Raw genomic sequence first — 144,179 nt, forward strand, 5'->3', positions numbered from 1 at the left:
TCTTCAACCACAGGACCACTGTCCCTCTCTGAAACAACAGGTATAAAATGCTGGTTCTGTGCCACAGGTCTATACGTCCTCAGTTGCATCACCAGTATACGTCATGTCACCGACAATCATCATTACTTGTTTCCATGATAATCAGGAAGTCGCCAATAAGAAATACCTAAAAGAATGGAAACATTTGAGTTTCATTACGAAAACAATGAAAAGTCTCCAAGATGTTTTCCCTTTTTCTTCAGCCTTTCAATAGAAACCGTTACAGTGGAGACATATTATCTGATTACAAGAGCACAAATCAATAAATGTCTAGTTTACAGCTTGTTTTAGCCCACTCATTATTAATAATCAAACCATCACATTTTATCTTTGAATTTCCACAAATTAAAAACTATGCACTTGACAAAAACAACTATCCACAAGCAACACATTTCATGTTTTCTTAAAACACATTTCTTTCAAAATATTTAATGGCTGTAAAGTATGTTTTCATTGCATTTTCCATGAACTCTAGAACTGAGTACGATGAAATTACCAGATTCCTTCATTTTGCTCCCTGATAAACCCCTTAAGTGATGATTCCTCCAATACCGCGTTTTCAAAGGTTAAATATTGACAATATTTTATCAAATAAGATTTCATAACTGTTGATGACTCAGTGGCACCTAAGTAGAAACTGGCGTCCATGTGTCTGCCAATGCTGTTCAGAGTGGATATATTGTTTTAAAGGAAATGTTCCATTTGCAATGTTTTAACAAAAACAGGTTTCACTTGCCATTAGCTACAGTACTCATGGTGTTCTTTTTAAGTGATCATTGTTTAAATTTATTTGGTTTAGGCACCAGAACACATTTAAGGAATTTACCATGAGAAAAGAAAACTCAACAGGCTTGTTAATTGAATAAAGGCAAACACTTTTTTATTTTCATTCCACCAAAGGGAATTTTCAGCTTTTAATTAACAAAAATGGGTTGTGATGGTGAGCCTGGTCCAAAGTATGGGTGGAATGTCATTCTGGAAGCTTCAATGTTAATCTGATGTGTGTAACATAGTTTTCTCATTCCCACATCACTTGAAATTCTGCGTTATATGTCAACAGAATTATTAAAACATGAAATTTAAAATAAATAAAATATTTCCTTTGAGAGTTATGGGTTCAGACTACATGTATGTTCAGGTTGTACTTAAAACTATATTTCAGGAATGGTATTCAGATGTTGGTGGTGATGTTACTGATATTGTTGATGATGTTACTGATATTGCTGATGGTGTTGCTGATGATGTTGCTACTGATGTTGTCGATGGTGTTGCTGATGATGTTACTGATATTGTTGATGATGTTGCTGATCTTGTTGATGGTGTTGCTGATGATGTTACTGATATTGCTGATGGTGTTGCTGATGATGTTACTGATATTGCTGATGGTGTTGCTGATTTTGTTGCTATTGATGTTGTTGATGGTGTTGCTGATTTTGTTGATGCTGTTGTTGATGATGTTGCTGATGGTGTTGCTGATGATGTTGCTATTGATGTTGTTGATGGTGTTGCTGATGATGTTACTATTGATGTTGTTGATGGTGTTGCTGATGATGTTGCTATTGATGTTGTTGATGGTGTTGCTGACGATGTTACTGCATGCTGCAGAGATACAGAAGGCAAAAAGTACAAATTTCAAATGAGTCACATTGACGGGAAGTCATGCATATGTCCAAAATAAACACACAAATGAACAATAACAAAAATTCATAAAGTCAGTTGGGAAATGACTGTTGATTACATTTGTAACTTGTTTTGTTAGAAAAAATATTGTATTTAGACTGCCAGCATTCTGTTAATTTCTAAAATTCAATCTTCAAAATTAAGTTCTAACATAAACAAATTCAAAAGTAAAATTTTCAATCCCATAGTGTATAAACTTAATTTCTATCATTTAAGTATTTAGGGAATCTCATTCATCAACAAAACAACAACATGAATGAATTCATCAAACCTTCAGACAGACCATCCCATAAAAAGGAAACATAATTACTATCTCCATAAACTATATAATATATTTCAAAAACAGAAACTCAGGAGCTTTCAACTACATGATTTTTATCATATTTCCAAAAGTAAACCCAAGAGAAAAAAACATTCGAAACATACTCACAGTGTATTGGACATTGCGACTAGTAACATGAACCAAATTCAGAGTCAGGGCGATCCAGAATCACCCTGTCGCCCCAAATCAGCATAATTATCACCAAACGGCACCCTCTACCATCAAAACAAATCATCTTTGTGCTCATCAATCATAAACAAATGAAAGGCCCAATCTTCCGTCCAATACCCAAGATGGCAGATAATTAAAGATTCACTTAACGACCCTTGAGAGAAGAGTCCATCAATGTTATTATAGGTTTATAGTGTCATAGATGATGGTGACTGTAGACCCATCCTCCTCGCCATCAACCTTCCTGCATGACAACATCAGACTGACCAATAACATTAACACGTCCAGTGTGCACCAAGCATAGGGTTACACTACACATTGCAGCGCTAAACATATCAATACATTAATCGAAGCAGCGCCACCTTGTGATGGTCCTGTCAGAAAGAAAATGAAAAGTTGAAATTCAAGATGGCCTCGTCGCCACATCAACAGGACTCCATCCAAACTGGCCACTCACCACCTTCAGATGAAACCAAGAATCCGTAGGTACTTATCAGTTCTAGACACTTTATGAAATTGGTTATTAACTTACAGGAATATTCAACTTAACAAAGAATGCAAGGCACAGTACAGCATTCTGGACATTCAATGTGCAATGCAGGCACATCTGATTGCAATAGTTTTAGCCCTTGCTTTTTGAGTTTTAGAGATGGTATGTTGTGAGGAAGAAAAATGTCCATTCAAGAGTGGATCTGGTAAAGTAGGTCATCAGTAACCTATTTCTGTGTTATGCAATACTTTAACTGTGCATGTAATTTAGCATCTTTTCTTGATCGGGGTTCTAACTGCTCAATATTACATTCTTCATTATTCTGTTGTTATGCTGTGCTGTGTTGTGCTTGTTAAGCTGTGCTGTGCCTCTTATGTCATGCAGTGCTGTGCTTGTTATGCTGTGACAAGAATTTTTATGGATGATCAACTTCTTTATTGCAGGGTAGCGACGTTTCGGTATAGATTCTTATACCGTTTTCAAGCGTGTATAAAGGATTACGCTTGAAAACGGTATAAGAATCTATACCGAAACGTCGCTACCCTGCAATAAAGAAGTTGATCATCCATAAAAATTCTTGTCATCTTTATCTCAGCAACTTCTAGAATGCCTCTCAAACAGTTTTGTTATGCTGTGTTGTGTTGTATTGTGAGTGTTACACTGTGCTTGTTACACTTCGCTGTGTGTGTTATACTGTGGTGTGTTTGTGTTGTGCTTTTTACTTTTTCTGAGCATGTTATGCTGTGCTTATGTTGTGGCTCTTACACTGTGGCCTGCATATGTTGTGCTTGTTACACTTTTTTCAGAGCATGTTATGCTGTGCTGCTACATTATGCGTGTTACACTTTCATGTGCATTATATGCTGTGCTTGTTACACTGTGTTGTGCATGTTATGCTGTGCTGTACTTGTTAAGATGTGCTTGTTGAACTTTGCTGTGGATGTTATGTTGTGCTGTGCTTGTTATGCTGTGCTTGTTGCACTTTGCTGTGGATGTTATGTTGTGCTGTGCTTGTTATGCTGTGCTTGTTGCACTTGGCTGTGGATGTTATGTTGTGCTGTGGATGTTATGTTGTGCTGTGCTTGTTATGCTGTGCTTGTTACACTGTGTTGTACTGTGGCTAATACTTCCTGTGCTTACTACTGTTATCATCAACTAAAACATCATGGGCACTTTAAGAATATGAGACTACAAGTGTAGACACATTCTCCAAGGAAATGCACATTTTATCTGTATTCTTTAACCACTATCAGCCACCACTGACTCCTCAAAATGAAAGAAAAGAGTGACATTATAATTCCAACATTTACAAAAACATACACTTCTTCAGATAAATAGCCATCACAATTAAATATCTGACATGAAATAAGTCTTCAGGTATGTAGTTTCTTGTATGTTACAGGCAGTAAAGTTGTTACCCTATCCCTTCAATGAAATAAACACATGTTTATTGCCAGGTTTTATAGAACTGTATCACTACACAAATACCTATCCTTTACAGTTACATAATACACTGCGGTATTGATGACAGTTCTGTGGAGATCCATTTCAATTTATGTTATATACCAGAGTATGATTACTGGGTAACAAATAGACAGTGTAATTACCCCGTTGAAAAAATGTTCTTCTAATTTTAGGAAGGTATTTTGCAAACATGATGATGCAAATTAGATGACAAATAATTGGTGTTAGGTTAAAGCAATTTGTCAGATAATTATGAGAATGACATATAGGAAAATCAACAGCTAATTGCTTTGTGAAGAGATTTGCTGACTGTGCAAAAACGGTTTGCCTCTATTTTATGCTACTTACAAGATGAACTACTCAACTGCAGTAATATTTGTGAATGAGTTGAGTGATTGATTTAGTGAACATTCAAGTATTCAGGTTGATGGTTGAATGGTTGATTTAGTGAATATTTGGGTATGTAGACTGGCGGCTGAAAGTTTGTGTGGTTGATTTAGTAAACATTCAAGTATTCAGGCAGGTTGCTGAATGGTTGAATGGTTTATTTAGTGAATATTTGGGTATGCAGACTGGTGGTTGAATGTTTGAGTGGTTGATTTAGTGAATATTTCAGTATTCAGGCTGGTAGTTGAATGGTTGAATTGTTGATTAAGTGAATATTTTTGGTATTCAGACAGATGGTTGAATGGTTACTTACAAAATTAGCATTTTGTCTGCAAATTCTGTGTGGAAATTTAGAATTAAAATGAAGTGTGTGTGTACATGCGTGCATGCGTGCATGCGTGCGTACACACATGTGAGTGAGTATGAAAGAACCTCACTACCTTCATTGAAAGAGTGTGTTCAGGTGGGCTGGTGGTCAACCGACATTCTGCCCTACCCAAGCTATGATCACATGACACCTAAGAGTAATTAAATGAGTGAGTGAGTGAGTTAATACTGCTTTGAACAATATTCAACTTCATCACTTAAATCAGTCAGTGTTGTAGGTGTTGCAGTCATGAGGACATAAGCGGGTCCCAAGTGGAGGGCTGTACATCCCCCTTTTGTCCTGAGATTTTACTGAAAGACAATTGAAACTCATGTGTAAAAGTGTGAAAATGAACGGTGCACCCCTTATCCTCCTAGAGCTTTATCCCCCTCTGAAATACTGTTACTTCTTACTTAAATTTCACAAGCTGTGTGGCATGCTGACTCACTGCAAGGATCGTGATTTGCAACAAATACTAGAATGAAACCCAGAACGAAAGGCTTCCGGTACACTTAATGAAGCCTCCCTGTTTATGGCCTTTCCCTGTGTATCTCTCTTACACGTCATTCTCTAATTCCACAGGACTTATTCTAAAAGCACGTAGTTAAAGATGCTTCACCACCAAATACCCATGCTTGACGACAACCCCAATGACCTATCCTCCTCACACCCAGGGCATCTAGCACAGGTTCACAGTCGGCAACCCTGGTGGCCTGTGGGAGAACTAGATCAGAATCATGTAAGGAGATCGTCTGAAGCAGTGGAACTGTTGACTAATACAGTGTAGCATGGATGACAAATTGGTATACATTATTTGAGAACAGGGATCAGGTTGGAAAAAACATCTGTTTAAGTTTCAAGAGACGCTGGAATTTCTTAAAGACACCCTGTTTGATTTATAGACCGATAATAACAGGAATTCCATGGTTAAAGTAAACGGGGTAACATGTTATTAGAATGCTTAGAATTATATCTGTGAGTGAGTGAGTGAGTGAGTGAGTGAGTGAGTTTAGTTTTACGCTGCACTCAGCAATATTCCAATTATACAGCAGTGACCTGTCAATAATTGAGTCTGGACCAGACTATCCAGTGATCAACAACATGAGCATCAATCTGCACACTTGGGAACTGATGACATGTGTTAACCAAGTCAGCAAGTCTGACCACTCGATCCTGTTAGTCACCTCTTACACTTAGCAGGGTCGCCTTTTATGGCAAGCATGGGTTGCTGAAGGTTTATTCTACCCCGGACCTTCATGGGTCTTATATATCTGTCAGTGATGGGATAGTTTTATTAAATATCAGGCACTGAAGTTAGTAATTTCTCTAATGTACCTGTGTCACAAGAAGAGCTGCTGCTGATGTGGCCTCACTCACTCACACACCCTCACTCACTCCATGTCCCATCAATCACTTATTCATTCCCAAGTCCATCCTATTTCTTCTTTCTCTCTCACTCAGACCTTTCATTCCCATGGCTGCTCAGTGATGAAATGTCACCACAAAACATATATATCTTGTTTAAGTTAGGTTCATGCTTAGTCTCTGAGTGTATACTGAGAGAAAGAAATAAAGGATCAGAGGACAAATCCTTTACTATTTTGCAGTTTTTATCACCACAGCACTTTTCAAAGTTGCTGATTAACATTGGTAAACATCAAAGGATCACTGGAATTTTCCTGTGATCCTTTATTTCTTTTGTTTCTTCAGTATATATAATTAGGAGATAAACATCATGTGTTGGCCAATTTCCGGGTGTTATTGAGTATTTGAAGCACTGGAATGCATTTGGAACTGACGGAGTCAGCCTGAGGTTTCAAATGAAATATTCCCGTGCTTCAAATACTCAATAACACCCGGAAATTGGCCAACACATGATGTTTATCGACATTGTAAACATAAAAGTAAACCAAAGGGGTTTTAGTGTCTGCACTCGTTTACATCGAATACGGACACAGCAGTGAAGTGTCATCAGCTGGCCGTTTCAGCTGGTTCTCATGGTAGCAATTCCCGAGTTGCTCATTTGTGATGTCATTCTAACTTTACGTCACAATATGATTTGAATGACGTCACCACTGTTGATGACACACCAAAACAATTGTTTACGTGTCAACACGCGGTGAATAGTCTTTCAGTTTCCGGGAATCTAATACCATTTAATCATGTTTTTCAACCTATCAGATTACAGAACACAGTGACTTTTGGTTTACAATACCATTTAATCATGTTTTTCAACCTATCAGATTACAGAACACAGTAACTTTTGGTTTACAATTTTGAATACATTATTATGACAAACAAGCCCATTTAAAATGAAAAGCAGCCCCTTTATGTTGGGAGATTCATGAACCTAGGGAAATCTAGACTTATTTCATTGAAGGCTTTAGCATAGTCTGTCGTACAGATCCTGAAGCAAATATATCCAAGAATATCCATGCAAGTATAGAAAATGTGTCAAGTCTAGATTTCCACAGCTTCAGACAATGAAGAAAGTTTCAAAGTGCCTTTCCATTATGTACTTCTGCTTCTCTATGAGCTCTTTTTATCTGTCTAATATTGTAATTTCAAGACTAGATATCAGTCTATCTTCAGCACTGCAGGGAGGGCAAGGCTGTAGTGGAAATAATGTCGTTCTGAGACTGTGAGACAGACTACATTTGAGTGTACATGCTGACTTATAATTGTAAGCTGTGCCCCAGCATTTTTCCCACAGACTCCTCCCAACCGAGTCTTGACCTCAGTAAAACCACAGATTCACAGTTAACTCAATAGCATTCATGTAAGTAAGACAATATAATTGGTGACAGGGCCTGGCCCACCCCAACCTGTAGGCTATAAAATAACACAATATATGACTGTCTTACCACAAACGGATTAGCTGACTAGATTGTTACTCTGATCAAATTTAAAGAGGCAGATAATGTGTACTTATTTTGACAAGCAGTGGGATTTACTGTGACACAGGGTGAAGTGCTGGCGAGACTAGACCAAGGGAGGTAACTCTAGTCTGGGGCTTAACAATGATGAGTAGTAATGTGATCTTTAAAACATTTCACTCAAGTTTATCCCAAACTAATTGCAAACAGGATATGACATATGTGAAAGCTGAAATCAAGAAAAATAGTTTTGATGTGAACAATTCACAGTGAGCATATCTTGAGTTTTCATGATCTAGCATAATCTACATAGATGATAATTAATGAGAACAACAACATTAAACAAAAACTTCATTGTTAAATTTTCTGCAAATCACATTACAACATCATAAGACTTTAAAGTTTATTCAAACTGATCTCTTAAGAATCATGTTGGATAGTTTCTTTGGTAAAAAAATAATTACCCTGTTTTTTCCCTATTAAGTGATGATTCAGACAAAACCATTGATCCAAAGATGTTTAAAGCTAAAAACAACACCCCTTTTAAAGTATTCTGGTCAATAAAAAAGAATAATAAGGCTCTCGTCAGAGTCTCATTTGGTTAGGAATATTATTAAAATTTCTGAAAAAAATACCAAATCTAGTTTTCAAAGGAATACCTGTCAATTTCAAGCTCATCAGCTATTTTCTGCTAAAACTCACAAGGAAAAATGTCCAAATTTTACGAAAATTCCTGATTGTGAGGTTGGATCAATTCTCAATCATGTTGTTAATTCGATAACCTGGTTTTAATGGTGGTAATCCTCAAGTATAGTGTATGGTAACTAACATGCTGATAGGCCCACACAAGCCATTAAGGGTTTATATAGAGGAACCACATGCCCATTTCCCCCATGTTATTGCCTATCAATACACATTAGGTTGTCCAAGGTTCTCTCATTGCTTCATCCAGTCTTAATAAACTGAGACATGCATGGGATTGGGCATTGCCTGCTCCACACAGCCACCATTTGATGTGCTGTGTACAGCTGATACAGGTCATGTGATGTGCCTGTGTACAGCTGATACAGGTCATGTGATGTGCATGTGTTTAGCTGATACAGGTCGTGATGTGCCTGTGCAAAGCTGATACAGGTCATGTAATGTGCATGTGTACAGCTGATACAGGTCATGTGATGTGCCTGTGTACAGCTGACACAGGTCATGCATTGTGCTTGTGTACAGCTGATACAGGTCATGTGATGTGCCTGTGTACAGCTGATACAGGTCATGTGATGTGCATGTGTTTAGCTGATACAGGTCGTGATGTGCCTGTGTACAGCTGATACAGGTCATGTGATGTGCCTGTGTACAGCTGACACAGGTCATGCATTGTGGTTGTGTACAGCAGATACAGGTCATGTGATGTGCCTGTGTACAGCTGATACAGGTCATGCATTGTGCTTGTGTACAGCTGATACAGGTCATGTGATGTGCCTGTGTACAGCTGATACAGGTCATGTGATGTGCCTGTGTTCAGCTGATACAGGTCATGTGATGTGCCTGTGTACAGCTGATACAGGTCATGTGATGTGCATGTGTTTAGCTGATACAGGTCGTGATGTGCCTGTGTACAGCTGATACAGGTCATGTGATGTGCCTGTGTACAGCTGATACAGGTCATGTGATGTGCCTGTGTACAGCTGACACAGGTCATGCATTGTGGTTGTGTACAGCAGATACAGGTCATGTGATGTGCCTGTGTACAGCTGATACAGGTCATGTGATGTGCATGTGTTTAGCTGATACAGGTCATGTAATGTGCATGTGTACAGCTGATACAGGTCATGTGATGTGCCTGTGTACAGCTGACACAGGTCATGCATTGTGCTTGTGTACAGCTGATACAGGTCATGTGATGTGCCTGTGTACAGCTGATACAGGTCATGTGATGTGCCTGTGTTCAGCTGATACAGGTCATGTGATGTGCCTGTGTACAGCTGACACAGGTCATGCATTGTGCTTGTGTACAGCAGATATAAACTAAGTTTCTGAAGGGAAATGCTGGAAGAAGCTGGCCTTTATATTGGAGTGTAATAATATATATACCTCTATATAAACCCATAATATATTAGTCAGATATGTGAAAGTATTATTGTTGAGAAATATCTTGCAGTGACTTGTACTTTAGTGCCATTGGGTAAACCTTATAATATTTATGAAAAATTCATTGATGTGTTTCTCCAACATTCAACAAGGGCAATTAATAGAATAATAAAGATCACTTATATTTTATTCTTGTCAAAATAATTGCTTTTGTGGGTACGTGACTTTAACTTTGATTATAAGCACCTGGTTGCATCACTATTTCGTATATAGAATCATAGATAGTGTATGATTAAAGAAACCCTTAATAGCGTTTTCTGTTTCAATCTGACAGTGAAACAAGTCAAAGAGCACAAAGTGGTTGCTTGTTGAATAGGGATATTACAACAAAGCAACACTGTCTCATTTTAATGGACACTTTTATTGACAGTGAAACAATTCATCTCAATTGCTACCAATTACCATGAAAAACGGGCACTCTTGTCAAAGTACACACATTCTGCCCCAATTTAGAATTCCACATGGACAAAATTACTGAGCTTTAGTTGAATCAACACAGGGACCAACAGTATTTTCCTGTAACAAGTGACCTTTGTACAGCACAGAGTTAATTCCCCTTGTCCCTTGAGATTTCAACAATTCTCAAATTAGAATTTACAAAGGAGATGAAATATTTGATGGAATTTCAGTTTGGTGTGAAATTACACAAAGCCTGGTGAAGCTGTCTACAATAATTAACAAATGGTTTGACTCCCTTCTGGAAATATTCAAGAAAAACACTGGATGAAAATGGACACAATTCCTGTTGGAGTTAAGAATGTTATTGACTCAATTACCTAGAGACAATCACAAATTGTTATAACAGTTGGTTAGGAGAGAGAGCAAGCAAACTCTGTTTTCCCTCTGAAAGCACATTTTGTTTTCAAACTCAGAAAACTCAAAACAGGAAAAAAATTAACAACATTTCACCCAGAACTGCTGAATTTTGACAAATGGACAAAAGGTTTTCTATGACTTTGTAACAAACACTCCTCTTCATTTTTTTCACCTCAATCATTTTAAAACAATGTGGGGCGAAGAGGAAAAGAGGTTATCAAGAAATTGGTGGATAATTAGCGCCAATATTTTCCACAAAACTACTATAATTGCATCTATCTTTCTCACTGATACAGCTGTTTGCAATGACAACATTACCCAAACTGTTGACACCAAACGCTAACCCATGTGGACGGTAGTCAGGAACAGCAGATATACTCATGGTTTGTGTATTGTCCTCTCTTCATATGAACCAGTGTGCTCAACAGTTTCCACATTTTGCAGCCAGTAGGGCTAGCTATACCTAAAAGTTACCAACTCATAAATTAATTCACTAGCGCGAAAGTTGAAAGTAGAAACTAAGCCGAAGATCAAAAAAGGTAAAAAACTGTAAAATATCAGGCCAGAATCTTGCAGAATTTGAAAGTGTATTACAACTTTACAATTCGAAGAGAGTGATACAATTGCAAAAGGACCCATAGTCCGGCCAGTGACTAGGATTTACTGGCCCGAATGGATTTTTACAAGCCATGGGTTAGTGGGCCTGTGGCTATTTCACACATCGATTTGAATGCTTGTATGAATTAACAGCTTCCCACTAAAACTAACTAACAGCTAGTCTCTGAAATGAACATATTTTACTGAAAAAAACGTTCATAGTGAAAAAAAATAATCAAATGAAATGGAGCCCTGAAACTTTCTTCATTTTCAGAAGCTAAGGAAATCTAGACTTGCCACAATTTCTAGACTTGCGTGGGCTTTCTTGGATATATATACTTCAGGGTCTGTACCACAGACTCACTAAAACTCTTCTCTACATGATCAGGTCTGTGTTTGCTTATAACTGGCCTATCACCAAACCTGACTGATAAAAGGGCTTGAGTTGGTTTACTAACCCCAGTAACATGTATCTAAGGCCACAAATGACAAAAGAAAACATTTTGAGAGTGTGGTCTTGTTTGTTGTTTAAAACCACACACATGAAATGTTCCATCTATGCAACAACACAACCATAGACTCATCATGTGGTCGATATCAGGAACAACAATGTTCATCAATAAAGCTACAAAGCTTGTCAATTCAATCCATGGGTCATCTTTCATGATCATCAAGTTTTTCAAGGAAATCAGAATGGCGTCAACACATTACGAACAGTCACTAATGACTCACTATTGGTCAACAATCTGCAATGCAGTAACATAATAAGCAATGGTACAATGAAAATCCCCTGTACTACTTCATATTAATCCCATATGAAATTCCAAAAGAATAAATAACTAAAAGAAAATAACAGAGCTATATATCTACTTGCTTGGAATACAAAATCCATAATCCTTGGGATTAATAATCCATAATCTGGTCACTTACCACACCGAAGAACAACAGAAGATAGGCCAGCTGAGTCTGACAAAATGTCTACGAAATTAGCTTGGAATGTCTTAGGTAAACTGTTTACATTCGCTGCCTATTTTCAGATCTAACACGACTGAGATTTACTCCCCTTCTTAACCTCCAGTATATGAAAATACTTCAAAATCATGTTTTTGAGATGCTGTTTTCATTATGCACATTCCAAACAAATTCCACACTGCACCTTCCAAAGTGTGTATTTCTCAAATTGTGAGGGAAAACAAATGGATATTTTTACAATTTCATTTACAATTACATATGCATATGAACCAGTAAAAAATTATCTTTTAAACAAATAGTCACACCTAACATCTGACAAAAACATTAAAGAAATTTGAAACCAGATTCCGGGGATGAGAGTGGGGTTCCCTGCAAAGCAGAATTTCCATGCAGCCCTTGAGACAATGAAGGTTTTATCAATACTCTAGTGAATTCCATGATATTCTGATCGTCCTGGGCAGCCATCCAGGGTGTCTTGTGATTTCTTATCGAAATGTGATCTGTCATCTCGCTGTCACATGCACGTCATGACATTGTTATCACCAAACTTAACGTCAATTTCAAACTCGAATGCATACTACTGGGACTTGGATATTTCCACCATGTCTCAACCCATTGATTGTCACTGTCTTTGAACATAATAGTTGTTTTTAAGAGTTTTTATTTTGGAACAAAAACATTATTTCAATGCGTTCCCATTTTCTTGTTTATGTGTTGGCCAATTGAAATTCTCTGGAGATCACATGACATTCGAGGAAAGTTGGAAGGATGGTGTTTCAAATGTCAGTAAGAATTTTCGTAGAGTCTAGAGGCTTTCAAGTCTGATCACAAATAACCAAATACGGCTATTGCACAGTTTACATTTAGCCCTGAATGTCTTGTGTTATTTCCAACTTCATACATTGTAAGGTAAGATTACAAAATACAAATAGATACAATGAGTGAGAAACACTGAAATAGGACTGAGAATTCCAATAAGAAACACGGAAACAACTAAACTGTTACAGCTCTGTATGTAGTGCAACATTTCGTAAATCTAAGAAGTGGTACATTAAGAACAGCTCAATTTGTAGCACGGAAAATATCGTATTGACTTGCGAGGTTTAAAATGACTTTCATCACGACAAGGAACATGACATTTCTTTTTCTAATTACAGTGGGAACTTGGCCTTCTGGTAGCTACAAAAAACTTCTGTCATTCTGGATGTTCCTTTCCTTGTCTAAATGTGTGTACATACAAAGAATCATTTCATGTCATCAATACAGTGGCTACTACTTCACAAAAGTTACCTTGTGCACTGTAGGCAATAAGGCATGTATCACCACCCGGATGACTGAATTTCTGATGGGTGATCTAAATTTACAGTTATTCAGCTCAATGGTCTGGTAAAAGTTTTAGATAAGATGTTCTGTACATCTGACTAAATTCACCGTATCTTTTCCAATTTGAGCATTATGTTTAAAGTTGATATTGGTTGACAATTACATTTTGAACACTGAACTGTCGTATAAAGCACTGCATTTACATATATTATCAGTAAAACAGAGATGCCTATCCATGCTTGGAGTGCTACTAACTCGGAGTCAGATTTCTTTGAAAACTAGTATTCTGAATAGACATTTAGACAGTAATACATGTCTCTGGTTCATTAAATTAAAAATGAGTTATTTTCTTTGGATTGTCTGGTCTGGTTAAATTCATTATGGGCTGGTGACTTCAACTTACAAGCCCTGTTGGGGATTTTTGGCTTATTTAATACACTGCAATAAATTAGACTGATGTCTGTTTCAGATAAGAATGTTGTCCTCCAGCAAACTATCGGAGGTTACTAACAGTCCAAGGGGTCTGGCTCACCGACTTGTTTGATACCAGTTTGTAACCCAGTTGTGTCGCTTCATGCTCATGATATCAACCACCAGTTTGTCTGGTCCAAATTCAAATATTGGTCACTATTGCTCAATGCAGTATTAAACAGCAATGTCTGGCTATTAATAGAGGCTAGAATAGCTCTTTACACAGTTGACAGCAACATCACAACAACCACCAGCCTTCACATTAGAGCATACATTTATAAAGACCAGACTGCATGCTATGTTCATCAAAATTCCTGCATTAAGTCCAAAATTTAACATGACAGTGCATATTTTCTTGTGTGGAAAAGTTGCTTTCGGGGAATTCTCCATGAGACTGAACTAAATGAGCTTGGCATTCAAATTGGGAAAAAATCATTTTGTTCAAAAACTGATTTTTCAAAGGCCCTAATTTCCTAAATTCTGAGTCATTTTAAGTCTCTTTCTTTATTGGTCCCATTGTGGAGGATATACAAGTTATGCGTAATGCCATTGGCGGGGCTGTATTACCATGATTTGGGATAATCTTAATGGTAGTTAATAAATGCTCACTGACATACTGCTTGACTTTGAAAATGAGTGACTGAATGAGTGAGTGAAGTTTTACGCCACACTCAGCAATATTCCAGCTACATGACAGTGGTCTGTAAATAATCCAATGATCAACAACATGAACCTTGATCTGCACAATAGGGATACGGCGACGTGTGGTCAGCCAAGTCAGCGAGTCTGACCACCCAATTACGTTAGTCACCACGGATCTTCATGAGCCTTTGAAAATGAGAGCTGAGGCACATAAATCCAGCTTTTCACATGAACTACACTAGTGTGGAAGGTGGTATATATCAAATACTCAGTTAAAATATCAATTAATCTATATAATGTGAAAATATTACTACTAACATCACGATAACAGAAATAACTTGTCAACATATGCATTTTCAAATTGCGATTTCATATCATATAATTTAGTAGACAGTGTGTGTATATTTTGATGAAGCATTTTACAATCATGATTAAAAATTTAGTCAAATGTAGTAAACTTTATTTTGGGTAGAATATATGGAAACTGATCGGCAGCTCACACCAACACTGCCTTATTTACATCATCAGTGTTATGACAAGTTGACGAGTTTTATGGTGCAAAAATGACTGCAGATTAATATCTTTTGATCCCAGCACTAAAATGTCACTGAGGTAATGAAGCTGTGCATTGTTTACTCATCGACAGTGCACGGGTGAAAAGGTAATGTGTCAGTGTAATTGCAATTTCCACGTTATCATATGAGACCATCACACCAGCTAATATTGATTACATTGCACAGAGGGAAATACACTCAAACTGTCAACTGCCTCTTTGAGCAACTAATATAGTTTAAGATTCATTGATGTTTGAGGTGAATTCAGTATCTTGTGCAGAGACTCTGTAATATCTGAAATATTCCATACTAGTTGATAAAGGATTGTTGACCACAAAGTGTCTGTATCCATTTTGTCCACTGAATCCACATTTTGGCAATTCCCTCTGATGACATTAAAGGGAACTATCAACCTCGATATCCCAACTCCTATTTTAGTGAGTGAGTGAGTGAGTGAGTTGAGTTTTATGCTGCTTTTTAGCAATATCACGGCAGAGGATACCACAAAATGGGCTTCACACATTGTACCCATGTGGGGAATCGAACCCGAGTCTTCAGCGTGACGAGCGAACGCTTTAACCATAAGGCTACCCCATCGCCCCCAACTCATATTTTAAATGACAGGGTAAACTCTATTAATTATCTAAGCATGACTAGTTAAAAGCATGACATGACAAGCATTGAAGATCTGGATTCGGATTCACAGAGAGTTGATAACATTATGATCTTTTCTATCACAGGCTTGCAAATGTCGTTGCGATACGAACATTTTGTGGATTGGTGCTCTGGCTTAAAACTGGTCCTCAGCAACCCATGCTAGGATGTGACTAACAAGATACTTTAGTCTGTTTTCATGACCTAATCAATGCATGTCATAACATGTAACAGATCAATGGTCATGACGTCAATCACTGGACAGTCTTGTCTTGACTATTTACATATACTGCCATCATATAACATGAATATTGGTGAGTTGGGTTTAAAACCAGAAAATATATATAAGAAAAAGTAGAAAACAGCTGAAGTGTACTCCACACAGCTTGAATGGTGAGGACAACAGTGTTGGAAGTTCATAGTCACAGTAAGAGACAATGACAAATAGGCTGGAGTGACACTGATTGAGTGAAGTGATCCGAGAGGAAATCTATGTGACCCTTCCAGAGTTCACAGTGAATGAGCAATCATCAATGGCATCAGGGTAGCCATCACGTACAGAAACGTTCATAATCAGCACGATTCACTTCACAACAAATATAGTTGCTGACAAGTAGTTTCAAGGTTAATTATGTATTCGGCAACATATGATCTGTTTTACAAATATTTTCCGTTAAGTGGTGTTTTAAAAAAACTGGTACTAAAATACACACAGGTAGCAAAACTCCAGATGACAGTCACATTAAAAACACAAAGCGGACTCTTGAACTATGACTGACAAATGGTTTACTTATAAAAATGAGACCCTTCTGGTGTGTTGTGTGATTTACGCCACACTCAGCAACATCTCAGCTACATTGAAGCAGGCCTGTAAATAAATGATTGTGGACCAGACAATCCAGTGATCATCAGCATGAGCATCCATCAACGCATTGGGATTCAATGACGTGTCAAACAAGTCAGCAAGTCTGACTACCAGATCCTATTAGTTGCCTCGAGTGAGTGAGTGAGTGAGTGAGTGAGTGAGTGAGTGCTTTATGTTGCTTTTAGCATCATTCCAGCAGTATAATGGAAACGACATGGAAAATGGGCTTCACAAGGGGAATCGAATCCAGGTCTTTAACCACTAAGCCACTGTCCTTGATTTTCAAGGTCCTTTGTTTTCTATTATGCAAACCACATCTTTTGTCCCTCAAACAGATGTCAGAAGACAAACATTTAATCTGAGAAAGATTTCGGGGATGAAAAAGATATAATTTTGAAGAGTTTTAATTTCCTTCAGGATAACTGTGCAGGCCCAGGGATAGAGTCTAGCATTGATGAAGGAGGACTTGACATCATGGTCAAAGGAGCAATGATGAATACAGATTTCAACTTGGTCTCATTTAAACCCTCCTGGTGATGCCGTTAAACTCTATTTTATACTCCTTACTGTTGACGCAGTTTCAAGGTTCAGTTTCAATCAGGGGAACACTCTACATGTTCCCCCATCATCAACGTCCTTGCTCCAGTGACAAACTACATCAAAGCCTGGCATTTGGCGGAAGTGTATATTTAATTGATGGTAATGTCAAATAATGAATTGCTTGGAATGTTAAACAGTTAATCAACAAATTCTCTGAGGTTCTGAAAGCAAAAATAGAATCACTTGACATATGCATAAAAACATACCTACTTCAGGATTCTACCATATATTCATCTTGAAAGTAAGATACACTAAGTACACTACTAAATTAGGTCTGAAGAGAGAAACAGCAATCCAGTGTTAATGTACATCAAACAGCCCATTTTCTTAAAGTGAACTCAACATTCTGCTTGTCAAAAAGTCCAAAAGTGAATCATAGTGCTAAAGTTACCACATGAAGCTGGCTAGCTATTCTTGAAATGTTCACAGCTTTAAGAGCTTCTTGAGCCCATTCCTAACACTTTGGGCACAATCGAAGTTAACAATTTTTAGGGCATTTGTAGAATATGGGCCCTACTCTCAGAGTGCTGTTGTACAAAGCAATCGTAGTACTAAGGTGATCACCACTCTGATATATCTGAGAAAGACAGTTGTAGAGATAAAGTTATCGTAACACTAAAAATAGTCCACTTGATAGCCATTTTTATTGCGCCATTCCAGAATGAATATCTTGTTCAAAGCACTATTATTATTACCCCAGATAACACTAGCTGCCTGTTAGTCACTAGCAGATTAAGAGTCACATGATTTATCCCACCTGGTACCCATTTTCTGCTGGGTGAACAGGGCAAGTTTGATCATACTCACTTGCCTAAGGGTATATGCCACATGTAACACAAGTGCTTCATTGTGGCACAGGACAGAGTACCAACTAGTTTCTGAAATGAACATATTTGACCGAAACACGGCTCATATTAGAAACAAACATAAGATATGTCAAAAAGGATCCCTGGGACTTTCTCCATTTCAGGAACTGTAGAAATGAAGACTTGCCGCTTGATCTGGCATGTTATGTTGTTTAGCTGCAAGGTATACAGCCCAACACAAGATAGACAAAGAATGCAACTTATTCTCTGATGAATCAGTGGTGCAATAGTGCAAGACCTTACATCACATCAGAGAACTGTCAGTAAAACAGAACTTGTTTATGACAGAACATCTTATTTTCCTATTATTCCTTTCATTAATATTTTCATGAAAATCATGTTTCGCCAGCAACAATTGAGCCGTCAATGTCACTTGTCCTAGGGGGCAATGAGTTTTGGGGGCAGTTGTCCAGGGGACACATTTGACAGGAGAGGGGGGGGGTGAGGAGGGAGGATGTGTCTCTGATTCACCAATAGATTCTGACTATATGACCACTCAAACAATGGGTCATCATGGTAATACACAGTCACTGATTCACCAATAGATCTGACTGTCTTACCGCTCAAACAATGGGTCATCACGGTCTATACACAGTCACTGATTCACCAATAGATCTGACTGTCTTACCGCTCAAACAATGGGTCATCACCGTCTATACACAGTCACTGATTCACCAATAGATCTGACTGTCTGACCGCTCAAACAATGGGTCATCACGGTCTATACACTGTCACTGACGCACCAATATATCTGATTATTTGAATGGATCATCACCGTCTATACACAGTCACTGATTCACCAATAGATCTGACTGTCTGACCACTCAAACAATGGGTCATCACGGTCTAGACACAATCACTGATTCACTGATCAGTCATGCTGGGTTTGGTTCAGCATCACCCATGACATTTAAATCTGTGAGACAAGTGTCGGATCTTTAAGATTGTCTCACAATTGTCTCAAACAGAAGGGATTTGCATATCATTCCAACCATCCACTCCAAAATCACACATTTGTCTGGTGATCTGAGGTCATTTCCATATAAGGTGACCTTTTTGATCAGCTAATCAGGATCAAGGCATCTAAATTATTGGTATTCTTGACTAAAGCATTATCTCTGTCTCGAACAATGCATGATTTCTGTCTCACGGCAATACTGGTAAGTAAATCTAAATGACAAAAAGATTGCAAAACATGCAGCATTGATATTTTCAACTTTTTTTTTTTAGAGCTTTCTTTTGAAGCAGGTTTTGAATCAATGCGGTCAAAGAATTATGCTGTATTGCGAATTGCTTTTAGATGCCCTCAGTTTGAATATGAGATCAAAAAGCTTACTTAGGTCACTTGACATGACCTTCAGTGGAAGTGTCCATGACCTTGACACATATATCAAAGTAAAATATATATATGAATTTGATGACATTCTACCTTTACAACTTTTACCTTTAAGCATATTTCATCTTTGCAGGTAAGAAAGTACTGGTACCATACTCATCTTGGAGCTCTCATCCTGATGATAGCATTTGTTTTGGTCTAATTCTTGCTTGAAAAACATGTACATAGAGATCTATCTAAGTATTTGTAAATATTTTTGTCAGGAATGTGCTACTTCTTTTGGGTGATAGATATTTTTAACTTTCAACAAAATAATATCTTAATTTCAAATTTTCAATATTTTTACAAATTTTCCTCAAAATGTTAAGTAGGATAGTTTGAAAAGACATTTTCTTTCGCTTTTAACAGAGTATTAGGAATACTTTCAGCAACAGAGTTTCAAATAACTTGACTGATTTCATGTTAGCAGACTACCGGAAATGCTACTTTTACTTTTTGTTATATTTTTAAATTTAGATATTTAGATATTAGATATTTTAAAACCTCATTTTCATAAAGTAAGTCTTGAAAATTGTCTGACAAACAGAATATTTAACAGTTTCATAAAAGATGTTATTTGGTCACATGTGAAGAAGATAAATGCAAAGGGAAATTCTTGTTGTCTTACTCCTTGTTTTAAAATGGAGATGGAGGAGAACGTTCCATGTTTGAATTCGAAGAAAAAAATGAACAGAATATCAATACCTCATTGGAATGAAACTCTGTTCCGTTCATGTCAGTCCAGAACAAAAACTAGACCTGACATTTGTTACATGCAATTCCCATTTCCATGACAAATTAGAACTTGAACCATTGTTGCATTGGACAGACAAAATGGAATTTTCCAAAATATTTCAAAACTCTTTGATTAAAATTTCAACATGTGGGTATTCATACGAAAGAAAATTTTCTGCGTCTTTTAACAAATGGTCACAAATGGAGCTTCCTGAAAATTATTTTCAAATTCAAAATGACAAATTCCCAAATTTACCCTTGGAAGATTGAAGGTTGAAACACTCGTCACACTGCCTGACAAATGAAGGCTTTACAGATGAAGATGGCCCATTACAGCATCACATCTCCCCTTTGCTCACTGAGCCAGTTCAAAAATGTTAATCAACAATTCAAAATCAAATATGCAAGCTGTAGCATTATGAATCATTTGTTGGACGTGAGGGAAATTGAGAGTTTTTAAAAAAAATAAATTTGTATCCTGCGTGGAATTTAATATCATTATCAAGATCCTTTCACCGATGTGTCCCCCCTTTAAGAAGCTAAGAAAATATGGCCTCACAATAATAGAAATGTAACAATTGTGATGCAAAAAACTGGCCCTGTGATTAAGGTTCAGTGTAACTGTATCTAAAAATAGTTGCTTATAGATAAAATCATGCATTGATATTATTGTTTATTCATTCATTTCCAGAGAGATGAGCTGTGGGCAATAGTCATATTCTTCTCTAAAAATTACTTGAGTTAGGAAATGAAAGAGCTTCGAAATCAATATTTCAGGTACAAAAAGTAGTCTTTTCAACCAAAATTAATATGCGTCTCATTGGGTGACTAGTTCATTAAACGCATTAAGGTGTGATATAATTTTTATGCAACACTTTCCTAATATAACAACATATGTGACAATATGTTCCACATTAATAAGAAATAACAACTTAATGCATGAGCTATATAACATTTATGCTTTGAATGCATACAATAAAGAATTGGCTATTTGTTCCATGATATGAAATAATATTTATGTTTTTGCATGAGTCATAAGTGTTTATGCATGCTGGATGTTTGATGAAGACTCAGAGCTTATATTTCCCTGAAACGTTACCTTTTTACCAGCAAAGACAACGAGGATGAGCCCATATTGGTCACCTTTAAAGCTATTTAAGTCCCTGGTCAAAGGGAAGTAACTCTTCATTTTTGAACTTTAAGGTTTTGAAGATGTTTAAATGAAGCACTTTCAAATTTAAAATATGTTGGTTGTGAAAAGAGAATAATTTTCTTGAACAACTTCGTGAATACAACTTACAAATTCCAGTGATACACTATTGTGAGCATTTTTTGTCATTCTCTCATGAGAACAGATGAGTATTATTGAGAAGCTGTCACGCCAATAAATATTGACACTCATCAGTCATCAATATGCATCACCATTCTTTGTATAAACATCCAAATTTGGCCCTTATTTTTATTATATGATTGATTGGTCAAAGCCACTATTGCCAGTATGACAAGTCTGCAGCTGATTGTTGAGATGTTGATTGATTGCTTGCAGATTTCTTGGGGGAATTCCCTTCACACGGGGAAGGAAGTCACTATTCAAGACAAAAAAGTATCTATTTCACATTTCCATAATGACAGAATGATGACACTATGAGGTAAGACTTCTGCCTAAAATACATCTCTTTTTTAATTTTGTACTATTACAAGTTATATTTACATGTAGATAAATCATTTGTGAGTATTTTTTAATGATTATCAAATTTTACCATATGTAAACATTTTTTCCTTGTGTACCTGCACATTTCTGTTTTTGATACTTTTCTATTTTGTACACTGTCATGTAACATTACTACGAAATCCATCAAATCCAACAAAACATGCGATTTTGTTACAGAACCCATTTTAAGGGTAATTTTGAAAATGGTTTTCAGAACAAACTTTTCAAGCTTTCCCTGGAAAAGAGTAGACATAAAAAAAGACATTCCTTCTGTAACTTTTTAACTTATAATCATTCAGGTGATCTTATAACAAGACACAGTTTCATTTACTCTATCTCAAAAACATCAGTTCAAGACATTTGTAAACTAATCAAGTTTGAAATGAGATGAAAAGGATCGAAATTTGATGTCATCCTCAAAACTAAACCCAGTGTTCTCTGTGTTCAAACAGATCTTTTTTTACCAAAACAAAACTGAATTTTCATTTTAAAGTGACAATATCTTCCTAATGACTTTGTATTGGCCAATAAAAGTGTGCGAAGGTTGGTTTGAATTGCGACGCCATGACTCCTCATGACATTCATCCATGACTCATACGACGTGCAACGATATCACTTACTCCCAGCCTCGGCAATCTGTTCCGATTCCTGGAAGCCTGTAGAATGTGGTAATTGGCAGTGATGTGTTAATTTTGTCACTTTATTGAATTTACGCTACAAATTGAGACAAATTTACTTCAAAGACCAAACCCAGAGTCTCTGGAACCATTGGTGACAATATTGGTTGTTCAGACTTGGAGCAGAGCAACAGTGCTCTGTAGAATAACATTTGTAAAGTCTTGTTCCCAATGATTGTTAGTTCAAGCAATCAGATTAGAATAATTGAAATTATTCATCATGTTTGGATGCCTTGTCTGGTTTGACTTTTTTCTGGATAGAAGTTAAGATTCCAAGATGGTCATCCATGCAAGAATCCAAGAACTTTTGCCTTCTAATGTTGCTACTGGAAATGTCAGCAATTTATGAGAATAATTTCATGAAATCGTGGATTGTTATTTTCTTGCAGCATGTGCAGTCCTGAGTATTTCTTGTCTTTTTATTTAAATAAAAGGCTAAATATTTTTGTCATTTCATTCTGGGAGAGAATGTGTTAAACATATCTGATTAGAATCACGGGCATAATCAGAAATTAGTTAGTTTTCTTTTCCACGCTCTCTTTCATGGATTAAAGATACAGAATCTGAAATTATACAAAACATAACAGTCAATCATTTTTAGCTTAGCTGACTGACTGAATGTTAACAATAGAGCTGTGGCAATACATCATAGTATTGACAATCGTGACACTTTATCAGACAATAAAATATATCATAATTTTTTTTTTTGCATTGTGATACGTATTGTTGACCTTGAAATTGTTAATTTTTATTAGAGATTGAGAGGTATACTGTCACTTGATATCAAAATATACATTTTTAAATAAAATACCAAAACTTAGCATATTGTGATGAATTTTCTGTATCTGTTAAGTTAACAATGACATACATTACAAACACCTCGTAGCAAGAACAATGCTTCCGTAAGAGAAGGAATGCACATTGATGAAACTCTGAAGACTTCCGATATTGAGCACTTTAATCTCATATGGCACTTATTTTAACTTGAAACATCTCAAACAAATTTATAGGCAACAAAATAAGAAAGAATATCATCTGAACTTTTTTATTTTTGAGTTGACCCACTCAAGTTGATTAGGCAGTGGAAAATCCCAAACCATAAAGATGTGGCCTAACCCTGAGTTTATGGAGATGCTTCATATAATGACTTAGGCAAGACATGATGACACCTTACGCAAGAAATGAATCTGGATTAAACTATGATTCAAGACTTAAATTTTCAGTTTCAATTTTCATTTTTATAATTAAACCCCAAATACCAAAGGACTTCTTGCCAAACCAACAAAAATATCAGTTCAATATTGAATGAACATGGAAAATTTGTCACAGTTGTAAATTAAGAACATTATAAGATAACTGGCTCATTACAATATTAGAATTATGCTGATGAGTGGCAGATGAATTTGGGGATGGTCATTTTCCCAAAACAAAATTGTATTAGTGAAAAGGATACAATAGTCATCAGATACAATGGATATGTATACTATAAAATATGTTACATTTATGATTATATTTTCTCAGTAGAATACAGATTCTTCTACTTTTTGAAGTTGAGGCCCTTCTGGGATTCAAACCCACACTTAAGAGCGAGCACCTAACTGGCAGCACACAAAGTGAGTAATCTAACCCACCTCGCCACCACAGCTTGCACAAACATATCTATATATCTTAACTTATAGTTTTGATCCCTTCCTTGTGGTACCCACATGAAGATCCAGGTCAGAACTGATCGAGAAACCCATGCTTGTCATAAGAGGTGACTAATGGGATCAGATGGTCAGGCTTTCTTACTTGGTTGACATGTCAATGGTTCCCAATTGTGTAGATAGATGCTCATGGTGTTGATCACTGGATTGTCTGATCCAGACTTGAATATATACAGGCCGCCACCATATAGCTGGAATATTGCTATATACAGCAATATACAGCATAAACCTATATTTACTCAGTGACTCCTTCTGGCGCCCTTCAAACTAGTGTAGATGGAAATTGTAGTCCAGCATCAAGGATGATGTCATATCTTATGGTCAAATGTATGACCGTAAACATCCATATCAAATATCTGTTCATTTCTTTTTTTTAAATCTTTTCTTTGAACTAAATACTGTTTAAATCTGTTACCCAATATTCCAGATCACCAATGGGTGTCATCTGCAAGGACAAAACACCTTTTCTACAAATTAAGAAAAAAAGTTTTACTTCAAAGCAATAGCTGCGATGATATTGGCTGGTTTGGATTGCCTTCAATAAACTGTGTTTCTGTTTTTGTTCTCTCTCTCTGCTCAGGAGTGTGTGGAAGAGAAGTCCTTGAACTTTTGCAACTTTTTTCTGCCCCAATGACATTTTTTTAAATTTTCAAAATTAAACTACTAAATCAGGTCTGTTTTATTACACATCCTTAAATGTTCAGTAATGGGTGTAAATGTTTCATTTCCAAATTAAATGAAAGCATTTCAAGTACGGAAATATTAAACATCAATCAAACTTACATTCAGAAGGACTGAGCTGATAAAGAGTTAATCACTTTAAGAGTACAAATGGAACGGAAATGAGAAGCTGCTGTGACTTTAACCCTTTGAGCTTTAACTTGTGGAAATGATGCAATTTTGAAAGCAACTGTACATGATGGACACGCGAGGAACTGAGAGCCAAGAGGTGCCTCTGGCTGGGCTACCATGGAGAATCAGTGAGACAGAGTGTTAATTCATAAATTGGATGGTGTGCATCAAAAGTTGAGCTGCTTCTCTTGTTGATCTAGACACCTCTAAAAACCCTCTCTAACAACAGACATGACACCAAGGTCTGACATGGTACCAAGGTTGGACATGGCAGTAATGTTGGACATGGCACCAAGGTCTGACACGGCAGACATAGCACCAAGGTAAGACATGTCAGACAAGGCACCAAGGTATTAGTGACACAACACATTTGACTGGTGGGCAATATATATATTGAGATGCAGTGATGAGATTATTGATCTGATATATCAAGGAGATGTGTATGTCAAAGAAGATTCTCCACTTAATACTCAACATAAGTGAGACATTAAGGTCGGCGTATATGGTGGTGATGTATATAAAAATCTTGACATGGAACAGTTCATATCGTGGCCACATCTGTCTGGTATTTGTACTAGGTCATCAAATCCATTATTCTTTCATCTGAAGTATCTGTGGCGACAATGATCCTTCAGCCTAAATATATGCATGCCTCAACAAAAGTACTAGAACATCTCCTTCTCAAGGTCATGCAGCTGCCCCACGAGACACCATTAATAATAAGGTCCCTACATTTGATACCAAGCTCATCTGCTGGGGGATACATATTTCTCAGCTTCCATTCATCAGTTGTCATTATGAGCCAAAGATGACCTGGATTTAAAGCAGATGGTTCAATCCAACATGGTCACCACATCTAAGTCACATGTGGACTTTGTGTGTCATAATTTGATGAAGTTCAATCGATGAGAAAAGACACTGGTTTATTTTGACACAGTGAACACATTTGTCTCATGTGCTGGGGATTTTTGTACTGACTCACAGGAATTATTTTGATAAATGGCTGGGATTTGTGACTTTTGTTTGCAGATTGATGATGAGAGGAAGGGTGCTGTGAGGAAGAAAATGCATCATGGCTGTGTCAGCTAGGGAAGATGGAGTTAGCTGGTGAAGACATGGTCACTATCATCAAAGACAGGATCCAATGTATGAAACACTGGTAAGCCTGATGTAGCACTGCCAGATGGAATACTTGAGAACAAATGTCAGATCAAAGCAGGATTGCCATGGCAAAACTCAACAGCACAGTAAAGCATATTTGAACACAACAAAGCATAGTATACCAAAGCATTTCATACTCTGAAACAGACAGGAAACCATAGCAAAAATATGTTAGAAGAAATAGTATAAAATAGCATATCAGAAGACAGAATAGTAAAATTATTTTCAAGAAAGACCTGGTGTATGGCCTATCCACTTAAGAAGGATGTGGTATGCTGTGGTCTGTGTGTTGGAGAAAGGTCTGGTATGTTCTCATAGCAAGACCTGGGTGCTGTTGGTCAAAGCAATCTTAGTGCTAAGGCGACAATAAGTCCCATACCACAACATAGGCTTAAGGTAGTCTTAGTTATAAGGTTGTTTTCTACAACGGCATACTGTTCAGCAGCAGAAAGACCCAGTAATACATACTGACACAAAGTAACTCATGACAACTTCCAATGTCTTATTTCCTTAACAGGCACATTTTGTTACATATTGGGTTAGTTAGTAACTCAGCTATTACATCACATCTCATCTGACAGAAAACTGAAAAATTGCAGGTAATGGAAAAAAGTTCTACAACCATTCAGACTAAATTGAAACAATAACGATCAGAAAACAATCCCGTTTAATGACAGACACTCTGAACAATTCATCTCATTTCAAAGTCAAAGCTGCAATGGAAATTAAGCAGAAATTTCCCTCTGGAATGAAATGCTGTGTTCGAGGGGAAAAATAAATATTATGCTTAAATGGCCTATAGTTATTGCTCACTATGCAGCAGATATGAAATTGATGTTAATCACTCAGACAGAAAAAAAAATCAAAGGGATTCAGCGTGGCAAGGCAATAACACGGAGTCTAGACGACGACTGCAAGACAACTGCCTGTTCCTCAACCTCATCCAGCTTCTAGAAGCAGAAGGCTGATGATAATGGTTTTGTTGATGGCTAATGGGATGGACAGTCCAGGGTAAAGTATTTGAGAAGTTGGGACCAGAAACAGAGATGGTATGTGCAGGGAACTCTGTCATGGTGGCAAGATCAGTTTGTGGAAACTTTTATGTTGTAAGGTGTGGTACTGAGGTGATAGCTGTAGACCAGACAATCCTGTGATCAGCAGCATGAGCATTGATGTACATAACTGGGATACAGTGACATGTGTCAACAAGTCAGCAAGTGTGACCACCTGATCCCAACTGTCACCTCTTATGAAATGAATAGGTCCCTGAAGATCAACAGAACAGGAAATGACATGGTGATATGATGGTAGGGAGGATTTGATGAAAGGGTAGGGTGATGTAAGGACAGAATGGGATGGGAGGGGTTGTGTCATAACACCAACAGATAGGTGGGTGGTATTGAGCCACGGGAAGGACATAGAAAGTTGGGGACTGGTTTGGAGCTGGCTGATGTGTGCTCAGGTTTTGATTCTAGAGACAGTGGGGGATGGGTTGGTGTGTTTGGCACAAAAAGGGTTTGGTTTGAAATATATTCAATTTTACTATAGTAAACAAAGTGTTTTCTTCCTTTTTGTCTCTGCCCAACACAAAGGATGCAAAGTCACAGGAACATTCTTAAAACCACTTTCACCTCTCATTTTCTGATAACCTCATTCATCTTTTCCAGATATCTTTCACAAAAGCACCTTCAACAAATGAACATTTAAACTTTCTTTTCAATTTGTTTCAACTCCAAAAACAAAAGCACAATAATGACATAAATATATAAATATATTGTTTACAGATACTGATGATACACTTCCTTAGCTCTTAATCCCATCTTCAGGTAATGAAAAACCACAAAATCAAATGATGTTTTAATATTATTCACAGTCAGGACAAAAACAAAAAACATGTATAATGAGGTGTTTCAAACATAATATCATACTTATGAAAGAGGAGCTGAGTTTGTCCTAGAGCATATTTTTCCAGTGGCACAATGTTAGGACAATGAGGATTATTCCCACAGGCCTACTGACTAGAGGTTATCACAACATTTGCTAAAAAAAAGCCACAAATGAATCTAGCAAGCATTTCGATCACTCTTTTATCAGGCATAAGCTGAATTGAAAAGTGTCAGTTGTCTTGAAAGAGAATAGATTTAAGAGGATAAAAAGATAGAAACCAAATTCTGACCTGATTACCCATGCTGTGTAAAATAGGCAAAAACTACACGAAATCAGGAAGAAAGTTATTGCTGGATTATATCATGGAGAGCATTACCAGATGTTTAAACACACACGAAGGCTGGGATTGTTAATGAAAATGTCGAAAAGACTGATGATAGGCAACAGAGATCAGTTGACAAAAACATGCATGTATTTATGATATGACAATGTTATTAAACCTAGTTTCTTTTTCTACAATGGAATGTGTGATCTTTTATTGAATAGGTGTGCGTGGTATCTGGGTTTCGGGGAATGAAATTACAACGTTTGTATTTTCCTTTACATCAATGTCTGAGGTGACAGTCCTATTGGAATAGATATTCTTTTTATAGTTGTGATTAAACCTGTATTTTCAGTAGAAATGCTGAATCAGTTTATAGTTTGTTTGGTAAATCAGTTGACAAAACCTGGATTGGGAAAAGTTCACAAAATTGCTTTTTTGTAATATGAAACAAAAGAATTCAGAATATGTTTAAATTCAATTTGAAAAAGTAACCTCACCTTGAAGGAAAGAAGCTCTAATTATCTAAGGAAATGTTATGAAAATTTTGTTTCCTGTAACAAAAACCCCAGGTCTACACCTACACAGTCTAAGTCAACTTAGTCTCAGTGTTGTTCACTACACTCCAGCACTGAGTCTAACAAACCCTAGTAGAAGGTCACGTCAGGTAACCTTTGAGCGACCTATGACCGTCCAATCAAATGAGAGATGGTTAAATAGATTTAACTAATCTGACAACAGCTACTACTTAGAGATCGAAGGGACTTACAAAATATTCAGGTCACTGACACAGATCTCTCCACAAACAAAACTTTGCATGTAACACAGTTATTTGACCTACAGTATATACGCTTTAGGGTTTCTGTTGACATGGTTACCATTAGCTAAAATTTCAACAAGATGACATCCTTGAATACTGCCAAAGACACTATTTTCAGCGACTGTTTACTCACTGTTGACATGGTTGTAACGTGTGCCGTGTGCATCGCCTGAAAGCGAGCATACGCTGAATAGCATTCGGAATCGTTCAGGTACGAACCTTTTCGAGATAAAGAGTTCACAAGATATGTCCTAATGCCCACTTTCGTGATTTGGTAATCTGTGTTCTGATTGGTCAGTCTCAAAGGTTACCTGACGCGACTTCCCATAACGTTTTGTTAGACTCAGTACTGAAGTACTAAAGTTTACTTAGACTGACATCCTATAAATTGTGACAAGTTTGTTGAACTTATCCGGAACCAGTTTATGGTAGAAACACCTTCTGATTATTGATAAATACCTTTACACTTCCCACACACTGAAAATGGAACATTGTCATTCTACTTGCTATTGTCATACACTGAATATAAAGCATTGGCATACAACTTGCTATTGCCATCTAAAGGAGTGTCATACAACTTGCTATTTTCATATACTGGACAAAAACATTATCAAACAACCTGCCATCATTATATATACTGTATATAAAGCATTGTCATACTACTTGCTATTGTCATGCACTGAATATGAAACATCATGCTATTTGGTATTGTGATATACTGTATATAAAGCATTGTCGTACTACTTAACATTGTCATACATTGCATCTAAAGCACTTTAATGCAACTTGCTATTGCCATACATAGCATCTAAAGCACTGTTAGGCTACTTGCTATTGTCATGCACTGCATCTAAAGCACCGCTATACTACTTGCTACTGTCACGCATTGCATCTAAAGCACCGTTATACTACTTGCTATTGTCATGCACTGTATATAAAGAATTGTTCTACAACTTGTCATTGTCATATACAGCATCTAAGCATTGTCATAATACTTGCTATTGTCATATACTGAATGTGAAGCACTGTCATACAACTTGCCATGATCAAACACTTAGTCTAATGCATTGTTGCAGAGCATGGCATTGTGCAAACATCAAATATCAATCTATTTCAACATTACCATATAACATATGATTTGCCATAAATTGGAGTACTCTGTGCAAACTCAAACTCAGTTCTTGATTCTGTGGGGGCAATGGGTAGCCTGTGGTTCAAGAAAGCATTCACTCATCATGCCAAAGACCTGCGATAGATTCCTTACATATGTATAATGTGCAACCCATTTCTGGTGTCGTCTGCCATGATATTCAAACCTGCCATGGTGGTGTCCAACCTCATGAACACCCCTTGGCTCTGCCAATGGGAAACATTAACTTCAATATGGCCTTCAGTCATTTTCATACACGCATCATTATTGACATTGTTGTCTCTCAACCTCATAATGTTGAATCAACAGAGTGATCTATGTGAGCTGCATCAGCTGTGAGTATGATGACACGCCAGGTCAGCCAGCCGTAGAGTGCTTGCTGCATAACAACAGGGACAGGGCTATGTGTATCCTGCTTGATGTACAGGTACAGTCAGATCTATGCTCTTTTTCTATATCAATTACTGATCTACAGTAATAATATCTTGGTGGATTTACAGGACTGAAAAGGGCAGCTGGACAATCATCATCATCATCATCATCATCATCATCATCATCATCATCGTCGTCGTCATCATCATCATCATCGTCACCACCACCACCACCACCATCATCATCATCATCACCATCATCATCGTTGTCATCATCATCATCATCATCATCATCATCATCATCAAATAAGTGAACATGGACAGATCAGTTGATAGTGATTTTCAGTCATTACTAATCTACTCTGCCTTTCATTAGTTTCACATGAAACATTAACAGAATATTTCAGCAAGTGCAGTTGTACTATCTCATGACACTTCACATAATTCCAGGTCATTACATCGTGTGCACTGAAGTGAAAACTTCAGCCATTTAATGACATTTCAGTAAAATAAGTCATCAATAAAATATTCCTTCAAAGAGATGAAGTATCAGTGGCTGTTAAACTACTGATGTTTCAGCTTACATTGGAAGACAAAAATCACACTGACTGTGAAAAAGATTCACACAATATATTTTCATTCTGTTCTTTTTAGAAAACTGCTTAAAATGTGTATAGAGACCCAATCCAGAAAATGTCAGTTTCTTGAGTACCATTTTTGCAGTAATTCAGAAAAATCTACAAACAATTAGGTTCCTGCCATTTCCCAAGAACAAATGACAAATAGAAGTGGAAGCTTTGAACTGAACCAACGCCATTAAAAAGGAGACCGTTTTCCACATGACAGTCATTTGTACAGCAGTTAACAGAAAAATCTTCAAATGATTGCCGATGTGTCTATGAAATGGATGAGACCCCAGTTATCAGACAGGGGCACAGAATTCAACTTTGTAATTGAAACGTTACGCATCAGTTATAGATAAAAGCAATTTTTATATGTCACATGAGGAGTTCTTAAGAAAACAGTATTTCATTCATCATACTTAGAATGGATAAGTGTCAATATTGCTGAGGAAGATGAAAGATTATCAAGTCTGATATTTGAAGAGTTGACTACAGGGGAGTTGTAACACATTTTGAGGTCTCGTCAGGTCCTCAAAGGCTCTTTGGCAGACACACGACTTCCTGAAAAACAGGTTAAAAGAATTTGTCCACTTGGAAGTTTTCTTTATCTTTCTTATAATGTCATTATTTAAAATTCAGTTCCTTATAATGCTAACTCTCAAAATGTTAATTAATGCCAACTCATAGATTTCATGTACGATGACATCTCAAAAGAAGTCAAACTCTTACAATGTCATATTTCATTTCTTACAATTAATGACTGTGCCATCATATACTAGTCTTCACTGGAATTGAAAGTCACTCAGTGACTTTGTTTTTGCTTTTACTTACATGCCATCACTTACTCATGCTGTTTATCACTGTATTGTCTGGTCCAGATTTGATTATTTACAGACCACTGACATGCACTTGGAACATTGCATAAAACTAAACTCACTCACTCATCACTTATCGTGTCATCACATATAGTGTATACTTACAACACTTATAGTGCTGGTACCTACAATACCATCACTTATAGTGCTATTACTTACAATACAATCACTTACAGCGCCAATACTTACAATACCATCACTTACAGTTCCATTACTTACAATACAATCACTTACAGTGCCATCATTACTTACAATACAATCACTTACAGTTCCATTACTTACAATACCATCACCTATAGTGCCAATACTTACAATACCATCACTTATAGTGCCATTACTTACAATACAATCACTTACAGTTCCATTACTTACAATACCATCACTTACAGTGCCATTACTTACAATACAATCACTTATAGCGCCAATACTTACAATGCTATCACTTACAGTGTCGGTACTTACAATGCCATCACTTTCCAGAACTTTCATAATCTACATTTTGTCATAAAATGAACGTCAAGACTAAAGTTGAATTCATCAACATTTTTATCCACAAAACAATTTCCCACTAAAAAATAAATACTCAATGTCAGGCTAAATTTGATAAAACTGTCAACTAGAAACTGTAAATTTCTAACAGGATTTTGTTTAAATATCACTGCCTTGCTATTTCTACTTGAAAGGTCAGAACATGAATTATTTCTCTGGGAATATACCAATAGTATTACACTATATTCCACAGGGCTCCAGTCAACAATGGAACATCAAGACCGCAATAAACAAACAGGCGCAATTCATCTGGGAAAAGATAAAGTTTCAACAAAATTGAAAATACAAATTAAAGCACACACCCAACATAGATACTACCAAATGTGAAAGAGAAAACTCTCTTTTAGTATTAAATTGCAATTCCCCGTTGTTGTATCACAGCCCCATGCTGTTTGAACAGCGCTGAGGCTAGCTTCTACATCCAAGTATGGATTTTCTGACAAACAAGAGCCACGTTCCTATGTAATCCTGTATTTACTGGCAACATTGTCCTCCAAGGACGACCGCGATGATCCAACCACCACCATCAGTACCATGAGCATGAAGAAATGTTTGGTTGCTACCCACCGTGTGTACAACATAACCACTACTGTGCACACTTCTGTGACAATGTCAAACCATTTGATTGATGGTTCTTACTCTAAGGGACTTGTAAAATATCATCTTTGCCATTTGTTGCAACTTGTTTGAAAATGGTTTGATTGCAGAGGTTTTTCAATGCTAGGAACCCTGTTATTTGACATAACATTTCTATGGTATTTCAATTAACTTTGTTCTAATGTTGTTTTGATCTTGAAACCTATCCTATGACAACCTTTCCATACAATTCTTCTGTGAGGCCTCTCACAACAGCTGTCCTAGAATGTCTGACTGTTGTATAAGGCAGATGGGGATTTGTTGCTGCCTGTTGACCCAGCCACACTTCACATTAAGGTGAGAGAGCAATTTGATTAATAAAACTTTTAGCAATATTCCAGCAATCACAGTGAGGGACACAAGAAATGGGCTTCACACACTGTGCCCAACAGGGGAATAGAATCTGGGTCTTCGGTGTGACGACTCAATGCTTTAACAACAAGACTACCCCACCACCCTTTCACATTAAACCACCCCACCACCCTTTCACATTAAACCACCCCAAAACCCTTTCACATTAAACAAATCTGCAACATGACACAAATTTGTGAGCACCAAATTGTCCTCGCCAAAATTAATAATAATTATCCCCCCCCAAAGCTTTCAAGGTGAAGACATGTCTGAATATGCATTTACATGTAAATAAATATGAAAAGCACACCTATTTCTGTTTTGTCTGTGGCTGATTTCCTTTGTGGCTGACAAAGCTGGCTGCCTGCCTTAGTTACAAGTGATATATATGTCAGTGGACATCTTGGCACAAAGTTGTGCTCCTGTATTCTGTAGGTGATCCAAAGCAATCATCTCACTGTGTACTATCCCTGTTCCACACAGACCACAAATCCTGCGAATCGACACAAATGGACAAATTTGATGATTTGTATTTGAATCGTAATCAGTTTGTGAAGGTTGTAATTAATTCATGAGACGGTAGTTAGTTCTTTCAATTCTTAAGTAATCGGAAATTTGTAGTGCATTCTTACACATCGTAATAAATAATAATAATTCATAATTATAATAATAATGATAATAATAGTAATAAATTCATATGCATTTTTAGACATTCTCAACTCGTTCATGGATTTGGCTTGACCATGAATCAGTTACGAATCTGTCACAAATCCCACAAAGCAAGTAAAAAGTATCAACAAATCACCTATGATTGCTTACCATTTGGGTATATAAGGAGTGTAGCACTGACTTCAGGGTATTAACTGCTGAAGATTGTGCTATGAAATCCATGAATTAGCAAGAGAGAAGGAGACAACATGGCAGATGGGGAAGGAGGAGAAGGCAAACACAGGAAGAAGAAAAGTGAGCAGGCAGCTGTTGATATGAGAGACCACCAACAGTGGATATGGACCACATCAACATCGGAAGTCAAACTAGGTGCTTCTCCTCCTTCTGAAGCAGTAGTCTTCAAGTATTCAGAAGCTGGTGTTCACACCCCAGTTCCAGGGTCAATACAAAAGTTGGTCCACACAGAACATCCATTCTGGACCTGGTACCCAAACAAGGGTGATATCTTCAACCACAAACTGTCAAGAATAGACACACACTAATTTATTCCTACCTCATTCGTATGTGCATTCACTGTATGATTCCTAATGTTTCTGCACTATTCGTAATTGATTCTTGTAAATTAATCGCAGTGAATTCTTCACAATATACATGCCAAATCCCAATATCAGATGTAACCCTATCATACTTATATCATAACTTCATCGTAGAGCATCACAAATTAAACCAGACACTGTGCACAGTTCCATGAATTTTCACAAATCCTCAAATTTATTCTTTGTGGCAATTTGTTGAATTTGTGGTCTGTGAGGAAGAGGGACATTAGTCAACATTAAAAACAGTGCACAAACCTTAAAACGTCAGAGTGAGGAAATTACCTTCTCAGTGTAAGATTAACAATGAATGGAACCAACCATCTTGTTACATTCTTGGATGACAACAATTAATCAACATCAACCTCAGCATAAACTACAACATCAATATCACCATCAACTTCAAAACCCCTGAAGATCCAGGAGAGAATTGATCTTCACCAGCCAATACTTGTGAATAGAGTCAACTGACAGGATCTGGTTATCAGACTTGCTGACTTGGTTGACACATTGTATCATTGTATCACAATTACACAGATTGATGATGTTGGTGACTGGATTGTCTGGTCCTGAAACAGTTATCAACAGACCACAACAGACACTGAGCTGTCAACAGTAACCGGTTGATTGTTTTGAAAATGCAGGAGAGTAGGATATATTGACTACAGTCTGACAGTCTGTGCTATATGGATGCTTGAGACAACTGTGTCTTAGTCAGTCAAGGTAAGGTTAGTGATTTAAGTTAGTCTCTCTTAGCAATTCTGTATCTGCCATTTTGGTATGTCTGACTTTGTGATTCTATATCTGTGATTTTGGTGTGTCTATCTTTGTGATTTTTTGTCTGTGGTTTTGTCAAGTCTTTCTCAGTGATTCTATGTCTGTCTTTCTGGTAGGTCTATCTTGAATTATGGATGCTAAATCATTTTGGATCTGGAACACTTTCGACCAAGGTTATGTTTTATTGGCGTTTGACAAACAAGACCAAAGTAACGATGAAGGAAAGGACAGCACAGACATCTTTCTTTGAAAATACATCTGCATAGTTCAGTAGTTTATAAGAGATGCCAAACACAAGCATCCCCAGCAATGCAGATATGATTCAAAAGATTCAAAGTATTTAAGATGACGTGAATCAGGTCCTACATTTTCAAAGCTCTCTTAGCGCTAAGGTAGTCGTAAGTCAATGTAAATGTATGGAACTTTTGACTATCTAAGTGCCAAGAGAGCTTTGAAAATCTAGGACAGGTCTCCTATTAGGCTGTATAAAAAAAATTAAATGTTTTGCAGACACATTTTTTTAAATAGTGATGAGGGTGGTAGGACTTTTTAAAAAATCTTTTTACAGAAAAAAGTGACGAGGGAGGAACATGGAGGAAATATGGCCTGCAAAGTTTAGCCACGTGCTGAGGAGTTGTAGATTCAGTCACCCTCGTTCTTGCAGACACTCACCCTTATAGAGGACAAATGGATGATTGAGATCCGGCAAACAGAAGATTACTTTTTTTAAATGGCAATAAAAAATTGTTAAAAGTGACACGCCGATGCCCAAGAAACATTTCACTTTTTCAATTTAGCCTTACTTTTGTAATAACAAAATTGGTTTATACTGCAACAGAACAAAAGTAACAACAATGACAATGTTTAAAAATTACTGAAAATCAAAAGCATGTTGACTGGATATCTCAACCGCCTGATTAAAATAGCTGTCATTAAATATGAATAGCACTTTAAAATGCTTCTGATGAAATGAAACAGTAGTTGTTCTGTGTGACTCGTATTACAGGAGACGGGATATCAATAACATGCCCATTTTCAGACTCACAGCTGATTGTGACCTAACAGCTCCAAACAGCCCATGTCTATTTCATGTCATACTGTGATCAAAGGCACAACGATGAACTGAAAACGGAAAAAAGCTGCAGATCCACAAACAGCTACTGGAGGTGTTTATAAAATGTTGTAATGACGATAATGTCAATAATTGGGAAATTATTTCAAATAAAGCCTGATCAACAGACCTGTTAACCAAACCTTTTCGAATGTGTGACACATGTCACACCATTGCAACAGTTTGCTCAATTTGCGATAGAGCACAAGGGGACAAATACACAATTATGCAACACATGCTCAGATATTCAAGCTAGAAGATCACAAATACCTTACCGTTGAGTCCAACTGTTCCACGAAGCCAGAAGCACATGTGACGATCTGTTGTTCGGTTCTTACAACCAAAAACTATTCTCCCTTAGTACACTGTTATAACAATATTGTGGTGAATATCAAAACAAATTGATGCTCCCTCCCTGGATGTGTGTTCCATTTCGCCTGTCAAGCAATCAATATCACCTCCTCGTCATAGCGTTAAAGATGGTACTGATTTCAAAACTTTAAACCGATAATATCTTGCATTTCAAACCCAAAAATCACTTTTTAAAATTCCCATGATGATATTTAAAAGTATCTCTCTTAATTTTTGTTAGAATAAAACACAAATAGCAGTCAACACTATTTTGCCTTACAAGGAGGTTCATTCAGTGTTCATCAATTTTGCTCTGTTTCTGAAAAGATCTTTTGCCGTATCTTTCTAAATGGAGAGGGTATGCTGTTATGCCGGGTAAAGAAAGACATATTTTCTCTTAGGAAATGAATGATATATTATAATGAGACTTGTGAGGCTTGCCTGGTATTTGCATTGTTCATTTCAGTGAACCTGGTGCTTATGTCATGAAATGAACGGGATTGCTAAATAGAATCAATTTCACTTGTGTATGCTGGTTGTGTAATACACCCATCACGCTTCATGTCAGGCGGCATATAGGAAAACAGTCGCAAACATAAATGAAAGTACTGATCAATTTTCTCTTTCAACTCAATGCCTTTGAAGTGATATTTTGTTTTGATTTTCTCATGTTGGCTTGTTGTGATTTTCTCTTGGCATGTCTTTGTGCCATTCTTATAGATTATATTTAAAGAGAAAAGACTGCCTCTTGTTACAGGACACAGTGTTAACAGAAATTATTGTAATGTATCTTAGTGTTTGAGAAGAATGAAGACTATGACCTTTAACAAGACAAATTCATGTTTGTGTCAAAGTTTATTTATGTATTATCTCAAATGTTATATAAATAACACATGCATATCTTGTCACATTTCATTTTTTACTGATGCACATCTAGTATCACTTACCACACATTCCAGTTTCTACTGATGCACATCCAGTCATGCTTATCACACATTCCATTCTTTACTGATGCACATCCAGTCTCACTTATCTAACATTTTATTCTTCTGTACAAAAGCAGCTGTGTAAAGATTCAAGGTTTTATCATTACCAGTCTAATGTTTCTCATCACAATTACAAACACATACAATATACCCTTATTAATCACACAGTCATCTTCTAATGCTAACATTACAAAAAACAGAACATTCAAACTTTTCCAAAAGATAGCTATTTTGTTGTCTCCTGGTAATGACAAAGTCATGATACAAATGCTTTGTTTAATGACCTCAGCTTTACTGCCAATCCAAAAATATTATTTGCTGAAATTGTTGATTGTGCCAATCAAACTACAGTCTAGTCTTGTTAATCTGACAATCAGCTTTATCCGATGCTTTTGTTAGTATCAAATTGAATAAATGTAACTTAATCTCTTTCATTTAGTCCGACATCCTCGTAAATCCGACAGTTTGCTGTGCAACGGATGATGTCAGATTAACGAGACTTGAACCCAGCTTCAAGAAGAAAAACCACAAAGGAGCACGTAGAGTTACGTCCCTTGGAAGGAAGACTCACAGGTCCCATTAACATGATAAATGGGAAGAAAATGGAATAAGGGTTGGAGATGGCAAGGATAACCCAATGACAGGTCCAGGTGAGTACCCAGGTCAGTAAAAGTGAAAACAAAATAGAACTACCTATCCTCACTCATCAGACATCCTCCCAGGGCATTCTCAGACAGAAAATGGCATCTGGAAAGTGAAATTGATGGTTGGTCTGACTCTGTGGTGTTCTGGAATTTTAATGTCATCATATTTTTAATATGTTTATGATCACAATGCCAACTAGAGAGTTTAGTCTTGCTTGACTTTCTACAGAATCCGTACGTCATCTTACAATCCTTCTTTAATCTTGAATCTTTACTCAACTTTACACATTTTTGGAATATGTTTGAATTGACCTGACGTCTGGGAATATGTCTCTTATTGTTTTTCTTTTCTTAAGTCCATGCCATACAGAATTAAAAGTAACAACTGTATCATATTTTCTTCCAACAAAAACTTCCTCAGTTAATATTGGATATAATTAGACTGGTTACTGATATCCAGAGTCCACAGGAATTATGAAGGTTGTGAAATGTTTCACAAGAACAAGACGGACTTGACTGTTGACTCCCATGACTGACTGACTGACTGACTGACTGACTGAGTATGGTTTTGTGTCACTTTTAGCGATATTCCAACAGCATCATGGCAGGGGACACCAGAAATTGGTTTTATGCATTGTAACCATGTGGGGAATCAAACCAGGGTCTTTCGTGGGAAGAGCAAACGCATGTCAGATTAGATTAGATTCTTCATAAACTAAAGAAATAATTCATTTTACTCCTTCAATCTGTTCCATCTGTGCAACATAAGCTATTAGTTCTGTCTGTGGAACAACAGCTCTCAGTTCTGTCTGTGGAACAACAGCTCTCAGTTCTGTCTGTGAAACAACAGCTTTCAGTTCTGTCTGTGAAACAACAGCTCTCAGATCTATCTGTGGAACAACAGCTCTCAGTTCTGTCTGTGCAACAACAGCTCTCAGTTCTGTCTGTGAAACAACAGCTCTCAGGTCTGTCTGTGAAACAACAGCTCTCAGTTCTGTCTGTAAAACAACAGCTCTCAGTTCTGTCTGTGGAACAACAGCTCTCAAGTCTATCTGTGAAACAACAGCTCTCAGTTCTGTCTGTGAAACAACAGTTCTCAGGTCTGTCTGTGGTACAACAGCTCTCATGATCAGTTCTGTCTGTGGAACAGCAGCTGTCAGTTCTGTCTGTGGAACAAGAGGTCTCAGTTCTGTCTGTGAAACAACAGCTCTCAATTCTGTCTGTGAAACAACAGCTGTCAGTTCTGTCTGTGGAACAACGGCTCTCAGTTCTGTCTGTGAAACAACAGCTCTCAGTTCTGTCTGTGGAATAACAGCTCTCAGTTCTGTCTGTGGAACAGCAGCTCTCAGTTCTGTCTGTGCAACAACAGCTCTCAGTTCTATCTGAGGAACAGCAGTTCCCAGTTCTGTCTGATCAACAAAAGTTCTCAATTCTATCTGTGCAGTAATATTTCTCGATTCTATATAAGCAACAAAAGTTCTCAGTTCTATATGTGCATCAACATTTCTCAGTCATGTCTGTGCAACATTCCTCAATTCTGTATATGCAACATTTCTCAATTCTCTCTGTGCAACAACAGTTCTCAGTTCCATATGTGCAACCAAAGCCCTCAATTCTCTCTGTGCAACAACAGTTCTCAGTTCCATATGTGCAACCAAAGCCCTCAATTCTCTCTGTGCAACAACAGTTCTCAGTTCCATATGTGCAACCAAAGCCCTCAATTCTCTCTGTGCAACAACAGTTCTCAGTTCCATCATTACAACATCATTACAGATTTCAGTTCTATTTGTGCAGCATACATTCTCACACCACGTTTCAGTATGATATGTGCAGTAGAAGTCCTTGACTCCACTGTGAGGCACAATGTCACAGCCTCAGCTGTACAGCGCAACTTCCCACTTCATCTTGCACAGAAGCTGTTCTTTCTTTACATGACTTTACCTTCTTTCTAATAATCATTGCAACATGGACTCAATTTCCATGTGTTTCATGAAACAAAATACTGGATTCTCACCAGTAATTGCAGCACAAATACCCAAAGCAAATTAATTCACATAATTGTGACAAAATCAGTGTCACTGCCAACATTACTTGATCCTCTGAAAAAGCAAGTAATTCTGTATAAATAGTATAAATGTGCAAGCCTTTAAATCTTGGCATATCACACACTGCCATTGTCGACACCTTGAAAAGATAGTTTTTAGGTATTATTGACTTTTCAATTGAGATTTTGGATGAGTGAACTGACCTACAGGCATATTAGCTGATAAAATGACAAGAAACTTCGATCAATTGAACATGCTTGGAGCTAAAAGCTATTAAGAGGATGTAAAAAACCTAATTTATGATGTAAGTCTTTTAAAAACACTAAACTTCAAATAATGGCAATGCTTTTAGGGTGTGAAATTTAATTATGGTAGCTTTTGGAGAAAATCTTTCCCAGGCATCCAGAATTTGGAATCTCGTCTTCCTGTCAAGGGCTACTCCTGAAACTTTCAAAGTAATATACGACTTTCTCAGTGGCTTTGTCTCCCAGAAATTAAACCATCAAATGAAAATTGTTTTTGTAGATTTTTATAACTGGCATTTATGTTAGCATGTGTTAAAATAGAGACTGACATGTTGCCCCACATCATGCTTTTAAGGATTGCTTCTAAAGAGCTAATGCAATTTTTGGTTTTATGTATGTTGATAAAAAATCGTGGCTATTTCATTTTGAGCTCAAAGAATGATCGTTTGCAGAAAGCTAAAAACATAACCTTTTCAGGACTCTGTCTTTGAGAATAAACCTGCTCTTTTCCACAGAAGGTAATGTAATAACGGTAAACTGTGGTATTTCAAATGTAGCACAGAGCTAGTGCATTAGGCAGAACAGTGCATTAGCAACACTTCAATTGTGAATTGAGTCTGCAGGATGAGACATGAGAAGAGCCTCTGTGTGGAGCTGACAACGATGATGACGATGATGACGATGACAATGGTGGTGGTGGTGACGATGACGATGACGATGCCACCAACCAAAACGGGCAGGAGGTTGAGGAATAGGAGAGCAATGATGATGGTGGTGGTGATGATATACAACCGGATAACCTAGAGTTCTTGAAAAATCATATGAACTTCTCATACAAATATATTAATATCATTTGAGAAGAAAGGCTGAAGAGACATGATTTGCACAAAAGTCATCATGTCCAAAAATAATCAACTCCACTCTCTATAGAAGTAGCACAGTGTGAAAGAAATGAATTAATGCAGAGACTAAACATGGCTATCAGAGAGCTGTCGGCTGTATCCTCAATTCACAGTTTGACCACAGTAATTAATTTCCGATCAAAGGCTCTTGTATTAACTTTCTTCCTGTCCAACAGAGACTTTCACTATGGATTTGTATGTTGGAGTTCTGTACAGAGCTGTAACAGGTGTGATCATGAGACCTCAGACTTGTATGTTGCAGTTCTGTACAGAGCTGTAACAGGTGTGATCATGAGACCTCAGTCTTGTATGTTGCAGCCCTGTATGTAGAGAAGTAACAGGTGTGATCATGAGACCTCAGTCTTGTATGTTGCAGCCCTGTATGTAGAGAAGTAACAGGTGTGGTCTTGAGACCTTGGGTTGTATGTTGGATCTCCGTACATACAGCAGTAATTTAACTATATTTTAGAGACTTCACTTAGATCCACAAAGCAGTGATTCCGGAGTGCCCTTGAGACCACAGACTTGTATACCACATCTTTGGAATTCTTACTTCATAGATGCTTAGAGACTAGTCATTCAGGTGTTCTACTGAAACCTGACCCCAAACTGGTGATCAGTGTCATTCAAAGAGCTTTCACCTCTAGTCAGGTTTAAAAAAATAAGTCTTTCTTGAAAGGTTGATTGATTTAGATATTGGCAAAACTACAAGGCGTTCTGATATTCAAGAAATTACTTGAAAAGAAGACCCTGTATGCATTCATTGAAGCTTGCCATATCTCTATCACTGTCACATATCTGTGGTACCTAGCTGTGGGATTAATGAATTCCATGGGAGGAGACTTTTCCTTTCATAACTCAAAGGCCCTGCTTCTGAGCTGTAGTGGTAGGAGCTTCTGCCCGGAGAGCGGAAGGTCATGCGTTTGATCCCATGCCGCATCATACCAAAAGACATTAAACTATGGTACCTGCTGGTCCCTGAATGGCGCTTCAGGGAATCAGGAGGCTGACAGGGGGTATGAGGAGGGGAGTTTATTCTGTCATACAGTCACATGGTGGTAACACCTAGTATTGACCTTGAATCGTGTAAGACGCACAAATTGACATTTTGTATGTTCACATTCAGCAATAAATTCGACATTAAACATTCCAGGGTCATACATGTACAGACACAGATTCCAATCATTTTGTGTATAAGGATGATACAGGTCAGAAAAGCTCATGTTTTTCCCATTGTTGTTATCAGAAAATGTTCATTGCAAAAATACAGGGGTGAGTTCTTTGTGTATTTTATAAGATGACCATATGTTTTAGTTTTCCATGGCAACAGTTTCCCCTAAAACAAATTACATATATTAAGCATAGATCATGATTTTTACACCATGAATCATAATGACTTCATTTCTTTTGAAGTGCATGAAGTCCATTTCTGGTTGCCCCGGCCTGATATTGCTGGAATATTGCTAAAAGTGGAGTAGAACTAAACTCACTCACTCACTCGCTGACTCTTTCCTCCTGAAAAGAATCTGGATTTCCTTTTCCAGTCTAAGCATTTCTCACATGGCTGTCAGAGAGGTGTGAAGACTTTCAACGAGGCCGACATCGTGTCTGTGACAGTGGAGCATGGCAGTCAATCATCCTGGATGATGTATTGCCTCATGAACATCGCCGAATTGACGACACTCATGACGCTGTTTGTTTTCGTTACCTTACTTCACAGGAATGCAGCGAATCAATTACAGTATTCTTTTCAGTCCAAGTGTCGAATTCCAAGCTTTTAAAATACTAATGCAAGTCTGCAAATCTTAAGCTATTTTAGACGCTTCTTTACTTGGTAATGTGCCTGACAATAACAATATTTAAAAAAAAAAATAAAGATAAAGGGCGAAAAGATTGTTTCGAGCACATGAGAATCCAACAAGGAATTGTGTGATCTACTTAGAAAGTATGAGAGCCCCTTCCAGGCCTGAGTGAAGGACCTGACACAAATCTAGACAAATGACCCCATCCTAGATCCATACCATCAATTAGTTCTCAATTTACAGCAGCAAAACCTCCAGGTGGAAGATACAAGATAAGAACTAGTTCACTGTGTAATCATCTATATTTAGATGTCAATATCTCATTACACAATGCATGCTAGCGGGCATTCTGATTTCTTTTGTAGGCTGGGTGGGTCGGTTGGTAGGTAGGTAGGTAGGTATTGCATGCAATGAAATGTGTAATAAAACCATTTATTAAACCCATTTTGATTAACAAATATATTTTGGTTGTTTTCAATTGTTTTTCATTTTAATTCTGTGGAATAAAATGTGTATTGAAACCTTTCTTGCAACTCATGCTCGTTACAAACCGTTATGGTTGCTAGGTTTAGCACAGTTAGATGATTGTTATATTTGACAAAAAATATGAGATTACATGAACAGTTAATAATAAAACATATATGAGAACTATATCATGACAGCTTAGATATTGTGTGAGGTAATAGTTTATGGCATGCCTTTTGTGCCACAAAAATAGGCCTATTATAAAATCTTTTAGTATTTTTGAAGGTTAACATAAATAACAAATAAAGTATCCTACTGAAGAATACGTATTTAACAATGTAAAATAACAAATTACAAAAACTATATTTTTCCCCATAACGGTTCACAGAACTAAAAGAAACACTTTTCATGAAGGTTTTCTTGGAAAAAGCATGAAATCTTGCAACAAAAATACCATGTCGTCAGAGGTTTGACAGAAATATGTATCTATCCTTGAAAATGAAGCATAATTAAATTTTCTTCTCAAGCAGAGCAATGTTATTAAGGAAAAGTATGCTTTTGAGACAAGAAATCTCAGTAAACCTCAGGAATGGAGACAAAGATCTTAGCAACTGTGCAGGCCACCTCTTCAGAGAATTGAATTAATTATTACACACAACAGAACACATTTCCTTAAATGCCGTTTTTACCATATTTATGTTTTAAATTGCTTCAATCTTGTCATAGTCATCAGGGTTTCTTCTCTGATGTGTAAATGTTTCTGTTGAGTGGCTGTTGGAGAGTAAGCATCACTATAGTTATAATGGAATGCATACAGATGTGCTGAAGATTGCAATGACATTTTCAGAATGTCAGTCAAGTAAAATAATGGTCTTAGATGCCTGTTGAATTTCAATTTTAAATTCATTTAAAAACATCAGTTGATCCTTTTTACTTATTTGTCTGATACTCTGACATGAATGATGTTTTAAGTCAAAGTTAAGGTATGCATTTATTAAGTTAAATGTTCAATTTCAAAATTGAATTCAATAAAACCATTCATCTTGTAAAGATATATCTTTCACCAATGTAAGCAAATGATTTTTGCTGCTGCAAGCTCACATTCACTAAAGTAAACATAACATTTTCACTGTTATAAATAAACTGCATTTAGTAGTTTGCGTACTACTTTCACTGTTATTAACAAACCACTTTCACTCTTGTAACCATACCACTTTCACTGTTCTAAACATAACACCTTCACTATTATTAACAAAACACTTTCACATTCTTGAACCTGAATGGTTTAATGACCTTTGACCCGTGAAGGTCCCGGGGTACAATATGTCTTCAGCAACCCATGCTTGCCATACAAGGCGACTGTGCTTGTCATAAGAGGCGACTAACAGGATTGGGTGGTCAGGCTTGTTGATTTGGTTGACACATGTCATCGGTTCCCATTTGCGCAGATCGATGCTCATGTTATTGGTCACTGGATTGTCTGGTCCAGAATCGATTATTTACAGACAACCGCCATACAGCGGGAATATTGCTGAGTGCAGCATAAAACTAAACTCACTCACTGTTATTAACATACCACATTAACTTTTACAAACTTTCACTGTTATTAACATACCACTTTCACTGTTAACATACCACTTTCACTGATACACACATAATACTTTCACTGATATAAACACACCACTTTCAGTGTTGAAAGCACACAAGTTTACAAGACAAAGGAACACAAATATTCTCTAATATATGCATGGATAATTTAGATCTTCATGTACAACGTGACTGAATACTCTGACTTTCAGGGCTCAGATTTAAAATATGAAAATTGATATTCATCAAGATGAAATTTTATTTTCTTGGGGGAGGAGAGCACTTGAGGACACTGAGGGATTACTTCCAATCTGTTATGTCGCAATCAATGGCTGTTTTTCACATGAAGTAGCAGAAGTCTCCAAAGGGAGTTCCCATTCTTCCAGGAGACAATTATGTAAATATGAAACAATCTCGGCACCATCTGCATCCATGCAATTGTTTCTGATGCTGAAACATTGAACTCAGAATGAGAATTTACAAGGCTTTGGTGACTTGTGTGATGTGTTTAAGTGGCCTTGTTCAACTGCCTGACACTATTAAGTGCAAAAAGAAACAAACTCCCTGGAACTTTTGAGATAAAGAATGAGAGAGCGCATTTTTTTTCTTCCCTGAGTAAACATATTGGGTCCATCATGCATCAACATTGTGTTTCAGAAAGAGGTCTCATTTAACATTCATTGTCACAGTAAAGAACAAGTCTTGGCATAATGGGATAGCTGATAAATGATTATAAATGTTTGTTCCCTCTAATGCACAGAAACTATTGTTTTATTGTCCTGCAAATGATGATCATGTAGCTTATGTTATATTTCGGATTTCACATTGTCAGAGAGAACAGATTCTAGTACTTTTGCCGGGTTGAGTCATCCAGGATTTGAACCCTTACTCTCAGATTTGGTCACAGAAGCACCAGTACACAAAGCCAGCCATCTAACCCTCTCAGCCTGCATTGCTTCCAATTTACACTTCTCAGGGGGATACACAAAGTACACAGTCAAGGCTACCATATGTTACTTGTGACCAATTTCTAAATCGTAATTGTGTATTCATATATATCAATGTTCATGTTTAACAAAAGGAAGGTTTGGTGTCAGCTACAAACAGATCCACTGAACAGTTTTTTACATGAATATATCACCTATAAACATAAATCTGTCACACCTCAGGGAAACCTGTCGCACATCAAGCAAATCAGATTCCCATATTTGAAATCACAAACGCACAAATTTGAAATCATACTCACATATCGAAAATCAGACACATGTCCAAGAATGCCGGTGGCACCATTATAGCATTCTGATCTTGCATGGAATTCAAAGCAGCATTCATAGTGTTTCTCCAAAGGGTATTAATGACATTTCATGTCAAAATATATGTTTATCAAAGTGAAAATGTCATATTTTTCTTTGTCCTGGTAAAGTCATTTTGATATTTCAAGGATGCAGTGATTTTATTGCTCAACATGAATATACATTTCCTGTTATAGCTTCATTAACATTACAGAGCTAATTAACTGAGTTAAGTTGATTCTCACGAGTGAGCGAGTGAGTTTAGTTTTATATCGCACTCAGCAATATTCCAACTATATGGTGGCGGTCTGTAAATAATTGAGTCTGGGCCAGACAATCCAGTGACCAATAACATGAGCATCGATCTGCGCAATGGGGAACCGATGACATGTGTCAACCAAGTCAACAAGCCTGACCACCCGATCCTGTTAGTCGCCTCTTACGACAAGCATAGTCACCTTTTATGGCAAGCATGGGTTGCTGAAGGCCTATTCTACCCCAGATCTCCACAGATCTTTACCCCAATGGGAATCATAACAGCTTCAAAATCTGATTTGATGATCACGTCATACATCCTACTGGGTACCCACCTACCGCTGGATGTGCATGCACAGATGGGGTGTCCCAGTGGTACTGAATCAAATCTGTTGCCATGATAACCATTCTGTGCAGGTGTTCATACTAATTATACACACAAACAAATATAAATTCAGTCCATATTCCATTAAGAAGCAAATGCCATCAGAAGTACTTAAGTTCTTATTGTAATGGAGATATCTACTGTTGTACCATCATATGTGCAGGAGAAACCATGACTATGAGGGTTTGTAAGAGTTCACTTGTAAACTCAAGTTGGAGCAGTTTCTCCACCTTATCAACCATTGTTGTGTCAAATATCTTTTAAAATAATATAACAATTGATACCACTATGCCCCAGAATGTTATAATTGATCTCTATGGGGTATACGGTGTAGCGAGTGCGGTGATATCACATTGCTGTGACCTAGCCGATTTCCATGAAAAGCTTGTGCATTCCACACACTGCACGTGCACTGTCTGCAGTACCTGTCTTGTGATTAACACATGGTTCATACTGACGAACCATCTCATTCTTCACAGCCATCCATTGTAGCCTAGTGGATAAAACTGAGAGTTTGAGAGCAAGGGGTTGCAGGTTCGAAACCTGGTGTTACCACAATATACTGGATATTTCCAGTGATGTGATACATATGAGACAAAGTTATTTGGTTTAGAAAATATTTGGGCAAAGTGACCCTGGAGATTTACAAATCACATCCTAGAGACCTATAACACACATCTCTGATCATATAGTGTAACCATGTGATATGATCTTGAAAAGACTGTCTGAAACGACCGTTATACAAACCAGTTGTTAAGCCATGATCATCCATGATCTGGTATGAGATATATTCAAATAATGAACAACCAAAGACCAGATTTAGGTACATCTGTACTTTGAACACTTCAACAACCTTCATTCCTTCATGTTAAACTTCAGGGAAAGAAAGCGTCATGAAGATCAGTGTAGACAGTGTAGACAGTGTAGACAGTGTATATCTCCAGTAATACTGAGTACTATATGTGAAAGATGACCTACCTCTCAGCTGGACTTCAACTGCATGCAGGTAAATAATCCTGCAACAGAACCATAAATTCATGAAAGCATACCATGTTTATACTTTACCTCTTCATTCTCAATGAATCACTACATCACATTACTTACATATATGTGTAATCATTTAGCCAGTTTCTTCAAGGATCAACTGATTTTCAATTTTTAATCATTCATAAACATGATCATCAACTTTCTAAATGATGAGTGAGTTTTAGTTTTATGCTGCTTGTAGTAATATATCATGGCAGGGGACACCAGAATTATTCCCAGTTTGTATATGCGGGGAATCAAGTATGACAAACACATATAAACCAAGGAACGTGGTACTTGTTGTCACCCTGCCTGGACTACAGCATTGAGGAGATAAAATAAGGATGGTAAATTACAATCACCACAGAAACGTTTTTGAGTTTCCATGTGAAGCGACCGCATGGTATCTCGGAGGGTTAGCGCAACAAGACTATTTTAGTCTGCTACAGGGGCCACACTCACTACTTGTATGTCACAATGACAGGGTTGTGATCTTGAATGTGCCATTAAAACCTATTTTACATTTCATCAACAGGTTTCAGATGTATATAACTACAACAAACAACAGCTGAACACCAAAAATCTTCCTTTCCTTATATAGTCACACTAAAAAATACTATCCTTGATAAGGGCTAGAAAGTAGCCCTGAAAAGGCACACCATCTGCCTTTTACAAGGAACTATTTTCCACCACAAATGGGCTTCACACTTTGTATCCAAAGGGGATCTTTGGCATGACTGGCAAACACTTTAGATACTAGACTCTACTTTAATTTTCTTTAATTTTTCATGTTGGGAAATGAAAGAATTGTTTCTGAATTTCCTTGATGTTTCCAATACATGTAAATACTCCTCCCGACTGTCATTTTGACGAGATGCACCCATGACAAGGCCAGTCATTACAGCTGCAGAATCACTCCCTCCCTGATCCAACATCTATACACAAACATGCAACTTGATTAAATTTACTTTACCGAATTAACTTCAAATACAAACTTAAAACTTTTATAAATATTCATACACAAAATAATTTTCCCAAACAACAAAATAACAGTAAAGTCTGCAAGCTTCCTTCCCTCTAGGAAGTGTGTTTACAACATATTTCCTATCACGTTTTATTAAATTATAATAGTACGATACTCTCCAAAAACTGAAAACGATATCAGAATTGGATAAAAATTCGGCAACGGATATCCTGTTGCTGTAAATTACATTTCCTTAATATTTTGCTTGACTGGCTTGTCAAACCTAATACACTTACATTGGACAGGCTCAGTACATGTCCTGATAACATTACATGAAGACAAGAATATCCAGAACTAAAATTATGGTTATGTGCTGGCCAAATTGGTCAATCCCAGAACAGAATACAAATTTAACTTCTTTCAACAGCATAATGCTTAAAAATCTACAGTACTTTTCCGAAATCATTAATCAACATTAACTCATGAATAATTCATTTATCATATGAATCATACCCGTTCATTACATCAATTTCAATTCGGTATTTGAAACCTTTGAATTTCAGATCTCAGAACTTGTTATTTGCTTGTATTTTGCCAAGTTGACGGACATACTTCCAGCTGCAAATCTCATGACAAGAAGTCGTAACAGAGAAATTGGTCTCCATGATCATATGGTCTGGAAACAGACCTCTCGTATCGACAATATTCTTGACCAGGAATAACATGAACTTGTTATATGGTATCTAGTACACCAATACCATTTTCCTTCTGATTTCCATAAAAATAAGATTGTTCCTTCACATTCTGGAGTTACATAAACCATGGCATCCTCAGTGCTGTCCAATAAAAGGGAAGGACTGATTCCGCAGCAATCCTATTTGGGTACAGAAGAGGTTTTCAGGCAATCTATAAACAAACAAGATACCTAAAATGACTCAGGGGTCATGCGTAGAGCCCATTTAAGGTTCCTTTTAAGCATCATGACAAATCTATAGATTGGAGTCCATCCTAAAAATGCCAGTGGCGCTATAAAAGACTGCAGCGTGAATCCTGTTGATCACTACATGTAGGATTGGAGAAGAGTTGCAAAGATTGTAATCAAAGGCATTAGTTATCAAGGTAGGGTTTATGAGGGAATATTTTAAAGCCATGGGCATGGTGTGTTTGCATATTTGAAAACACTTTTGTGAAGATTGCATAGTGAATTTTTGTCAGCTTTTAGTAGAATATGGGCTGCACTGAAATACAAATTATAATTATAAACTGATACAAATAAGGCATAGTGGGTTAGGTGTCAGCATGTGTGGGTTCGGCTCTGCGATGGTGAAAAGTTTACCTTTTGTATTGTCACAATAGTGCTGAAGTTTATAGCTGAATGTGACACAAAACCTCCCTCCCTCACTCACTCAGTATGGGTTCTCATTCACTTTTCTTTCAACAGTGTTGGGTAGTTGGTGAGGTTTATGCAACTTAAGTTATATTCCAGCAATGTAATAGTTGGGACACTAGAAATGGGCTTCACACACATGGGGAAATGAACCTGGGTGCTCAGCATGACGAGCAAGCACTTTAACCACTTAACTACCCTACCACCCCAAAGTAGTGCTGGGGTGACCTCGCGGTTTGACCTTGCACTCCTCACACCAGGAACATGAGTTTGATTCCCATATCACTAAAATGCAAACACCATCTCTGGTGCACTCAAAACCATACTCACTCACTCACTCACTCACTCACTCACTCACTCACTCACTCACTCACTCACTCACTCGCTCGCTCTCCAGCAGTATTTCCAACATCCAGCATGTCTACATGATGTTTATGATTGCAGTTGATACAGAAATGTACTGACTGGATGAAACCATGATGGATATATGTGAATATGCTGACAAACAAATGATCTTGCACTTGATCAGCATATCCTGACATGAGCATCACAGTGAGACACCTCAGTAATGACTCGAGCATTATGGGTGAAGGTAGTCTTTCCCGTAGCTGAAGCTTGTTCAGAATCCCAACAACTCTTTGCAGTACCTTAATCAACAAGGTCTTTGTGTTCTCCTTTTGTCATTTTTTTCATTTGACCTTTCTGATTTTGTATGTCCTTTTACAGGCTTTTCTTAAAAAAATGAAAAAAAACCCCCCATATTATGAAAGCTTTTTCATGTAAATAAAGACTTCCTCTACTTATTTCAAAGAAGATAAACGTTATCACATTATACAATAACCTCCCAATAACACTACCATCATTACTGGCATCTGTGGCTGAAAATATTGATTTCGTATTAAGTTACAGTCTCTCAGATAATCTAAATCTAGGCTTTAGGAGTGCTTTGAGTCAACGATCCAAACACAGCGTCAAGAAAGTTTGAAACTTTTATGTCAGCCTTTGATTTCTGAATATATATTTTTCCAAAAGGTAGATCCATTACCGCAATCTCGTGAAGGTCAAGCGGCCTGTTAAGACACGGTTTGACAAGCAAACACCCGACGCAGTGCTACATCTTCTTCCAGTATAAAACATTCTAATCTAGGTGCTGAATTAACGGTAGTAATGGACCCACATTTCACGGATCACAAGCAAATCAATACTGAAATCAATCAAGACTTGGTCGCATTACATTCCTGAAATGTGCTCCAAGTATTTCGATATTCCGTACCCCGAGGAGGTCGCTTCGTCACACAAACCATCCTCAATGTATCGCAAATTGACAAATTTCCATCACTTGCATTGCTCATGGATACATATTCTAAGTGGTTGCATATTTGGCCAATTTGACCAGTATGGCTCTGTTAAATAGGTTTTCACTGCAATCTTTAATTTCTCTTAAAACAATGATTATCCAGTCTGGGAGGTACAGTGAGATTCTTGTCAGAGACACCATGTTTATTGACAACACTTTTACTATGAGCCATAGTCTTGCAAATTGCCAGTGAGTTTACTTTGGAAACAGTTATACACACATGATATTTTTGCAACAGCATTCCATCTGTAAACTATTTGTAGACTAAGGTTATAAAATATAAGGAAATAAGGGGATTACAACTTACAAACTTACAACTTCCAAAGACCATGGTATGTTATCAACATTTTGACCAAGATATGAAGCCATTGACTGGACAAACCCCCCGCTTGTAGGTTAAGGTCAACATCCAAAATGTTTTGAGTTGGAATCCAATGACAGAGCCTGTGACTTCAGCATGTTCACTCAGAGATTCAGATACATTCTCTGCATCATATGACTCTTGTTCTGAAGAATGGGCAAAATGAATGTTCAATGATTGATCTTAGCAATAAAACTTCAATCAACTTTTCAGTGGTACGTGTACTGCAATTAGCTTTTCAGTGGTACTTGTACTGCAATTAGCTTTTCAATGGTACTTGTACTGCAATCAGCTTTTTAATGGTACATGTCCTTTAACAAATCTGTTTCAACAAACAGTACAATCACAGTACTATGACACAAGCACTAGTACTATTTCAATAGTACCAAACTGCCTTTGTGGTGTAGTGGTTAGAGTGTCCGCTTGGAGAGTGGAAGGTCATGGGTTCAATCCCTGGCCATGTCAAACCATTAACTGACAGACAGACAGACAGACAGACAGACAGACAGACAGACAGACAGTATAGTATGACTTAAACAACATTTCCCCTCATCTTTTGTAATGGCATCATTACAGATAAAACAATATTTGCAATTCTGAGCAAAAGCCAAACAAGGGTTCAAATCAAAGACCTCAGAATCCTTGTATTGAAAGGGGAAGTAAATCCGCAAAGCAAATCCTGCAATATTCAACTACTTTCGCTCAAACTAGATGCTAGGCAGTTAGGTATGGCAAATAACATAAACCACAACATGGCATGGAATGCTTGCAACACAAGAGTAACTTTCAAATGAAATGACACAAGCATTGTACAAAACAAATGTGCTGAAATGAAGAAAATCAGAATTTTCCTAAATCAAATATATCGTTATACTTCTGAAACTGGCTTGAAAATAAAACATTCACGTCAGAATAACAAATCCTCCCTGGGCCAACATGGTTCATATTAAGATACTTTCCCATGATAAATTCTGAGTTATTATTTTCAGAGCTTAACAGTGCCAGTATGCATCGTATATCATGATAAAAATTACAACTCTTTAAGAATACAGGAAATATATCTCCTAACAGCCCTGCACAGACCCAGCCAACACACTCCGTCATGTAATGGCGGAATACTGTTATCTAAGGCTTCCTGTTCAGTCGTCCGTAAACATCAAGACTTTTAATTATGGGGGCTCCTTGGACTCTGCTGCTGTGATGATGGCTAAAGTAATCTGGAGAATCAATATCTGACATCCATATTACATACAGTTACTCGCAAGTGTATTAAACACTCGCTTTCTCACGATTCCACCATATTGATTCTCATAGATTTTCCACCAGCAAACTCCGAATCGGTTTACGAAGCATTAACCGTAAAATACTCCAACTAAAATAAAAGTAGCCACTGGCCGCTCACAGTGATAAAATTCTGATAAAAAGTGGCGCAATGTTCCAACTGAAGTCAGAATGTTGATCATGCAGCTTTTGGTGATTTTCGCACGCAAAATACCCTGCCTGAAGATATGGAGTGTTATGGCATGTGCGGGGATTTTATATCGTATTTGTGGTAGAACCTAAACGCTTGAAGGTGTTGTGTCCCTGATTAACAGACAGCTTCTTTACATTTTATCCTCAAAGAATGATATTTCTTTTATAAACATACTTTTTTACAGGAGTCCATAAGTAAAGGAAATTAGGAATGTACTTGCTGTTGTCTTTCAGTTGATATGTGCATAAATTGGGTGTTGATTGAAGTTGAGTTTCACCAAACCACTAAGATCTAAAAAGTTAACAGTATCTATTTTTTGTCAGCTTAAACATGTTTTCTGCAAAAAATATTTCTGTGATGACTCTCAAATTTGGTGATTGAGTGAGTGAGTTCACCATCAATATGTTTCAGACATGGTGTCTTTAGCCTGACAAGCCAACACTTCTACCCCACCATCCCATAATGTGGTGAGCTTCCTGAACACCACACACAAACCACACTAGTGTACTGTAAACCAACTATATTCTGCGGCCTACTAATTATTGCGAAAACTGCGAGTTACAGTCAATTGCAGTTAAAAATCATGCAGTAATAAGTACGAAAAATATGTTTATTTCCAACAACAAAATGGCAATGATAAGTGACAACTAAACCTCTTCAAGTATAGATACAATCATGACACATAATTAAGTCTCAGGACAATGCAATAAACTTGTTCACCACGCTAATCCGTTAATTGCATAACCGTCAGCTGTCATGTCACAACAAGCATGATAATGCCTCACAAAGATAGGAGTCAATTTACTTAGACATGTTAGACAATGGTATTGCAATCTATTCACACAGTCCAGCTATAATCCAACCACGCCTCACTGCATTGACATCCTTCGCAACACTGTCCAAACATTTCACCAACCACCTTGCGTGCACCTGTTTCATGATGACTATTCTCAAGTCAATAGAATCTCTTGCCTTCTTTTGAAGTTGCTCAACCATTCGCTTGGACTACCAGTTAGTAAATTCTTTTTTGAGCACTTGTTTCATGTCGCCACTCACAGACAGGTCGAGGGGTTGTAATTCACCTGTACACGTCACTGGAACAAGTCTGACCACAAAGTTTCTCTTCTTCAACATGTCGAGAAACGACTCACATCGGTGGGCAGCAAACACGTCAAACATCACCAGTGACTTTTGTTTGGCGGGACGTTTGAGTTCTTTTTTCACATGCTTTACATGTGGCACTAACACACTGTCAACATACTCCAACATGATATCCTCCGTGCTCCAATGTGTCGGAGAGTTGATTACATTCAATTCACACAGGAAAGTGAACTTGGGGTGGCACCTATCGGTAGTCCCCTGGTAAATGACTTGAGGAGGAATCATACTGCCACTCAGAACACCCGAGTAACATGGTGACTTCTCTTTCGTCATCTAGTCCTACAATGTCGACTTGTTTAGAACCACACTGGTTCATTGTCCAGTTCGACACAGGCACAATCTTAACTCCGGACTAGTCAAAGTTTATCACTAATTCCTCGGGAATGCACTGTTGTTCAATCACCTCGGGCACTGATGACACAAACTCTGTCTTTTTGTCCTTGAAGTTTGTCGTCAGTTTCCTTGCGGTTTTGGTCCCTTTTCGTTTGACAAATCCAATTCATTGTAGGAAGGATTTAGTCCAGCTCCTGTTCAGCTCGATGGGTCCACCATTCTCAGACAACAGCATTCTGTTTTCATGTAGGACGATCCCTTGGCCAGCAGCTAAAACAATGTTGTAGTTGATGATACCGCCCCCTTCCCTGATGCCGGTCACATGATCTTTTACAAGTTTGTCGAGTTGACCCAGGAGCAAAGGTCGCCCACTCTGTTTGTGCACTAGTTCCGTTATATCTTCAGCGTTGTTTTTTGGTGTTTTTGGTACAATGTCTTCATATACCGCATGGATCTTTCGTCGATATCCAGTCCTAACATCATTCTGAAATGTTTGGCTGCTTTGGAATTTCCATTTTCTGTGGCATACGTGGCGATCCTTGCTCTGGTCATGGGGGAAATGGCATTGTTCTCTCGCTTTCTTTTAACTCTTTTAACTTTGTAATTGTCTTGTCTGGTGTCTTCTGACATGCAGCAATGATAGTTTCATTTACTGCAGCTATTCTTGCCGCCAGTTCAGATGTCTCGGCCTTGTTAGGGTCAGGGAGACACAAGTTTTCACCTCTCTTTGTAACGGTAAGATACTTCAACATTGTGAATGAACTTCAATGTTACGTATGATCTTTAAATACAATTTTACAAACTCAAATTCATGACACTGAGTAACTGAGCTCAGCAGTATTATCAGGTTTGTGTTCATAACCATCCCGGGCGTCATCGGTGCCTTTGAGTTTGTCAAAGAAAACACAATGGACAAGATTACGTTTGATCTCTGATCGTTTGATTGAAAAGAACACTCGCAAGAATAAATCTCGCATTCTTGGCCGAGTAGCATGCTTCACAGTAAATTGCAGTCACAGAGATACATTGGTTTACAGTATTTAGATTACCTTCAGAGTCACACTGCACTGAGTGTCAGGCCAGAGAGTGGAAGGTTTGATCTCTGAGCACCTAAAGATGTAATTTGTAACGATGGAATTTGTTGTTGCCTTGCCTGGTGTTTGGCATACAGGGAATAAAACCTTGACCAGACAGACACATGTCACTTGACCCGTGTGACTTTTACGTCTTTGTAACATTTCTGTATTCACTGTCATAGTATTTAGATTTCTTTGTCGTAAGGTTCGGTAGCATACTGGCTAGAGCGTCTGTTGTCAGACTAAAAATCCAGGTCTGATTCGCTAAAAGGAGCATAAAACTAGACTCACTCTATTTTTTGACTCCTTTCTCGAATGAGTTCAATTTTAGAGATCCATGAGATCAAGACAGCTTTACTTTAGGTATCATCCAGGAATGATCCATTTCCACCTAAATTTTCAATCCAAAATTATAAAAGAAATACACATGAAAAATATGTGGAAAATACAGATGATAAAGACAATGACATAAAGTTCAGGTGAAGCTTAGCTCTCAAACACTTATCACCTTAAAAGACGTTGTTCAATTTTGCCTCCAAACCGATAAAGGCTCCTTTTGTACTGATGTGCTGACAAGGTGAAAATTACCATCCTGATGCCCTCAGACAAAACCGGAATGTGATGGCTTTTAACCATGAATGTGTGTCAGGTATTTGCCAAGACCCTCTGGTCAGTCAGCAACAATGACTTTCGGCCAGTGGTCAACAAAATAAATCTAATAATACTTCTCGCCTGGCTGCTGCACTGATTATCGCTACAAGTAGCAGTCGGCAAAATTGCCCTCCCTGCTCCCTTTGAAATTAATTGCCGCAGAGAGCCCCCCGTACACTTCCAGGAATGTGATTGGAACTATGGAACGGAATGGCACAATTTGGAGCTGATTTAATTTGAAACTTGCCTGTCCGCTAAAGAACTTGCCTACGAGGATATATTGCATTATCAAGCAAGTTTCTGTCTCATTTTGGGCAAAGGATTGAACTAGCAACACTGGAGGAACATGATAAATTGCTGCTACATGCTCAAGAAGAGAAAGTCTACCGCTGTCATCCTCATAGAGGACTGGAAATTTGTCAGCAATAGATATACTGGATTCAGGTCAGGCATCACAGTGATGATTGAACTCTTTTAGTGGGACCACACTGACAGACTTACAATGGATACATGGGAATTGTCAAGACTTTTTGAGGCAGTAACAAAAGCTAAATAGCATTTTATCATGATGGCAGTGGGTGAGGTGAGGTGAGGTGAGGTGAGGTGAGGTGAGGTGAGGTGAGGTGAGGTGAGTTTTGTAACATCTGAACATGTTAGCTTAATTTGGGTGCTTGATGTGGCTGTTGGTTGCTTCTCTGCATTATTCAATCTACAAAACAAATACCTGGAAATGATCAAGCCTGGAAGAGACAAACCAGTGAGGGAACCACATGATCCAAAAACTTGTCATTTGTCCCCTGAACCATATCAAGACACACATTAGAATTTGTCAACAGCAACACATACGAGTCAAAAGTGGCAACTAACTGCATTGGGGGAAGGGGAGTCAGACATGGTCCATGTACGCTATCACATACCAATTGTGCCAATTGATGCTCATGATGTCAATCACTTGTCAAGTCTTAACTATGTTCAGACTACTGTTGTATAGCTGAAATATCACAGTGGTGTTGGATATCAAACAAACATACAAAACATGTGCCACAATATCAGACCATATTGTTGTGTTGTTTGGATATTTGTGAGTGAGAATGGTTTTACACTGCTTTTAGCAATGTTCCACCTGAAATAAGTGAGAACACCAGAAATAGGCTTCACACATTGTACCAGTATGGTGAATAGAAAGTGGGTCTGCGGCATGATGAATGCTTAATGACTAGGCTTCCCTGAAGGGATATATATACTGTATTCTCATTGGTAGAAAAAGTCACATATGGAATACACTCTTGTTATTAAATGGCACTGGTTTGTGAAAATCTTTTGAACTTTCCAAGGCGAGTGAAAAGTAATTGCTAATTAACATATCTTCTCAGTCTCAAATTTGACCAAAAAAAAATCATAACTGTTTTAGCCTTGCAAAATATTAAAACATAATTTTTTCTAGTGTTTAGGTTTTTCTACGTTCTGATGACAAGGCACATTCAGCCATCATGGCAGCAGGTGATGTCATCCACAGTCATCATGACATCATCACAGCCCATGCCTGACACTCTCTCAAAGACATGTTCAAGTCGAAAGTGCTGCTGACATAATTGATTTCGAGATTTTTAATTACAATTAACCTTGTGTGTTTACAGATATCCAGTATTTGATCACTGAACATACTCACATTTGAAACCTCTGGCTATCTTCATCTGTTTCATGTGAATTGACATTATACCGTAAACTTAAAGCAACATCTGAAAATGTAGTGTTTATCTTCCAGCACAATATTTTTTTAAAATACTACAAACACTTTTGAAGTGTCATTGAAGAAATTACATAAAAGCAAGTTGCACGACGACTTTGCTGCACTGGCAAATAAAACAGGACTCTGTTTCATGGACACTGTCATCCACTGGAATGAGTGACCCGTCTTCTCCTTGGGAATAAACAGATTGCAAGTGTTCATATTCTTCACTGTTGTTCACATGTGGCTGACATTTAAACACTGGTTTCTGAAGCCCTGAGATCGGTATATAGAAACGGTTCAGATCAGACACAAGGAGATATTTAATTCTCAAATAAATATGATGAAAGGTTATGATTTTTTTTCCAGATCGTGTAAAACTTTCATTTTTTTTCATTTTCAAAAGAAATATGGCAAATCTCATAACCCTTGAAATCTGTGTAACCTGAGAATACAAGACTATTGTGTTAAGTGTTGTCAAGTTTCCCAGTGGGGAGCTGCTGCAGGGGAAGGTGAAGGACAGGATGGTATTGGGGAAGGGGAAGAGGAACTGGCAGTAGGGAGTAGTGTGTGGCAGGGTAGAGTGTGTCATGTGGCTGAGGCGGGGCAGGGCTGGCCAGGGCGGGGTTAAGAGAAAGTACAATGTAGGGCAAGGTAGAGGTGGGTGGGCAACAGGGTGTTAAGTGGTGACAACAATGTGGGGCAAAGTAGAGGTGGGTGGGCAACAGGGTGGGTTGTGTAGACAACAATGTAGGGCAAGGTAGAGGTGGGTGGGCAAAAGGGTGTTGAGTGGTGACAACAATGTGGGGCAAGGTAGAGGTGGGTGGGCAACAGGGTGGGTTGTGTAGACAACAATGTGGAGCAAAGTAGAGGTGGGTGGGCAACAGGGTGGGTTGTGTAAACAACAATGTGGGACAAGGTAGAGGTGGGTGGGCAACAGGGTGGGGAGTGGAGTCAACAATGTAGGACAAAGTAGAGGTGGGTGGGCAACAGGGTGGGTTCTGTAGACAACAATGTGGAGCAAAGTAGAGGTGGGTGGGCAACAGGGTGGGTTGTGTAAACAACAATGTGGGACAAGGTAGAGGTGGGTGGGCAACAGGGTGTTGAGTGGTGACAACAATGTGGGGCAAGGTAGAGGTGGGTGGGCAACAGGGTGGGTTGTGTAGACAACAATGTGGAGCAAAGTAGAGGTGGGTGGGCAATAGGGTGGGTTGTGTAAACAACAATGTGGGGCAAAGTAGAGGTGGGTGGGCAACAGGGTGGGTTTTGTAGAAAACAATTTGTTGCAGAATAGAGGAGAATGGCCCACAGGGTGGAGCAGGGTAAAAAATAAACCCCAGGTATTACAGCCATTAAAGCTCTGATCGATCAAAATTTATAACCTAGCACAATGAGTGTACCCAAATCTGAAAAGACACCAGGTTTATCTCCTAATTGTAAATCTTGTCCAGAGACCCTGATCAATTTGCATATTTGAAAAAGGATTATCTGGTTTAATCAGCTAAAGATTCCTAGCAAAAGGCAAAGTAAACATCTTGAAAAGTATTTAGGATTGTTCAGAAACCAAATATTCTCAACCAAATTGATTAGAAATATATAAAAAAGTAAACTGGCAAAAGGCAAAAAGACACCAAAATACAAAAACTCTTCTGAACAGTAAGAAGCACATATGACAGTTCTTGAGACCTGCTCCGGAAATGAGCGAACATTCCCAAACAACATGACCTGACTTTTCTCAATAGCAGACCCTGAAGCATGCAAAAAGAAACAAAAAGCTTTAAGCACTGAAAGTCTGACAGATATTACGTCATAAGAATATATCTCTCACAGTGCTTGGAACCTGCTCAAACAACAACTCTCCACTGCCGGCCTAACAGAACACATTTCCATGTAGCAATTGCTTTAAAACAACGCCCAAACAACAAAAGTAAACAGTTGATCTCTTCAACACACTATTTCTCAAACCCTGCGTGAAACATTTGCGTGAATATAGTTTGACATTAGCCCTAGCAATATTCCAGCAATGTTAGAGCTGGGGACACCAGAAACAGGATTCACAAATTGTATCAATCTGGGAATCAAACCCTGGACTACAGCATGACAAGCAGTTGCTTAAACCACTATGCCACCCCATCAGCCCATAACAGTTTTCTGTATTTACCAGATACCCATACATACAGCAGACAAATAAAATATCAATATGACAAGAGAATGAAACCTCCAAGATTTAATAGCAGTCTTCACTCAAACATTAGGATGCAAAATTAAATGTCACTTGAGCACATTTCTTTCAAAAGTGATGAGGGCAGTAAGACTTTTTTTTATCAAATATTTGACAGAAAAAAGTGATGAGGGAGAAATACATTTTTATATGTTTATCACAGAAATACATTTTGGAAAGTTTAGCACTTGTTAATGAGCTGTAGATTCAGTCACACTCGTTCTTACAGACATTCCTCCTCAAAGTGGACAAATGGATGATCAGGACGTGGCAAAGTCAAAATTATGTTTGTAAAATGGCAGTAAAATATTGTTCCATGCACAAATAAAAGTGACACGCTGATGCCTGAGAAACAATTCACTTGTTCTATTCACCCTTACAGTAATCATGTACTGGCTTCCATAGATAAATCTGTACTCCATCGCTTCTGTAACAGACCCACCAAGACTGCTGCTGCTGCTACTGCAGATACTTAATCATGAGCTAAAAGTCTCCTAACACCAGTGGAAGATGATTTGGGCAAGAAACCCAAGCACTGCCAGAGGGTAATTTGGAGGCCATTAATTCTACATCCACACATCGCCTCACCAGAGCATGATCTTGGGGGATTTAAAGTCCCTCATATGTAACTTTTTCTCTATTATGCCACCAAACACTCATTCCTCAACATAGAGCGAGGTAAAATGAGTTCCGATTGCGAACAAAGACATTCTTCATTATACACTATCAGGAGGGGATGAAAAAATGTCTTGATTACACGATCCTGGCGAGTGTTGGAGATATTACCAATAGAAATATGCCTTCGGTATTTGAAAATCAAATAAAGTCCCAAGAAATGAACTTCCCTTTCAATAAAATGGTATTTTTGTGAAGAGGATTTTTTTGCCCTGTTGTAGTCTCTCATTCTCGACTAAACCTCCACTTTGTCAAATATATGTCAGTTTGTGATGTCGGAAAACATCAGAGAAATTTGAAAGAGAGAGAGCTGTTGCTGAGACAATTTGGAGTAGGGCTTTCTCCATCATTTGAGTTCTTCTACAAGAAATAAACCATTGATTTTTTTTTTGAAACAATTCTGTTTCAATTTTTCTGAAGGGCATCATCTGAAATTGTCTTCGTTATGAGAAGTTTGAAGTTGTTAAAATGAAATCTGTAGTTTTTTACAGATTGTAATCAGAAAATAAAGCAATTTAAAATTTAAAAACACAATGGAAACTTCTTTATTTTGCTAAAGTTTGATGTGTCTTTGAAGGTCATGAAAATGACATTGAACACTTTTTTGTACAGTTATGGGCAGGTTAAAGCCTCATGACATCAGTTTGATTTGAACACGTACATCTAGCTAAACTTCACCACTACTACCACCACCATCATCGAGTATAGCTTTACCACCACCATCATCATCATTATCGTCACCATCATCATCGTCACCGTCGTCGTCATCATCATCCTGTTACAATGTTACAGTTACATTCCTTTCACAATGAACACAGGGACATCATGGAACAGAGAGTTTCAGTGCCTGCAACTGACCTCCTATTCACCAGTCACCAGTCACTGCCACCCCTACACACATCCTTCCCGCCCCCACTCCCCTGTAAGACATCTTCATTTGAAATACAATGGTATGAGTACAAAAATGCAATTTCAACCTTGGAAATTGAAGATTTCCTATGAAATAAGTCAATAACAAATTAAAAACTTACACAGCTCATTAAAATCTCAGCTGTATGTTGATGTCAAGTTTTCTGATCTTACAAACAAATGGCACTGTTGCCGACAACAGTGTTTAATCACAGTGATTTATAGCTTCTGCCTCGTTTAGTCATCTTGACCTCGCAGACCAGGGTCTGTAATTTGACTATTCATGTGAAACTATGTGAATACTTCAAACAGATTCAAGTCCTTTGATGTTGCAGAAATACCTGGTCATTGCAATCAGGCTAACGACAGGTGTTGCTCACCAGAGTTTATCAGAAGACGAATATGATCAACCTTCCTTCATAAATTCAATACATTTAATTTTTTAATCTCCAATACATAAACATATGTGAACTTGTCTTCATCATTTGAAATATTAAAGCTCCACAAAAATCCTGTAAACTCTTGAACTTAATCAAATAATACCATTTTTTGTACATCAACAATTGATTTGATCAGAAAAATAACTTTCAAGAATCATATCAGCCAAAATATTTTTTCACATAGTTTCAATAAAATCAGATTTCAAAAACAGCACAGTTTGTGATAAATTCTCACTGAAACTACGGCTCATAAATTTTTGAAAGAAGGAAAAGTCACTTACATAAAGAAACATCAGAAATTTCATTGAACATTTTAGACAGGCATTGAGAATCAAACCCATAAACTGGATGGAAAGTCCATGACATTTCTGTACATTAAAGGCTGCAGTCAGAAGAAACTCCATCAACTTGAGACTTGTCTATGTATTCCATTTGCTTCCAATTTCACTAAAATTTCACAGAGCTGGATATATACATGGATGAACAATATTGTCTAGACTTAACCATCTTTAATCAAACTATCTTTGAGATTTTGACAATATTATTAGCAAACAAGATTATGGGTACAAATAAGAAGAGCTGATCAATCTGTAGTACCTATTTTAGACTCAGGATCTTTGGCAATGGATTCCCTTCAAGAGAAATACGACAGCAAAACCACCAAGCAGTGTGTGTGAGAAGTGTGTTAAGAATCAATGTATTTCTTGCTGCTAGTGTTTTAAAAATAATCCCTGTAATTAAAATTACAATATGATTTTTTTACTAAAACATTTCAGAAATTGGAGATTACTTATGATTGAAACTTGTCAAGTTTTTCATATTTTTTTATATGTTATTGTAACAAAAACAACTGACACAAAAAGCAGCGAATACCAATATCATTAATGGAATGGTCTATACCAATTCAATTACATTGTCCATTCTGACATGAAAATAATTTGGTTTTGGATTGAAAGTAGATTATCACATCTTGGAGGGGCATATTACATCTCAGTCAGCCAATGGTACACATTTGGAAAACATCAAAGTTGCCGCACTGACTGTAAAAAAGAGCTGTCACATGATATGGACATTGACTAACAATTTTTTGGCTCTTGGAATTTTTGCTTGATCCATTGAGGTGATAAAAAACACTACCTGAGACTTGTGATTGTTTTATTTGAGTGATGGTATGGCTTTAGCAAGCTGAAACCTGGAGAGGTCAAATGGGAAGCTAATGATGTGGACTCAAAAGGCTGCTGATGCAGCAGAGAATGTCATCACCGTCATCACCTTGTTGCTTTACATGATGCAGCGGTGAATATCATCACATTCATCACCTTGTTGCTTTACATGATGCAGCAGTCGATATCATCACCCTTATCACCTTGTTGCTTTACATGATACAGTGGTGAATATCATCACCCTTATCACCTTGTTGCTTTACATGATGCAGCAGTGAATATCATCACATTCATCACCTTGTTGCTTTACATGATGCAGCAGTCGATATCATCACCCTTATCACCTTGTTGCTTTACATGATACAGTGGTGAATATCATCACCCTTATCACCTTGTTGCTTTATATGATGCAGCGGTGAATATCATCACCCTCATCCAGGGGTTAAAAAATCCCCTTGCCCGATGCCTGGGACAAGTCAGTTTTCATTTCGAGCAATCAAATAATGGTATCTTACTTGTCCGTGGACTACATGATAATTTCCAGTTATGGTTTCAAACTGCAAATAAACTTGATTTCATTTCATATCTGCTCATAATGTAGCTATTAAATTTCGCAATAATGATAAAGTAGACCAATCATTCTTTGAAATTTATCACCCTTTGATAAAAAGTCCAGTAAACATTAACATCAAACATTGTGCCATAAAATCAAGGCAAGTGGAAAATTAGTCAGGACAAGTTACGTTCTTGAAAACATGAGCCCCTTGTTGTTTGACATGATGCAGTGCACCTTTAACTTCAGATTCTCTCTTAGTTGACTATCATCACCCTCATCAAGTTATTGCTATACATGATGCAGTGGAATATCATACATTGAATATCATCATTCATCACCTTGTTGCTTTACATGATGCTGAAGTGAATATTATCACTGTCATCACCTTGTGGCTTTACATGATACAGTAACATTCAGTAACTTCAGGCTCAGTTAGACTGTCATCACTGTCATCACCTTGTGGCTTTACATGACACAGTAACATTCAGTAACTTCAGGCTCAGTTAGACTGTCATCACCTTGTGGCTTTACATGATACAGTAACATTCAGTAACTTCAGGCTCAGTTGACTATCATCATTGTCATCACCTTGTGGCTTTAAATGACACAGTAACATTCAGTAACTTCAGGCTCAGTTGACTATCATCACTGTCATCACCTTGTGGCTTTACATGACACAGTAACATTCAGTAACTTCAGGATCAGTTAGACTATTATCACTATCATCAAATTGTTGCTATAAAATTGTATTTGTTGTTTATTGTTGGCTGGAGATATATGGTGGAAAGATCTGTGAATACTGGAAAAAGGTTGTAAAAACGCTGGTAAAGGATATGTTTGGCAACTGGTAAAACATTTGGCAGTACTGGATATATTCAGAAACCATGGTACTGGACATATATTTGGAAACTGGGTACTATTTAGCAGTACTGGATATATTCAGAAACCATGGTACTGGACATATATTTGGAAACTGGGTACTATTTAGCAGTACTGGATATATTCAGAAACCATGGTACTGGACATATATTTGGAAACTGGGTACTATTTAGCAGTACTGGATATATTCAGAAACCATGGTACTTTACATATATTTAGAAACTGGGTACTATTTAGCAGTACTGGATATATTCAGAAACCATGGTACTGGACATATATTTAGAAACTGGGTACTATTTAGCAGTACTGGGTATATTCAGGAATCATGGGCAACACTGGATATATATTTGGAAACTGGGTAGTATCTGGCAGCACTGGATATATTCAGAAACCATGGTAGTAGTTGACAGTACTGGATATATTCAGAAACTGTACGCAACAACTGGCAGTAATGAATATATCTGAGAACAAATACAACAAAGACATTAAGATTTGTGCCAGTTTGGACAAAGCATTTGTTTATCCAAAAATCATATGGTTGTTTGTATGCGAGACCAGACTTACTTAGTTGTATGAATATCTAAAGTTTGCTTTCAGAAGGCTGGTATCACACACTGTGAAACAGCTCAAGCATACACACACGTTCTTCTTCAAACAAAACACTTGTACCAACTCACCAACATTCTCTTAATGAGAGTGAGTGAATATGGTTTTACGTCACTTTTAGCAATATTCCAGACATATCATGGAAGGGGGCACCTGAAATGGTCTTCACATATTGTACCCCGGTGGGCATAATGAGCCAATGTTTTAACCACTAGGCTACCTCACCACTAATGTCTTGACATAAAGCAAGTATAGCCTATTGTATCACTCTCTGTTCCATCATGGATGTTCTGATGTATAACGAAATGTCACGGTTAAACAATATCTGTCGTTGCTGGATGATCAATCTGTGAGGATAATACTGACTGACAAAACAGTTTACTCACTGTCAGTACACACATTTTACAACCATACTTGAATTAGTTTCATTGTGACCAAACACTCACTCAGGACAACTTAAAAATATTGCTAGCATGAAAAGAAAACCTTTGTTGATGAACCATTTCATACAGTCAGAGGCTGCAACCTCCAGTGCTGATGAATAAACATTGTAACTGATGAAATATAGATTTTCCTCTTCTCATATACGTTCCAACGACACAGTCAGATAGTTTCTCTCACCGAATGTTTTTAATAACGGGATAAATCATTTCAACAAGATATGAATTCAGATCAAATAAACACTGTTGAGCATCTCAAACAACTTCCAAAGCACTTCAAATTCATATTTTCGGACAACATCACAATGTATGGAAATTTTGCAAAAATGGATCCAACAACACCAGTGTATCTAACCACTTTTGCAACGTACAACCTTCCAGAGTTTATCTAGTCCAGTAACATAACCCATTAATTTCAAGGAAATCAAAATGATTGATTGAAAAACAAACACATGAAGACTATATTTTTATTTTCCTTCACTTTCGAGGAGTGAAAAGGCAATTTCATTAACTGTATGGGCTCTGTGTAGCTCTAGATATCTGCCATATTCTATCCTGTGTTTAAAATGCCCGAATCAGTATTCTCTTGAGATGTACTGAATGGTGGGACTATAGTAAATTGGCTTTTAGTAGAATTGGATTCAATCGCAGGATGACTCTGTTCATCTTTCAAACTTTTTAACATTTAAACCGCATATAATTTTACTTTGGCCCATTGGAAAACTGTATAGGAAACATTAGATGCCATTTTACTTTTTTGGGATGGGAAACATCAAATTTGGTCTTCACTTTGCCGATAATTACCTCGATGTATGAGATGCGATGTGATCTGCCCCATGAGGGTAATAAGTTCACGGTAAGTTTCGAACTGTTTGAGCACCTGAAATTAATGATCATCTTGAGGATAGAATTTGCCACACAGCAAATCACAGCGGAACATTCGAGCACTAAGGATGAAGAATGATGCTCTGGGGATCCCTGTTTAGGGAGCAAGGGGAGATAAATCTTCTTGATCGTTCATTACATACAGGCAAAGGTTAGGCTGCTGTTCTGCTGTAAGGTTTACTGCAGCTCACACAACAAAAAACGCTTACTTACTTTCCTATATGTCTAAATCCTAGGTCATAAATGTAATTATGAATATTTCAGGACTGTTTCAGAAATTGTATTAAGGATCCCTGCATGGAAGTGCACACAGTCAAATTGTACCCTTGCTTGCCATAAAGTTCTTTCTGCTGAAACCTACATATTCTCAGTTTTACTACATATAATCTTATCAAGGCCCCCATATTCATTTCTGGACTATCATACAAACCTGTGAAGCAAAACATCTTATTTAATGTACGTTTTTCATAAACAAACTGTCCAATGTATTTGTCATCATTAATTTTGGATCATATTCACAAGAACAGCATCATTCTTTATTTTTTTAAAACACAGTGAAACTGTTACTTTAGTCAAGGATTAGTTTGTAAGACTCATAAACCAGACAGTTGATGGTTGAAATGTTTACGAACATAAAAAGTGACATTGCAAAACATCCTGATATGTTAATCCAGAATTACATGTGGACAATTTCAGTTTTCCTCTTGTTTAGCTTACAAAACATTGGACTGGAGAGTGCTGTCATCAATGAATGACCATGCTCACATGACAGTAAACAGTAATGATCTCCGTATACAGTGCTCAGTACCCAGGCACAGTGCCTGCTAACAGCGCTATCTACATTATTTCCCCATGCCATAGGACAGTGTCATGCTCTTCCATACTCGCTGGGGACCATAATGCCAAGCTGCCTGTCAGGCACAATGAACTAAACATGCACATTGCCAGACCATCCTCACGGGTGAGTGAGTTTAGTTTTACGCCACACTCAGCAATATTCCAGCTATATGGCGGCGGTGTGTAAATAACCAAGTCTGGATCAAACAATCTAGTGATCAACGACATCAGCATCGATCTGTGCAATTGGGAACCGATGACATGTCAACAAAGTCAGCGAGTCTGACCATCCAATCCCGTTAGTCGCCTCTTACGACAAACATAGACGCCTTTTATGGCAATCTTCATGGGTACCCATTTCACAGCTGGGTGAATTGAGACAATGTGGATCTTGTTCAACGATATAACACAAATGTAAAGTAATTTAGAATACAATGGTTCAAATGAATATGGTTAGGGAATAATTGCTTACAATGTTCCATTTTTGTAGAAAAATACTTTGGTGGCTGAACAGAAGCATTGGCAACTAAATGCTTTGCTTTGAAAGTGTGGGTTCAAATCCAGAAAAGGATTCAACACTAAAAAGTAACAATTTGTACTTGACTCAGAAAGTGAAATGTGATACATTTGACCTTCTGAAGTGTAATGTGTGTACATAGCTCATAAGAGACCTTTCTATATGGTATTTTTGGACTGTGAAGCCATTTGACGCAGGAAATGTCAGGTGTTACAGCAATGTCTTGCAAAAACATGTTTGTCTCAATTGATTCATAAGAAGACCTTTCGTCTGTCTTGTAAGGCTTCTGGCTGTACGCAACAAGCTTTGTCCAAAGTTGGGGTAGAGTGCTGGAAGAGAGAGGAACTGGAACCCAAGATATCCAGCATCACCTCTCTGGACCAGCAGGAAACTGGCATTGAGATGATGATGATGTCCTTGGGATTCTGCACAGCGTGTGCCACATGGATATTTGTTCACTTTTGTTTGAAGTCTTTTGAAGCAGTGTACAGGAAAGGGGTTCTGAGGATAGATAGCATCGTCTTAAGACTGACAGTTAGGTGAACAACCATGGTGGATAGACAGAAGGAAGAAGGACATGACACAGTAATTTCCTGTCTGCCAATCAGATTAGGGACAGGGAAGAGCCTGTTCTATTTCTGTTCTTCAGACTCTGTGTTAAATATAATCAGGTTGATGCAGGTGTGTGTGTCTGTGTTTGGTGGACAACTAAACCTGACTGGCGATGGCTTTCAAGGGTCTCGGTTGATAGCTTGGTTCTGTTGTGGTGAGAGCAATGGATGAGTAGGTGACAAGTTGAGTGGGTGAGTAGCTGGATCAGTTAGTGAGTGGGTGAGTAGCTGGATCAGTTAGTGAGTGGGTGAGTAGCTGGATCAGTTAGTGAGTGGGTGAGTAGCTGGGTCAGTTAGTGAGTGGGTGAGTAGCTGGATCAGTTAGTCAGTGGGTGAGTAGCTGGATCAGTAAGTGAGTGGGTGAGTAGCTGGATCAGTTAGTGAGTGGGTTAGTAGCTGGATCAGTTAGTGAGTGGGTGATTAGTTGGATCAGTAAGTGAATGGGGGAGTACCTGGATCAGTTAGTGAGTGGGTGAGTAGTTGGATCAGTTAGCGAGTGGGTGAGTAGCTGGATCAGTTAGTGAGTGGGTGAGTAGCTGGATCAGTAAGTGAGTGGGTGAGTAGCTGGATCAGTTAGTGAGTGGGTTAGTAGCTGGATCAGTTAGTGAGTGGGTGAGTAGCTGAATCAGTAAGTGAGTGGGTGAGTAGCTGGATCAGTTAGTGAGTGGGTTAGTAGCTGGATCAGTTAGTGAGTGGGTGATTAGTTGGATCAGTAAGTGAATGGGGGAGTACCTGGATCAGTCAGCGAGTGGGTGTGTAGCTGGATCAGTTAGCGAGTGGGTGATTAATTGGATCAGTTAGCGAGTGGGTGAGTAGCTGGATCAGATAGTGAGTGGGTGAGTAGTTGATCAGTTAGTGAGTGGGTGAGTAGCTGAATGGTTAGTGAGTGGGTGAGTAGCTGGATCAGCTAGTGAGTGGAATAGCTGGATCAGTTAGTGAGAGCGGGTGTAGGTGGATCAGTTAGTGAGAGGGTGTGTTGGTGGATCAGTTAGTGAGGGTGAGTAGCTGGATCAGTTAGTGAGTGGGTGAGTAGCTGGATCAGATAGTTAGTGGGTGAGTAGCAGAACAGTTAGTGAATGGGTGAGTAGCTGGATCAGTTAGTGAATGGATGAGTAGCTGGATCAGTTAGTGAATGGATGAGTAGCTGGATCAGTTAGTGAATGGGTGAGTAGCTGGATCAGTTAGTGAAAGGGTGAGTAGCTGGATCAGTTAGTGAGTGGGTGAGTAGCTGGATCAGTTAGTGAGTGGGTGAGTAGCTGGATCAGTTAGTGAGTGGGTGAGTAGCTGGATCAGTTAGTGAGTGGGTGAGTAGCTGGATCAGTTGGTGAGTGGGTGAGTAGCTGGATCAGTTGGTGAGTGGGTGAGTAGCTGGATCAGTTAGTGAATGGTTGAGTACCTTTATCAGTTAGTGCTGTTTCTAGGTGCTTCCATGAGTAATACAATTTTTATAGGCGAGGGAGGCTAAGATGTTAGCACTGGGTGACTAGTTTCGTCCTGGATTGGACTCATCAGACAAAGAAGCTAGCAGTGACTGGGTTGTTGCATACTTTACGTGACCCGGAGGTGGTGGCTGGTGGTCCGGAGGTGGTGGCTGGTGGTCCGGAGGCAGTGGCTGGTGGTCCGGAGGTGGAACAGGTGGTAAAGCCGGTGGGGTGTCGGTGGTGCCGGTGGCTTATCGGTGATGCCGGTGGGACCTTGGTGGTTTGCCAGTGGTTTGCCGGTGGTTGCCGGTGCGAACCGGTGGGTGCGATTTCCCAGGGGGTTGCCGGTACAGTCACTGAAAGTCAGGGAATCCCGGCTTTTGTACCCACATGGAGCCTGATTTACAGGGGAATGTATACGGGGTGTGATACAGAGCCTGCCAAAGTGGAACATTGGGAGGGTCAACTAGTGTATTGGTTACTTGGAGGTAAATCTGAGGTGCGCATTTAGCTAAATAAAAGACCTGGAATGATAGTACTGCTGTGTACTATGGGGTGCATATGTTGCCGAGCCGGCAGACCACACCTATGGTGACAGATATGAAGAACTCACATGACTGGTTCGAGCCGGGAAATCTAAATACATTAGATATAATGTCCCCAGCTGCTGGTGAGGGACCTGGGGCCCCGACACTCTAGGGGCCAGTAACAACACAAGTAATGGCGAAAGTATATAGACTGTATTACGGTTTGAATATACAGTCACTTCATGTCACACTGCATGTGTGTGGTGGCCTGGTTCACATTAGTATCACAAGTCACAAATAAAGTGCTTTCTTGAAAATCAGTGAGTGAGTGAATGAATGAGTTTAGTTTTACGCCACACTCAGCAATATTCAAGCTATATGGCAGCAGTCAGTAAATAATCGAGTATGGACGAGACAATACAATGATCAACATCATGAGCCAAAGACTGGGAACCAATGACATCTGTAAACCAAATCAGCGAGTCTGACCACCAAATACTGTTAGTTGTGTCTTACGACAAGCATGGGTTACTGAAGATACAATCTAACCAGATCTTCACGGGTGTTCAAAATCAGTGATGACACAAGGTATTTGTGAGAGAGATACATATGGCCTGCCATTTCAGTAGCACAAACCTTTCAAATAATCTGCATTTAAATGTCTGTGTTACCTTTCACAACAAAAATACAAACTGTTCATAATGAAAGTACTACTGACACACAAAAAAAGTTCCTGAATGTCCCTCAACCTTGACTCCCAACTGAAGTAATTTCGTAACAGTTGCCATGATAATGAATATTTATTACAACAAATGACAAACACAGTCTTCAAATGACTGCAACAAGACGCATAAACCTCGTGAAAGAATTAACTTGTCAACCCCTCACCAATAAACCAAATTTAAGTGAAACTTCTAATTGTAATTTTCAGCAATTGAAATGTTTCAAAAGCTCAAAGAATGCAAATTAAGGGCAAATAAAAGCTAATTTCATGAAATACGAGACACAGGAAATGAGACTTGATTTCTTCAGGGATTTTTAAAGTTGTCAGTTCTGATTACGAGTCTCATTAGAAGGGAATATTTCATATCAAGTGCAGAAGTCAATTTGGTCCAATTTTATACTTATTCTGGCATAATTAATTTATTGTATTACATCCAATCATCGGTTTGCACTGAAATGTTCTACTAATTTAAAGTTCTTACGAAACCAAGCTGAGTGTTTTTTGCTGTTTTTTTTGTCAATACAACATCCAGCTAATTACTACATCTTGCGAAAGATGAACATTTTCCTACGGTAAATTTCACAAACTAAGTCCATCTCTTTAAAATCTCCTTAGGACCAAATTTGGTGAATTTTTCAACCCTGATATTGTTTAATCACATCAGCCAAATATTCAAAAGTCGTTTTCATTTTAAAGAAATTTTCCATAACAATAAGCACCTAAATTCAAAAAGAAAACTGTGTGTACCGATCCAAGAAAGTAATCGTTTGATTTTAATATGATATTAAACTCATCCCACAAATCAGATAATATTTCCTTTTTATTGATAATAAAAGTTGTTAAATCAACATTAAAAATTCTTTCATGAAATGAATCATACTAGAGACGTCGGAAGTCAGTTTTACACTGTTACGCTATTCCTTGCCATCATGACTGAACGAACGTCACCATCAAATTCATTATTCTTCCATGCTTCATTGAACACAAAAAGAAACTTCAAGTGTTTTAGTCTGTCATCCATGAAAAAATTCTTGGATGACATGAGAAAAAATATGAAGGATAATTCTTCTTTAGATTTATGCTTTTACTGGGAAATTTATCAGGCACATGTGGGATGTGGGGAAGAAATGATGCTATGAATCTGTTATCGGCTTAGAAGTACTGGAACAGTATGAACCTAATCAGATATGACTTGTATTCATTCTCAGTGAATGACTGGCTTTGATTCGGTTCGGTTGACTCTGATACTTCATGCATATAATTGTCTTATTCCCATGGTGGAGATTGGTATAATCTCTGTTGCAGATGGTTGTGGTGGTGAAAAAACACTCCAACTTTCTGGCTGGTTCTTCAGGAGGAACACTATCATCTTGTAACCGGTATGCATCTTGGTAGCACAGAACCAGTAGATACAACAACAATATGTGTTGCATTATTTTTGGATGAATACGTCAGAACTCTGGTCAGTGGTGGTCAAACCCATCATTGTCTACCCTGGTATGGCCAAGAGACACATCTCTGTACAGCTAGGCTGATTCCTACTCTGGTCAATAGTGGTCAAACCCATCATTGTCTGCTCTGGAATGGCCAAGAGACACATCTCTGTACAGCTAGGCTGATTCCTACTCTGGTCAATGGTGGTCAAACCCATCATTGTCTGCTCTGGTATGGCCAAGAGACACATCTCTGTACAGCTAGGCTGATTCCTACCCTGATCAATAGTGGTCAAACCCATCATTGTCTGAGCTGGAATGGCCAAGAGACACATCTCTGTACAGCTAGGCTGCTTCCTACTCTGGTCAATAGTGGTCAAACCCATCATTGTCTGCCCTGGAATGGCCAAGAGACACATCTCTGTACAGCTAGGCTGATTCCTACTCTGGTCAATAGTGGTCAAACCCATCATTGTCTGCCCTGGAATGGCCAAGAGACACATCTCTATACAGCTAGGCCAATTCCTACCCTGATCAATAGTGGTCAAACCCATCATTGTCTGCCCTGGAATGGCCAAGAGACACATCTCTATACAGCTAGGCTGATTCCTACTCTGGTCAATAGTGGTCAAACCCATCATTGTCTGAGCTGGAATGGCCAAGAGACACATCTCTGTACAGCTAGGCTGATTCCTACTCTGGTCAACAGTGGTCAAACCCATCATTGTCTGAGCTGGAATGGCCAAGAGACACATCTCTGTGCAGCTAGGCCAATTCCTACTCAAGTCAATAGTGGTTAAACCCATCATTGTCTGCCCTGGAATGGCCAAGAGACACATTCCTGTACAACTAGGCTGATTCCTACTCTGGCCAATGCAGATTAAACCATCACTGTTGGCCTTGGAATGGCCCAAAAGACTCACATATCTGTAGAACAACACCGATTCCTACCCTAGCCAATAGTAATGGCCAAAAGACTCACATATCTGTAGAGTTAGACCAATTCCTACTCTAGTCAACATTAATAGTCAAAAGACACACAGATCTGTATAACTGGACCAATTCCTACTCTAGCCAACATTAATAGTCAAAAGACACACATATCTGTAGAACAAGACCAATTCCTACCCTAGTCAACAGTAATGGTCAAAAGACATACAGATCTGTAGAACAACACCGATTCCTACTCTAGTCAATAGTAATGGTCAAAAGACACACATATCTGTAGAACAACACTGATTCCTACCCAAGTCAACATTAATGATCAAAAGACACACAGATCTGTAGAACAAGACCAATTCCTACCCTAGTCAACATTAATAGTCAAAAGACACACAGATCTGTATAACTGGACCAATTCCTACTCTAGTCAACATTAATAGTCAAAAGACACACAGATCTATAGAACAAGACCAATTCCTACCCTAGTCAACATTAATAGTCAAAAGACATACAGATCTGTAGAACAACACTGATTCCTACCCTAGTCAAATGTAATGGTCAAAAGACACTCATATCTGTAGAGTTTAACACTGATTCCTACCCAAGCCAACATTAATGATCAAAAGACACACAGATCTGTATAACTGGACCAATTCCTACCCTAGTCAACATTAATAGTCAAAAGACACACAGATCTGTATAACTGGACCAATTCCTACTCTAGTCAACATTAATAGTCAAAAGACACACAGATCTGTAGAACAAGACCGATTCCTACCCTAGTCAACATTAATAGTCAAAAGACACACAGATCTGTATAACTGGACCAATTCCTACTCTAGTCAACATTAATAGTCAAAAGACACACAGATCTGTAGAACAAGACCAATTCCTACTCTAGTCAACATTAATAGTCAAAAGACACACAGATCTATAGAACAAGACCGATTCCTACCCTAGTCAACAGTAATGGTCAAAAGACATACAGATCTGTAGAACAAGACCGATTCCTACCCTAGTCAAATGTAATGGTCAAAAGACATACAGATCTGTAGAGTTTAACAATTCCTATTCTGGTAAACAGTGGTTATTGTCCTCCCTGGAAAGAAAGTGTAATTCTAGGACAAAAACACATGACAGAAATGACGCTTCATTGCCTCTTCAAGAACAGCATGATATATATTCAGACAGAAGAAAACCATTAGAAAAATAGAAATGTAGGACAGAAAGAATAACATGTTTACAACTGAATTACTTTAATTTTTTCACATGTTCACAGAGATCTTGTATAAGCAATACACTTTCATGACAGCCTGTCTTTCTGTCATGATTTCACATGAGTTTTTAAAACCTACATTCTAATCACATGTTACATATCCAACGACATTATGTAACTTTGATTATATGTGGTACAACCATGCTATGTAGGATACAGAATCATTTCCCACAGAAATTACTTATAACAGGACTTCACTGAAGTAATTTCATTAAAAATCTTAACTGCTGTCTCTGGTCATTATTGAAATACAAACAGTGAATGATATTTAATGTACCATGAGTACTGAAGTTTCCAATTCATAAGCAACACAAAAAATCTCTATTGCTAAATATGTCAGTACAGTGAATCCTGAGCACCAGAAGGGTTAATGGTCAGAGGTTTAAAACAAAGGTACTTGTTGTTACCCTGGCCGATGCTTAGCATTATGGGAATTAAACAGCCCTGAATCTGAATAATGTGTCTGAGTGAGGTATCCATGTTGAACTACAAATGTATTCTCTTTAACACTGTATATAAGTCATATTGTATAATTCTGGACAGGTACAATGAATGAACATAGGAATCAAGGAACGGTTGAACAAATGAACCCATGGATGAACCAACATTCAAATGAAAGAACACATCAGTGGAGTTAGGTTTGAGTAAAAACATTCTGTAGTATGAAGACGCACAATCAGAACTGACTTTCCATATTGTACCTAAAAAGGACCTCACTCCTCTCAACAATACATTCAGCAATGCACATACAAATTTTAGCCCAAATCCAAAACAGTATCCAGTCACCGATCTTTCATGATAACCTAACAATAAACCTACATTCAAGACCACCAAAATAGACATTCAATCCACCATTGTGTTACAAATGTATACATCGTGCTCCTTAAATCATATTCTTCATTAACAAAAAATGACTAAAATGGGCTGCAACATCAACAATTCTTTGTAAATGCCCCGCCATAAAGAAAGCTTTCATACTTAACGGATATACATCGCAATCAAAGAATCCATCATGACGATAAGCCAGAATGAATATTCAAGAATTGCCATTCACATTAAGATAATACCTCTGTGTGATGCTGGGACGTTATCTTCATCTCAATGGCTGCCTATGACCACCAAGGCCATAGTCCCTCTTTGCCAGACGTCCATGATTACACCTAGACTTGCCATCTATATTTAGTCTCGACATCCCTTGTCTAGACAAATAGCACAAATAATTTCCCAATGGACTATCCAAACAACGTTAAATGGGTGGAAATTACCTTGAATCTCCCCAGGATATACCTGAGGGAGAACATTCAGGGGTTCAGAAGAAGAAAACACCTCCAGATAGCCACAGGGGTCGCATTCAATTTCGATCTTGAAATGGTCTCTCTTGGTTGTATATTTCATTGGGCAATATATCCCAATTTCAATGATGAAAGAAGTTATAAAATGTCAATAACTAGCAACAAAGTGGCCTATCTGGATTTGACTGATTCTATGTATGTAGGTTACAAGATTTCGCTGCAGTCTGGCCTGCACAGAGATGGTTGTGACATTAATTTTTGTTGTTATCTATGATGTTCTCCGATACTGCATATGCTTTGCTTATAGACTTACAGACAGGCACCCTTCAATAGACTTACAGATAGGCATTCTTTAAAGGTCACATGCAACGTAAAACACAACTTTGCAGATTCTGGTACCTTTCGGTATGCACTTACCGAAACAAATCATAAAAAATGCCAATTCAACCTATAAAGTTGAAAAAATCGCGATGAAAAAAAAGCCCGCGAAATCGGAGTTCAAACGTTTCACTAAATTCCCCCCAGCGCTGGGGGGAAAACTGGTTTCAATAGCTGTGCTGCGCTGCGTCCATTACGCATGCGCAGTGAATAGGTTCGCGGAGCTTGAAACAGTATGCATGCCCAGCGTCTGAGGTTGTGAGCAGTAGTCTAATGTTGTGTACACAAACAAGTAAATAATGTACTCGTTACGTAAAAAAACTTGTTGATTGTGGTAAGCAGTCTCTGTCACAGAGAAAGCTCAGTGTCTGGATTATTCACGCCTTTATGTCTGCCTGCCCGTCTGCTAAGACAACATGCAATACACAGCTTCAATCATTGACCACGTGCGATTTGAACTTAACACCTATCAGACTATACGACATAAAGAAAATAAGATGATTTATGACTCATGCACCCGAGTCCAGTGTCAGCCACATTATGTAACTAGGCACGTGTGATACACATGACATGTTTTTATGTCTGTGGGTTGCAAAGAAACTACATTCATTTTTTTCGGATGACTGGATCTAACGGAAAATGGTGCAAACTCTTGTCAGCTTCAAGTCCTGCTTTGTACTTGGACGAACGACAGTTTCCAGTTCACCATCTCTGCTGAGATAATTTTTGATTGGATCGAACGAAAATTCAGAGAACATGTATTTTCCAAACCCAACATCTCTATATACATTCTTCATGGATAACGACTTCTTTTAGTGTATATGATTTTGTATGAATCCATACTGAAACGACGCATCAAGTACACAAAAAGAAGTTGTTATCCATAAAGAATCTTACTTTCTGGTGACTGGCTATACTTCTAACATGCCCATCAAACAGATCATCTTTCTGTACACACAATGAACCCTCAGCATATCAGCAAATTGAAGAGCCAATCGGAAGCCGTCGTTACACTTGAGTGCATATCCACCCGCTATGACTGGGTTCGGTCTCCCGAGGGCTTCGTTTCGGGGGAAGTAAGCCCAAGTACAAAATATTGCACTTTTGAATCGCGATTGTACGCTTATAATTTTGTTTATTTGTTTTTTTAAAAGCAGCAATGTATATTATATGTCATGAATAAGTGAAAAATGTGTTTTAATTATGCTTGATTTTTTGGTTGCATGTGACCTTTAAGAAACTTAGAAACATGGGTCCTTGGGAGACTTACAGACAGGCATCCATTGGGAGACTTTCAGACACAGATCCTCTGGGCGACTTGCAGAGGCATCCCCTTAGTGACTTACAGACAGGCATCCTTTGGGAGACTTACAGACAGGGACCCTTTGAGAGACTAAAAGACAAGCATCCTTCAAGATTTACAGACAAATATCCTTTAAGAGTGAGTGAGTGAGAGACTATGGTTTAATGCCACTTTAGCTATATTCCAGCAGGGTACAACAAAACTGGGCTTCACGTATTGCATACACCAAAACTGGGCTGCACGTATTGCATACACCAAAACAGGGCTTCACCTATTGCATACACCAAAACACGGCTTCACTTATTGCATACACCAAAACAGGGCTTCACGTATTGCATACACCCAAACTGAGCTTCATGTATTGCATACACCAAAACAGGGCTTCACTTATTGCATACACCAAAACTGGGCTTCACGTATTGCATACACCAAAACTGGGCTTCACTTATTGCATACACCAAAACAGGGCTTCACTTACTGCATACACCAAAACTGGGCTTCACGTATTGCATACACCCAAACTGAGCTTCACGTATTGCATACACCCAAACTGAGCTTCACTTATTGCATACACCAAAACTGGGCTTTACGTATTGCATACAACAAAACTGGGCTTCACTTATTGCATCTATGTTAAGAATCAGACCCAACTGATATAATAACATCAAAATACAACATTAATTGTATCTTTATAAATGACAAATATGCTATTGACACCTCTCAGGTGGCAGGCCACTGAGTACTGAATATTCCTACAAGCAGCGAATATTCCTACAAGCTGTGACAAAGAGTGAGTGAGTGAGTGAGAGAGTGAGAGAGAGTGAGTGTGCGAGTAAGACAGACAGTTAGTCAGTCAGTCAGGCTGTAGTATGCTCTGGCAATATTTCAGCAATATCCCAATAGGTACCACCAGAAGCAAACTTTATAAATAGTATACATGTGAGGAGTAAAACCTGCATTTCTGGGACAATGACCAAACTCATAAACCATTATCCCACCTCCTGCATGATGTAAAGAGCAGAAAATTCTGTGTCAAACACTGGTTGGCATGAAGATATTACATCTAAACTTCAACCTGTGAAGATCTTGATTGGAATGGGCCTTAAGCAGCCCATGCTTGTTGTATGAGGTGACCAATGCAACTGGGCAATCACGGCATCTCACTTGCATAATCTATGCTCATGCTGTTGATCATTGGATTGTCTGGTTCACACTTGATTATTTACAGATAGCCTACATATAGGTGGAATTTTGCTGAGGCATAAAAATAAATTCACTCACTCACGATATGTGAATGTAACACCTGTCAACTCGGGTTCCTGGAAAAGGTAAAAACAAAAGAAGAATAGGCTTTCACAGAATAATTAGGTCATGAGAAACATAATGAAAGTACTACTTTGCATTTTTTACACGTATGTAATAAATTCCACTGGTGTGAAATGTGTATTCAGATGAAATATCAAGTGTATAGTGCTCCAACAAATGAACACAGAACAGATTTAGTTTGATATTCTAAGTACGGCATATCATTCTCATGATTTCAACACATGGCAAATGAGTATTCATTTGAAAGGGAATCTCTTGCTCTTTCTATTAAAATGGTCAAATATAGGATTTGTCCAAATCCGTGCTTTTAGAGGTATTACGACTCCACATGTTGCATTAAGTTATTGACATTTGGGGATCAGAGATTTGTGAAGGAGACATGCATTTCCTGAGGCAGATTCTGACCTTGTCAGCACAAGAAGCTCTTCACCATTGGTATTCATTAAGTAATTAACAAGCCCAACATCTAAGAGAGCCTCCTAGTGGTAGGAGTTGAACAGCGGGTCAGGAAACTGAATTAATAGATGAGACATTCAAACCTGTGGCAGATAGATGTCAAGCGATTTACTCAAAGGTCAGTGAAAGTGGAATCCTTATCTGATTGTTTGTTTATCACTAAATGATCTCAGCAAAGTGACTACAAGAGACTAAAGTAGGCATTATTTAAAAAAAATATAAAAGTTGATATTTATGCATCATAAGCAATTTTTCTCACTGATATTTCAGTTAGGTTGCAAGCATCGTTTGATCTGTGTATTAAGAAAAATCTGTCATTTTTGAAGAATTGTGGCATTTGTCCTGACTATGCTATGTGTTAACAGTGTATATATTCATGTTAGTTTTTCCCTTCAGTTCTTCTGTACACTGAGGGGTGGTGGTGTATCCTAGAGGTCAAAGTGTTCACTTGTCACACTGAAGTCCCAGGTTTGATCCCCCACGTGTAGATTGTGTGAAGCTCATTTCTGGTGTCCCCTGCCATGATATTACTGGAATATTGCTAAAAGTGGTGATAAACCAAACTCACTCTATACACTGGGACGCATATTTCCACTGATATATAATGTCTTGTCTTATCATGCCTTCTCTGATGAGGAAAAATGTGTTTATTTAAGTTTGGACTAAATAAAGGGAGGTAATGCATGAGTTATCAGATTTTAGTGGCTTTTTCTGTTTGTTATTTCAAACTGTACGATATCCAGGTTGTATGATGGCAGCATTTCAGTAATGCTGGACCAGACAATCCTGTGATCTAGATTGATTTCCATGTGGGGATACTAAGACACACAATCACCCACATCACCAGGTCAGACCACCCAATCACCGATTTAAACCACCAATCACTGGTTCAGATCACTCAACACCGATTTAGACCACCAAATCACCAGATCAGACCACCCATCACTGATTCAGATCATGCAATCACTGAGTTAGACTACCACATTACTAGATGAGGCCACCCAATCACCAATCTAGGCCAACTCATCTCCAGGTCAGATCCCCACTTTACCAGATCAGACCACCCAATCACTGATTCAGACCACCAGATCACTAGTGTAAGTTCTGGTGGATCTATCTTCACAAGGAATCCTTGTAAAGGAAACACTGGTACAACAAAGACAAGCTATTGTATGACAGGTTGTAAAATCTGGCATGTATACAACTAATTTAGTGGTCATGATTAAGTCATGATTACATGTTAGATATCTGTTCGAGGTGTCAGTCTGACATTGAACACACAAAGTAGGTATGTCATAATTTTACACCCTATGTTTAACATTGCACAAAGCTGACTTTCAATGTATCTTTCTTAAAATGTACATAAATGGGCAGTTATTGGGAAAATGAAAAATACAAATTGCATACTTTCAATTACAGACCTAAAAAAGACTAGTAGAGCTGGTCCACCAATTATTTTGAAAAGTTTTGAGCAAAAGATAATTTGTATATGGAATTATGACAGGACATAAAATCCAATTTACTCGTGTATATTAAACATCAATTTATCCTGTTCAGATCTTGTATAGAACTTGTCATTTTTTTAAACAGAATTGATTGCATCTACACATTATGTCTTAGTCATTCAACTGCTACTTACTTGCCTCTTACAAACATGAAATTATATGTGCATCAAATATTTGACTCTGTCATGAAGAGAAGGAGAATGTTCTTTCTATACATAAGACCAAAAAACATATGTCTCTGCAAGAAAACTGTTCAAACAAGCTATTGATCAACAAATTGCTCCATGTAATTTCTATCAGTTCGTCAAAGTAAATACTGACATGTTGATCTAATGTAAGCAATTTACTCCAGTGTGTATTTTCTAAGAATACAATTTAACAATCAATAACGCAACATTTGTCGAGACTGTCAAAACATAATGAAGTTGTATACATAAAAAATTGCCAAGTTTTCCACAAAGTATTAGTGAATTACAATTTAGATTCTGATTGCTCCAAAACAAACAACATGCAAGAAGCAAGTAAGTAATTTCTCAAAATTGCTCCAATTTGCAGGAAAAGGATATGATTCATTCTTAACTGCTCGTACATGATTGGAACTGATAAGCGAGATGACTTGAAGAAATATTTATTCAGCGAACATCAGACTATTTTTTTGGGTGTGTGGTCATACATTCCTATGTTTGTGGAAAAACAACTTGAAGGTTCACGGTTAGATAAATATGTATACACTGCAAGTGGTGGTGTTTTTCTGTAATGGAGTTAGCGATGTCACAGCTTTATCAGGACACTGCTTTGTGTAATAACACATTTATGCTTTTTATACTTGGTTTACCTAAAAAGAAGTAAGTGAAATCTGTTTTATTTTGTCTGATTGAAAAAATGCATGATGAATTTGAAAATAGGAGAAACAATTAAAGTTTTGTAAGTGTTTTGCAAAACGGTTATGAAGAAAACAAGTTTTTCTCATCCGTATACAAACATATACATGAATGTTGCAAAAATGACTGCTTTTTAATGACTTCTTTTATGCTTCATCAACTTTATGTAAGTATGTATGACTGAGTAAGTGAGTTTAGTTTTACGCCACTTTAATCAATATTCAAGCAATATCACGGCGGGGACACCAGAATTGAACTTCATACATTGTACTCATGTGGGTTCAAAAGTACTAATAGGCAGCTTGGGTTATCCGAGGTAAGAATGTGCAATCCTACTCATTGTTTGCGCTATGAGCATACCTGGTGTGGATTATGGTGCCATATACATGCACACATTATTATCAGTATTGTTATCAAACCCCGGTCTTTAGCATGACAAGTGAATGCATTAACCACAAGGCTACACCATTGCCTCAAAACAAGTCTGAAGTAATACATGTCTCAGATGCTTGATAATTTGGTAACACTGACAAGCCTTGAAATCTGATCATGTCAAACAGAGATTAACAATATCTTTAACAGATTTAGTTTGATATTCTAAGCATCTCATATCATTCTCAGGATTTCAACACATAGCAAATGAGTAGTCATTTGAAAGGGAATCTCTTGCTCTTTCTATTAAAATGGTCACATATGGGATTTGTCCAAATCCGAGATTCACATAAACAATACGGGAATCCTTGTTTGCCCAAGGGATGCAACTGTGTACACCTGTGTATACCTGGTGTGGATTATGGTGCCATACACATGCACACATTATTATCATTATTGTTATCAAACCCCGGTCTTTATTTGAAGTCTTGTTGAAAAACTTCATCTTCAGAAACCATTTCTCGTAATAAAAGCAACAAAACCACTGGGTAAGTTTCTTTTGATGGAAAATCAGGACAAAGGTTTCACAGTGACAACTATCTTAGCCTGTCTTGGTGGTTCTGTTTTGGGCAGTAATGTCAGAAAGTCTGGTTTTACACCATTTTGGGGCAATATTAATGCAGCATAATATCAGAGGACACCACAAATGGGTTTCACACATTGTCCCATGCTGGGAATGGAACCCAGGTCTTCAGCATGACCAGCGAACACTTTAACCACTAGGCTACTCTACTGCCCCCGTCATGACGTGAAGCAATTTCCCATGAAATTGACAAAGAAATGGACACCAAGTGAAATCTTCCCTGAGGTTTACAAAATTAACTCAAAGACTTCAAAATTATATTTGGGGCAACCTGACCCATCAGCAGTTAATCTCTTGATTCCAAACTTGTTGCTCATCACAAAGTTTGTGTCACACCTAGGCAGCCATCTTCCAATACAACCAATCAGAAAGTCCCACACACAATGACATTGTCAATATTTACTCGTCTAAATATCTGAACAGCTTCGACAATGGAAATTTGATTTTTACTGATGAGTGTCCCAAAAATTTAATATCTTGCTCGAAAACCAAATCACGTGACCTTGAGAAAGTACACAAATTAAATAACCTAAAGTCTTTCAAAGGTCAAAAAATTATTATCGTCCGATTCAAGCCCTTTTTGTTTGCTCAATTTCCTAATAGAGCAAAAGCTGGAGGGAAGGAGTATTGATTTTTGGTGTGATGGTACATCGTCACTGATCTCAGAAGGTGCGCAGAAACTAAAAGACTTTGAAATACTCTTAAGGCGCCGGGTTCTCCAAGAATCCCATATAAGTGCCATGGGCAAATAACGGCTAGAAAGAGCCAGGAGAAGGATTAAGGGACAGTGGGAATTTAGTACGGCTCAAACCCATCACAGTATGGTTAGGGGGCAAAATCTCATTACCCTAACACCACGACATGCTGGATAAAATGTGTTTTTTAGTGCGACACTGAAGAAATTCATTTCATAGAAGCTTGGATATAGGAGTATACTTTTTGTTGCATCGGATGAAGTGTCGTTACATTGGTTATGGTGAAAAGAAGAATTATATGAATAATAATGAATCAAAATCTGGAATATGAGATGCCAACAGAACGTCAAATTTTGTAAAGGGTGGTTGGATATTGATAGTTTACTTGTGACATTGGTCAAGTGTCCATGGAATATTACAGCTGGCTCATGTTACAAAATATCCTGATAGATTGGTGTTTTTGTGTAAGATTAAAACAGTAATAGGATTTTGGAAAATTAAGAATTATCAGGGTATTAAAACTTCTGAAATGTTTACATTAGTGCAAAGTTCACTGACATTTCTCACACGACTCAAAAAAATGAAATTCATAATGTTTTATGATTTCATAATGTTTTTGGTCTCTATCAGTGTTAGTGTCACAAGAGTGAAATTGTCCGTCTTTTCACAAAATCATATTATATATAATATCGGTATAATTCCAATATCCAACTCAGTTGAGCTTCTCAAGGACGCTTTGTTTTTTCCCTCAATCATAGTGTGTCAGTCTCAAAGGCACATCATATTATTTCAATCTCCACTTTCTGATTATTATACAACTCTGGCAGCCATTTAGGCGCATCACCTTCATGTGGCTTTCCCATCCTTACAAGGTACCCTTTCACAACTGGGAGGACTGGGACACATAGTCACAGTACTTCGTCCAAGTTTACTGCATGTTGCCATACCCACAAGTTGTTGTTAGCATGTATGCATGTGGCCACCATCTGGTCATATAGCAGAGGATTTGTGGGTTCTTGTAAGTGTACAAGGTTATATATTGTACACCAGGGCCTGCTTGCACAGAGCAATCTTAGTTACAATCAATCTTAGGCCCCTACAATCAACTTTACAATCACCGTACAATTGCCCTAATCCACTTGCACAAAGACGATCTTTAGACAGCATGGATTTAAGATCGTGATCTTAACTAACATCAAACTCTTCAATGTTGGAGATAGAAATTTCCTAATTCGACTCCTGTTTATAGTAAATGTCTGCAAGTGCACATAACATGATGTGCAAATAAAACGTTGAACTGATTACTGCACACAAATGACATTCCTTTCTTAATCGCACCTTGCAGAATTTTCATGAAAACAAGAACAAAAAAAACACAAACAAACACACAAACAAACAAAAACAAGCAAAAAAGCCCCACAAATCTTTGAAGGAAATGATAATGTGGAAGAGAACATATATGATCAATTTACCTTGTGGGTTATTCTCTATTTTTTCCAAGAATGTGATACTGCAACCACAGAAATATCATGTTTTATCAAAATATTGAAATACAAACAAATACATTAACAAATTTGGGTCTCGAATTATTCACCTAATAATCATAACAAGGAAAAGATAGCATATAAATAGAATTTCCTTATGATATAACTCCTAAATGTACCATGATTTGTCAATGGCTGTCAATGAAACACAGTTTGGCATCTGGTTGGTGTTATTTGGGGTAAAATCCCAAATATTTTGCACAAGCATTTGATTTGTAAAGATATGAAAGGGTGACATGACTGTGGGAGTGCTGTGGAAATTACAAGACAGGGAAATATGAAAACAATATCATTCTGTGTGTTGTACGTGTTTTTAATACTTGTCCACAGTAGGTGAAGTTTGAAGAATACTTGTATTATATTTAAAATGGATCGATTGAAACTCTTGCCTCTTGTCAGATTTAATTTTAAATTTTTGAATTAGAAAGAAACATAATTTTGTACTTTATCCAACTGTAGATTATTTTGATGATAAACTAAGACAAAATCATTGACCGAAAAGAAAAATATGTGGAGATCTGCAATATCACAACATAACATACATTGTATTGGGGCATGGCAGATTTTATGGTGACAGCATTATAGGCAAAGGGAAAGCACTCCCATCTTGCGTAAAAACTAAAATTAGCTGCCCTTGAGCTATTGAAAAGGTCATGGTCACAGCTAATCACATGCAGACACCTTTTTGTTGCTATCCTTTCCTTGAGTATCACAAAGGTATGGTGTTAATACTTTTTCCAACACTGAATCAGGTGAGGATTTTACTTTTTGATATTGAGTGGATAATGATTTTGTTTACCACCACAAATAACGATATTTCTGACGTTAAATTGATGTTGCATTTTCCGTGTTGTTGCAGTGTAGAGGCGAATGATACAGTTTTTATGCAATACAAAAGCAATCCCCAAACGTAAAGCTAATTACTTGCGTGAAACTGACACCAACTTGAACCCCATTTTGCTACTGACTACAAAGATCTTAGCTCCTTACAATTGGTTCCGACCAAATGTAAGTTTTCATTGTAATTCACAATGATCTTAGCCTACAATTGCTTTGGGTTCCTCGCTTTGTGCAAGTGGATGATGATTGTAGTCAAAACCTAAGATCGCGATCTTAAGGATTTACAATAATTGTAGCATGTAACAATGTTAAGAGAGTGTGGACACAAAGATGACTTTAAGGTTTTCACACTGTGGTGTGTTTCAGTTCAATATAATTCACTCCGGTTCACTGTGGTTCAGTCTGATCCACTGTGATTTAGGTCAATATGACTGGCTCCGGTTTACTATGGTTCAGTCTGATCTACTCTGGTGTGTTGCAGTACAATATGTTTCACTCCAGGTCACTGTGGTTCAGTCTGATCCACTGTGGCATGATTTAGTTCAATTTATACGATTCATTCTGGTTCACTGTGGTTCAGTGTGATCCATCATGATTTAGGTCAATATGACTTGCTCCGGTTCACTGTGGTTCAGTCTGATCCACTCTGGTGTGTTGCAGTACAATATGTTTCACTCCAGGTCACTGTGGTTCTGTCTGATCCACTGTGGCATGATTCAGTTCAATTTATATGATTCATTCTGGTTCACTGTGGTTCAGTGTGATCTACTGTGGTGTTTCAGTTCAATATAATCCACTCTGGTTCACTGTGGTTCTGTGTGATCCACTGTGCCATGATTTAGGTCAATATGACTTGCTTTGGTTCACTGTGATCCACTGTGGTGTGTTGCAGTACAATCTGTTACACTCGGGTTCACTGTGGTTCAGTCTGATCCACTGTGGCATGATTTAGTTCAATTTATATGATTCATTCTGGTTCACTGTAATCTACTGTGGTGTGTAGCAGTTCAATATAATTCACTCTGGTTCACTGTGGTTCAGTGTGATCTACTGTGGTGTGTGGCAGTTCAATATAATCCACTTTGGTTCACTATGGTTCAGTGTGATCCACTGTGGCATGATTTAGGCTAATTGGAATTGCTCCAGTTCACTGTGGTTCAGTCTGATCCACTGTGGTGTGTGTTGCAGTAGAATATGTTTCACTTGGGTTCACTGTGGTTCAGCCTGATCCACTGTGGCATGATTTAGTTCAATTGATATTATTAATTCCTGTTCACTGTAATCTACTGTGCTGTGTGGCAGGTCAATATAATTCACTCTGGTTCCCTGTGGTTCAGTGTGATCCACTGTGGCATGATTTAGGCTAATTCGAATTGCTCCAGTTCACTGTGGTTCAGTCTGATCCACTTTGTTGTGTTGCAGTACAATCTGTTTCACTCTGGTACGCTGTGGTTCAGTCTGATCCACTGTGGCATGATTTAGCTCAATTTATATGATTCATTCTGGTTCACTGTGGTTCAGTGTGATCCACTGTCCCGTGATTTAGGTCAATATGACTTGCTCTGGTTCACTGTGGTTCAGTGTGATCCACTGTGGTGTGTTGCAGCTAAGTAAGATCCACTATGGTTCAGTGTGGTTCAGTCTGATCCACTGAGCTGTGATTTAGGTCAATACGACTTGCTCTGGTTCACTGTGGTTCAGTTTGATCCACTCTGGAGTGCTGCATTTCAGTATGATCCTGTCTGGTTCCCTGTGGTTCAGTGTGATCAAGCGTAGTATGCTTTAGTTCAATAAAATTCACTATGGTTCACTCTGATCCACTGTGGTGCGCTGCAGTTCAGTATGATTCAGTCTGGTTTCCTGTGGTTCGGTGAGATCAAATGTAGTATGCTTTAGTTCAATAAAATTCACTATGGTTCACTGTGGTTCAGTCTGATCCACTGTGGTGTGTTGCAGTACAATGATTCAGTCTGGTTTACTGTGGTCCATGTTTTCGACTGTAGTTTTAGTTCAGCATGATCCACTTTGGTGTGTCGCAGTTCAATATAATTCAGTCTGGTTCACTGTGGTTTGGTGTGAGCCACTGTCATGTGCTTCAGTTCAATATGACTTGCTCTGGTTCACTGTGGATCAGTGTGATCAACTGTGGCATGTTGCAGTTGAATATAATGCAGTCTGGTTCACTGTGGTTCGGTGTGATTGACTGTGCCGTGATTTAGTTCAATATGACATGCAATCCAGTGTGATTCATTCTGGTTCACTGTGGTTCAGTCTGATCTACTGTGCCGTGATTAGGAGATAAACATTATGTGTTGGCCAATTTCCGGGTGTTTATCAACATTGTAAAAGTAAACCAAAGTGTTTTTCTGTCTGCACTCCTTTACATCAAATACGTGTAGAGCGGTGAAGTGTCATCAACTGGCCGTTTCATCTGCTTCCCATGGTAGCATCTGGAACTGCTCATTTGTGACGTCACTCTGACTTTACGTCAAAATATGATTTGAATGACGTTACCACTGTGTATGACGCAACAAAACAATTGTTAGCGATGTTTCTACATGTCAATACGTAGAAAATAGTCTTGCAATTTGCGGGAATCAAATCCCATTTGATCACGTTTTTCAACCAATCAGATTACAGAAGACAGTGACAGTGACAATTTAGTTTAATATGACTTCCTCTGGTTCACTGTGGTTCAACATGATCCACTGTGGTGTGTTGCAGTTCAGTATAATTCAGTCTGGTTCACTGTGGTTCACTGTGGTTCGGTGTCATTGGCTGCAGTGTGCTTTAGCACAATATGAGTGATCAACTGTGGTGTGTTGCAGTTGAATATGATTCACACTGGTTGATGATGGTTCAATCTGATCCAATAAGGCATGATTTAGTTCAATATGACTCATTCTGGTTCACTGTGATGTGTGTTTTAGTTCAATGTGTTTTAGTCTGGCTCACTGTGGTTCGGTGTGATTGAGTGTAGTGTGCTTCAGTTCAATATGATTTATTCTGATTCACTGTGGTTCACTGTGATCCACTGTGGCGTGATTTAGTTAAATATGATTAAGTCTGGCTCACTATGGTTCAGTGTGATCCACTATGGTGTGCTTTAATTAAAAATGATTCATGCTAGCTTACTGTGGTTGTCCACTGTGGTGTGCTGCAGTTCAACATGATTCAATGTGGTTTACTGCAGTTCAGTGTGAACCACTCTGGTGTGCTTTAGTTCAGTATAATTCACTGGGGTTCAGTATGATCCACTGTGGTATGCTTTAGTTCAATATGATTCACTCTTGCTCACTGTGATTCAGTGTCATTTGCTTCAGTGATAATGAAGAAAGTCTCAGGGATCATTTCATTATATATATTTTTCATTATGAACACTTTTTCAGTACAATATGCATTTCAGAGACTAGTTATTAGTGTACACATGCTCCCCAAAACTGAAGTTGTTGATAGTGTTATCCCAACTTTATACCTAAATGTAAGTAGGTGTAAATCTGTCATGTGAACAGCATCAAGGAGGTATGTGGTCAGCTCAAGTTCAGTATACTATACAGACACAGACATTCTCAAATGTCTCTATGTAGGTGGATTCATCTCAGTCAAATCTCATTTCACCCAGCATTATAACAACCTACACTGACAGCTCAGTGACTTGACAACACCAAACACATTGTCCTCATCAGTAAAATTATTCCATTAACTGATTTATAACAAAGACTCGAGAATCTCCATCCACGAAGGCCACCAACAACCTTGACAGTAATTCCCTACAGTAGGTTGGGCACCACAGTTCTGGGATTACAGTGGCAATTATGGAAGCTTCTCCTGTATTGACATCAACTTGCTCCACATTCCTGCTCTCTCTTCTCTGGCTTCACACAAAATGACATGAGAATTACGGCTGACATCGGTTACAAAATAAGCACTGATGAGTATGGATTCTACTTGTCATACAGGATGGAGTTTGAGAGATAACAGTTTCTCCCTAAGCTGGAGGTTTAGCCTGCCAAAACATAGTGGCATTTCTTTTCTGATAATCATCTCTTGATATGTTTCTGTGGAATATGTCCCTTCAGCTTTCTGTTCTGGTTGTATAACTGGGATGCCACAGCCATCACCAGGATGCAGGTCTACTATCATAACCAGGATGCAGCATCACTGTCATCACCATGATGCAACTCGAAAATCATCACCAAAATGCAGAACCACAATCATCACCAGGATACATCATCACAATCATTCACCTGGATGCAACATCACGATCATCATCAGGATGCAGAATCACAATCATCACCAGGATGCAGAATCACAATCATCACCTGGATGCAACATCACAATCATCACCTGGATGCAACATCACAATCATCACCATGATGCAGCATCACAATCATCACCATGATGCAGCATCACAATCATCACCAGGATGCAGCATCACAATCATCACCTGGATGCAACATCACAATCATCACCATGATGCAGCATCACAATCATCACCAGGATGCAGCATCACAATCATCACCAGGATGCAGAATCACAATCATCACCTGGATGCAACATCACAATCATCACCTGGATGCAACATCACAATCATCACCATGATGCAGCATCACAATCATCACCAGGATGCAGCATCACAATCATCACCATGATGCAGCATCACAATCATCACCAGGATGCAGAACCATGTCAGAGCGTGTGTGCATGTAGGTGATAAAGGTGAAACGTTTCTGCCCTATACTCTGATGGCAAATCTGCATTAAAGTCAAGACAAGTCACTTACTGTCTTCTTGACATGAGCAGAAGGCATCACCTGTACCACTATATTAATACCAACAAAACATATGAATGCAGGGGACAAAAAGTGCTGTTTTATAACTAGATGAAGCCAAGGCCACCTCTGTCAAATCACCAAGGTCAGTTCAAATGAGGGAGAGAAAGTGCTGCGGTATCCAAAAGATAGGTCAGTAGACTGTCAACCGTAGGTCTGTGCACAACTCAAACCAGCAACCTGTGTTATGTAAGATTGGAAAGCATGAGTTGATCCATGTTGTACCCAACATGTGGGTGAGTGAGTGGGCGAGTGTCGGAAGAGGGGTACAGTCAAAGTGGGACTACTTTCACTGAATTAATGGATAATATATAAACCTGGGAACATCCATTTGTTCCCCAGACAAAAGACTTGGGGAGCTCAGTAAACTAAGGGATCTGATATACCAATAACACAAATTTATTATTTCTTGGTTCCTGCCCTCGGAATCCATATGTGATTTTCAAAAGGTCTGTAGACAACTGTAAGACAACTTCATGGAATCCTTTCACAGCCCCAGACAATCGCCGTCAGTGTATTGACACTTGTAGCTATTACACATTGGTGGCACACTGACCAGGGAGGCAATGAACACATCCTAGACTGGTCTGTAGGAATAATTACATAATACATGTTTGAGAATAGAGGGTCATGACTTGACATGATGGCTGTTACAAGAGGAAACAGTCTTCAAGTGAGTAATTGAGTTATGTTTTATGCCGCATTTTGCAATATTAAAGCAATATTATGGTGAGAGAGAAGAAGAAATGGCAAATAACCAGGGTCTCTGGTATTACACATCAACGTTAGCAGTCTACCCCACTGACCAAAATCCTTCAAGAGGAACTATGATGCATGGTCTGAGTGAGTTAGTGACTTCAAGAATAACCATGATGCATGGTCTGAGAGAATGAGTGAGTTCAAGAAGAATCATGATGCATGGTCTGAGTGAATTAGTGAGTGAGTTCAAGAAGAACTATGATGCATAGTGATGCAAGTGGAACTGTGAGGCGTGGCCTGAGGGAATGTGTGTGTGTGTGTGTGTGTAGGGAGGAGGTGGGGAGGTGGTGTGGTGGTGTGGTGGTGGCAGTGGTTTGGTTGTGTGGCAGTGGTGTGGTGTGGTGTGTGGTGTGGTGTGGTGTGGTGTGGTGTGGTGTGGTGTGGTGTGCTGTGGTGTGTGGTGTGGTGTGGTGTGGTGTGGTGTGGTGTGGTGTGGTGGTGTGTGTGTGAGGAAACACTTTAACCACTTGGCTACCCCACCATTACCCTGACAAGCATGATGTCACCATAACTCAAAGACAGAGATTCAGATTTGGTGCCACAGACAGTAAACATAACTGAGGCAAGAAAATTGTCATCAGATCTAACAGATTGAGGATGGAAAATACTTCCTGCTGACACAAAATAACCAATTACTGTAGGTTGCCTGAAAATGCCTGAAAATGCCTGAAAATGCAATGCTATATTTTCAAGAAAATTGTTCCAAATAACAATGTTCAGCAACAACAACCAATCAAATGCTTGATACAGTGCTTCTGTGTGAGTGATACAGTTGTAATTTCCAATCCAACCATAGGTGACTAATCTTGAATCCATGGAGATGGAGGTTAGAACAGATTTTCAGTGACCCATGCTTGTCGTAAGAGGCGACTAATGGGATCAGGTGGCCAGACTTGATGACTTCGTTGGGACATGCCAAATGCATAGATCAATGCTCATGTTGTTGATCACAGGATTGTTTGGTCCAGATAGAATTACTTACAGACCGTCACCATATGGCAGTACATGAAATAAGTCCAAAAACCAGTCAAACACCAGGACTGGTAACTTTAAAATGTTACTAGACACAAAGCTATTGTGAATTTACTTATATGTATGAAACGTGATTTTTTTTACCAGACTATTGGACTGGCTAGCTGTAGAGTTAGACCGTCCATCAGAAGTCTAGCCTATTAGCAGGTAGTCAGATGGGACCTTATTTCATACGCTACATATGGACAAACAGAAAAGCTAACATCTTGTCTTTATCAGCATGATACTTAGATAAAGCATCTATCTAGACCACTAAATTCATGAACTGTATTCATGAGCTTTGTTTCTGGTCCCTGCCAAGAGTTAGACTGGAGTCGAGTTTATGCAAATATAAGGTGAAGACTTGATTATTCATTTCCTTGGATAAAAGAAAGTCCTGATGTCCTTCAAAACTGTCTTGATGAGCTGACACAATTCATTTATACACCCACTCAACCCTGATTATCAGTGTAATCACCCCGCCTTAACAGCTTAAACATAATTATCATTGCCATGTATATACAAGTACAGTCACAAGTCTCCATTCTAGGTGATGATTTGCCCTTAAGGCTGGCTTAATCTTCTGTCTTTATTAGTTTAGATGAAGCAATGCTTGTAAAGTGTGCACAGGGCCAGATTATATAAACTGAAAATCAAAGCGTCTGAGTAGAAATGAGGGGAATTACAGGAAGAGAATCGAAACAACACGTCTCGGAGTAACAGATCAATCCCAGCTATTTCCTGCTTTGGTGGCAACTTGGAGATGTGTTGGCCTTCTTGGTCTGGACATTTGTTCAGCTGAAACTATGACATAACTGGATTATGAGTGAATGTGCCAGACTTCTCATATTGTATAGTGGCAAAGAGAAAATAAAATCTTAAACATGAAATGAGAACACAAGACTGAAGAACAAGACTGGAGAACAAGACTGGAGACCATGCTAAACTGGAGAACAAGACTGGAGACCAAGCAAGGCTGATGAAAAGGCTGGAAACCGTGACTGGAGACCAAGCAAGGCTGGAGACCATGACTGGAACACAAGTCTGAAGACCAACCATGACTTGAGACCATGACAGGAGACCATGCAAGACTGGATAACAAGACTGGAGACCAAGGCTGATGATCGAAGCACAAGGCTGGAGACCGGCCAAGACTAAAGCACAAGACTAGAAACCATGCAAGACCAGAGACAAAGACTGTAGACCAAACAAGACTCGTGGCCACTTGAGACTGGTGACCGACCAAGACTGGAGGCCAAGCAGAACTGGATCACAATGCTTGCAAATGACTGAAGGAAAATTGACAAGAAACTCACTAACCAAAGACAAGCTGTAGCCAAATCATTCATATGCCTTCAAAACTTTCTGTCTCCTGAACAATCCATGTCTATCCATTAATGACAAAACCAATAACAGAAAAATGCTGTGACAAACAATGGGCATGAGCAAAACAGCTACAGTAGTCCGTCCAACTTGTCTCTTCTGATGATGAAAGTGGATTTTGAAAACCAAAACCAATTGGTGGAATTATCGTTTAAGATCACAAGAAACAAATTCATGAAAGGACAAAACTTATCCCTAGAAAGTTCTCCCAATTGCCACTTTTCCTTAACAGCATCTTCACAAAACAGGAAAACCTTTATCCACAAATGACACTTTTGAGCAATAGGTACCAATCTCTGGTATATCATAATCTATTAAGAAAGCTTACTCACCTATGGCATTTGAAAGTAGACAAATTCCTTTCACTTAAAACCAGTCAGACCAAGATTGTCCAACAATATGGACGCCCATTTACTTGGAGTTGGGCACAGACACAGAAACGTTCTTATTTTCTGACATTCCAAAACCCATTATGAAGTGAACCTCAAGCCTTGCCAATAGCATCAGTAAAGAAATAGATTTAATAGGATATGATAAGGACCAGGTACTGTCTAGAACCTTTGCACAGATTCAGCCCTGAATATCTCCAACATACTCAGACATGTTCAATATCATCCCTGACCATAATAAAGTTATCCACAATCCTTCACCGAGATCAAAGCATTTGTTCAACAAAAGTTACAGTTTATCACACATTTGTTGAGTCATTAATTTATTAAGTTGTCATCTTCTGGCGTTCCGAGAAATCACCAGGGAAAAGTAGTTCTCAGTTTTTGTGTTGACAGAACATGAAAGCTTGGATGCTACAGTTTGGCACTAAAACTGTGAAGTTTTAGTAAAAATGCTATGATTAAACTTAGAAGGATTTGATCACCAAGAATTTTCTGAGACAACAGTTGAACAATAGAATGTTTCCTGTCTGAAAAAATTCAGTACTCGTGTTCTGGTGTATAATGAAGTTTATTCGGTTTGAAAGTTGATGTAACTCTTGTCTGATGAATTATCGGGTATTCCAGTATTAAAGCTATTATCTATTAGGTCAAATGTGTGAAAACGTGTTTGCTTGTATTTGTATGTGTGTGTAGAGGCTTGTACGATCCTCCTGAAACAGCATGACATAGGTTTACAAGGATACCCCTATCAGGCACCATACAACTTGTGAAGATCCGGGGTAGAAAAGGCCATTAGCGACCCATGCTTGCCACAAAAGGCTACTATGCTTCTAGTGAGAGGAGACTAATGGGATCGGATGGGCAGACTCGCTGACTTGGTTGACACATGTTATTAATTCCCATATTCGCAAATCAATGCTCATGCTGTTGATCACTTGATTGTCTGGACTGGTTTCCTCTATTTATCTGCCATACAGCTGGAATATTGCTGTGAGCACACTCACTCACTGACTCAGACACATTACATTGACTCCAAGATGGGCAGTGGCTGCATGAACTCCCCCCATCATTGAGAGCTAGGAGGGGAAATATCTTTCTGTATGATGAAGTCATGCAACTTTTCACTCTCTGGGCAGAGACTGTATCCACCACAATATTGACAATATTTATGGAAAGGTATGTACTATGTGAAAGACACCCCTCCAACCCAAATTTATGTGCAAAGTAAGAGATTCCTCCTGTATTTCATGTACAAAATCCCAACATAACATTTACGCATTGTCTAAAAATAATTTTATGTACAAACCGCAGCTTCCCTAGTACATGTGCATAAAACTGATGACCGCTCCACTGAACAAAATGGATGACACCTACACTCCTATTCAAAACTCATCAGCAACATGACTTTATTAAACTGTTTGAACTAAATAATGAATAATTCCATTGAAATTGTCAAACACTCACTATATTTTGCACTGAAAACTTCTTCTGAAAATTTGAAATTTTGACAGTCTCCAACCATCAGGCCAGCGTATACTGAACACTGATGTCACCTGTAGGTCACCAGGAATATGCCTCCGTACCTTCGCAATGATTTCCTAAAGACAATATCGGAGTCTGTACTTCAAAATACCCGTCAATTTGTGAGACACGTGAATGTCAAATTACTAATAAGAGTATCTCACTGTTCGATGAATCTGACATCGCTGCGACCTGAGCTAATGTTTCTGCCTTCAATCTGTCTGAACGGCCATCTTGGATTAATGGCACTCAGTGAAAGCTCAATACAAAGTAGACTGGTTGATAATTAATACCCATCCCAAGTCGATGTTTATCCAGATTGATATTAAAACTATTAATTAGTATTGATTGTATATCATACGACAGTTAATGGGACATCTTCTTCAGATGGATCAGGCTGGAACAGCCAGGTGGTCATTTTATGCAGATATCTTGCAGAGATATATATACAGTTTAGAAACTCGTTTTGGTCTTCAAGACTTCTAGAGACGAAGCATCACTAACAAAGAGTGAGATGTTGATGAGTGGTAACTGTTTATTGCTATATCAGCTATTTATGGATATGCCAGATTAATCCATTGATGGCTGGACGGCAGTTATTCAATTACTGAAACCATCAAACTGTTCACGTGGGGCAACTTCATTGTTAGGATTAATACTGAGGCATTGATTCGACAGACAACACAGAAAAGCATAGCACTTACCATTCTGAATCTATTTCTCTCCTCTCAAACTGGGTTCAGTAACCCTCTCCTTTCTTTCAAAGTTCCTCTATTATACACTCTCTCCACTTACTGAGATCTTCAAATATCCACAGTCCCCTTATCTTCCCTTCACTATAACCCTCTTCGTCCACTAACCACATTTCTCTATCCTGATTTCAGTTCAGTTCTCCCTTTCACCCATCACCTTCTTGTACCCTTCACCCATCAGGTTTCTGTACCCTTCACCCATCACCTTTCTGTACCCTTCACCCATCACCTTTCTGTACCCTTCACCCTACTGTACCATTCACCCATCAGGTTTCTGTACCCTTCACCTTCCTGTACCCTTCACCCTCCCGTACCCTTCACCATCTTGTACCCTTCACCCATCACACTCCTGTACCCTTCTTCCATCACCCTCTTGTATCCTTCACCCATCACCTTCCTGTACCCTTCACCCTCCTGTACCCGTCACCTTCTTATACCCATCATCCATCACACTCCTGTACCTTTCACCCATCACCTTCCTATACACATCATCCATCACCTTCCTGTTCCCTTTACCCATCACCTTTCTGTGCCCTTCAACTTACTGTACCCTTCACCCATCACCTTCTTGTGCTCATCACCCTCCAGTGCCCTTCACCCATCACCTTCCTGTACCCTTCACCAATCACCTTCCAGTGCCCTTCACCCTCCTGTACCCTTCACCACCTTGTACCCTTCACTCATCACCTTCCTCTACCATTCAATCATCACCTTCCTGTGTTCTTCACACTCCTGTAACCTTCCTCTATCACCCTCTTGTATATTCACCCATCACCTTCCTGTACCCCTCACCCTCCTGTACCCTTCAACCATGATCCTCCTGTGCCCTTCAACCATAACCCTCCTGTATCCCTCATCCTCCTGTGCCCTTCAACCATAACCCTTCAACCCTCTTCAACCATAACCCTCCTGTACCCTTCACCCTCCTGTACCCTTCACCCTAATGTGCCTTTAAGCTCCCTGTACGCTGTACTTTAACCCTCTTGTACCTACTCTCCCGATTCACCCACCAGCTTCATACTTCAGCCCCTGGTTTAAGCTGGAGCTATGGGACTGTAATCTGCAGCTGCTCAGACTCTGCAGTAATACCATCAGTTCCTGCAGCCACACTCCATGGATGAGTCTAACCTCTACTTATTCTGCATTCTATAATAAGACAATCCTATTTCAGTCAGGACAGTATGTTACCAAATAATTGAATGCTTGCGAGACAAAATGGGAAAAACATAGTAAAATATGGCCTCGCAATGAGAGATGAGTGAAAGAAAAATCCTCTTACCCTTGAACTGAATCTCATAAATCTGTATAAGCTGCCTGACTGTGATCAGGAAATGAGGGAACATCTAGTATATTACCACGGGTAGATAAATCAGTTTCATAGACCAGCACAGGCGAACTGGTCTCATACAGGGATGAATAAGTCTTCCACAGGAGTTAGCAACCTGGGTCAAGGAACAGTCAGCAACCCGGGTCAGGGAACAGTCAGTAACCTGGGTAAAGGTATGGTCAGCCACCTGGGTCAGGGAACAGTCAGTAACATAGATCAGGGAACAGTCAGCAAATAGTCAACAACTGGGGTCAGGGAACAGCCCGCAACACAGGTCAGGGAACAATCAGCAACTTGAATCAGGGAACAGTCAGTAACATAGATCAGGGAACAGTCAGCAAATAGTCAACAACTGGGGTCAGGGAACAGCCCGCAACACAGGTCAGGGAACAATCAGCAACTTGAATCAGGGAACAGTCAGCAAATTGGGTCAGGGAACAATCAGCAAATTGGGCCAAGGAACACAGGAAACTTAAAATTCACTTGCAAATTCAAAAAGAAGAAAATAGAAAACAGGAAGTATTGAAAAGGATGGAAATTGAAAAAGAAATGAGAAAGTTTGAGATGGAAAGGAAAGAGAGAGAGAAATGGAAAGAGACAGAGACAGAAAGGAAAATGAATTAAGAAAATTGGAAATCGACAGAGAAATTGCCATGTAAAGGTTAGAAAAGTCATCTCCATCTCAAATCCTCTTTTGACACTGCAAGGCATGGTAGAGTGATACCCCTTTTTAATGAGTAAGAAGTAGACAAATATTTTCTACATTTTAAAAGTTGCTGAAAATCTCAAGTGGCCTAGGGAGTCATGGAGCATGCTATTGCAACCTGTTTGTGAAGGTGTAAAGCTCAGGATGCTTATTCAGCCTTGTTGATACAACAAAGCTCAGACTATGAGCTTGTCAAGAGTACACTTTTGACATTTTATGAGTTAGTATACGTACCTGGGACTTATTGTCAGTAGTTCAGAAATGTTCACAAGAGAAACAATGAGACTTTTGTAGAGTTTGCTAGAGAAAACGTGGCATGGGTCTGAGGAAGTCACATATTTTGATGGTTTGAGACAGTTTTGATGGAACATTTCATGCTGATCTTGAGACTTATTTGCAAGAACAAAAGGTTGATGACTTGCATAGTTTAAAAATCAGGCTGCACTTTCCCCAAATGTTTGTGTGTCCCTGCACCTAAGCCTTTCTTTCCAGGTGGTTCTGAGGAGAGTTATATTTGTGAGAGTAAGTCAACACATTGTGAAGTTCGGAAGGACTTTTTCTAAGGTTTCTGTGTCACTTAGGGAAATAATTCTTACCCACGAGCCATTATTATCTTGAGGGATACTGGAGTTCTTCAATCTCTGATTTTGAAGGATATTTTGCCTTTTTCTGATGAGTCTTCCGAAAAACTCAGATGTTTTGCTTCAGGGCATAGGCAGCAACTCTTCTGTTCCTCTCCATTTTGTGAATTTGACTTCAGATCTGATTTCAGGTGATGTGAAAGTTGGTGTTCTTGACTCTCTCACAGTTCTGGGTGTCGATTTGTTGATTGGTAACAATCTTATGGAGGCCAAAGAACTGTGAAACTTTCTTTTCCTTAAGTGAGAGAGTGTTACGAGAGTGTATTTTCTGTAATTTGTACTGTTATTGACTAAGTGATAGTTATTATTGGGTCACAGTGTCTTAGAGTTTTGAGTGATAGTTATTATGGGTCACATTTCGTATCATCGTTAACAGTGTTCTAGCGGCACACCTTTAAGATAGCACTTTACAGTTATCTCCCTTTGGTGTGTTTTGACTGTTGGTAAACGACTCCAATCACGAAGGTTCCATACTTCACTGGAATGCTCAAGAATCAGTGACTGTGTATATATAAGGCGGGTTGTTGTGTTGATGGCTCACACACACACTTACATGAGAGTTATACTGGAGTTGTGTCACCATTTGGTCTATCTACATCAGTCTGCCTCTTCACCAACATTGACCTACATTCAAGATTGGTTGCTGTTAAAGAACTGTTTCTCACTGAAAACCAAGACTTTGGTGAGTTGACATTATGTTTGTGACCCATTATTTTAGATTTGACTCAATTGCATTGCAATGGAATCCTCTCTTGTGAATTGTTGTATCTTGCTATTTGTCTGCTCAATACATAACACTGAATATTTTTCACTTGTCTGTGTCATATTTTGTTGGTTCACAGGGAATTTCTTATACCATTTGTTACTGCAAAAAACTTTGGTCGGCAGTTAGTTCTGGGTTCAGCAACTTGGGCCACTACTCAGTTCTGAGGCCAGCAACAGGGCTTCTGTCATGGTGTCAATTCAGGAGTCCGTAAATGGGTTACAGTGTAATGCTGTCAGATATTTGGGGACAAGGATCATCGAGTCAGTGGATGATGATGTCTTGGAGTGGGCATAACAAAAGATGAGACACCATCCACACATCACAACCCCCATCCACACCATCTATGGACACTGGAATACATTCCCAGCAGCCATCTCAGGGTAATATGCTACCATCCTTCATCTGCAGTGGCAAATTGCAAATCACCTCCACAGGTTGTTTCTTATATACCTTTCAGTGGTTTGTCTGTCCAGAATAAAATATGCCAAGGTCACTGTGACATTCCTGGATTATTGGTGACCCTGATATTAAACTGCATTCACTCACCCATTTCTGGTGTCCCTCTCGATAATATTGCTGGAAAACTCAAATCATAACATATTGATGCATGAACACAGCAGCGATGGGTGTGTCACTAGTGATAAAATTTCTTGTTCAATATCTGCAAGAATATTTGATCAACAGTGGATATAGTAACTATCTTCAACCTTCTCATGAACCTCAACATTGACAGGAAATCAGAAACCACTAAAACAGTCCCACAAATACAAATGTCTGACAAGTTTATTCAGTTGTTGAGCTAGTCACCGACTTCTGAGTATCCTGTGGTGTGACCATCATATCACGTAAGAAGTCAGTAGTTTCTGAACAGTACTTAACGTTACAGTCCCATACCACCTGTAATGATAATTCTGACTAGAGCCCAACCTCAAAACCCCATAATTTTAGCACCTCATAACCTCCTAATCATAGAACCTCAAAACCTCCTAATGTTAGAGACTCATACTCTCCTAATCTTAGAAGCTCATAACCTACTAATATTAGAACCTCTTAACCTACTAATCTTAGGACCTAAAAAAACTCTTTTCTCAAAGCCTCCTAATCTTAGAACCTCTTAACCTCCTAATCTTAGGACCTAAAAAAAATCCTAATCTTTACACCTTATAACCTCCTTATCTTACAACCACATAACCTCCTAATCTTTGAACCTCATAACCTAGCAACCATCTCAATTATTAGTTAGCCATCATGGAGTAATATTTCATGCAAAATTATGATTAACTATTACCACTGCAAGTGATATATTAGTATTCAGATATTAGGAAAATATAAGTCCAGAATATTAGATTCATCAAAGCTTTTGTCTCACCGAAAGTGTGTCTAGAGATGAGTCCTTATTACCTTAGGCTAGGATTTATGTAGTAACACTTTTAGAACTATGTAGGTGTAACTAAAATTTTTTGAAAAGTATGTATGCGAGACGAGTATTTATTACGTTAAACCTGTGTCTTTCTCTATGCTATATCAGATCATTTTGAATCTAATATTCTGTATTTGCATCTTCCTAATATCTGAGTTCTAATATATTGCTTGCTGTGGTTCTAATTGACAATGAATTTTCAAAGGAAGTATTACTTCCTGATATTGGAGTGGATAAGAAATATCTGAGATGGATTTAGCACCTGACAATTCATGTTCAGTCATTTTGAAGTTTATCCTGATCAGTCAAACACAACAGGGTGATAACTTTACAATATTTTTAATCATTTAATTTTTGTATATTTATTTATGATCAAACCATGATGATGATGATGATAATGAATTTAATTCATACATCATAAAACTTTCATATATGCTGATAGTAGAACACACAACTGTTTTAAACATCCAACAACTAAATCCAAGATGTCTACATTCCTTTCACTATATATTCATACAACAGTGAAACGGATCTGATGTGAAAGGGATTTGAAAATTGTAAACAAATATTCTGGACCAGATAGGCTAGTGATTGACATCATGATCATCAATGACATCACTGATATGAGAAAACTCTGCCAACAAAGTTACTAATCTGATCAGTGGATCCATTAGTCTCATATTACTGTGTGTATCAGTTCCTCAAGGCACAGACTCCTTACTGTTCTGAAGATAAAGTTGAAACTTGATCAAGAATACAAATGCATGCAAAACCTCTTGATTAGTTTTCTATGAATCTGGATTTTCATTTAGTAATTCACTGAGATGACATCATGTCTGGACTTTATCACATCTTTTGGAATATATTTAGACAAGGGGACGACATTAATGGGATGAAAATGAATTTCCACAAAACTTAATCAAAACATGAGAAAAATGAAGAACGTGCTCTCCTCTTTAAAATGAGTTGTCACACTATAGTCTTTTCACCAAAGAAAATTGAAAAAAATAATAAAAAACATTGTGCTGATGCGACCCATAAACATAGAGGTAACAGTAACAGGTCGATTGGCAAAACTCACAGTTGTCCACCAAATTCTACACACTTGATGAAACTGAACGACTACTGTGATAATAAAATGGAGCCTAGCTTTCTGAAGAACCAACTCTCCAGAGAAATCGCAGACCATAGTTTGGAAGCAGTCAAAAACTTTGATCATTGAAGCGCTAAAAACAATTTACTCACCGGTTTAAAACTGCAGGCTGCTGTGGCAATACACGAAGACCAAGTCAAGAAAATTAATCCAAAGGGCCTTGTGGAAGTCTGTATGAAGAGGACAAGAAACCAAAAATCAATGGTCGTTGGTCGTAGTTGGATTTGAGAGCAGCAGCGAAATCTAACTACCAAAGGTATCTGACTGTGCGACGAAGGCGCCAAGAGAATTCCGAACTACTCGATGGTCGAGTCGGAAACAACCGAGGGAATCCCAGCCAAAGCTACAGTGTATCTGTGCTGAAGGAATCATATTATGACGACCCCATGTTTAATGGAACCTCTTACACGCCTGCTTCATAATCAATGTCTCATGAGTTTCAATCAATAAACGGCTTGCTATCTATCGAATCCTCATGAGCAGCCACCTCTGTCAAAATATACATGCTTTTTGTCAACATCACAGGCAGCAAGCTCTTTTTCTGATCAAGATGTAATTTCAAGGTCCATGGAAGTCCCTATTTAAAATAACGAGTGTTTTTCTTCCCAACAAGAACGGCTATTTCAGGTTCTCGCAGCTGAAATCTACATGTACCTTCACAATGCACAAGATTCTGTGAAACTTTTCACTGGATTTTTTCAAAGATTACATAATATTTTGCCAAAAGTTTGCCACATTTCCGCTGAATAGAAGAGAAGAGTTATCAGAACTCATGGTGTATTATCAAAGGATATGTTGGCCAGTCCCCCTATAAAAAGATTTACGTTTTTATGAAAAATCACCTTGCAGAACCACCAAACTGTACACTGGATGCTGTTTTGTCAAAACAGGGATTCATATCAATGAAATTGGAAACATTGATTCTTAACGTGGTAGTATTTACTAAGACATCTAAACCTCTGACTACGTTACCTCATCCAAATATATCTCAAATTAACCATCAGTGATCGGATAGTAACTGTGATAAGTAATGCCGATGTTTGTTTTTGTTCATCAAATCTTCCAGATGCCTATAACCTCTTTTAAACATACTTTCAAATATACTATTTTAAAAATGGGAGGATTCACCTCAATTTATACACTATGAGGGTCACACAATTAACTTCATGAGCCCTCAAGGTGGATATTTATCACAACATAATCATCAGCAACATTTCTCTAAAACGGGTTAGCAATCATAGGCACACTTTTACTGAATATTTGTCAGCAAAGCATGTGTATGTGTGTACAACAAACCAAAGTTACATATTTTTATTTGAGATACTTCAAGCCATAGAAATGCCTTAATGATTATTTTAAATGAAGATTTGATGTAAAAGTAATGACCAGAAACAAGGAATGTCAATGTTGATACATTAAGGTGATGAGAATGGTGATTAATTCTGAAATCAAGTGAGTTTAGTTTTATGCCACTTTGGCAATATTCCAGCAACATCATGGCAGGGGATGCCAGAAATGGGCTTCACACATTGTATCCATGTGGGACATCAACAAGGTGTGATGAGTAAATGCTTCAACCACTGGATTACCCCCACCACACCACTGAATTAAGGGTTATTGTACTTTAACTAAGATAGACATGTATGCATGGGTGGATGTTGGTACTACACCAGACTAAAGCTGGTTGCAGTGCTAGGGTGCTGTGATACCATGCCACATTTATACACACATGTATGTGTGTGAGGCTGTTGGTACTTGATCTGACTAAAGCTGGTTGCAGTGCTAGGGTACTGTGATACCATGCCACATTTATACATACATGTATGTGTGTGAGGCTGTTGGTACTAGATCAGACTAAAGCTGGTTGCAGTGCTAGGGTACTGTGATACCATGCCACATTTATACATACATGTATGCATGGGTGGCTGTTGGTACTAGATCAGACTAAAGCTGGTTGCAGTGCTAGGGTACTTTGATACCATGCCACATTTATACACACATGTATGTGTGTGAGGCTGTTGGTACTTGATCTGACTAAAGCTGGTTGCAGTGCTAGGGTACTGTGATACCATGCCACATTTATACATACATGTATGCATGGGTGGCTGTTGGTACTAGATCAGACTAAAGCTGGTTGCAGTGCTAGGGTGCTGTGATACCATGCCACATTTATACACACATGTATGTGTGTGAGGCTGTTGGTACTTGATCTGACTAAAGCTGGTTGCAGTGCTAGGGTACTGTGATACCATGCCACATTTATACATACATGTATGTGTGTGAGGCTGTTGGTACTTGATCTGACTAAAGCTGGTTGCAGTGCTAGGGTGCTGTGATACCATGCCACATTTATACACACATGTATGTGTGTGAGGCTGTTGGTACTTGATCTGACTAAAGCTGGTTGCAGTGCTAGGGTACTGTGATACCATGCCACATTTATACACACATGTATGCATGGGTGGCTGTTGGTACTACACCAGACTAAAGCTGGTTGCAGTGCTAGGGTACTGTGATACCATGCCACATTTATACATACATGTATGTGTGTGAGGCTGTTGGTACTTGATCTGACTAAAGCTGGTTGCAGTGCTAGGGTACTGTGATACCATGCCACATTTATACATACATGTATGCATGGGTGGCTGTTGGTACTAGATCAGACTAAAGCTGGTTGCAGTGCTAGGGTGCTGTGATACCATGCCACATTTATACACACATGTATGTGTGTGAGGCTGTTGGTACTTGATCTGACTAAAGCTGGTTGCAGTGCTAGGGTACTGTGATACCATGCCACATTTATACATACATGTATGTGTGTGAGGCTGTTGGTACTTGATCTGACTAAAGCTGGTTGCAGTGCTAGGGTGCTGTGATACCATGCCACATTTATACACACATGTATGTGTGTGAGGCTGTTGGTACTTGATCTGACTAAAGCTGGTTGCAGTGCTAGGGTACTGTGATACCATGCCACATTTATACACACATGTATGCATGGGTGGCTGTTGGTACTACACCAGACTAAAGCTGGTTGCAGTGCTAGGGTACTGTGATACCATGCCACATTTATACATACATGTATGTGTGTGAGGCTGTTGGTACTAGATCAGACTAAAGCTGGTTGCAGTGCTAGGGTACTGTGATACCATGCCACATTTATACATACATGTATGTGTGTGAGGCTGTTGGTACTAGATCAGACTAAAGCTGGTTGCAGTGCTAGGGTACTGTGATACCATGCCACATTTATACATACATGTATGCATGGGTGGCTGTTGGTACTAGATCAGACTAAAGCTGGTTGCAGTGCTAGGGTACTGTGATGCCATGCCACATTTATACATACATGTATGTGTGTGAGGCTGTTGGTACTAGATCAGACTAAAGCTGGTTGCAGTGCTAGGGTACTGTGATACCATGCCACATTTATACATACATGTATGCATGGGTGGATGTTGGTACTAGATCAGACTAAAGCTGGTTGCAGTGCTAGGGTACTGTGATACCATGCCACATTTATACACACATGTATGTGTGTGAGGCTGTTGGTACTAGATCAGACTAAAGCTGGTTGCAGTGCTAGGGTGCTGTGATACCATGCCACATTTATACACACATGTATGTGTGTGAGGCTGTTGGTACTTGATCTGACTAAAGCTGGTTGCAGTGCTAGGGTACTGTGATACCATGCCACATTTATACATACATGTATGTGTGTGAGGCTGTTGGTACTAGATCAGACTAAAGCTGGTTGCAGTGCTAGGGTACTGTGATACCATGCCACATTTATACATACATGTATGTGTGTGAGGCTGTTGGTACTAGATCAGACTAAAGCTGGTTGCAGTGCTAGGGTACTGTGATACCATGCCACATTTATACACACATGTATGCATGGGTGGCTGTTGGTACTGGATCAGACTAAAGCTGGTTGCAGTGCTAGGGTGCTGTGATACCATGCCATATTTGGGCATGGATCCAATTCATATTTCAGTCATGATGTGAGGAGTTATGTGGAGTTTGAGAAGAGTGATGTTAAATTTGGAGCGATCTTTGTCTAGATCAGCGACATGGAGGTTAGAGGAGTGATATGGAGTTTGGAGGTAATGTGGAGCTTTAAAGGAGCCATGAGCTTGGATGGAGTGATGGGAAGTTTCGAAGAAGCAATGAGAGTGGGTGGAGTGATGTGGAGTTTTGGAGGATTTATGTGGAGCTCTAAAGGAGCCATGAGTATGGGCGAGTTTTGGAATAGGACAAGGGAAGTAAAATGGTAAAGGGATGATGGCAAATTTGGAGGAGGCTGAGCATTTTGAGTGAGTTTGTTTTCATATTGCTTTTAACAATGTTGCAGCAATATCATGGTGGGAGCACCAGAAGTGGGCTCAACACATTGTGTAACCATATTGAGAATCAAACTCAGAGCTTCAGTATGCTTTGACCACTAGGCTACCACACCTCTCCAAAAAGCTATATGATGTGGAATTATGTGATGTAGAGTTTGGAGAAAACGTGTGTTGTAGAATTTAGGAGAAGACAACATGTTCGAAGCTGATATGGGTTTTGTGAAGAGTGATGTAGTGTTTAAAAGGATTAATGCTGATTTTGAAGGATGTATGGTGTTTAAGGGTAGTAATTTGATGAGACTCTCAAAGGTTAAATGAACCTTTTGAGTAGAAACATGTAAAGCTTCACAACTTATACAAAACTATAAAGCTAAGCTGTTTTCCTAATTCCCAGCCTCAAAACCTCCACATTTTAGCACCAAGCATCACCCAACACAGACAACCACAGTATCCCCAAACACCTCAACAATCACGGAGAGACAGGCCTGCGATCGTTACCACCTCTCCTTGAGAACCCCTCTCGGACGCCTGAAGAGCTCCTATTTGTTTAGAATCTTGAATCGGCTTAATTAAATGAAACGATACTTTAACGCGGACACGTGCCACTTGCTGGGAACAGGCTCTCCAGAGGATCGTACGATCTGTCCCCAGACCCTTCCAAGCTCCATACAGCACATGTCTGTGTGATGAGCCTGTGTACCCGTAAGCTGTGGCACAGCCAACAGACACAGGATCTTGCCTTGTCACAAGAGCCGGTACATAACTGTGACCCGAATACTCACAAAAAATGTTTTCCCATATGGATTAATTGATCATCTTTGAACTGAAATTGCATAGGATAGAATTGGATGGTTAACTCTTAAGCTGCAGTATTTCCCTGACATAACTTCATAGTGACATTTGGGGTACCCACTTCATATCTGCCATCCCAATTGTATTCAAACTTGATTTTTAGTTTACTATATCTGATTTGAGGGCAAAGATTTCTGATTATTGATTCGTAGGAATTCCAGTTTAGAATGAATAAACAGTAGCAGCCCACCATTGCTTAAAAAATATTATAAATTCACTTATATTTCTTTTCATCTCTGACCATTAAAGAAATGTCTCTACTTGATCTATCTCCTATTCAGTGCTCCCCTGCAAGTATCCAGTGAGTGAGTGAGTGAATGAATGAATGGGTGAGAGAGTCTTTGTCCTCATTAATATCCACAACGTTATCTCTGCTACAGTTAAAAAATCCAAAACATTCCTGGACCATTTTCTGTTACTTCTCTCTGTCATGTCACACACTCAGTATCGTCTTACCACAGCAATGATCCAGTCACTGAGTCTCCATCCAAAACAAGACCATGTATGACCAGCTGAAGTTGCTATGCAACAATTAGAACACAGAAACATATAGCTTCCTAATGTCTAACGTAGTCTGTATACAGAGACCTGAGGCACACAAAGTGTGAACATATACTGAGAAAAGGGAACACCACTCCATGACAGTGTTCCTTTAAATCTTTTTAGATTTCCTGCCACAGCGCTATCCAATGCTGGGGATGAAAACTGGAACATATTAAAAGAATGCTTGCATTTTCCTGTGTTCCTCTCAGTTCATTTGTTTGTTGCTAATGCTACACTCATCAATATTCCTGCTATTTGGCAGTGGTCTGAATATAATTGAGACTGCAGCAGACAATCCAGTGATCAACACTGTGAGCATCGATCTACAGAACTGGGATACAATGACAGCAATGGCAGCAACCAAGTCAGTGATTCTGACTACCTAATCCCCATCTCTTAAGACAAGCATGGGTTGCTGACGACCAGTTTTTCTTGGATCTGATACTGAAAATTTAGATAGGATTGTTATAAAAGGAATGTACTCTCAACACTTTTATGAGATATTGATAAAAAAAATCAAAAAGTTTTCATGCACAATATTTATTTCTGACAAAGCAATCCCTGCCTCAATTAAACTCCAATCACTGTTGATGATCTACTGAAGTAAACTCCCACCCCAAATAAATGTCTGCTTCACCTTACCACAGAGTCAAGGGAGCCTTCAAAATAATGAAATTCCCAAGTTTCAAATAAGTTACTTTCAACATTTCTTTCAGAACTGAGAATACAAGCCCACACTATGCCAAATAGAATAGTTAAAAAAATCACAAAGCTACTCTGTTCTTAATCAAATTTGTATTTAAGCAGAGATTAAATCTCCGTTCAAAGATTAAATGAAGTAATTTTGTTCCATACGCCAAACAAACAGAACTTAATTCCCTGACCTTGTGAACTGTGCCGTCATATTCGCTGAGTAATCAGAATTAAAGAGAAGATTGATTTCCGTACCTCAGTTAAATATATTGTGGGTGATAAAATGCTTTTCTGTATTTTCTTTTTGATCATGACAAGAAATCTGTCCATCGCAATCACTTCTACGATTGATGAGAACTCACAGATTCTTCAGCCAATCAGCAACCTCGATAAAATAGTATTTTGGTAGGTCACTCTTCACTATCAATGGGCAGGATTGAAGTATGAGTGAGAGAGAGGCTCCTGAATCTGATAGATTATAGCTGAGTGCAATCAGTGATCAAATGGGGACTCGAGGCTGTGTGGGAAATATACAAATGTGTTATTTCCCTTCAGAGATTACTGTCAGGTTTATTGGTGGAAGTGGATTCTGAAATGAAACATGTGTAAATGTGTGATGTTTCCTTGGAACAAACTTTACAAACATCTTGTACATTGATAAAACAAAGACAAAAACGTTTTCTGCAATGTTTTGGTCAAGGTGATCTCATGTTTTCAGTGTTGCTGGAAAGTTCTTAGGTTTTGATGGAATGTGGTTAGCTCCATAACTTTGCCTGAACATGTTCAACACCTGTACATATATACACCTAACCTCTCAACAACTCACCCTAAACAGATTAAAAAACTCACCCTGAAAAGTCAACAACTCACCCTGAACACATTCAACAGCTCACCCTAAACAGATTAAAAAACTCACCCTGAAAACATTCAACAACTCACCCTGAACACATTCAACAACTCACCCTGAACAGATTAAAAAACTCACCCTGAAAACATTAAAAAACTCACCCTGAAAACATTCAACAACTCACCCTGAACACATTCAACAACTCACGCTGAACACTTTCAGCAACTAAACTCAGTGGAATGATTAAAACCATCACACCAGTCACTAGCTCAGTGAATCATCAGTATTCACACAGTCTGAAAAATTATTAACTTGTCACTTGATTCTCTACATAAAAAGTGGAAAGAACAAAACATAAGATTTATAGATTTTGTCTCACAAACAGTAGCTACAAAATCAATAATTATCCTACAATTAACTAGACATTATTAGGATCATATAACATGCTTCTATCTCATTCAAGAAATATATGTACAATATAAATCCTGAATACAAAAATAATTAACTTATGGCATGTTGTTTCATATCTATTTATAAAATTTACAGCTACTGGGGGAGCAAGAAGAACGAGTATAAAAAAGAAGCTTTGTTGCTGCTGATGGTGTAAGAGTCTTGTTTTATTGGTTTCTGTGTTGTTTTACAATATATTCACATTCAAATCCAAAAATACACACCATTTATTGATATTTCAAATGGTTAGATATATTTTTTGTGCTGCAGCACTCCCCAGTGCCCATATGTATCCTGCATCATGATATAATGGAGGCATCGTCAGTTTTATTACAGAACTTCCTGGTCACAGAGAATGGTGAGAAAATGTCCAAAGAAATACAAATTTAAAAGCAAATACATATATATGTAAAATACAATATGAATGAAATAGAAAATAAAAACTAAAATTCACTCTACCTTGAATTTTATTCTTTCTCAGTTATATATAAATTTTGTACAAATTTTGATTACTTAAAATCTCAGTCAACAATTGTTTTTTATAAAATCACACTGAACATTACTTTTTATAAAATCACACTGAACATTACTTTTCAGTACACACCAATCTGGCCTTGCAGACAAATTTAGTTTGAAAGGTAAAGAAACGTGCATATAAAAGATGGCTGGATTAGTGTCACCTTGATACAAGAGGATGAGTAGGGGGAATGCCATTCTAAAAATGAATATCAACAGCTAATTATACTGTAACATTTATGAACAAGCCAAAGCATAATTTAAAAAGAACATAAAATGTCCCATTAACCATTTTAGGCATGGCAGTATGAGAGCCTCTAAAGTCTTTTTTGATACTCACATTCAATAGCCTTAATTTAAAACACAGCTTTCTATACGAGATCCTAAGACCACAGACCTTTCAATTATTGATTTTTCACATTGAGACTAAAACGTGCATCCACCAAGAGATTTATGTCTGAGAAATGAGCATTTTGCTAACATCAGCTTTCAGCCTTCCTATTCTAATTACCCTATATACAAATTGGGCCATGGTTAACACATAAGATTTTATTGATTTTCATATTTGTAGCAAAAAGCATGTCCAGCCAAGATTTATGTTCGGAATTAGAACTGCATTTATATGGCGATACTGTTCACTGTGGTAGCTTTGGGCTAGATGTAACGATTTTACCTTCTGCTCATTAGGTCTCGTAAGAATACATCTAAGACCGAGTCAAAGAAAAGCTATGAGAAAACTAGAGTAACCGTGGGCATGAAGAAAGTTCCAAAGATTTTCTGTCTTTGTTAACGTAACAAAGCTTTGAAACAGTCCTTCCTGACGGGATTAAGCCCAAATGAAGAGATAGATTTATTTATGGTCGTCTCGTCATTGTTACAGAGGTAAACTGAAGTTGGACAATGATGTGTAATCAAGAGGTTTGAAAGTCAAGGCAAATCAGTCAATTATTACAAGTATTTAAGAGCAAGCAGATCACGTAAACCTGCGTTAAATCATCAGTGTCAGTGGGCATGCAGGGTTAATCAGATTGTTGATATTATTCATGTTTCCGGAAGGAATGGTTTAAATGTTTCAAGGTCAGTGGGAACGGATTGGTATCAGCATTGATTTAGTGGTGAAAGGTTACCCTGCTTACATTCTGTCAGGGAAGGTTTATTTGGGAATGATTGTGTTTCACTGCCTTCTGGGACACATTGTGTTTCCTAATTGTAAAGTAAAGGACAGGTCTTGAACAATGAGGCTGAACTAAATCCAAGATCACTGCCTTTACCGTTTCTTAAACTCCTCTTGACAGTAATGAAAGTATTTTGTCTAGGAGCGTACCATGGCTGAAAAACAAAATTTCAAGCGTTTACCTTCTGATCATCTTTCCATGATCTGTTCACTGAAGATGTCAGATAAACATACTGTACAGGCTATTTGATCGCTATTATCACTTTTGGCTATATATATGTATATCCAAAGGTATGTGTCCATTGTATGAATGGGTGAGTGAGTGAGGTTTTTTTACGTAGATATTAGCAATGTTCAGGCAATATCATGGCTGGGAACATCACAGCAGGGAACACCAGAAATGGGCTTTAGATATTGTACCCATGTGAGGAATCCAACCTGAGTGCTTGGCGCGATGAGCAAATGCCTTAACCACAAGGCTACCCCACCACCCGTGCATACAGGTTAGAGGAGTCAGAGCCGGATGTGTTATAGTGAGCTACGGCTAAGTTAGACTCTAACAAATCAAATCCTCATGCTCTGGCCCATACTTGTTTGTGTTCATACATTTTCACAATTGATCTTAAGATAATTCCTTTGTAAGTAATGGTGAATAACTGAACCCTGGAGGGAGTGATTTGTTAGATTCAGTGGTGGAACGGGTGTCCTTGGACACGTGGATGATTATAGGGTTGAATCCTAGTCTACCTAGTCTATCATCTAGTTGGGTTTGTCTGGACCATGCTTGTGGTTTTGGTCTTCTGATTGGTCATTTCTTCCCATAGTAAACCAACATGCTGTGATACAACCAGAACAACATTCAAACCTGACACCCTCACATACATCTTCATCACCATCACATTTATCATCACCATTACCACCATCACCACCACCACCATCACCACCACCATCATCACCACTACATTATTATAACCATCATCATTACTACCTTGATTATCATCACTACCATGATTATCATCACGATTATCACCACTACCATTGTCACCACCAACATCATCACCACCTTGATTATCACCATTATCACTACCAAAATTATCATCACCATCATCACCACTGTCGTGATTATTATCACCATCATCACTACCATAATTATCATCACATCATCACTACCATGAATATCATCACCACTACCATCATTACCATCACCATTATCACCACCATCATCACACCTATCATGATATCATCACTATCATCATCACTACCATGCTTATCATCACCATTATCATAAAAAACATGCTTATCATCATCATTATCATAAAAAACATGCTTATCATCACCATTATCATCACCAATACCATGCTCATCATCACCATCATCACCACTACTATGCTTAACACCATCATCACCACTACCATGATTATCATCACCATCATCACCATTACTGTTATCATCACAACTACCATGATTATCATCATCATTATCATAATCCACCACCAATGGCACCGCCATCCCTATCAACATCATCATCATCACCATCACCATTTTGAACATCATCATCACCACCACCACCACCAGCATCCTGATTACAACTATCACCATCAACATCTTCAACAAATGATATTTCTTTTCCTAATCTGGATCCAGTGTTTTCCAATCATGACATCATGCAATATCCTCTGTTACACTCTCCTGCTAATAGAATTTTTAATTGAAATATCTTTTGAGGAATATTATTCTATGCATTTTTGCACATCTCCTGATTGAACATGACAATGAGTATTAATGAGGATATGTCATTTAAATCTGGAGGACTTGGGCTGCCTGGTGTTGAAGATCTCATTGCTTTTTTCCATTCAGACAAGTAATTAATAATTCATCAAATCTGGAGAGTCCAAATCCCCCATTTCATGGCATCCACAACAAAGATGGGACTATATTCAGAAACCTTTCAAGTCCATTCAAAACAATATATCAGAAACAGTCTGTATACTTTTAATGATACCACAGGTTAAATTACCATACAGACGTAGAAATTCAACAAACTTAACTTAAAAATAATTACCTAAAAACAATCAAGCTGTTACTGTCAGAATTTAGAGTTAGGTATTTTAAAAATTCAACATAGTAACTTGAAATAAGAAGAAAAGCATATAGATCGCTGGATGGATCAGACAGATTTCAAGGTGACAAGTTCATGCCTTCAGTTTGTTTAAAGGTACAGCATCTCCAGGACTCAAATTAGTGACTCACTGTCTAAGGTCAAGTCAATCATAATTCATCAATCTGTACATGGGTACAGCCAACCCACTGGGAGAGAAAAAACAATCAACCAACCAGCTAATCGAGAAAAAAACTCAATCAACCACTCAGCTGAAAACTAAACCAACCAACCAACCAGAGAGAGAGAAACAATCACTCATCCACTCAATCAAGAATACCAACTAACCAACCAGTCAGTTGAGAGAAACAGCATATATGGAAGTCGACATCCATAAATCTGGCTTTTCTAACAAACACATCAACCAGTTAAATGAGAGAGAAAACAATTGTGAAAACCAACTAACCAACCAGTCAATCAAAAACACTAATCAAACAACCAGTTAATCAAGAGAGAAAACAATAAATCAACCACTCAGTTGAGAAAAAACAATTAACCTACCACTCAATCAAGAAAACTAACTAAACAGTCATTTGAGTGAAACAATAAATCAACCACTCAATCAAGAATAACAATCAACCAACCACTCAATCGAGAAAACCAACTATCCAGTCAATCAAAAGAAAAACAAACTGTTGTACAACCAATCTGTGTATTATAACCCATATAACACTGTCAATTTAAATTATTGTATACAATTGGTTAGATCTCATCTGTACCGGACTGATTGTGTGTTATAACTCTTATTAAAGCAAGATGATTCTATTACCCAAAAGGTCAGATATAAAAAGTGTTAATATAATACTATTGAACTTGTGTAAACTTCACACACAACAGTGTATTGGCATCAGGATGGAATTGTTGATGTCATTCAGTCCTATTGATGATGTAAGGTTGGAGTGATACCACACCAGAAAGCTGAAGACTGTTGATGTGTCTGAGACAGTGGGTGTGGGCAGAAAATCAGAAATAATGTACTGTGAAGAAATTACTGAACTCTCTTGTGTCCTGATTTTATGAAAGTCATGTAAATATTCAAAACCTACACCAGAAAGCAAACCACCTCCAATGACAGAGCTCTGATTTAAATCCTTTACTGAAGGTCCTTGGAGTATTTCACTGACACAACTGCTGAATCAGGTCTAAATATCACCCATGAGAGATTTCTGTTTCACACGATAGAGGAATCTCGCTACGGGATCCATCATGGCTGCTGATGGTGGATGGAGTTCCTTCCTTTCACTCAGCACATCTGGACATCCCATCTTGATGGGTATCAGACATTAGGCCAGTCAGTATGTACCCATGAATACCCCCGAGATTCAAACGGTTTTACCAGCTGATGACGGAGTCAAGATACCTACAATTCCCAGGAACTTGACATTATCACTGCAATAAATCTGACAAATCTAATAAGATTTATGAAATATTTTGGAACTGTGCAGATGTTTCAGATTCTAATTGCATAAAGAAATAACACACGTATGAATTAAATATATTTTTTATATATCAAACAGCTTGTCCTTGAAACCTCCCAGAAAAATTGATCATTTTCAGCCAACACATCCACTATTCTTAACCAGAATGACATTAGTCTGCAAACTGAGGCAATATTTTCAAGTTATTAATTCCAGTATGTCAAAGAGAATAATCCTCACATTTCAGACAGCTAAACAAGTGCAAAAAACTTGCTTTAAGCAAAACTACAGACAAATGCATCATTGTTTAATATCTCTTTGTTGGTCCATGAAAGACATGCTTCAAAGAATAAATCCAGCATACACCACTGGTACAGTGCTTGGCTTTGACATTGGCCTGGACAGAACATTGTATCTCATAACCCAGTTGAGCTAAGCAGTCTCTTAGAACAAGGTCTATGAGTGTTTGATACGTCGCTTCCAAATGTTGAGTTTTTGCCAGCGATTATTCCTGAATGTAGTTATATCATTCAATGGCAATATTGTTGTTTTTCTCCGTTGATGGAAAGTAAACTGTCTAGACCATTAGTGGGATGCATGTCTTTGGAGGCACAGCTTCCAAATTTCAATGTGCAGGTGGACAAAGCAATATTTCAGGATTTTCTTTGGAAACAGTAATCTTTATGCGGAGCAAAATAGAGGCTGTGGAGTTTCAGGCAATGCTGGTCTTGTGGTTACTGCATAAACAGAGAACTGCAGGTTGGTGGTCATAGTCATGGAAGGAGTGAGTGAGTATGGCTCTACTCAGCTATTAGCAATATTCCAGCAGTATCAAGGCAGGGAACACCAGAAATAGGTTCTACTCATAGTGCCACGTGGGAAATTGCAACCCACTGTTTGCATGACGCTTTAACCACTACATTCCACACCATGTCTGCGGGACGAGACTGAATGCAACGAACACACACAGAGGTTTCGGTCATATATTTAAAAAACAATTCCATGAGTACCTGGGCCAACTTTTTCTATTTCACCATCAGCTGTTTTTTCCCTAATAATAAACATGTCTAGGCCACTTAAGGCCCATGTAACCTTGCACGCCTGTAACATCTTTATGAGTGAGTGAGTTTAGTTTTATCCGTGCTTAGCAATATTCCAGCAAAATCAAGGTGAATGACACCAGAAATAGGCTTCAAACATTGTACCCATGTGAGGAATTGAACTCGGGTCTTTGGCGTGATGAGCGAACGCTTTAACCACTTAGCTAAACCTTCAGAAACAAAGTCCTAATGAAGATGTTCAGAAAAGGAAACTATTCACCTTCGATCTGCATGTATAAAGCATATGTAAAGCTGATGTGTCAATAAGGCTGATTTGGCTGATTATGCCTTTGGCTCATAGGATCTTTTTATCTACTGCCCTACATGAACGCTTGATAAACCTGTCAGTTTAAACTTAAAGAATATCAACCATTTGTTTACATACAAGTGTTCATCAATATTACCAATCTTATAGAAGTACACAATTTCCAGTTTGGAAAGGTGATTTTGTAAGTTACATAGCACATGTGAGCATGTGTGTATGTGATCATAGCCTAGGCTGATGTAGACTGGGGGTGGGGGGTGGGGGGTGGTGGGATAGCATTGTGGTTATAGCTATGGCCTATCACGCTGAAGACCCAGGTTCAGTGACCCACACAGGTACAGTGAGTGAAGACCGTTTCTGGTGTCCCCTGCCTTGATATTGCTGGAATATGGATAAAAGTGTCATAAAACTGAATGTGTGGAAATGAAAAACTAATACTACCAGTTGTTATGAGTTGCACACTTTTTCAACTTGAAACTAGTGGCATAGCGAGGACCACTGCCACGTTCTGAATACATTTACACCATGTACATGTTATGCTGGAATTCTGCACTGTTGGATTGACTAGTCTGGCTGAAAGTGATCATCTCAACTGCATTATTTGAAAAAACTAGTACTCCCTCGGACAAGTGCAATTTTGTTTCCAATCACCCAACTGAATTTACACTCGCCTCAGGTTTGCTGGCGAACGTAAACATTGAACCCTGCAAAGGGAAATAACTGCACACAGTTAATTGCATCAACTCAGACCACAAGGAAAAGTCTTTGAGGAGACAAAATTTGTTTTCATACAAACACACTGACATTCAAATTCTGAAGTACTACCACTGACTACCTCCTTATAAACTGAATCTGAAAGTGGTATGGTATTTTTAGATTAAAAAGATTTGTTAAAATAGGAATTGTTAGGGCTTTCAAAACTTTGAGAAATTAGAATACCACTGTTTTGGCTTTGATTCAAAGACATGACAATCATTCATACAGATTCTTATTTATCTCTTTTGTTCTTGCTATGTTTGGGCATGAGTTCAATTTCAGTTTCCACTTTCTTCAAGCCCGCTGGACTTTGTTTTGAATTGTAGAATTAGATTTGGATATGAAATAACATGAGGGACATGCTTAGTGATAAAATACAAACAATGTTCTTTAACTCTGACATAAATGATGTCAACATTTATCAAAAACTGGGCACTTTTATTTGCTGACACAAGAGGTAAAATAAAGTCAACATATATTTCTTACATACACACAAATGGACAAGATTTTGTCAAGTAACATTCAAAACATGCCTATTTCCAGCTGGAATTTTCAAATATATTTTTAAACAACTTATCCTGCGAGTCCATGCTTAAAAAGACACTGATACATTTTTAAGTTTATTATGCTCCTATTTCCGTTTTTGTGCCTCAGCTCCTAATCCTACTTTTGGATCCAACCATCACCAAATGATATTCCCTCTAGTGCAGTAATTACCAATATATCAACAAGCAGAATGATCAGTGGGCTGACATTGGTTGTCAGTCCACGTAGAATTTACGCGACGTCTGTCCTGCACCAATCTGCCGACATTGACGACACATTATCTCCGCGTGCTGAGGTTTCTCTTAGTAAATCAGCTTCTATCTCAGGGGAAATTTCTTCCTAGTGGCAAGTATATGCCTAAATTAGAAGGACTTTTTAAGAAGGAGAGCTATGGTTACCAGCTGATCAGCTTCATTTGTAGAAGATGGGGCTACTGTTAGACGGAGCACAAAGTCACCATCTTCCCTCGAGCTTCAGATGTTGGATTTTCTGCTCCACAGAGCAAAGTTAGTTTTATCCCTAAAAAGCTCCACAGTCTTCCTGGGAAGCAGGATAGATGTATGTTTAGAAATACAAAGTCTATCTAGATGCATCTGTATTAATGGCTAGTTCAGTGGTTAATGCATTTGCTAGTTAGACTGATTTTAGTTGGTTTGATTCCTAATTTGGTATCTGATTGATCAATATTAAGACAATAAATGTGATGTTGTGATACAAATATTTAACTATAGCATACAGTAGTGAAATACCCATAAGGGACCAACATAATTTCCACTTGTCCACATATCTGACATCCACTTATATTCCGGCTGTTGTGTTTGTTGTACAGAAGGATTTTGTTCACGTAATCCTGGAATAGCAGGAATAAGTCGCTGTGTATGTTTGATTGAGGAAAAAGATATATTTTGTATCAGATGAACACTAAATCAACTCACTCAGAGCCTCAAACATACATATCACAACCACCCATCCCACTCAACCACCTCATCACCATCCATTCAACCACCTTAGCACCAATCCACTCAACCACCACTCAACCACCTCATCACCATCCCACTCAACCACCTCAACACCATCCCACTCAACCACCACTCAACCACCTCTCGCCATCCCACTCACCCACCTCATCACCATTCCACTCAACCACCTCATCACCATCCCACTTAACCACCTCAACACCATCCCACTCAACCACCACTCAACCACCTCATCACCATCCCACTCAACCACCTCAACACCATCCCACTCAACCACCACTCAACCACCTCTCGCCATCCCACTCAACCACCTCAACACCATCCCACTCAACCACCACTCAACCACCTCTCGCCATCCAACTCACCCACCTCATCACCATTCCACTCAACCACCTCATCACCATCCCACTCAACCACCTCAACACCATCCCACTCAACCACCACTCAACCACCTCTCGCCATCCCACTCAACCACCTCAACACCATCCCACTCAACCACCACTCAACCACCTCATCACCATCCCACTCAACCACCACTCAACCACCACTCAACCACCTCTCGCCATCCCACTCAACCACCTCAACACCATCCCACTCAACCACCACTCAACCACCTCTCGCCATCCAACTCAACCACCTCAACACCATCCCACTCAACCACCCCAACACCAGCCCACTCAACCACCTCATCACCATCCTACTCAAACATCCCAACAAATCCCACTCAACACCATCCCATTCAACCAACTTATCACCATCCCATTCAACCACCTCAACAAAAATATACCGCTCTCATCACTTACGATACTTTGTCAATCCTTTTGAAACGTGGTAGAGTAAGGAAAGCATTATAAAAACTATATCTGACAGCACTGATTTCCATAGCTCATTATATCTGAAGAATCTGCTAATCTAATTGGAACCAAATTGACTGAACAGAAACAAAATCAAACTCAAACACAGGATGACAGATGGTAAGCTGCCTCTGATAATGAGGGCTGATGTACATGTGTAGACATACCCTCAAGTCACATGGGATGTTAGTTAACATCACTCAGTTCCAGTGATGTACAAAAGCTGGCTGTGTCAATTGGTCTGGAGGTGTAGTGAACTACATGGCAGTGAAGGAAGGATATTTGGGGGAAGTAGTGATTGAGAAGTGGATGGTTGTTTAGGAGCATACTGAACCTGAGTTGTTCTGGGGGTGAAGTGAGCCTTCTGGATAGTGGGTGGTTGTTCTGAGGGTGTAATGAACCTACTGTAATGAACCTACTGGATGGTGGAGGGTTCTTCTGGGGGTGTAGTGAACTTACTGGATAGTGGAAGGTTTTCTGATGGCATAGTGAACATACTGGATAGTGGAGGGTTGTTCTGGGGATGTAGTGACTTAACTGGATAGTGGAAGGTTGTTCTGGGGATGTAGTGAACATACTGGATAGTGGAGAGTTGTTCTGAGGATGTAGTGACTTTACTGGATAGTGGAAGGTTGTTCTGGGGATATGGTGAACCTACTGGATAGTGGAGGGTGGTTCTGGGGCTATACTGACCTTACTGGATAGTGGAAGGTTGTTCTGGGGATGTGGTGAACCTACTGGATAGTGGAGGGTGGTTCTGAGAATGCAGTGACCTCACTGGATACTGGAAGGTTGTTCTGAGGATGTAGTGAACCTACTGGATAGTGGAAGGTTCTGGGGATGTGGTGAACCTACTGGACAGTGGAGGGTGTTGTTGTAGTGACACTGCAAGGGACATCAGATCTGAAAGCTGGGAGGTTACATCTGTATATACATGTGTGCTACACATGAAGTCATCACTCTTTACCTATAGATGTGTTTCAGTGTAGCTGTCACAAAAGCAGCCATTGTTTTGTCATCAGAAGGAGACCAATCACTGGGTATCAGTGTTAGATCGGTCACGGCAAATCAGGAAGGGTTGCCAAGAATATGAGTATATTTAAAGGGGTATAAAAAATTATACTTCATAATGAACAAGTGAAAAAGTGCCCTTGCATTTGTCTTTTCAGGAAGGACCATGAAGAAAGTATGTATTTTCTGCAATTATTGTATGAGAAACAACTGAGGCTCACACACCCTGTAATAGACTACTTGTGTTCTATCCGCCTATAGCATCCTTTAACAAAATCTATTTGGACACAACTTTCTGAGATATTCTGGGAAACACTTTCAACATTATCACCATCGTTTAATTCTTTTCTTCCACTGCACTGAGGAATGACAGATGTTGACACCAACAGCAGTGGTGTTAATTCTAACCCTGAGAACCAGACTTGAGCTCACTAAATTGTCAGCTGCAGTTTGGCTGTAATGTACAATCCTTTCACGCACGAACTATGAAATTGATGAAGCTAAACCATTCCTGCAACTGACAGTAAGACTTTTGTCTTTGTTTACGGCAAGGTTGTCTTGATCTCCATCACAATAAATAACATTTAAAACAATTCCAGTTTGAAAAAAAAAAACAGACATATTTTGGAACAGGAAAGCAAAGTCCACGATGGCATCTGTGTGAAGGCAGCAGTGAGTCTGTTTGCTGCAGTGAGTGATGTCTACAAGGCCTTCCCTTGCCGATTTCCCTTGAGAAATGTACGAGATTTATATCAGCAATAGACATGGACCTGTCTAATGGTATCACAGCACAGAGACGCGATTAGAAAGAAAATTGGCCATCAGATGACACTTTCTCTGCACCATCAGCAGTACCTCAGTTACAGTGAGTAAGTGAGTATGGTTTTACACAACTTTTAGAAATATTTGAGCACTGTTATGGTGAGGGGCACCAGCAAAGGTCTTCACACTGCACCTATGTGGTGAATCCTAACTGGTCACTTTAAACACTTGGGTACCCCTTCGACCCAAATCAGCCTAATACATGGACAGTCTGGGTGGAGGACGTAACACTTGTACTGTCAGGGTGGAGGACATAAAACATGGACAGTCAGGGTGGAGAACTAAAACATGTACTGTCAGAGTGGAGGACGTAACACATGTAGTGTCTGGCTGGAGGACTAACACATGTACTGTCAGGGTGGAGGACATAACACATGTACTGTCGGGGTGGAGGACATAACACATGTAGTGTCAGGGTGGAGGACATAACACATGGACAGTCAGGGTGGAGAACATAACACATGAACAGTCAGGGTGGAGGACGTAACACATGTAGTGTCAGGGTGGAGAACTAACACATGTACTGTCAGCATGGAGAACTAAGACATGTACTGTCAGGGTGGAGGATGAACACATGGACAATCAGGGTAGAGGCCTAACACACATAGTGTCAGGGTGGAGGATGTAACACATTCTTATGAGTGAAGTTGTGATAAACGAGTTTATCCAGCCTCATGTAAGAAAGACGAGTTTTGATAGGTTCATGTGACTCTGATAAAAGTCATATTATCCCGCCATGCCTCGGTGACCATGCGAAGTGAGAAAAGCATGTATCACCAAGCCTTTTGTAACGTGCACTGCACTGACGTCAGTCTATCAGTTGGTGTCAACATGGCAACAAGAAAACTTGAACCGTGGCATCTCACATAAATAAAAACAAGTCGATTCAATGCATATTGTTTTCTTTTGAATTAGTAAAACATTCATCTAGGTAAACATGTTATCACATTATGTATCAGTCCCTTGTACGTTCATATACAACCTTACTTGGGACTGATGAAATCAAGTATCTCCCTCCACACAATGAGATAACTTGTAATATAAACCTAAAGTGTGCTTCTCACCACATATTAGGTCATCTGTTGTTTTCCCAGAATAACCGCATTTGAGGTTTTTGTTTTAGAGGGACAGGTTTTACTTTTCCTTAGTAAGACCGCTTCCCAGGTTTTACTTTTCCTTAGTAAGACCGCTTCCCAGGGTTTACTTTTCCTAACTTTATATGAACATCAACATTCAAATGATACATGAGTGTTTGAAATCAATTGAAAAATATCGGTCAAGATTTATGTCACAATACAAAGGTTTTCTCAAAGCAGGATTGGAACCACACTTTTCTCATCCTTAGGCAGATGCTCTACCACACGGCCACCGGGCCGACATAGATGGTGGGGTAGAATTATCTACTTATAGTTACTGTCATTAAATTGATTTTACGCGTGCTTCAGTTATTGTTATGTAGCTACATTAAATGATCATCTACACTGTAATTAATCATCATTGGCAGTATATATGATAGAGAAAACACTCCTCCTTGGTTTGGTAGACAATGCAAAACGATCAGGGTCGGGAAATCCATCCCCCTCCGTTTTTACATTGCCTACCAAAACCTCAGAGGTGTGTTTTCTCCTATACATAAAACACAAACTTACTCACACAATGAATGGATCACACAAGAATCTGACTAATTAAGGAAGACTTATGTAACACTATCCTAACAGAGGGCTGATACAAGATACTGGTTTACAAGTGTGAAGCGTAAAAAGGGCAAAAAAATTCTCTTAGCAAGGATATTAAGGGCAAAGTATGGCATAGTCACCTTGCAAAACTGTGTACATCATGAATTCCAAGCTTCTCATATTTGTCAAAGTCCCGATGTGAGTACAAGTTCATGAATCACAACTAAACATTTACGCCACAGGTATAAAAACAGACATTCCCAAGCCCACTCTCCAAACTTCTTCACCAAATCAGAGCAACATTCTCCCTTTTAGCTGGCTGGCCTCTCTCAAATAACTGACAAAAGCTGAATTCATCAAACCCCAAGCTGTACCTCGAGTTACATCACAATTCATTTCTCTCAAGTGAAGGCCCCTCACCTCAAGCTAAAGTTAATTACACAAAGTATACTCATTACTATCTAAAACTATGTTATATCTGAAAAATATGTTTTGCCACCCATAACAACATATACTGTCAGGAATGTAGAGGTAACATTTTCAATCTCAGTGCAAAAACATAAACACCTCAAAATGCATTTTCTGTATGATTCTTGCATAATAATTTTTTCAAACATCCTAAATTCATCACAAAAGGAAAAAACTATTTTTGCATTAAGAGAAAATGTCATATTTGAAAGGATAATTATAAAATCATACAAAAGCAAATACATTTCTTTGAGGAAATATATTGTCTTGCCTAAAAAATAAGACCATGATTTTCAGATGTGACGCTAATTTTGTGGTGATATGTCTCAGTAAAACCATGTTGAAATATGAGATGATTACTTAATTAAACAGAAAATACCGGAGAAAATACAGCTCTCTTTGTCAGAATCAATAAGAGTATTAGCAGAATATGACCACGCCCTTGATTATTTGACATCCACAATGGTAATGGGTTTTATTGATATCAGCATGGCGGCAGAATCATTATATAACTCTGATAAAAAGATAGTGGATAAATGAGAGGTGGCTGCACAATAATGGTATGTATGCTGATGAAAAAAAGTAACAGTCTGAAGGCAGCACACAGATCAAGTATGGGTTTAATCTGATTCAGCAGTCTAAAGGCAGTGTATAGAACAAGTATGGGTTTATTCTGATTCAACAGTCTAAGGCAGCGTACAGAACAAGTACGAGTTTATTCTGATTCAACAGTCTAAAAGCAGCATACAGAACAAGTATGGGTTTATTCTGATTCAACAGTCTCAAGACAGTGTACAGAACGAGTATGGGTTTATTCTGATTCAACAGTCTAAAGGCAGTGTATAGAACAAGTATGGGTTTATTCTGATTCAACAGTCTAAAGGCAGTGTATAGAACAAGTATGGGTTTATTCTGATTCAACAGTCTAAGGCAGCGTACACAACAAGTATGGGTTTAATCTGATTCAACAGTCTCAAGACAGTGTACAGAACGAGTATGGGTTTATTCTGATTCAACAGTCTAAAGGCAGCATACACAACAAGCATGGGTTTATTCTGATTCAACAGTCTAAAGGCAGCATACAGAACAAGTATGGGTTTATTCTGATTCAGCAGTCTAAAGGCAGCATACACAACAAGTATGGGTTTAATCTGATTCAACAGTCTAAAGACAGCATACAGCTCAGCCAATCCATAAACTGATTACAGTAAACAAAATGAAAATAGATCAGTCTGAGATCTGATTTATTTGCTTTCTATGAAATCCATCACCAGTGACTGATGTCAATGAATCAGAGACTTGGAAACAAAATGTCCACTTCATTGTCCACGTAACAAAACAATGAAAATTTTATGGAAACCAAAACCAAACTTATTTGCAAAATCATTTGATATAAATCAGCTTGTTTTTCCTGGAAAACGATATGCAGGAAAATGTAGGTTGATAATTTGATACTGATGAATAGTGGTATAAAGATAAGAGGGGAGATGTGTGTTTTTTGACAAGGGATTGATTTTGTTTTGTTTGTTGTTTAATGCTGCACTGACAACCACTCTATGACAATAGTCTCTAAATAGTTTACTCTTTGTCAATATAAGACTTCACCAGAGTGATTGATACTGTGAGCAAGCTTATGATACACTAACACTCAATCAAGTGCCTGAACCCTGCATCTGATCCACCTTGTCACATCTGAAGATCACCACAGGCGACTGAAGACAACGTCCAGCAGTACTTTACATGTGCAGTGACTCCTCAGACTTTATTTGAAGAACGCCCCTGTCCATTCAGCAGTTAATGGGTACCCAGAAGGAGAGTTAACCTGGCATTTCACAGACTGCATGGGTTTAGATAGAGAATATAACCAACAAGTGCACATGGATTCAGTGAGAGAGTGTAATGAAATGTAATGTAATGTAATGTAATTTGGGTTGGAGTAAATTTGAAACAGTACTATATATTCAAAACATCCATCCTTCAAATTCTTCCTGTCTGTATGCTGTTACACTTTTCATTGCCTGTTACATCCATCAACATAACCATCCATCTATCAATTGCCCATCCATCTGACCATCCACATACCCATCACTTTGCATCCATGTGACATCCACATACACAATAAAGTTTTATCTGACATCCATCTAGCCACCACCTGTCTGACCATCCATCTACCCATCATGTATCTATCTGACATCCATCTACCCATCATGTATCTGCCATCCATCTACCCATCATGTATCTATCTGACCATCCATCTACCCGTCATGTATCTGCCAGACCATCCATCTACCCACCATGTATCTATCTGACCATCCATCTACTCACCACCTATCCACCAGACCATCCATCTACCCACCATGTATCTACATGACATCCATCTACCCACCACCTGTCTACCTGATCATCCATCTACCCACCACCTGTCTACCTGATCATCCATCTACCCACCTCCTGTCTGACCATCCATCTACCAAACACCTATCCATCTGACTATCGATCTACCAACACCTATCCATCTGTCATCTATCTACCCACCATCTATCCATCTGACATCCATCTACCACCATCTATCCATCTGTCATCCATATACCCACCATCTATCCATCTGACAACCATCTACCCACCATCTATCCATCTGACATCAATCTACCCCATCTATCCATCTGACATCCATCTACCAACCACCTATCCACCCACCATGTATCTGACCATCCATCTACTCACCATGTACGTATCTGACCATCCATCCACCCACCACCTGTTTATCTGGCCATCCATCTACCCACCATGTATCTATCTGACATCCATCTACCCAACACCTATCCATTTGACATCCATCTACCCACCAAATATCTGACAATCCATCTACCCACCACTAATCTACTAGACCATCTGTCTACCCAATATGTATCCATCAGACTAATTATCTACCTACCACACTTCTAACTGAACATCTACCACCACTGGTTTTTGCTTCCATACATAGTGATATATATGGTGAGTTCAAATATAAATGCTTCAAAACATTATTCAAGCTAAGAGCTCAGGATAAATATTTGTACCATATCTACAAATTTCACAATTACCAAGTTACAATGGTTTTCCATGATAATCTAAACACAATACAAATTTTCACCCCTTTTTCAAAGTTTTGAAATGACTTCATTCTCATTTGCTCATTATACTTTCTTTTAAAAACATTTACCATTAAAACAAAATAACAAACAGAAAAGAGAAAGTGAAACGCCATGATGACAATACAAAACATCACATGAATAAAGATATGACCGTTTATTCAAAGACAGTCATAAAAACCTACCAAGAAGTAAAATGCTGCGTGGTAACACATGTGCTGAAATGACATGAATCTACTTCTTAAGATATCCACAAATTAGCAACTTTGGAAATAAAACTTCGAAATTATGATAGCTGGGTAAGTTCTTGAGAATCTGCAGATACACGTGAAGAACAGGTTCTTAAATAAAGCGAAAATCTGTCAACTAGTTTTTCTGGCAAAAATCCCTCTGGAGAATGTAAATTGCATCTCCACTTCCACACGGGACTTACAAATTTTGACAAAAAATGGATGTGATGAGTTTAAAAGCCAACTTGCCATCTCAAAGTTGATTTTCGGGAACTAAGCCCGAGGGTTTATCAAAAGAATTGACCACACCAGTTCTTGACAAGTTGGAAGTTTTTCACTGGATGTTTCATTAACAGTTAATCCGTTGTTATCGGTTAGGACATTCGTAATGGTGAAATTGAATAAATTGAAAAACCCTGATCACGAATGGCTTAAACTGTGGACTTTGAAAATCAAGTAAAAATGTTGTTATAACAATGTTACCTCACTTATAGTTGTGCTCTGAGAATTACTGTCCATCTCAACCAGTTCCGTGACAAGACTTAATTCAAGGAATATTGGTCCATCACTTCCCTGAGGATGCGACGGAGACTCACCCGAGGGATTCTGTCATTTATTTGATATATGATAGATACTCAATGTTCCACTGATCTTATTAGATCTTGTACATGTTCGTCCTTCTTTTTATTGGATTTGGGATACAAGAAATAGATCACTTGGCGACAAATTGGGGGTAATTTTGATAGGGTGGTCCACATGTCATTTTTTCCCCCAACATGACAAATATTGTAATCGACTTTCTTTTCAAACTTGAAGATCCTTTGGATGGCTAACATTAATATCTGCAGGCTGGAAAATAGCATTTGCTTCATTTGTATGTCTTGGTGTGTGTTACGCACACATTCAAACTCAGTACATCTCACAGCTCTGAAGCAATTCCATCCATTCAGTCGCTCTGATAAGAAGATTAACGTTGATAAGCATATTAACTACAAACTTTTTGAAATATTACAAATATTTGCTGTCAAATGTATGTACACTTTTTGCCCATTTCTACATCTGTCTGTGGTTCGGACCCAGATGCTTCTCGTTGACTCAGAACCTTTTCTGCCATCAAGTTGAATTTCCTGTGAAATATTGATCTCATGCAGATTAATCAGTAGACTGCATATGCATAAGTGGTATGCCAGTGTACAATGAAGGTTTCAAAACGAAACTGGAAATCCTACATAAATGTGATGGAGCAAAGTATTAAAACAATATAAAGTTCCAGTTCATAACAGAATACTGTTGATGAACTTAAGATTTGTTTTCATGTTATTTTCAGGAATCGTCGGGGTAGCCTTATGGTTAAGGCTTTTGCTTGTCATGCTGAAACCTGGGTTTGAATCCCCACATGGGTAGATTGTGTGAAGCCCATTTCTGGTGTACCTGCCGATATTGCTGGAATATTACTAAAAGGTGTGTAAAACCTAACTTACTCACTCACTCATATTTACAGCCATCTGCCTTCCTCCAGTACTATTGTGGCAGATATATAATATTGCATTTTACAGCCATGTACATATTTGTTTTAAGTCATCTAACTCTTTCATGAATGTTTGTATATTAATAGTTTCATTCATCTAAATGATGTCATGACTGATTTTAAATCTTATGTATATATTATGACTTTGTATTCGTTGACTAATGTATTGTTTCAGGGTGTCGTTATCATTAGGGGGATAAACATTCTCACCCCAGTAACCAATGTCTTGGATTCATCTGCATCCAGCACTATCCCGGGATACAGTAGGAATGACACACTGTGATTACAACTGTAAAAGCTGAATAAGGTTTCATCAGTTCATCCCATTACAATATGAGACGACTTGAAATTTACAAAGCTGCTGTAAATAGTAATGTGTCCATTTTCAAAGCACTCCATATTCGATAAGCTCATACTGCTAACAACAAACAACACAGCATATTATTACTGTCAGGCACCAGACGGTTACAGTCACATGACTTGTCCTAACGGGTACCCATTTTCTGCTGGGGGAACAGAGGCAATACTGAACAAACTCACTTGTCAGAGGTGAGATCACATGTAACACATGCACTTTGTTGTGGGTCAGGACTGAAGTCCTGGAAACTCTCAGGTGTCAAGCTGCCAAATATAGTCACTCTTAGCACCCAATGTTGCTTAACTTGATTTGTGACCTGGGCCCTATGCACAGAGGAACACACGCCGCCACCAAATCAAACCAACAGAATTAAAAAACATGGGTAGTTACTCTTCAACGCTGAAAGATATCACAAAAAGACCAATTCAAAAGGTGCATGATTGCTTCTACAGGATCTAACCCTAACCATAATGACAGTCTTTCAATAACTCACCTCATAGGTTATTGAAAACAAAAAATGGCAGGTATTAGACAAAAACACACCCTAATTAATAAACCTTGACCAAGAAATCAATAAACCTTGACCAGAATCAATACAACTTGACCAAGAAATCAATACAACTTGACCAGGAAATCAATACAACTTGACCAGAATCAGTAAACCTTCACCAAGAATTCTATAAACCTTCACCAAGAAATCAATAAACATTCACCAAGAAATCAATAAACATTCACCAAGAAATCAATACAACTTGACTAGGAAATCAATAAACCTTGACCAAAACATCAATAAACCTTGACCAGAATCAATAAAACTGACCAGGAAATCAAATAACATTGACCAGGAAATCAATAAACATTGACCAGAATCAATAAACATAGACCAGAAAATCACTTCAACTTGACTAGGAAATGTATACAACTTGTCCAGGAAATCAATAAACCTTGACTAGAATCAACAAACCTTCACCAAGAAATCACTTCAACTTGACTAGGAAATGTATATAACCTGACCACAAAATCAATACAACTTGACCAGCAAATCAATAAACCTTGACCTGGAAATCAATACAACTTGACCACAACGTTTGATGACAATCAACAAGTTCAACATGTCCAAAATACAGCTGCTCAATCTTGCTGCTTACATTTATGCATCACACGTGCTGTCGCTTAATTTTTTTATCAGATTATTCGGCTAAAACATTAGATTAAATCTGCAGGCTTAAGTGTATTAGATTGCAATAAACAGTTCATAAGCCAATGAACATGGCAACTTTAATATCCCATAATTCTTAACGCTTCGTAAGATACCTTAAAAAACAATTATCGATTACACGAATTAAACCAGTGAAGCGAAAGCTGGTACTGTTCATTACTCTGGGTCGGAGACAAGGTCACTCGAAAAACACTTCATGTCCTGACATGCCTAACTAGATACGGAGCTAACAGGTTTGCAGTTTGTCTTTGTATTTCAAGTAAGTGGAGCTAAAATACTTAGTTTTGTAACAGCATTCAAAACTTCATATGTATAATGGATAAATACTTGAGTTTATTTTCAATTCATAGTTGCACTGAAACATTTTTATTTCAACTGATCTGCATTTAGATTTATGATTGTAACTTTTTCATGAACTGATCATTTGTCACACTGGACTTACAAAGAAATGAAAAAAATACGAAATCAAGGAATAAAATACTAATTCAAGCCATAAAGTACTAATTCAAGCAATAAAATTGTCAAATTGCTACATTTCTTTTACAGTTTATGTTCCATGTGAACGCTGCATTCCCTCTTATCAATATATATATGTACAATTTACACATTTATACATTTATACACATGGAAACTAAATTAATAACACAAAAACCTGCAATACCTTCATCACTTAATGAAAAAATAATAAAAATAAAAAAGGAACTGTTTTGCTCAAACATTTTGTTGTAATTAGTTTGCAAACCTAAAAATTACTTTCCCAACTTTAGCACGCCATGAGAATTTCATTGTGCTTCGAATCGGTATGAGGCAAATGAAAAAGGTGAAAGGAAGATAGTATCTTATCAAACGCAAAGGACCAATCATTAGGTGAGCAGCATTTAAGCTGTATTAAACAGTTACTTTAGTCATAATACAGTCTTGGTCTTATGTCTTACATGAAAACCATTTCTTTGAAGGAAGATGGTGCTAAACAACGCAGGTCGTAGATGCTTGCCACTTTGAGCAATTCCTGAAAACAACAGCTGAGAAATCATAACTGGTTTGAGTCTTCCATTTGAACAGCAGATCCTGCTCTGCCTAAGGGATACAAATCTGCTTTACTTAATTGATGCATATGCATTTTGGGATGAACTGATATTACATTATTGGAAATACAAACAAAACCAAGTTAAAGAATAAGAGCATTGATTCAATTACATTTTATTCTATACCGAGAACCCTCATTATATTCAGGTCGTAACCTCATTATAACACAACCCTGTGGTCGCTACTGAATTGAGAGAATATATATGGAACCTAAAAACTATCCATTGCAATAAATAATTTGAATTACCTTCTTCAAGAAATGAAATTTACAGCAATGCTTTTGAAAGAAAGTCAAATTATTCCCTTCGCATCTCGTACCTAAGCCTCTTGAAGTCTAAATATAGTTTAAAAAAAAAAGGTTTTAAATTCAGCAAATTAAATTCAATGTCATCAAAAAGAAAATTTAAAGTATAGGGATAGTACCATCTTCTCCTCGCTCTTAGAATACACCAACAACTGTGATGAATGGAAAAAGTTGGTACTAAAGAAATTCAATCTTCTACTTAAAGAAGAAATCTAGGCAGGGTGTGATTGCAATCCCAGGGTTAGGTTTAATTCAATCATCGAAGAAGTGCCCTTTTGGGATCTACATTTCATGGAATCAATGGATTCACAAATAGAACTGGTGAATTTGTCCACATAGCACCTGGACAAGAGCACAGGGCTTCTGTAAATCTAAATGTGTGAACTCTCTCTTAACTGTTTGTCAATTTGCCCTTGAATGTTGTTGGGTGTGTTTTTCTAGTTTTGGAAAAATCTATAAATTGTGCAAATGTAAATATTTAGTTAAATCTGACTGGGGTTCAGTTCTATAAAGTTATCTTAGTGCTAAAACTAAATTCTTTACCAGAATTTTGATGGTTGTGGCATTGAGCCTCACATCTTTAACAGACTGGCAGTGTTCGTGGGATCATCATAGTGACTGATTTGGGACAACTGTTGTCTCAATGCTTTTCCTTATGAGATGCTATTTCCAACTGTTAATCCTCATATTGTTCTTTGACGTCCAGACTTCCTAAGTGAAATATCACCCTAAACTGTGTCACCCTCATTATAATCTCTATAGGTACCTTTTAAATAAATATTTACACACTATGAGCTATTTACCTTGATATGGTCACTTCCTTCAACAGACCCTGTGAGCAAGTGAGTGAGTAAGTATGAGTGACAATCCAGTGATCAACAGCATGACCATTGGTCCATACAATTGGAAACATGTGTCAACCAAGTCAGCAAGTCTGACCGCCCGATCCTGTTAGTTGCCTCTTAAAACAAGCATGGCTTACTGAAGATCAATTCTAACCCTAATCTTAATGAGCAGATACAGACCCTATGCACAGGGTAATACACAAAGACTGTCACAAAGACTTACAGTAAAATTTGCACACTTCAATACATACTACAATAGTACTACAAGAGTGAGTGAGTGAAGCTAGTGGTTGAAAGCATGAGCATGACCCTCACAGTCAACGTATGAGTGAGAGAGTTTAATTTCACGCTACTTTTAGCATTATTCCAGCAATATCACAGCTAAGGACACCAGAAATGAGCTTTGCACATTGTACACAAGTGGGGAATTGAACTCAGGTTTTAGGTATGATGGGCAGCCACTGCCCAACTGCCCCTGTCAATGTCAAACAGTATTAGCACTGGATGTACTAGCCGTAACAGGTCAATAAAATAATTTCCAATTATTTCCCAGAAGACTTATTTACAAAGAACATACTTCAAAGATGCAGTCCCTAGTTATTTCCCTTTATGAAAGACACTTCATGCAGCTGTTTTACCATCAGCATTGTTATTTTGCAAATTTTCACTTCATGGCCTGAAGCCAATATTATTAAAGCTCTAGATAGTATATGGCATTTTTTTAAAGATATTGCTGAAGATATCTGCCATCAGTCACCAATGTGGTTCTGGTCACTGAACTCGGCCAGAAAATCTATACTCATTTTGTATTTAAGACATGAAATAGATTATTAAACCTAATAGATCGCCAGGAAAACACTTGTTTTTCTCAAGTGTCATTTAAATCACATAAAGACCCTTAAGCCGGTTACAGTAAATGAATTACATATATCACATTAATAAACTTAAGGTATAAATAAACTCTAAACAGGTTGTTTTTTGAAAGGTTGTGAATTTAATTTTACAACAAATGAAATGAAAGCCTTCCTCCTTTGTGTCTGTTTGCAGGGGAAAAAAATCAATTTTCCTTTTTGTGTTTTTGTTAACAGTTTGATCTCACCCATCTACAAAGAAAGATAGAGATCTTAACTAAGATGAACCCAAAAAAATATCTTTGAAGTTGTATAAACAAACTTTAAAGCTTAGCTCATGCCCAACTGGAATAACAAAGCTAATCCCATCTCTTGAACATGGCCCACTTCCCTGGTAATAATCTAGCTGCCATTTGTCATGTCTTCGTGTGCAAGGCTGATGGGATATTAATTGTCTATATGGCTTCTCTTTCGTTACAACACCAATTAACCTCAAAGAAAGTTTTAATAAATTTAGTTTGATGGTCCCATATGATAAAGAAAAGTCGGATTTTCGCTTAATAGATTCCAATTCAACATGCTGTAACAGGCTTATCTCCCCTTGATGAAACAGTTCAATGGCTTCCCTAATTTATATTTGATCAGAAACAACATGTATGCAACTTATTAACGACAATCATAAAAAAGGAGGAAAAAATTTGTTTCTCTAATTGGGATCAATTTTATCATCCCAGCCGAAGATCAAAGGACTTTAGTTTTTGAGTGTTTATCATAGGAAAAAGAGCTACATTGTGGGACTTCAAGATCAGTAATAACTAGACAAGGGTTTCATTAATCATATTGCTTGCTCAAAGCATGAGACATCAATATTACCCCGGATCAAACTGCCATGTCGAGCTGATCAGATAGGAGAGTTTAGTGTTTTGTTAATAATACAAAATCATTACATCAGATATTTTGTTACAATGTTCATTTCTCAGAAGATATGGAAAAATGATGGTGTTAAAGATAAGTCATAATCGCTATGAGATCAGTGTGTTTGTCAGCATTTTCATATTGATACCAACTCTTCAGTCAATTCATGTGATGTAAGACAGGATCTGAAATGAAGTTAAAAGTAAAGGAATGACAACAAACGCAAGATTTATTTGAAAATTGTGAAAGCAGCTTGTGTTATCTGTAACATGGAACATGTGGACACCCAAACACCTGGTGTCATTACTGAATGTCAGCAATCTGGTCATACATACTCATGGAAAGAAATAAGGGAACACATGGAAGTGCAAGTATTCCTTCATCCTTTCTAGGTTTCTTCACAAGGTATGCATCGCACTGTATCAAGATTCAGATGGTGTCACCAGCTAATGTTGGTGCTGATGTCATCTTGATGGATATCAGACATTAGGCCAGTCAGTTGGTACCTGTGCATTTCCTAGGAGATTCAGACAGTTTCACCAGCTGATGTTGGTGCTGATGTCATCTTGATGGATATCAGACATTAGGCCAGTCAGTTGGTACCTGTGCATTTCCTAGGAGATTCAGACAGTTTCACCAGCTGATGTTGGTGCTGATGTCATCTTGATGGATATCAGACATTAGGCCAGTCAGTTGGTACCTGTGCATTTCCTAGGAGATTCAGACAGTTTCACCAGCTGATGTTGGTGCTGATGTCATCTTGATGGGGTATCTGACAGGAGGCCAGTCAGTATGTACCTTTGAATACCCCCCGAGATTCAGACAAGACAGTTTTACCAGCTGATGCTGAGGCTGATCTTATCTTAATGGCTAGTCAGTAGGTACATGTGAATACCCCAAGATTCAGACAAGACAGTTTTACCAGCTGATGCTGAGGCTGATCTGATCTTAATGGCCAGTCAGTAGGTACATGTGAATACCCCCCGAGATTCAGACAAGACAGTTTTACCAGCTGATGCTGAGGCTGATCTTATCTTAATGGCCAGTCAGTAGGTACATGTGAATACCCCCCACACCCCCGAGATTCAGACAAGACAGTTTTACCAGCTGATGCTGAGGCTGATCTTATCTTAATGGCCAGTCAGTAGGTACATGTGAATACCCCGAGATTCAGACAAGACAGTTTTACCAGCTGATGCTGAGGCTGATCTTATCTTAATGGCCAGTCAGTAGGTACATGTGAATACCCCCCACAGCCCCGAGATTCAGAGAAGACAGTTTTACCAGCTGATCTTATCTTGATGGCCAGTCAGTATGTACATGTGAATACCCCTGAGATTCAGATAAGACAGTTTTACCAGCTGATGCTGAGGCTGATCTTATCTTGATGGCCAGTCAGTAGGTACATGTGAATACCCCCCGAGATTCAGACAAGACAGTTTTACCAGCTGATCTTATCTTGATGGTCAGTCAGTATGTACATGTGAATACCCTGAGATTCAGACAAGACAGTTTCACCAGCTGATGTTGAAGCCGATCTTACCTTGATGGCCAGTCAGTAGGTACATGTGAATACCCCCCACACACCCGAGATTCAGACAAGACAGTTTTACCAGCTGATGCTGAGGCTGATCTTATCTTGATGGCCAGTCAGTAGGTACATGTGAATACCCCCCACACCCCCGAGATTCAGACAAGACAGTTTCACCAGCTGATCTTATCTTGATGGCCAGTCAGTATGTACATGTGAATACCCCCCACACTCCCGATATTCAGACAAGACAGTTTTACCAGCTGATGCTGAGGCTGATCTTATCTTGATGGCCAGTCAGTAGGTACATGTGAATACCCCCCGAGATTCAGACAAGACAGTTTTACCAGCTGATCTTATCTTGATGGCCAGTCAGTAGGTACATGTGAATACCTCCCACACCCCCGAGATTCAGACAAGACAGTTTCACCAGCTGATGTTGAAGCCGACCTTACCTTGATGGCCAGTCAGTAGGTACATGTGAATACCCCCCACACCCCCGAGATTCAGACAAGACAGTTTTACCAGCTGATGCTGAGGCTGATCTTATCTTAATGGCCAGTCAGTAGGTACATGTGAATACCCCGAGATTCAGACAAGATAGTTTTACCAGCTGATGCTGAGGCTGATCTTATCTTAATGGCCAGTCAGTAGGTACATGTGAATACCCCCCGAGATTCAGACAAGACAGTTTTACCAGCTGATGCTGAGGCTGATCTTATCTTAATGGCCAGTCAGTAGGTACATGTGAATGCCCCCCCCGAAATTCACACAAGACAGTTTTACCAGCTGATCTTATCTTGATGGCCAGTCAGTAAGTACATGTGAATACCCCCCACACCCCCGAGATTCAGACAAGACAGTTTTACCAGCTGATGCTGAAGCCGATGTTATCTTGATGGGCACCAGACATTAGGCCAGTCAGTAGGTACATGTGAATACCCTGAGATTCAGACAAGACAGTTTCACCAGCTGATGTTGAAGCCGATCTTACCTTGATGGCCAGTCAGTAGGTTCATGTGAATACCCCCCACACCCCCGAGATTCAGACAAGACAGTTTTACCAGCTGATGCTGAGGCTGATCTTATCTTAATGGCCAGTCAGTAGGTACATGTGAATGCCCCCCCCGAAATTCACACAAGACAGTTTTACCAGCTGATCTTATCTTGATGGCCAGTCAGTAAGTACATGTGAATACCCACTGAGATTCAGATAAGACAGTTTTACCAGCTGACCTTATCTTGATGGCCAGTCAGTATGTACATGTGAATACCCCCCACACCCCCGAGATTCAGACAAGACAGTTTTACCAGCTGATGCTGAAGCTGATCTTATCTTAATGGCCAGTCAGAAGGTACATGTGAATACCCCCTGAGATTCAGATAAGACAGTTTTAGCAGCTGATGCTGAGGCTGATCTCATCTTGATGGCCAGTCAGTAGGTAAATGTGAATACCCCGAGATTCAGACAAGACAGTTTTACCAGCTGATGTTGAAGCCGATCTTATCTTGATGGCCAGTCAGTAAGTACATGTGAATACCCCTCGAGATTCAGACAAGACAGTTTTACCAGCTGATGTTGAAGCCGATCTTATCTTGCTGGACAGTCAGTAGGTACATGTGAATACCCACTGAGATTCAGATAAGACAGTTTTACCAGCTGACCTTATCTTGATGGCCAGTCAGTAGGTACATGTGAATACCCACTGAGATTCAGACAAGACAGTTTTACCAGCTGATGCTGAAGCTGATCTTATCTAGATGGCCAGTCAGTAGGTACATGTGAATACCCCCCCGCGAGATTCAGACAAGACAGTTTTACCAGCTGATGCTGAAGCCGATGTTATCTTGATGGGCACCAGACATTAGGCCAGTCAGTAGGTACCCATGAATACCTCTGAGATTCAGATGGTTGTACCAGCTGATGCCGTAGCCAAGATGCCAATCTGGCACACATTATTTGATTTATTATTAAATTATTATTGACAGATGTTCAAAATGTATGTTCGGCTAGAAGTCGGGCAGCCTGTCTTGAAAACTGTGGGTAGATTCATGTAAACATTTGGCTGGGGCATATCTGTCTATGAAATAAGTAATTATTCATAAGGTCCCACATTTGTTGGTTTAATGATGCACTCAGCAACATTGTCAGTATCCGCAAACTGTATATACTTCAGTCTGACCAGATATGAATGTGATGTTCAAGGTGGGACATTATCGGATCCTTTCTCGACTTTGACTTGAAAATTAATTAGTGTTTAAAAATCAGAGACATGCTGTACTGAATTGATGGCGACTGAATTTCAGTTGGAACAGCCAAAGCGCAGTGAAACGCTGTGAAATCAGACACATGCTCAATCCAAAATTTCGAACTGCATAGATCTATGTGGCTAATTTCCAGGTCAGCGTCAAAATCCATGGAGTTGTTGTTGTTAGGACCCGCCATTATTGTCGTCAAATGGAAGTAGTTCTGACAAGAAGGTTTGTTAATGCGCGGTGAAACGGCCTAAAATCAGATAGCGTCAATCCAGAATTGAAGCCGTCTGATTTTTTTAAACTATCAATCAGAATCTAGTATTTTCTTGAGTCAAGGTAGAATATACATTTGTCTGAAGAAAAACGTCCTGAGTCTTCATTCAGTCTTACCTGGTGACAGAGAATTAATTGCAAACTGATGATGAAACGTATGGATGAGCCACTGAAGTTCAATACTGACATGCAGTGTTTGCATGTCTCAAAGAAATTTTTACTTTTTAAATTGCAGTTGAGGTAACATTACTAACTCTCAGTCAGACAATGGTTTAGTATGTCAGAAAATGGTTTAGTATGCACCTTTCTGTCTCAAATAAGTCACTAACATGTTCATACATGCACATATTTGTCTCTTCTACCAGTGTGTTGACAATTCCAGCAAAATGCCAGGAAGTTGCAGGAAGGATGCTGAAAACCTTAAAGTTACAAAGAACTGATTATGCATGATGTACAGAGATCATATGGACTGCCAAAAACTGCACTAAAAACATCTCCTAAAGAAGCCATGCACTAATACCGTCAAAGGCAGTTAAAAGAAGTGATCAGAAACATCAATCCCTCAATGTCACTGTCTAAATATTTAGGAGAAAGCAGCAACAGTTAACACAACTTGAACTGTCCCATCAAAACCCATATTTCCATCATTCTACATGTGGCTTTGAAATCTGTCATATTCCAAACCTGCAAATCAAATTAAACAACCCCATTATGCTCTAAAAATTAATTAGAATATGGCGTCATGGCCAACCGCAAGTCTGCTTCAGTGCGTGATTCTGACCACATCATTAAGACTATTTTATGATCTCAATAATAAATTCAGTTACCAAATGATAATCTCACGAACACAAATCACAGCACAAATGCCATGTTTATTCGCTGGCAAAACCAAGTGACAGTCTTCACAACCATTTACTGCTGAAAAACATTTGTCCAAATCCTTTTTACGGCTCAAGAGAGAAAATGGTGGCAATTTGTCCTAAAACTCTCCGTTCATATTCCCCCGAAAAAATAGCCAATCTAACATTGACGACTGAGTGATCTGGATGTTTTGAAGAGTTATCTATCACTCATGTGATTGATCTGAAGGACTGAAAGGGGCCAGTATTGGGGAGGGATTTTTATACTATGGTTTCAATAATTATATACTGGGCCTGACAATCTGGGGTCGTCTCATCACTCAAGTGGCACTAATTAATTTGTACTTGCTGCAGCTATTACAACCTGATGGAGAGATGATTATCATTTTCAACAAAAATTGGAACATTATCCATCAGAAAATTGGTTCTTGTGACAAAATAGTGGAATTAAAGATAATTCTATTGATGTGATTTATATAAGGGAACTGGCAGTAATCCTAGGGTTTCTCTCAGTGACAATCTCATGGTGCTCCCGTTTTTGTCATTTGCTTCTAATTTGTTTCAGGTTTGGGGTAATATTTTGTTGTGAAACTGATTTTACATAATTCTGTGTTTCATTGGTCATCATCATCTTTTGCATATCAACTAAAAAAGGCAAAGAGAAGAAGGGTACAAATCTGTTTGATTTAAGTGAGTGAGTGAGTTTAGTTTTACGCCACACTCAGCAATATTCCAGCTATATGGCGTGTAAATAATCGATTCTGGACCAGACAATCCAGTGATCAACAACATGAGCATCGATCTGCATAATTGGGAACCGATGACATGTGCCAACCAAGTCAGCAAGCCTGACAACCCAGTCCCGTTAGTTGCCCCTTACAACAAGCATAGTCGGCTTTTATGGCAAGCATGGGTTGCTGAAGGCCTATTCTACCCCGGGACCTTCACGGGTCTTTGATTTAAGGATTCAGCAAAATTTAGTTAACCTACTAGGAACATAACCAGACGTATTGACATGAGAGAACACAGGATACTGTTCTTTTCACAGTTGCACATTGGGAACTTTTCACAGTTGCACATTGGGTACTTTTCACAGTTGCACATTGGGAACTTTTCACAGCTGCACATTTGGAACTTGGTCATATTTACCAAGGTCAACAGTGAAAAGTGCAGTGCTTATTCAGATGCTCTGCTAAATCAGAAGCAAAATTGTCTGTGGATCTTAGTCCAAATAAAGAGTAGCAGTTTTGTTTTAGCTACAATTCTGAATGGAGGGACCATTCATAAGTTATGGCTAGGTGGGGTGCTGATGATTTTTATGAAGAAGACCGTATCCAATGTAAATGACGACCCCATCCCGTAAAGTGTTCGTTGAGCCCCTACCCCTCCATCATGTACAGTACAGATTCAGTGACGACCCCTACCCTAACCCACCCCCACCCCACACACCTATTGGAAGTTACAAAACTGGTGACCCACTTCCTCCATAAATCATTATCACGCACTCCCAAACACCCATCCACCGCCTAGCCATGCATTATGTAAACCCTTAATTGAGCTCTTAAGTGGGGAGGCATTTGGGAATATTTTTCAGTATTCCTAACATTATCTTACGTTGATTGCCTACCACATAGCTCAAGTCCGACTGCCAGTTCTACTGCCTTGTGATGCCGGGTCACACCAACCCCGTACGGTTTGCAAGTGCAAATGATGCAAGTTCGATAATCCGCAGTTTACTCAAATTGATTACCGCTAAAACATATTATTTCCATTTCAAAATCCATATGCAAGTTTGTTGAAAACTGTCTACAACTAACGGTTAACAATTGCTTGAATTAATGACTGTATGAATTGACTTTCTCTAAATATTACTTGTTTGACAAACTTCTATCACATTTCTCTTGTTTGCTTTAAACACCCACTTGTTTATTTCAAGTCCGTTAACTATCGTTGGGGAAAGATTAAAACTGTAACAGTGCGCGATAAAGTCTACAACTTGATTGTAGGGTCCGTGTGTGTTTCTATGATGATGGGGAACCAGCTTTCGCCAAACAAAACTCATGTTGGAAATTATGATTCCAAGAGCAAGTTGCGTTAACGATTTCTTAAGTGCAAAAAATGTTTTTCTTCGGGGCATAAATTTCTTTCCATTTTGTGTACTACGGCACAGGCAACATTTATGAGAATGGTTTCAGAAACAACATTATTGACAGCAATTCCAAACAAGCCCGCCAGAATGTTGTACTCTGTGTGTACTGGGAATTCGACCTCGTCCCGGGAATATTGTGAGACAACTATTGGTAATGTTGACAGTAAAATCAAGTGGTTTCACCATAATTTCATTCATCAAAGTTTTGCTCAAAATCACTGGACTCATAGTCACACAAAAGTAGGGAAAAATAAAATAAAACAAATAAAATGGTTTTAAATGTATGTTAATTATTTGTTTTTGTTTTCGTAAAGATGTTCGCGTTTCATTGATTGTTTCCTCAGGTTAAATAAAGCACGAAAGCAGTGATCAAAGTACCTGCTTGCTCGACCGCCAGGGACGGGTTATTTTCAACACGGACTGCCAGATTCTCAAGTTCATATGCCCGACGTTGGGGTTCAAATTTAGACACGCATGTG

The sequence above is a fragment of the Haliotis asinina genome, chromosome 1 (assembly GCF_037392515.1).
Source record: "Haliotis asinina isolate JCU_RB_2024 chromosome 1, JCU_Hal_asi_v2, whole genome shotgun sequence".
In the NCBI taxonomy this organism is placed as follows: Eukaryota; Metazoa; Mollusca; class Gastropoda; order Lepetellida; family Haliotidae; genus Haliotis; species Haliotis asinina.